The 144,179-nt window shown below is 43.6% G+C and overlaps 5 protein-coding genes across 6 annotated transcripts in view; 1 reads left to right on the top strand and 4 right to left on the bottom strand.

The window, feature by feature from the left end:
• cfap91 (cilia and flagella associated protein 91) overlaps positions 1-12,236 on the top strand; it is a gene marked incomplete at both ends in the record, with an annotated part of 14,285 nt that extends 2,049 nt beyond the window's left edge. The window contains 13 exons of the mRNA XM_083776778.1: positions 94-150; positions 393-580; positions 1,090-1,267; positions 2,545-2,702; positions 3,404-3,586; positions 4,179-4,312; positions 5,536-5,649; positions 6,508-6,579; positions 6,896-7,042; positions 8,033-8,254; positions 9,863-10,011; positions 10,834-10,925; positions 12,031-12,236. Of these exons, the coding sequence (XP_083632904.1) occupies positions 94-150; positions 393-580; positions 1,090-1,267; positions 2,545-2,702; positions 3,404-3,586; positions 4,179-4,312; positions 5,536-5,649; positions 6,508-6,579; positions 6,896-7,042; positions 8,033-8,254; positions 9,863-10,011; positions 10,834-10,925; positions 12,031-12,236 (1,900 nt within the window). The remainder of the gene's footprint in view (positions 1-93; positions 151-392; positions 581-1,089; positions 1,268-2,544; positions 2,703-3,403; positions 3,587-4,178; positions 4,313-5,535; positions 5,650-6,507; positions 6,580-6,895; positions 7,043-8,032; positions 8,255-9,862; positions 10,012-10,833; positions 10,926-12,030) is intronic.
• A 1,085-nt stretch (positions 12,237-13,321) lies between these two features.
• On the bottom strand, positions 13,322-57,199 carry gsk3ba (glycogen synthase kinase 3 beta-a). 2 transcript variants are annotated; one of them, XM_083777309.1, is made up of 11 exons: positions 56,182-57,199; positions 45,788-45,981; positions 37,249-37,332; positions 28,641-28,751; positions 27,607-27,737; positions 25,857-25,963; positions 25,397-25,494; positions 24,014-24,121; positions 20,669-20,855; positions 19,188-19,286; positions 13,322-17,912 (listed from the first exon to the last, which is right to left on the bottom strand). In XM_083777309.1, the coding sequence occupies exons 1-11, from the start codon at positions 56,270-56,272 to the stop codon at positions 17,842-17,844; spliced, it is 1,281 nt and encodes a 426-aa protein (XP_083633435.1). In that variant the 5' UTR covers positions 56,273-57,199; the 3' UTR covers positions 13,322-17,841. The 2 variants fall into 2 exon arrangements, with proteins under 2 accessions (XP_083633435.1, XP_083633436.1); XM_083777310.1 differs by having other exon boundaries at positions 24,026-24,121.
• Positions 57,200-59,682: 2,483 nt separating this feature from the next.
• Positions 59,683-72,274, bottom strand: gpr156 (G protein-coupled receptor 156). Its single transcript, XM_083776443.1, has 10 exons — positions 72,240-72,274; positions 70,227-71,281; positions 68,936-69,063; positions 68,323-68,458; positions 67,553-67,663; positions 65,472-65,597; positions 64,828-64,923; positions 63,768-64,004; positions 62,925-63,083; positions 59,683-62,430 (listed from the first exon to the last, which is right to left on the bottom strand). Exons 2-10 carry the CDS (start codon positions 71,277-71,279, stop codon positions 61,021-61,023), a joined length of 3,456 nt encoding a protein of 1,151 aa, XP_083632569.1. The 5' UTR covers positions 71,280-71,281; positions 72,240-72,274; the 3' UTR covers positions 59,683-61,020.
• Positions 72,275-85,233: 12,959 nt separating this feature from the next.
• On the bottom strand, positions 85,234-95,589 carry lrrc58b (leucine rich repeat containing 58b). Its single transcript, XM_083777311.1, has 4 exons — positions 94,855-95,589; positions 91,509-91,637; positions 88,764-89,041; positions 85,234-87,903 (listed from the first exon to the last, which is right to left on the bottom strand). Exons 1-4 carry the CDS (start codon positions 95,316-95,318, stop codon positions 87,710-87,712), a joined length of 1,065 nt encoding a protein of 354 aa, XP_083633437.1. The 5' UTR covers positions 95,319-95,589; the 3' UTR covers positions 85,234-87,709.
• Positions 95,590-96,940: 1,351 nt separating this feature from the next.
• On the bottom strand, positions 96,941-127,270 carry fstl1b (follistatin-like 1b). The gene is made up of 11 exons (XM_083777195.1): positions 127,147-127,270; positions 126,933-126,989; positions 109,011-109,112; positions 108,442-108,571; positions 107,110-107,142; positions 106,718-106,848; positions 103,656-103,774; positions 102,862-102,974; positions 101,684-101,794; positions 100,521-100,615; positions 96,941-98,634 (listed from the first exon to the last, which is right to left on the bottom strand). The coding sequence occupies exons 1-11, from the start codon at positions 127,147-127,149 to the stop codon at positions 98,593-98,595; spliced, it is 936 nt and encodes a 311-aa protein (XP_083633321.1). The 5' UTR covers positions 127,150-127,270; the 3' UTR covers positions 96,941-98,592.
• Positions 127,271-144,179: the final 16,909 nt, after the last annotated feature.

The following is a 144,179-nucleotide window of genomic DNA, read 5'->3' as shown; positions in this document are numbered from 1 at the left end:
TGACTCAGTTATTGAAGTTACTTGCCCTTTAGCCTTTGTTATTGTTATCTCCTTATATGCTCAGATTTTGTATGTCATCCCCCTTTGTTTCAGTCCTCTGAGTCCCTTTGCCCAGCAAGTCCCCCCTGATGTGATCTTTGCTTTGGAAAAGTGAGTTAAAAACTGGTAAGGTGGTTGCACACTGGACGCGTTTTTCGGAAAACAGACGGAAAGAAACGCTGCTAAAAATCCGAAAACGCGTCCAGTGGTGACATGTAATTAATCCCCAGAGCTTAAATTCGCAATGTCACCAACACAGAACATTACATCTGACTGTTATTTCTATAATACATTTACAACAGTAGAACTGTCAAAAACTGTAGAAATGAAAATGCCCCCCTTTCTCTTACCAGAGGAAACTTTTCTGTCCCCACTGGTGGGAAGGTGGAAGAGCAAAAGCCTGGCCCGTTCCAGCGCACCGTGGGAGTCCAAACAGACTACAGGGACAGTGAAGTACAGACGGACCCCTACAGCCCCGAGTATGTGGTCCGGCCTGGGACGACCCCGTCTGAGCTGCTGCTGCTGGCAACACTGAGTTGGGGTAAAAAACAAGGGCAACACTTATTATTGACCATAATCACATTCTGCTCTGATGTCACACTTATTATATAGTCTCCCCCTGGAGACTATAATAAAATATTTGACCTTCTGTAGCAAAAGGAAGCGTAGCGTGAAACTAGCGTTAGTAGATTAGGCTGCTCGTACCTTTGAGCTGCCTCTGTCTCCTACAGAAAACAGTGCTATTTTCAGCATGCACCCAAGTGTAAAATTACTTATACTGGATCTCTTGTCCACTAGCCCCCTTCCTAGCATTTGAGTCTAGTTTTTAGCTGTTGACGAAATTGTCAATACATTTAGTCTTAGTCACCATAGCTTAGCTTTCATTTAGTTTTCGTCAGTGGAAAAAGGTAGTCGACGGAACATTTTTCGTCTTAGTTTTAGTCGACAAAAACAACACTGCAGTACAACACGACCCTGCCCTGTCATGGTCCCTCTTCCACACTCTGACCCTGTCCTCTCTCTTCTCCATGGTGTGATCACGCCACCCAGGTCGTGGTCTGCCCGTAGGCCTGGCGGAGGTTGAACTGATAGAGCGGGCACGTGCCAAGCGTGCATGGGAGGCGACCCTGCCTCCTCTGAGTGACCTGAGCCAGCTGGACAAGCGGAGACGCATGATGGAGGAGATGGAGGTCGACGAGTGGGCCTTCAGAGAGAGCGAAATACACAAGTCAGTCACATCTGTGCTGCTGTGTTGTGTTGTAAAAAGAAAATGTGGTTTAGACAGGAAACACTCACGTCAAAGTAGATTCACCATTTCTGTTGCTGTCAGGAGGAAACCTCGTAACTCCATTTTGAGGTTTTTGAGGGTTTCTTTTGGCCATAAATCAGTGCTATTGAATGTGTGATGTTTCGGAAATATTGAACCAATGGAAAGTAGTAAAAAGTGCTTTGGACAAAACCTCCATTGGACCCTCAAAATGTCTGCTAAAGCAACTAACTCCACCACCTCTCCCCCTCTCATGGAAGTAATTGACAATATATAAGGTTACAACACCAACTTTGATGAGGCTGTATTGCTTCGTTTTAAATATATAAGCTTTTCTTAATTTCCTGAAAAATGTATATTTTTCATTTCCTGAAAAATGAACATTTTGGAGTTATGAGGTTTCCTCCTGACAGCAGAGATGTATTGCAACAAATGGAATACAGTTAAACCTGCCGTTAAAGGCTCCACGCTCTGGGAGATCTTTTCAGAATTTTGTCGAAGCAGCATGCTAAGCAAACATCCGAGAGCATTTTGGCCCAATGGCTAATTTGTCCCTGCCCCCATGGGTATACAAGAACAGCACATATCAAGACCGTTAATGAGATTAACTTGAATCGTGCAAACTTGAAGCATACAACTTGAATGCATTTTCACGTTAAAGCCATGAATCAGATTAGAGCTATATGTCAACATTGAATTCTAGTTTACTTTATCAATATTTAATTCTAGTTTACTTGGAGCCATGCACACGCAAATTCCAGTTAAACATTCAGTTTACACGTTAGAGCAATATGTCGACATTAATATTTAGCTTGAATCAGCAGACATATTTGAGCTGGTATAAATATAAATAAGTATATTTGAGCCTATGCCAGAGTTGAGATCAAAAGGTGGAGGCCGGGGTGGAGGAGGCAAGCTTTGACAACAGACCCTGTGATCGAAGAAGCAGCTGTAGTGAGAGAGAAAAAACGCCCCCCTTCCCCTGCTAAGAGCATGAGCTCTGATTGGAGTATGAATGAGTGACGTAATGATCAGCTGAGATGTGAACGAGTATAGAAACTGATTGACAGCTGATTACAGCTTTAGGCATGATGTGAGTCATTGTATTGTATAAACTAACACTGTGCTTCATTTATATACAATACTTTGGAAAAGGCACTAATGTCATCCACCTCCTGTACCTATCTCTCCCCCCCCCCCCCCCCCCCCCACACACACACACACACACACACACGCAGGCTCAAAGAGGCCCGTCTCACTGTGCTGGGGGACCTCCTGAGACGAAGACAAGAAGCCCAGCACGAGGACATGGCGGAGAGACTAAAGCTGAAACATTCCCAGCTTGAGAGAGACAAGGAGACGAGGCTGAACAAGATTCACACTGACTACATAAGAGGTATAAGACACCGGTTCCCAAACTTTTTCATGTCAAGTACCCCCCAAATTGACACTATAATTAGGCTGCAGACCCCCATTTGAAAAGATATGCAAGGGACCCCCCCCCCCGTAAGAGAAGAGTTGTACGGCTCTAGCAGTGATTCTCAACCAGTTTAATTTCAGGGACCACCCGGTTTTACATTCTTTTAGGCTACGGAACCCCCATTTAATGGCATTTCTATCTCTGGGACCCCAATTTATATTGTAAAATCAATGTTAATTTAACTCTGAGAGTGTACAAATTCCATTTTGTACACTCTCAGAGCTACAGACCCATAAGGGTCCATTTGTTTCCAAACTATCATTTAGCTGGGTACCCCCTGGAACTCCCTCAAGGACCCCTGGGGTTTTCAAACTATTTTCATGTCAAGGACCCCAGAAATTATATGTAATCGGCCACCGACCCCCATCCAAGATTTGAGTTAAAAACGTGCGCTCTGAAAGAATATATATTCAACGATTTGCCCCACATTTTCAAGATTTTTCAAAAGAATTGCAGATCTACAGGCTCGTAGTGCCGCGCTATGAGCTTGTAGATCTGCTATTTTTCAATAGCTATAGCATAATGCTTATAAAACACCAAAAGGGGATGAGTGTGAGATGAGTGATGTCTTTCCCATCTCACTCTTTCCCATACAACCTCTACTGTACGTACTGTAGCACTGAGGAAGCTGGAGGACAAGAGGAGGAATGTGGAAGGGACGCTGGAACGGCGCGACATTGTCAAAGACTACGCTGACTACTCGTCCGTGACGTACGCTCCTTTGACTCGCAATGGAGGTTTCCCAGACCAGAGCACCCAAAACACTGAGGTCAAAAGCCGCTTCCTCGACACTCATCAAGGTTTGACTATGAAATGCTTGTGGGCAGTGTTGATGTTGGCAGCAGATTTTGATTTTAGTTTTAGTCAAGTCTTCTGAATAGTTTATTTAGTTTTAGTCACATTTTAGTCACCTGGAATGCCTTAGTACTAGTGTTAGTCGACTAAATCTACAATTGTTTCTTGTCGACAAAAACATATTTTGGCGGGCCTTGATGCCGTCGTAATGGATCATTTTACACTTGTTGAAAATAGCCGATCTACATGCTCACAACGCCTCGCAGCTTGTAGATCTGCTATTTTCAGCATGCAACCAAGTGTAAAATGACTTATACTGGATCTCTTGTCCACTAGTCCCTTCCTAACATTTTAGTCTAGCTTCTGTTGACGAAATTGTCAATATATTTAGCTTAGTTTTAGTCATCATAGCTTAGTTTCCATTTAGTTTCCATTTAGTTTTCGTCCGTCAAAAAAGGTAGTCGACGAACATTTTTCGTCTTAGTTTTAGTCGACAAAAACACTGCTTGTGGGCAAATACTGTACAACAAGTCTTTTAACTGATTTGTATCAGAAACGTTATTGGTAGCCTTAATGTGCTGAGATTGAACCCTGTAGGATTGCTGGAGTTGGAGGCAGGACTCCCCACCTCTGTCCTGGAGCCATGCGTGAAGGCACCCACACCCAGGGTCAGCCAGGGCTTCACCAAGCGCTCCGACCGCAGAGACATGGATCTAATGAAGACCTACCAGGTATTTTACAGAGGCTCACATTGAAGCTATATTTCTTTATATATTCATTGTGAATAAAACGCTATTTGATTTATAGAGTTATACAATACACAACTAGTATCAGCTGTGGTTGGATGTGGTCTCAGGACAGAAATGTTGTGGCTGTTAGGAGGACATCTATTGGTTAACAAGAGGTATTGCATAAAACTATACACCAAATGCCCAAACAGGAACTCCAGTTAGACCAGCTCAATAGTAGGCATTTCAGCACTTTTGTGTAGTAGGGTTTGTAAATCTGTGTTGGACATGAATGCTGCTTATTAAGGCACACAACCATGATTTTCAACATTATCATGGAATATCTATGAAAATGGAAACCACCATTACTTTAGCCACCACCCTCAGTGACACATTCACATTGTTAGCCGTGTACATGAGAATATTGTGATATTGTCTTCAGAAAATACCTGCCCCTACAGTTACCAAGGCTACACAGTGACCAAACCATGTTAATCCAAAGCCAAAGCTTATTTTCCATCCACCAGCTGTCTAAAAACCCGGAAGAGACGCCGGCAGACAGTGGAAAACGGCCGCGCCCGTCTGCCCAAGTGTGGAAACACTGTCAACGAGGCTGGTGACATAGCCAGCTTTATAATCCCCAGCAGGGTCCACCTAGTAGCCAACCACTCACATTCAGACACTACTCAGTCACCACTCACACAAACTAGTAGACTAGTCGCGTCACGAAGATGCCAAATGCCGCGGCAGGAGCTGGTGGATGGAAATGAAGCTCCGCCCACGCTGCAGCTTGCAGTGTCGTCCAGAAAACCGGAAATGCTTTCCCCCCGCGTCAAGTTGCAGCGTGGGTGGAGCTTCATTTCCATCCGCCATCTGTCTAAAAAATGTCTTCCTGCCGCCCGTGGCAAGAAGCATCTTTGTGACTCGACTGGGAGGTCGGGGGTTCAATGCCCGGTGCCGGGTAATACCAAAGACTGTAAAAATGGGACCCAATGCCTCCCTGCATCAATGGGTTGGATTGGGGGTCAAATCAACTAATGATTCCCGAGCGCGGCGCACGCTGCGGCTCACCGCTCCAAGAGATGGGTCAAATGGGGAGAACAAATTTCACTGCGGTAACGCGTGTGACTAATCGACGTAATCGTATGACTTTGACTTTGAGCAAGTGTGCATGTGTGCAAGGCCAAAATACTGCTCCTTAGACGATCTCCCCTTTCCATCCACAGGCTCTGAAGGAAGATAAGGAGAGGGTGGTGCAAAAGAAGCCTCTCCGTTTCCTCGTCAAGAAAGACAAGCCAGTTCCCCGTCCGCTCACGCCGAGGGTGGACGAGCCCCCGGAGGTCAGCCCGCCTGTCTGATATTTCACCAGTGGTGGAAAAACGTACTCAATTGTTGTACTTAAGTAAAAGTACCATTACTACAATTTAGAGCTACTTCGTTACAAGTAAAAGTATGGAATTGAAAATGTATTTGAGTAAAGGTCCAAAAGTATCGGCATCAAAATGTACTTAAAGTATTAAAAGTAGAAGTACTCATTGTGCAGAATGTGCCATTTCAATTTCACAAGTTCAAAATGTGTACAAAATAGCCGAAAAATCTCCAAAGTAACTAGTAACTAAGGTTTTCAAATAATTGTAGTGGAGTAGTAGTATTGGAAATTGGAAATACTCAAGTAAAGTACAAATACCTCAAGTATATACCTCTTAAGTACAGTACTTAGTTACCTAAGTTACCACCAATGTATTTCACATGGTGGCTTGCTGTTACTGACTGCTGATGTCCCGTAGTAGCCTGTGGCCACAGATCTGTTCTGTTATTGTATGTATTAGAACAGTCTGCTGATGTCCTGTAGTAGCAGCCTGTGGCCACAGATCTGTTCTGTTCATGCATGTATTAGAACAGTCTGCTGATGTCCTGTAGTAGCAGCCTGTGGCCACAGATCTGTTCTGTTCATGCATGTATTAGAACAGTCTGCTAATGTCCTGTAGTAGGCGCCTGTGGCCACAGATCTGTTCTGTTCATGCATGTATTAGAACAGTCTGCTGATGTCCTGTAGTAGCAGCCTGTGGCCACAGATCTGTTCTGTTCATGCATGTATTAGAACAGTCTGCTGATGTCCTGTAGTAGGCGCCTGTGGCCACAGATCTGTTCTGTTCATGCATGTATTAGAACAGTCATGTTGATTTCTCCTCCACCAGGGGGACGAGGAGAGAGAGCTGGCGGTCATTCACTTGCAGAAACTACTGAGAGGAAGGAGCATTCAGAAGCAGGTGTGTGTGTGTGTGTGTGTGTGTGTGTGTGTGTGTGTGTGTGTGTGTGTGTGTGTGTGTGTGTGTGTGTGTGTGTGTGTGTGTGTGTGTGTGTGTGTGTGTGTGTGTGTGTGTGTGTGTGTGTGTGCACACGTACCATATTCACATGGTGGCTATTTAATTCATGAAATGCGTTTCCGGTGGCATTTCTTCCCAACCCGCAAATATGATGTTGAGAGCAAAATGGCCGCTGTGTGAATATTGTCAATAAGGTAAGGCATAAGTGGTTAAGTACTGGATTTTACTTTGTGTGTGTGTGTGTCTGTCTGTGTGCCAGATGTTTGAGGGCAAGGAGAAGCACCTGGAGCTGATCCGAGAGGTGAGGAGCACCCACGCCCTGCAGAGGGAGGAGCAGGAGCTCCTCAGGGCCGACGTGGAGCTCACACAGGCCCAGCACAACCAGAGGGACCAGCGCGCACACAAGGTATGGAGACACAATGATAATGATATGGAGACACAATGACCATGACCATGATATGGAGACACAATGATAATGATATGGAGACACAATGACCATGATATGGAGACACAATGACCATGATATGGAGACACAATGATAATGATATGGAGACACAATGACCATGACCATGATATGGAGACACAATGACCATGATATGGAGACACAATGATAATGATATGGAGACACAATGACCATGACCATGATATGGAGACACAATGACCATGATATGGAGACACAATGACCATGATATGGAGACACAATGACCATGATATGGAGACACAATGATAATGAACATGTTTATGGAGACACAATGACCATGATATGGAGACACAATGACCATGATATGGAGACACAATGATAATGATATGGAGACACAATGATCATGATATGGAGACACAATGATCATGATATGGAGACACAATGATAATGAACATGTTTATGGAGACACAATGACCATGATATGGAGACACAATGATAATGACCATGACATGGAGACACAATGATAATGAACATGTTTATGGAGACACAATGACCATGATATGGAGACACAATGATAATGACCATGACATGGAGACACAATGATAATGAACATGTTTATGGAGACACAATGATAATGACCATGATATGGAGACACAATGATAATGAACATGTTTATGTAGACACAATGACAATGAACATGTTTATGGAGACACAATGATAAATTAACATGTTTATGGAGACACAATGACAATGAACATGTTTATGGAGACACAATGGTAATGAACATGTTTATGGAGACACAATGACAATGAACATGTTTATGGAGACACAATGATAAATGAACATGTTTATGGAGACACAATGACAATGAACATGTTTATGGAGACACAATGGTAATGAACATGTTTATGGAGACACAATGGCACTGGCCATGACACTAAGCGGTGAGCCTCATCTCGTCGTCCTGCCCTGCAGCTTGCCGCGGAGGAGGCGTGCCAGGCCGGTGTGGTGGGGGCGGAGCTGGCGGACATGTTGGACAGCCTGTCCAAGGAGCTGGTCCGCCTGCAGGACGAGCGCCGGCTCCACGCCATGACGCTGCTGGCGGAGAGGGAGCGCCGCGCGCGCGAGGCCGAGGAGAGCGGGAGGAGGCAGGTGGAAGAGCGCCGACGCAGAGAGGAAGACGAGATCTTCAGACAGGTGTGTGTGTGTGCGTGCGTGCAATCATGAACATGCACAATTGCTACTTTATACAGTCACACACAGTGACTCAGGAGGTATAGAGTGGTTCCCGGTTCAATCCCCAACTCTTCCTTTTTTTAATTTTTTATTAATATTTTTATCCCACAATTTTGTAACCCATTTTTCACCCCTGTGCCAATTATCCCCAACTCTTCCTGACTTGGTGTCAAAGTGTCCTTGAGCAAGACTAGGGTCTACTGTATATCTTGCGCCACCCCTTAGTACCCCTAAACTTATTTTTTACCTGATATACCCGAATTGTCCCGAACATAAAACGACTCTGATTATAAGACGACCACCATTTTTCAAAGACTAATTTGTGGAAAAACATTGAATGTCTTGAATTGAATAGTCTAGTCCCCGATTATAATACGACCCCGATTTTAGGATTTATATTCAGGCCAATAGCGTGTCGCAGTTCCGCCCCCTACCAGGGCCCAGGAAATGATTCCTCGTTCATTTTCCTCGTAGACATTTCAAAAAGTATTTATTTAAAGACCTTTTAACCTCGTACAAAGCCAACTCGAGTTGTGACAAATCATGACAACAAACACAATTCTTCAGGCCGAACAAATAATTAGAAAGAAAAAGAAAACGCCAGGTTACAACACTTTTTGTTGTTGTTGTTCTTCTTTGTAATTATTAGTTTGGTCCAAAATATTGTGTTTGTTGTCATGATTTGTCAGGACTCGAGTTGGCTTTGTACGACGCTTATAAGGTCTTCTTTTTTAAATGTCTATGGGAAAAATGCATTGGGAATTATTTCCTGGGCCTGGCGTCGTCATGAAAGGGGGCGGGACTGCGACGCTCTGGGGTAGTTCAAATAGTCGATCTACAAAATAGTAGATACAAAATAGTAAAAATAAGTTTAGGGATAAGGCAAGGGGGCAAGACATTGACCAACCTGACCAACTGCCTCCTATGAGGGTGGTTCCTTGCATGGTTGCATTGGTCCACCGTTGGTTTGTGAATGGAAGCAGTTGCTTTTTTTAAACAATATTTACCACAGTTGTGGTATGACAACAGATCTTCGCATCACTTTTCCCCCTCCCCACAAACCAGTGTTGATTTCGTCGACTAAAACTAAGACGAAAAATGTTCGTCGACTACCTTTTTTCACTGACGAAAACGGATGGAAAATGGAAACTACATGAATACTAAGCTATGATGACTAAAACTAAAATATACTGACAATTTCTTGTTTTCAAACAAGACTAAAATGTTAGGAAAGGACTAGTATATCCAGTATAAGTCATTTTACATTTGGTTGCATGCTGAAAATAGCCGATCTACAAGCTCACAACGTGTCGCAGCGTGAGTGTAAAAACAGTCATTACGATGGCATCAAAGGCAGCGCGCCAAAATACATTTAGTCGACTAAATCAACTGTACATTTAGTCGACTAACATCTTAGATTTAGTCGACTAAAACTGAAACATTCCAGGTGACTAAAATTGACTGACTGAAACTAAATGAAAACTATTTAAGAGACTCTGAACCAAAACTAAAATCTAAATTTGCTGGCAAAAAAAAAAAACGACACTGACACAAACGCCTTCCCTGCAGGTGGTGAAGGTGCACCAGGATACCGTGGACATGTATCTGGAGGACGTCGTCTTGGACGCCATGGAGCGAACGGCCGACGAGCAGGCCAGAGAGGAGGTCCGCAGGATGGCCAGAGAGGTCAACGACGTCGCATATGCCATGGAGGAAAGGTATAGACAAGAACACGCTGCATGGTGCTTTTACCGTATTATACACCCTGTCCAGGTCTCATCCAGCAAATGTCTAAAATTAGTAGTGAAATGTTAGTGTTTTTTTTTATGTCCAATGTATTTGTATTTAGTTCATATAACATAACTATAATTTGAAAAGGCATTTGAAATTTAAAAATGTTACTTTTCAGCATTACAATTCAAAAATTGAAAAAAATATTCTGGATTTCAATTCAAATATAGCAAAGAAATAGCCGATCTACAAGCTCAAAACGTGTCGCATTTGAGCTTGTAGATCGGCTATCTTTGCTCTGACCCTCAGTGACCTGTATGCAATGTGGCCCCTCTGGAGTGAGTGTGGGAATATAGTGGCCCTCTCCATCGTCAAAGTTGCCCACCCCTGATCTATTACATGTGTCTCTCTGTGGATCTGTCTCCCTTATGTCATCATCATTTTTGCCAGGTTCTTTCTTGTTAACACTTACATAATAATAATAATAATAATACTGCTTTGCATTAAAAAGTAATAATTGAAAGAAAAAAAAAACACAACTGGATAATAAAGGTGGGCACAGAATCGACTCGTTGGAAGCAGGTGGATTTCTCATGAGACACAAACTCCTGCACTACATTTTGTATCCAATTATATACTGTATATGCGTATAGTTTATGCTCACAATTGTCTTGTGTGTGTGTGTGTGTGTGTGTGTGTGTGTGTGTGTGTGTGTGTGTGTGTGTGTGTGTGTGTGTGTGTGTGTGTGTGCGTGTGGTCGTGCGTGCGTGTACACGTGTTTGTGTGTTGCGTGTCTTACTCTTTACCAGCTGCAACAGCCTTCAGTCGGAAGAGATTGTGTCTGAGCTGGTGTATAGCTTCCTGATCCCAGAAATCCAGAAGATCACTGTCAGGCAAAGAGGTCTGCAGGGGAACATTTCTGCTTTCAAACTATTATCAAAACAGACAGAGCACAAACAATAAGTAATAAATACCATTACAGGACCACTTTTCACAACTTTTCAACCTATCTTCATATAATTAGTCCTCACTAATAATCATGATAAAATGGCACTGTGGGAAGGAGGATGACTGAGTTAAGCAGTCACACCTGGCCTGAGTCAAACTAGAACTGGACTCAGAGCTGGGTGTGGCTGCGCACCTGTTGTGCATGGACTTGATTAAGGCACAGCAGGATAAATCAGTCGTCCTCCTTCCCACAGGCACCAGTCCAATAAAAATCAAAAAAAAATTGTTAAAAAAAAATCATATTTAAAAAAAGAAATGACGATGATTTCTGAACCCACAGCCTGACTAGAAAAAAATTGTGACATGATATCATGATTATTAGTGAGGACCTATTATATGAAGATAGGTTGAAAAGTGGTGAACCCATGTTTCTATTATGTCAGTGGTTCTCAAACATTTTCATGTCAAGGACCCCCAAAAATATATGTATTTGGCCGCCGGCCACCATCTGAACATATGTTGTTCCAGGGACCCCCAGAAGCAAAGATTTGAGTTTAAAACATTCGCTCTGAAAGAATATATATTCAAAGATTTGCACCACATTTTCGTGATTTTTCAAAAATAGCAGATCTACAAGCTCGTAGATCTGCTATTTTTCAATAGCTAAAGTATAACACAATGGTTAAAACACCAAAAGGGGTTCCCGCCCAAAATGGGTTAAGCTGCGTGCGCATCTTTTCGTTTCTGGTCAAAACAAAGTTTTTCAACGGCCGGCAGGCCGGCGCTGTGATACTCGCGGTCAGGTTTTTTCTGCACCCAGCGAGAGATCAACAACCGGTCAAGACACCACACAACACCATCACTTCATCGTAACATCCGTTTACGGATATTTGGCTCTTCGAAAGGGGAAAAACCTTGGCAATGCGCAATAAATAAATGAATGAATCCCAGCAGGGATTGTGAAAAAAATCACATTGATAAGAAAAACCACAATGGTATATAAGTGAGTGAGCTGTGAGTTCTGCTTCTAACTGTTCTTTGTCACTCTCCTCCTGTAGTCCACCAGAGCCAGCGTCGACACTTACAGGCAGCGCGACACATCCTGCAGGTGGCAGGAGAGAGATCTGGGGATCTGCCGGGACAACTCGGAGCCCCAGAATGGAGCTGTCCTTCTGATAGGGCCTCCAGACAAGTCCTGGAGGAGATGATCGGCAATGTGCAGAGAAAGAGAGAAAGTGACAGAGAAGAGCATGAAGAATCATAGGTGAAGGCTAGATAGAATGTAAGAGCTTGTGGATCTGCTATCCCCCCCCCCCCCCCCCCCCCCCCCAGAATATGGGTGCTGGGGGTCAAGTCGTAAACTGGGGCCATGTATGGCTATCTATTTGAAAATGTTTCCGTTCCAAATTAAATGAAAAGTTTCACTGTCGTGGTGTTTAGGCGAGATATTTATGAATAACAATTGATCACATGTGCTGCAGTGCAGAATGTGAAAGGTGAAAGACAACTTTCATATCGGCAAATTACTCACCCAGTGCTGAAATGGAGGATGTATGGAAGAACACACAGTTTTGGCCCAAAGTCTTGTGTACAGTATATTCCTTATGTCCAGGCTGGTGTTGTGGTGTATATTTTACGCATTGGTACGTACGGTTTTGAGGCAGTTTGAGGGGGGCTCCCGACGGCCGGCCGTCGCTTCCTTCTCCCATCGCTGACGGGAGGCGTAAACGGCGGCCGGCTGTCGGGGGCCCCCTAGCGGGGGGCCCGTGGGTTGACAAAACCCACCAACCCTATGCAAATTACGCCTCTGAGTTGACTTAAAGGAGAAGTCCATGCTAGAAGGCTTTCTTACCTTTATTTGTAGTTGTTACGTCCCCACCAAAGAGGAACAGGTGTTATTTTGTGCAAAAGTGCATTATTGGCTATTTCCCCTAATATAAGCCCTCAATGGGGGTTGGGTTTTTGTGGTAATTCGCTTATTTCCATCGAAATAAGTAGTAAAGTGTGCCACTTGGGATACCATTTACATTATGAAGAGAGGATATAAATACAAATAAAATGATTTTTGAGCGATGGAAATAAGCAAATTAGCACCCCAATGCCCAATTCAATTAATTGAGGGATTATATTAGGGGTAATAGCCAATAAGGAGCTTTTGCACAAAATAACACCTGTTCCTCTTTGGTGTGGACGTAACAACTACAAAGAAAGGTAAGAAAGCCTTCTAGCATGGAATTCTCCTTTAATAACCGTTACCGTTAAGTTAACCATTATAGTCAAGAGTAGTAATAACAAAACAAATTGCCAAGATAAACATTGGTAAAAAATAATTAGGCAAAGACGAGGGGCTTGATCATTTCCAGGCTATCCTACTCTTTATTTAATGCAAATTACAGTACCAGGGAACTATTCCTCAGAGCACGCAGAAGGAATATTTACAGAGGCGCACATTTAGCATACCTTCACAGAACAAAAAAGAAAGACAAAGAAAAACATTTAAAAAAAAAAAATCAAATGAAAGAAAAAAAAATTCAGTCACAAACAGAGGCATTCAAGTAGTAGTATTGTTATACAGGATGTTTTTTGTAATATTTTCTTTTTTTCGTTCTTTTTTTAAACCCAGATAGCATATTCTTCTACCACAAATGCGCTGAATATTATGATGGCAGAGATTTTAAGTATTTCTACTATATAAAATCTCCTATACCATCATATATACGATATATATATATATACATATACACTATATATATATATATAATCTCACACATTCTGGCTTCTCTTTTTTTGGTAACCTTTGTGGTTTTTTTAGACAGGTCCGGGGGCAAGGTGAAGTGGTCACACTGTGTTCACAGTGTGTGCGTATGGGGGGGACGACGACTAGCAACGCGCTCATGACTCCATTACTTTATGTGCTACTGAACACCCCTCGTATGTAACGAGGAGCGGAGCGGTACGAGACAGAGTGAAAAGGAACTGAGAAATGACCAAGGAGAGAGAGAATGAGAGACGGGGGGATACATTATCGTCTCCGAGGATGGTTTTTCGTCAACATTTGTCGTCGAATTTGGCTTCGGTGAAACCAACAACAGAAAGCAACCCCTTGCATGTAGCCTAACTGTATATCATGGTTTAATTAATGAACCACAGTTGCCATGCCCACCACCACCACCCCACCCCACCGCCCCACTTTGTGCCCTCACTTCAATGCGGGGGAAACGTGCGGTTTGAGCGTGTGTGTGTGGTGGGCGTCCCACTCCAATACAACACAGGTTATCTCCAAAGGAAGTTATCCTTATAGTCGATAACATCTGTATGTTACACCGACATTAAGACTGTGATGAAATGGGAGGGGGTGAAAAAAATCCAAGGACTGTCACTGAGGGTTATAAAGCCTAGATGTAATACCTTGAGCAACGCCCCTCACCGAACGGTACCGTTTTTTCCCCCAGAGTAATCAAGTAAAGGAGTGGCGACACGCTTTGATCTCCCCGCAAAGCGGGGTGCCTATTGGTTGTAGTTCCAAACATTGGAACTATATCCCATTGAGATAGAATGAGCCACTCTCGTACTACTTGATTACTCTGCGTTTTGCAAAGCATTTCCACTGAGCGACGGAGGTCATATAACCCAAATATACATTAGGCTTCATTCGAGTGGAAGGGTGTGTGTGTGCGCGCGGCTGTGCACGCACGCACACAAACACGTGTGTTATTATGGGACAGCAGAACATTCAACAGCACCCAAAGGAAGAGTCACAATGCATGGTGGGAGAAGGATGGAAGGAGGGGGAGGGGGGGGGGGGTGGTGGGCATGATGGGGGGAACAAGGCGATAGTGTATGAAAGCAAAGGCACTCCAAAACTATAGTTACACTATACAATGACTAGTTCTTGTTACAATAATACAGCTGTCATCTACTGTACTGTACAGGTAAGATTGAACTATATGGCTGGATAAAGCTGACCATCATCATCTACAATATCCATAAACAATGTCAGTTTTTGCCCCGATTCTTTTTTTTTCTCTTCGTTTTTTTCTTCTTTTCCAATACCCCGCCCCACTAACCATCCCACCCTCTTTGTTTCTGCTCATAAACAGTACATGGGTCTGCATATATACATACCTTGAACACAACATGGAAAAAAAACATATATAAAAAAAAAAGAAAAAAAGAACATACAAGTCAGGATTTTGGTGAGGAGCATTTATACTGTATATACAAATTCTGCTGTTGTGTTCTGTCCTTTTTTCCCCTCCCCATTCAGTTTATTTTGTATTTCTTTTATCGTAGTATCGAGTATTTTTCCATAAGACTGTACCGAGCGGCTCTATGCATGTTCAGCAGGCGGAGAGGAAGAACGCTTGACAAAAAAGGAAAAAAGCAAAAAAGCCCGATTTTATACTTTCGTCATACGACGGTGGTGGTGTCACTCACCGAAAACGGCATCTCTTACAACAAGCTTACAGATCTGCTCGATTTCAGCGAGGAACGACGGAGTCATATGTCGTGCGTATAAATTAAGCATATTAACACTCCCAACTCAGTGGTCACAATAATATGAGACAGTCTGTGGTGGCATAAGCAAAATGCGGGTTGTTGTCCCCCATCCCAAATCCCACCGCGCCGTAAAGACTACTCAATTATTAAAAGACGGAAGTGTGAAAGATTGTCTTTGAAACTTTCACAGGGAGAAAGAGGCAGATGGGAGTGTGGGGGGGGAGTGCTGGGTTCTGGTGGTGAGTGGAAGACGTTATCTGCACTGTCACAAGACCAGTCACCCCCAGAGTGGCAGAGAGAGGGGAAATAGTGACGAAACTCCTACAGCCTTATTATGCCTAAAAAGGTATACTTCAAAAGCAAGACGGCGTCTCTTGCAGAAAATGACCCAAAATCTTTGGCAAGCGACGCCGTTGAGAAGTATGAAACCACTTGAACATTAGCCCAAAAAAAAGAAATAGCATATCTACAAGCTCAGAACGCAACGCTGCGCTGTGAGCTTGGGCGAAGAGATTGCAGACGGGGAAAAAAACAACACGTCCGCGAACAGTTTGCAACTCAGGTCCATTTCACTAAGACTAGAGGTTTTTTTTTTAAGTGGTTGACGATCATGGGCGAACACAGGAGACCGGGGGGTCGTTGAATAGCTGGAATCTAACACGCAACTCCAGCAAAGAAGAGAAAGAGAGAGCAAGGAAGAACAGAACAAAAAAAACACCACCTTGCCTTAATCTAATATGTCTTAAGGCAGCAGCAAATATTGCTACTGCTCTGCCAGATATGAGCTCACCATAAATGATTTCTGAACCATTGAAAGTTAATATACATATATCTATATATACTTTTTATACATAAGGAAAAGTAATATATAAACCGTGTATGTATGCATGTAATGTATGTATGTATGCAACTATGCATGTATGTTTTGTATTGTATGTAAATATATTTATATATTATACAAGCACACACATAAACAGATACATGTCACATCCATCACACATGTCAACCCAACCCTCCCCCCACCCCCCTCCCCCTCCCTCCAAAAAGGAAAAAAAAAAAACATACAATTGCCCAGGAATATAAAACAAAAATAAAAACATGGTTGATTAAAACAGCTGCTAACCATTTAAAAACAACCCCCGGACAAGGGAGAGGCAGAAAAAGAAAAAAAAAGAAAATTATAATAAGTTGTCCAACTTTCCCATCCCCCCCCCCATTCCCACAAGTGGACAGTTCCTGTCCACATATATCAGGATCATCATGCATCCATGTGTGAGAGACTGCATGTATATGTATATATAATATATATATATACGTATATATATATGATGAGAGTGTGTGCGTGTTTGTGTGTGTACGCGACGTGCGTGAGCCTCATGCCTAGTTTAGTGGAGAACTGGAGGTCAATGTCTGGAAGGGAGAAAATGTGAGGGGGTTTGTGTGTATGTGTGTGTGTTTGTAGGGGGGGAGGGAGGAGGAGGGGGGGGGGTGACCCTACCCCAGTCAAATCCTTAGTATTCATTTTAACACTGAAGACTGTATAAAAATGGTATGGTTTCCATGTCTAACCCTCTTCAGCGGCAAATCATTGAACACTAAAATATCCGACCGGTGTCGGTGGTCCTAACCATTACTCAGGCCATGCACTACAGGAGGAAACCAGGGGGGGGTCCAGCCAGGGGGGAAGACATGGGGTTGTGGAGGGAGGGGGTGTTGTCAGAGAGAAGGCCAGGTACTGTAGGTATGTATTTAAATATGGGGGAGGGAGGTAGGTAGGGGAGTAAATGGGCAGGGGGCAGCCAGCTTATAGGACTTCATGACCTTCTCTACGGATTGTTCTCGTACGTAACGAACGTTAGCAGGCTAGTATCGTGTATACAATGTGTACAGTGTACTTTTTCTTTTCTTTTTTAGAACGAGTATAGTCAACAGCAGCCTCCCCTCCTCCCCCTCTCTGGCCCCATCATCACGAAGAAGAAGAGCAAGAGAGAAAAACGTCTTCGGCGGCGGAGGAATCAAAAATAAAAACTAAACAAATAAAATAAAATAAAACATCTGGGTTGAGGGTGGTGGGAGGGAGTCAGTCAGGGTGGTGGGGGGGGATGGGCAGCTCGGCGATAAAGGTGTTTGTTTTGGTGGTCGTTGAGGTGTGTGTGTGTGTGGGGGCGTCTGACCGACCCCCCGCTGGCTAGGGGGTCGGTCGGCATCCCTCCCAACTGCTGTTGGAGGGACTACAGAAGAGACGAGAGGAGAGGAGGTTGGAGTTCATCCTGGGGTTGGGGGTGACGTGATGGAGGGGCCATGATGAGGTGGGGATGGGGGGCTGAGGCCCGGGGGGGGGGGGGGGTGGTTCGCAGGGTGGTGGGGGTTCAGGAGGTGGAGTTGGAGGCCGAGGCAGAGGGGGTGGTGGTGCTGGGGCCTCGCTCTGTGCTGCCGCCGTCTGGAAAAAGCACAACCAGGAGGAAAAAGAGAGAGGGACTGTCACTCATTCGTATACCAAGTGGGGACGGTGTCATGGAAACATTGAAATCAAAATAAATAAATCGTCGATCGAAATGGGCCAACAAATATAATCGAATCTGTGACCATCAGGGTTGCTCTTTTTTTGGTGCCGTTCAAGCTCTTGCCAATCAAGAGCTTCAATAGCACCTGCTTTTACAACAGCTTGAGATTTCCCCCAACCTGCTAAACCACAGAGACTAGAATTATCCAACTTTGTGATCTACTACTGTGATTTAAAAAAAGTTTAAATCAAACTTTTCTTTGTCGAATCGTGACCTTAAAATTAATTGGAAGTCAAATCGAATTATGGATTTTGAGAATGCCGAGAACGTAGTTTAGCAACGTTAGCACAGCACCTCAGTGGAGCTATAGTGATGGGTACAGGTACCGGGTAGGGCAATTCATCAAAAATCAAAACCGATATTTGGAACAAATAACCCACTTAATTTTGCTCATTGAGTGCAATTGATTAATCAAGGGTTTAATTTATTTGTATTTATATATATATCAACGAATCAACATGAAAAACTATTAATAATAACCACTTAATTATTATAATATTATAATAATTCTAATAATATTCTTAAATAATACACTTATAATGGTGGCATACAAAAATAGTGAAAATAGCCAATCTACAAGCTCATAAATCTGCTATTTACACAATAACAATAATAAAAATAAAAGGATAATCGTAATCGAGGCAAACGTTTGAATTACTCGTGACATTGATTTGAAGTCCTAATCGCCCGGTAGCGCTAGTACAGGGGGCCGAGTGTGGCACTGACTCAGTGGTGGAAAAATAACTCAATTGTTTTACTTAAGTAAAAGTACCAATACTGCAATTTGTAAAAGTACTCATATTGCAGAATGTCCCATTTCGCAAAATGTGTACAAAATCTATTGAAAATAGCCGATCTACAAGCTCATTGCGACGCATTGTGAGCTTGTAGATCGGCTATTTTCAAATGGCCGAAATGTATAGGGTTGAAGTGGTTAATGTATGTTTTCTAATCAAAGTTAAAATCGCCAAAGTAACTAATAATTGTAGTGGAGTAAAAGTAAAATAATTCGGCTCTGAGACGTAGTGGAGTAGTAAAAGTAAAAGTACTGGAAATTGGAAATACTCAAGTAAAGTACAAATACCTCAAAATTGTACTTAAGTACAGTACTTAAGTAGATGTACTCAGTTACTTTCCACCACTGCACTGACCTGTGGTGGCAGAGGCGTTGGTTGGGGTGGAGGCTGCAGCCTGGCTACGGGCATGGGCGGGGATGAGGATGGAGGCCAGGGAGGGGTTACTGGACAGCTCTGAGAGGAGAGAGGAGGGGTGGTGGGTGAGTTACAGCAGTGCTTCTCAAATACCAAACCACTTTAATGTAGTTCATTTAGTATTTCCCTCCCTCTCTGAAATCTGAAATTATCTTGTATACAGATTTATTTGTTTGTAGTCGATCTCTATATTCTGTAAAATTAAGAAAGAATAACATGACAGAGACGGTGACTGCTTAATTAAGTTAATTTAGGACCGTCTAGCAGTTAATTTCGTTTTATTAATCACATGTAGCCCATGATTTGTATTGGCATCATACTGCTATTATGCCCGTGGATATACAGAGTGAACTTAACAATGATAAATGGGGCGACCATACCCGTTACCTTTCCCGGGACCCCCATGACTCTGGGAGTGTAGTGTACAAATGACTCTCACGGCCAAGCTAAACCAGGCTTTTCTCGTGCGTTTACTCTAAACGCGCGGACCGTGCGTGCGTAAGCCAAATGCCCTGGCTACATCCATCTGTCAGACACGCGGCAGGTTTGTGCAGGACCTTCCGGGAGGATATATAGATAGGCGCGCATGGGGGCATACGCACGTAAAGAAATTAGAACCGATCCTATTTTTAGAGCACGCATAGGATGGCCCGCGTTATCCGTGCGTCTGGTGTAGCTGGTATCATTGACATATATTGGTCCTATCCAAACGCACTGTACGCGCGCAGTAAAAGCGCGCAGTAAACGCATGCGCACGCGCGCAAAATTGCCTGGTGTAGCTTGGCCGTCAGAGCTACCATACTGTACTGGTTAATACCAGAATACTGATATATTATTGATTTCAGCTGTTACAATTCCAAACGTGCCAAACATGAACTGCTTGTGTTTGTCCAATGTGTTTGGATTTAGTTCATAAAGTTAACATAACTATAACTAAATTAATTTGAAATTAAATAAAAAAGGTTCTTTTTCCAGATTCCAATTTAAAAGAATGGCCAATTCTTTTTCAGGATTTCAATTCAAATACCGTATAGCAAAAATAGCTGATCTACAAGCTCAAAACGCATGTAGATCCCCCCCCCCCCAATAGATAATACCTAGTCGTGGTAATTAAACAAATACCTCAATTTACTATCTTTTTTTTTACACGATTTATCTACCCACTGCAAATATGTGGTGAATCTAGTGAATCCACTTGTCGACCTTGTTGGTACTAGTTGACTAGTTGATAAAAAAAAAAAAGCTAGAATGTAGATTGTAGCCACCAATGTACAGTTTTTAAATGTACAAATATATATATATATTTTTAAGAAAAAAGTATATATATGTTTTACCTATTTAACTACCATAGGTAGTTAAATAACTAGTCGACTAGTAAACTAGAAGTGAAACCCCTATGACATGGTTAATGAAGTGGTTACCCTGGGTGGTGAAGTTAAAGAGGGAGGGCTTCTCTCTCCCGTTGGGCAGCTTGACGTTGGGGTCGCGCAGCTCGTCGAAGAAGGAGTGCGCGCACGCCTCCAGCGGGGTGAGGCGGGCCGTGGGCGTGTACTCCAGCAGGCGGGAACACAGCGCGATGGCTTCCGGTGGGGTGCGCGGCCGGAACACCTACAGTAGTACGACAACCAATCAGACAACAGTGTCCCGGAGTGAACAAAGTGGTCACACCCACGGCCTTATTGGTCAGCTGGACAAGTCAGTCATCATTCATAACCTTTTATTTCATGTTGGAATGATATAACAATTAACCCAAATCGACCTGATTCTACATATGTCTTCTAAATCATGATAGTTTTCAGAAAAACGTATGTTTCTATATCAGTTTGTTCTCAAACTATTTCATGTCATGTCAAGGAGCCCCAGAATGTTCCAAGGACCTCCCCAGAAGCACAGATTTGAGTTAAACACGTAGCAGATCTAAAAAATTGCAGATATACAAGCTCATAGCGAAGCGAATTAGGCACCTTGAAGGTAAGTTTTATCCTTGAAGCAGCAAAGTCAAAAGTCGTACGATTTAGTCACACACGTTTCACCGCAGTGACATTTGTTCCCCGCATTTGACCCATCTCTTGGAGCGGTGAGCCGCAGCGTGCGCCGCACTCGGGAATCATTAGTTGATTTGACCCCCAATCCAACCCTTTTGATGCCGAGTGCCAAGCAGGGAGGCATTTGGTCCCATTTTTTTCAGTCTTTTACAGTCATTACACACGTAACGATCTGGGCAGTGATACTAATGCATCTCGAGAGTTCAAGATTGTCTTATTGTCACATTGCACTTACAATACAGCTGCAGACATACTGCAGACAGTACAGGGCACAACACAGCTGCAGACATACTGCAGACAGTACAGGGCACAACACAGCTGCAGACATACATGCAGGCAGTACTGTACATGGCACCATCTCAACAGTGTGCACAAAGGTTAAAGTTACAATAAGCAAATAAATGGCAAGCTGGCAGAATGCACCCACAACGTGCAGTTACACAGAATGGCCACAGTGAGGAGCCTGAGAGGCTGCCACGAGGACTTGCAGCCTGCTGATTGGAGGATTACGCCGTCCAATGGTAAAAGCAGTGGGCGGGATCACTGAGGGTCAGGGAGAGGGAATGTTCCATTTAAAGCCTATGGCAGGGGGGAACCACTTTATAAAGCCTATGGCAGGGGGGGAACCACTTTATAAAGCCTATGGCAGGGGGGAACCACTTTATAAAGCCTATGGCAGGGGGGGAACCACTTTATAAAGCCTATGGCAGGGGGGGAACCACTTTATAAAGCCTATGGCAGGGGGGGAACCACTTTATAAAGCCTATGGCAGGGGGGGAACCACTTTATAAAGCCTATGGCAGGGGGGGAACCACTTTATAAAGCCTATGGCAGGGGGGGAACCACTTCATAAAACGCCTGTTTGATGTTGCATAAAACCCAGTATGTGAAAGTAGAGCATAAGATGGAAAAGTACAGACGGTGGTGGCTTGACCGTATCAGACCGGCGCTATAAAAGTGGTCAGGGTAGAATGGACCCTGTTTTGGGAGTGACCCGAGGAGGATGGAATCACTAAAAAGCCAGTTAAGTTCACTTCCAACATCTTACAACAAGGCCTGGGCACACATACTGTAGTTAGGATGTCCATCCTGTAATCGTTGGGTTACAGGTTTGACTCCCTGAAGCATCCTATATTCCTTCAGTGTGCCCTTGGGCAGGACACAAAGGGCTCCATTTTCATCACTGCTAAACCCCTTATCCCTAAACTTCTTTGCCTTTTTTGAAAAACATTTTTGAATAGTTCAACTAGCCAATCTACATTGACACGTTGTGAGCTTGTAGACTGGCCACTTTAACTATTCAAAAATGTTTTGCAAAATAGTAAAAAAAAAAAAAAAAAAAAAAGGCAAATAGGTTTAGGGATAAGGGGTTTAGCTGTGACAAAATTGAGCCCAAAGTCTCCATTTGTAAAGTCACTTTGGATACAAATTCCTCAACTGAAAAAGTAGCATAATTAATCATCGCTGTCGGGGCAGAAGCCTGACTATCCAAAGACCTTTACTTTTCAGGAAACTGACAATGTATCCAATGTAGTTATTATTTAGTAACACAGTCTTGTTAATACTTTTCATTGGTTAAATATTTATAAAACCCAAAAAGACATGTTTTGACAACTGTACGAAGAAAAAAAACACTCACACATCAGTGGTTTTCAAAACGGGGGTCCTACATTTTCCAGGGGGGTCCGCAAACAGTGGTTCAAATTCACTTGAAATGATTTAGAATACCAAAAAAAAAAATTGCAAGGTGATTGTTTCAATGTTGCCTACATGAATCCATATCCCATGCATATGTACAAAATACTTTTGCCATCATTTTAATGTTATTTCGTTTTTTAGCTTTGCTTTTTTTTATTGCTCTGTAAAGCACTTTGCGCTGCATTCATGTCATTATTAGACAATTAGACAATTTAATTGAAAACATCTGTTCAAATCAGGGTCCCTAGGACAGAATCCTTTTTGAATACCACTGTGCTCTGCTCTAACGGAGCTCTCGGCTTTCCCGTTTCGAACCCGGAGGTGGTTGGAGGAGCAGTGTTGTTTTCGTCGACTAAAACTAAGACGAGAACTGTTCGTCAACTACCTTTTTTCACTGACGAAAACTAAATGGAAACGGAATGAAAACTAAGCTATGGTGACTAAAACTGAGACTAAATATATTGACAATTTCGTCAATATATAAAAAGTAAAACTAGACTAAAATATTAGGAAGGGACTAGTGGATAAGAGATCCACTTGGTTGCATGCTGAAAATAGCAGATCTACAAGCTCACAACGCGCCGCAGCTTGTAGATCGGCTATTTTCAGCAAATGTAAAAACAGTCATTACGACGGTATCAAGGCCCGCCAAAACACATTTCAGTCGACTAAATCAACTGTAGATTTAGTCGACTAAAATCTTACGATATTTAGTCCAATAAAACTAGACTTAACACTGAAACATTCCAGGTGACTAAAATGTGGGTAAAACTAAATGAAAACTATTTCAAGAGACTATGACTAAAAACTAAAATTTGCTGCCAAAAACAACACTGCGTTGAAGAACAACCTCAGAGCTAGACACAGGTGGGACCGACAGCGCCGCTTGAGTGGAGCTGATGAGGATATAGATGGCCGTGGACAGGCGACACACACACACACACACACACACACACACACACAGATAATGGGGGGAAAGGGGTGTGGGTCTTAAAGAGTAGTAAAAAGGGCTCCTGACTGTACCTGTTGACTCACCTTAGTCCAAGGATGTGCCTTGATCTGGGGGAACTTGAACTCGGTGTAGTTGGGGTTCATCTCTCGGATCTGCTCTCGTGTGGGCGTACCAAGCACCTGGGGGGGAGGGGGGGGGGGGGGCACAGAGGCAAGACGGGTTATAAGGCGGAGAGAACTATAGACGAGACAGATGAGGGGTGTGAGGTTGGTATAGGACAGTGGCTCCCACAACTTTTTCATGTCATGTATTTTACCCATTTTGACCCGAGATCAGATTCTAAAAATGTCTTCTACATCCTGACAGTTTTCTGAAAAAACTATGTTTCTATGTCAGTCGCTTTTCTAAAATAGCAGACCTACAAGCTCGTAGCTATGAGCTTATAGATCTGCTATTTTTCAATAGCTAAAGCATAACATAATGCTAACACCAAAACCGGTTCCCGCCCAAAATGGGTTAAGCAATATTACACGAGAGGGTGTGGTTTAACGTGATTATTGCCATGACAGTGATGCGGTCAGGAACGAGACGTAGTCCAGTTCCGGAAGCATCACTGAAGTGTTGTGTGAAGTGTTGTGTCTGGGAAAACAGAGCAGCTGGATTCTTTGTTTTGATTAGGTGTGGAGTGGTGCTCGTTTGAACCATGGCTAGAAGGCTGTTTCAACCAATCAGTTTGCTTCCTCGAAACGACCTGTTTTATAATTTTATAAATTTTTAATGCATTTAACAAATGTATATGTATTTGGACCTTTGTCCCAACCTCTATAAATGTGAGCATCTCCATCACCCCTGTTATACCCTGAAGAAGGCAACTCGTTTGTCGAAACGTTGGTAAATAAAAAAAGTTTTTTTGGCATCGGGACTATGAGTTGTGCGACCTCTCCTTTCCATTTTAAAGGACCCCAATTTTAAATTGACACCAATTTAGCCCGCGGACCACTACAAGAGAAGGTTTTTACGGCTCTAGCAGTGATTCCTAACCCCTTTTAATTTCAAGGACCCCCAGTTCGACATGCTTAACTCAGAGTGTACCAATGGAACCAAGGGTCCATTTGTACACCTTTGGTTCCATTTGTACACTCTCAGAGTTACAGAACCCATAAGGGTCCATTTGGTTACAAACTATCATTTAGCTGGGGACACCCTGGAACTCCCTCAAAGACCCCTGGGTGAACCCCACTTTGGAATGGGAACCACTGGTATAGGAGAGTTAGCCGAGATTTTACATCCTGGATGAAGGCTGGAGGAAGGGATGACGGGCAGAGAGGGACTGAAGACAACATGATGGAAACTGCCGTGTGTGTTTCTGTAAAATTAAAACACTTTTGACAAGAGGAGACTACGCACTACTACGTCTACAGACCGTATGCCTCACGTAGGCTTTGGGGTTGTACCTTGATGATTTCAACCAGCTGATCCACTCCACTGTCGCCGGGGAAGATCGGTTGTCCTAGCAACAGCTCTGCCAGTACACAGCCTGCTGACCACACATCTACAGAAGGGTGGGGGGGGGGGGAAGGGGGCGGGTCAACAGACAAGAAGACGGAGTCACATTAAAAAGCAAAAGACAGAGGGAATTCATTGCTGCTGCTGCTGCTGCTAGCATGCTAGCACGCTGGCAACATTTATACAGGAGTTAAGGTGCGTTCAGACTTGAATTAAAAATATTCGCCTCGGTTCGTCCCGTTTGTGCTGCGCCAGGTCGCACCGGCCGTGCCCGTTCGCGCCGCTTAAATGTGCAACTTCTCGTCTTTGCATTGACTTTGTGTACAGTATGTATAATCGCGCTGCTCTTAACCATCCAAGTCTGAACGCACCTTTAGCATAGCGGTCACAGCAGGGCACTCCACCTACCTATGCTGGATGTGTAGTCGGTGGCGCCGAAGATGAGCTCGGGAGCCCGATAATAGCGAGAGCAGATATAGGAAACGTTGGGCTCCCCGCGGACCAGCTGCTTTGCACTGCACACAAAAAGGTGATGACACGCATCGTTATTATCAGCAACAACGCAGTGTTGATTTCGTCGACTAAAACTAAGACAAAAAATAATTGTGGACTAACGACTAAAACTAAATATACTGCCAATTTTGTCAACAAATAAAAACTAGACTAAAGTGTTAGGAAGGGACTAGTGGACAAGAGATCCAGTATAAGTCATTTTATACTTGTTTGCATGCTGAAAACGACACTGCAACAACGTTACCACAAATACCACAGCCTCTTCTGCGTTTCGAGCAGGAAGAGGGGTGTAGGTACACATACTGAACGCAATATGGTTTTTCCCCACTAATGGGGAATTAATAGCTGGGGAGGACTCGGCCTGTAGCCTGGGGTCCATATAGGCAGCTCCCGACAGGATCCACCGGGAGAATCTAGACGCAGCTGCGCGACATGAGACTAATTAATTAGAGCGACAGAGAGAGAGAGTAGTGTGTGTGCGTCAATTTAACAAAGGTGCAGACAATCAGAAATCAGCAGAGCGTGATCGACGTTTGTGCTACCGTATGCCGAATTGAAGTGGACGTTACTTTTTCTCCCTGGAAATAAAAACGTCTGGCTTTCCGAGGCTACTCGGCCTGTGATTGGCTGAGATGGGGGGGAAAGTGAGCGGAGGTTTTGCAATTTTGCAATGGTAATCCAGTCTGTCCACCATCACTTGCCAAGTCGGACGGCAAGCTCGTCGACGTGCACGGCCATCGGCTGCTCGTTCCGGGCACACGCTTGCCTAGTTCAGGTAACAAAAAACAAGCGTTCCGTCTTCCCCAGCTATATTAGGGGAAACAATATCTGTAGTACAGCCTCGAAAAAGTAATGGCTTCCATGCACTTCAAACTCTTCTCGCCATCCCCAGCAAAGTGCTCCGTCTTGATGACTTAATGGAAGATTTGACGGCAAATAATATGGGGTCTTGTGTTTGTAAGCGTCTCCTTTGCATATGGGAGCTAATTTTAATTCCAGTAATACACACTGTGTGCAGTCCTCTGTGTGAAACTCCCTCAGACAGGGCAACCTTACCAGGGAATTGCCCTGAAACCTTAGACGGTCCTGTCTGGGGTGCACTGTAAAATCCTCAGTGAACACTTAACTCAAGAGTGTGAAAATGTAACCAAATGGCCAGTTAGTTTGGCCATCTACAGGTCCATTTGGTTCCATTTGTACACTCTCAGTGTTAACCCATTCTGGGTGGGAACCCCTTTTGGTGTTTTAACCATTATTTTAAACTTTATCCATTGAAGAATAGCAGATCTACAAGCTCGTAGCGCGGCACTCGGTGCCGCGCTCCGAGCTTGTAGGTCTGCTATTTTTGAAAAATCGTGAAAATGTGTCGCAAATCTTTGAATATATATTCTTTCAGAGCAAAAGTTTTTAACCCACAACTTTGCTTCTGGGGAGTCCCTGAAACAACATATTTTCAGATGGGGGTTGGCGGCCAAATACATATAATTTTTGCGGTCAACTGACACAGAAACATAGGTTTTTCAGAAAACTGTCAGAATTTAGAAGACATTTTGTAGTTCCCAGGTCAAAATGTGGTTCCATTTGTACAGTCTCAGTGTTAAAGGAACACTGAGGATGTATGTACAGTACCGTGGGCGTGGCTCACCTGCCAAAATCACAGAGTTTGAGCACAGCAGTCTCTGGATCCAGCAGCAGGTTCTGAGGTTTGATGTCCCGATGGCAGATCCCAAACGAATGGATGTAGGCCAGACTCCTAAACAGCTGGTACATGTACAACTGCGCGCGCACACGCACACGCACACACACACACACACACACACACACACACACACACACACACACACACACACACACACACACACACACACACACACACACACACACGTCACAAAGTGTGCAAAGCTGGGTTTATCCTGCAATTTCTGGTATAGCGATGGTAATTAGGGGTAATTTTCATTCCGATTGGCACCATTTTGTTCCCATTTTTGGCAGTAGCACGGGTTGCATGCAAACACACAATCTGACAGTGAGCTAATTTATGATTTCTTCTAATAAAACTTTCAGTGCGCCGCCGCCAGCCAGAGAATGAGCCATTTATGTTTCCATTTATATAAATGCACTATTCTTCGCATGTTCTCCGCCCGTGTCCCCCTAGGGTAGGTACCCTCACACAAAAAACATGCAATAATCCTGGTCTCTAAAACTACCTCCCCCTGGCCAGCCGGGTCGCCTGATGGAGGGGAAAGGAACTGGTTGGAATAACGTGTTCCTTCCATGCGCTACGCCCAACCAGGGAAACTCCCCCCTGTCAGGTGAAATAATTAATAATAATCTTTATTGTCCCGAAGGACATTCATCTCAACACCAACAACAAAAACATCACATAGTACAGAAAAACATAACACCAAGACAATACAAAAAACATGAGTTCCCCACTGAAGCAACTTGGACATGCACATGAAGGAAGCATGAGTTCAAGTCCGTTGCTCTCCCCAGGTTGGCGGAGGGTGTGTAGAGCCCAGGATCACATTAGATGATTGACACAGGGGTGAAAAATGGGTTACATCGTGGGATAAAAATGATTAAAAAAAAAAGAAAATGCACTATTTAACAACTGATCACTGGTGTATGTACTTTTGTAGAAGTAGAAAGAACACACACGCACGCATGCGCCCTTACCTTGACATAGACCATAGGCAGGGTCTGTTTGGCTCGGCTGTAGTGTCTGGCCACTCTGTACACCGTCTCGGGAACGTAGTCCAGAACCAGGTTCAGATACACCTCATCTTTCTGTTGGAGAGAAGATGAACACACAGGGAGGTTAGAACTTAGCAATGCTCGTTACGATTCGAGCACACACTCATACAGCATATACAGCACTTAAGAGGAAGCAGTCAGGAGGAAGACGAAGAAAAAAGATGATATTAACCCATTTTGACCGAGACCGAGTTTTTTCGAAAAACCTATATGTTTCTATATGTCAGTGGTTCTCAAACTATTTCATGTCAATGACCCCTAGAATTATCTGCATTTGGCCACCGACCCCATCTCAAAATTTGTTGTTCCAGGGACACCCGTCAGAAGCATAGATTTGAGTTAAAAATGCTCTGAAAGAATATATACGGTATTCAAAGCTTTGCGCCACATTTTCATGATTTTTCAAAAATAGCAGACCTACAAGTTCATAGCGCGGCACTCGGTGCCGCGCTATGAGCTTGTACATCTGCTATTTTTCAACAGCTAACGCATAACATAATGCTTAAAACACCAAAAGGGGGTTCCCGCCCAGAATTGGGTTAAAAGGGGAAAAGGGCATTTTAAAAGAAATACAGTACTTAGTGTGTAACACAGCAAAAGTAATTCCCACCGCTATTAAACACACAACCAGTCCATTTTGTTTATACCTAGGATTCGGACTATAACTGTCCCGGTCCCTTGTGACTGGTGAGCCAAAGTAGCCAATTTGTGTGAACTAAAGTCAGTGTATCTACCGTCATAACTGAGATCTATTGTATATAGGAGGGAGTCTACCCTACCCCCTCCCTCCCCCTAAAGAGGGGGAGGAAATGCACTCATCGCTGCCGAAACTGCGGGTTGCAGACACTGATATCATCTCCTCTCGGACTCGTTTCCTGGATGGACAAACGCGGGGCCAGGGCTATGCACGTTTTGATCCAGACTGCGTACTGGTGACCCTTACAGGATGCAGAGGCCGCCCCCAACTACCCCCCCACCCCACCCCGCCCAGCCCACTATGTTATTCTAGTATTTCCTCTTCCTGGCGATGGCGAATGGTACGAGGCATGTATGTCATCAAGTGGTGGCTTTGGTAACCATTGTTCCTGGTCTAATGGGGCAGAGACTTGGAATGGGAGTAGGCATGTTATCTGGAGGGCAGTAGGTTCAGAATCAGAAGCAATTGTATTCAGTAGCAGGGGGGCCTTCATTTAGCCCCGACACTCTGCCCTGATTTGGTACCATAACACAGGGGTTCTCAACTTTTTGGCTGGGGAGGGACCCCCGGAAATGCTTTTTTCAACCCACAGCAGATGTTCCCAACCACTCCTCTGGTGGTACACAGAGGAGTCGCCCAAAAAAAAGACTAAAGTGGAATGAAATATTTATATTAATACAGGTAGCAATTTGTAGAAATAGGCTCTCCAGCCGTGCTGAAATGAGCATGACAGCTGCTGCTGCACAAAGAAGATGTGAGAATACCTACCCTAGGGGACACCGGGGGGGGGGGGGGGGGGGGGGGGGGGGGGGAGACCATGCAAACTCCACACAGAAAGACCCTTTCGCCAAACCCCGCCTCAGGTACACTCCTGTATTTTAACATCAGCTATTTTGGTACTTGGAGAGCCAGATATCTTCTGTGGTGGTACTTGACTTCAATATAAAAAAAGGTATACATACAGTCTTCCCAAGAGGGGATCAAATAGTCTTAAAACTAGCAGCAGCATTACAACGTGCTCTCCCGAGCTGTAAAAGAGCTAAACGCCGGTCTTGTCAATTACACTTGCCGCAGATATAGGCCCGAGAGCCATTTTGGGAAACGTGAACCACAGTTTAAAAACCGACCATTTATGTTCCTGACCCATAATTTCCGAAATGCTGCCTTAACCCATTTTGGGCGGGAACCTCTTTTGCCGTTAGCATTATGTTATGCTTTAGCTATTGAAAAATAGCAGATCTACAAGCTCATAGCGCGGCACCGAGTGCCGCGCTACGAGCTTGTTGGTCTGCTACTTTTTGAAAAATCGTGAAAATGTGGTGCAAATCTTTGAATATATATTCTTTCAGAGCGAACGTTTTTAACTCAAATCTTTGCTTCTGGGGAGGTCCCTGGAACAACATATTTTCAGATGTGGGTCCGCGGCGGCCAAATACATAATTCTAGGGGTCCTTGACATGAAATAGTTTGAGAACCACTGACATAGAAACTGTCAGGATTTAGAAGGCATTTGTAGAATCGTCCTCGGGTCTAAATGGGTTAAGGTAATAGCAAGACTGCAAAAATCACCATCTCCTCTAGTCCTCTCCCCCACTCACCCATCTACCTCCAAACCTCGGCACATTTATTTTGTGCCGCCCACTGTACTTTGGTGAATGAGGAGGGTCCAACAGTCCTTATCTCTCCCTCTATACTCTCCTGTTCACACTCACCTCCTCTCATCCCTCATGTGCTGGAGCTTTCTAATCCAGTCATGCAGTCCAATGCAGCAGCATGTGGAAGGTATAGCTATAAGTGCAGACTTTGGTAACTAGATATTCAAATTTATAACGGGCGGCCGCTGACCGCCAGCGGGGTAGGAGGGACTCTAATGAGCGCTCCGCTGTGTTCATCGTAGGAGAGGACGACCCGACCACGTACCGGAATTTCTGGACTATAAAGCGCACCTGAATATAAGCCGCACCAGCTAAATTTAGGGGAAAAAACAAACGTGTACATATACAAGCCGTACTGGACTATAAGCCACAGGGGGGACGTAGAGATAGATTTAGAAGCTTAGGAAAATAAGTAGCGGTTTATAGTCCGGAACTCGGACGGGGCTGAGTTCGGCTCAAGCGAACTTCGCAACGCTCGACGCGGAAACTCCGCTCGCTTTTTGCTCGCTCGGTGGCGTCTCTCGTGGCTCGACTTCGCCTCTCCGTCGTGGTCGAAAAGTCTCCCCCTTCTTGGGGCAGGGAACTGTCGTCGTCGTCCCCTCCCCCCGGACAGGTACACTCTTTTGCAGGCTCAACTATGCCCCGACTCCTGACTTCTGGAAATAGCCGATCTACGAACGACACCGGCGCGCATAACACTTACAGTACCAGCCATAATTGTATACAACATAGTTGTACTTGCGCACAGGCACGCACGAACGCACACACACGCACGCACGTACGCACAGACATGCACACACACACACACACACACACACACACACACACACACTACAGTCACATTGTGCAAAGCTGGGTTTATCCTGCAATTTCCGGTAGTAGAAGTATTGACAAGAAGACACCATTCCTTCAGCGGCTCACAGACTACATTCATTCCCACGTTCCATCTGTCATTTCCTACATCTTTGACTCTCTGCCACCTGATGCTGCCCCCACCACAGCCAGTGGCCACCCACGTGTCTCATTGATAACATTTTGAGACATGGACAGTCAGAGAGAGCCTCCTCCTCCTCCTGCTGCTAGCGCCGCCGTCGAGATGCTATATTTAGCCACGCAACAAGAGCGATGACTCACTTCCTGCCTCACTACAAAAAAAAAATCCCCCGGCTCGCTCCCAGCTGGTTCGGGACACAGGCAGGGAGGGAAGCTCATTGGCCGACTCCCTCGTTCCAATGCCGACAACCGATTGGCCTCGCGTGAAGACGGTTTGCACCTGAACAACAATCCATATTGTGAATACTACTACTCCTGCGTACCACATGCATAATTATGTAACCGATATCTGTCTCTGTGTGTGTGTGTGTGTGTGTGTGTGTGTGTGTGTGTGTGTGTGTGTGTGTGTGTGTGTGTGTGTGTGTGTGTGTGTGTGCGCGGTTAAGTAGCTGTCTCTCTGGGCAATCATACTCTCCACATTACATAAGTCGGCACTTTATATAATACATACTAGACTATTACAATATGGGATTTATTTTTTTACTGAGGAATCCATGTGTGCATGTGTTGAGTGAAAGCCAGGGAGCAGTGTTGTTTTTGGCAGCAAATTTCTATTTTTAGTTTAGTCATAGTCTTTGGAATGAAACCACATTTTAGTCACCTGGAATGTTTTAGTGTTAAGTCTAGTTATGTCATGAGATTTTAGTCGAATAAATCAACAGTTGATAAAATGTATTTTGGCGGGCCTTGATGATTTTACACTCGCTGAAAATAGCCGATCTACAAGCTCATCAAGCTTGTAGATCAGCTATTTTCAAACAAAGTCTCTTGTCCACTAGTCCATTCCTAACATTTTAGTCTAGTTTTTATTTGTTGACGAAATAGAAAATATATTTAGTCTTAGTTGTAGTCATCATAGCTTAGTTTTCATTTAGATTCCATTTAGTTTTCGTCAGTGAAAAAAGGTAGTCAACGAAATTTTTATTTTTAGTCCACCAAATCAACACTGCCAGGGAGAGGGACTAATCCTGAGCAACAGGCCTTTTGCAGCACAAACATTTGAAGTCAGTGCTACGAGCTTGTAGATCTCCTATTTTTGAAAAATAGTGAAAATGTAGTGCACATCTTTGAATATTATGTTCTTTCAGAGCGACCCTTAAAGTGTTGACATGTACGTGTCCTTTTTTTAACACGTTCATGGTTTAAATTGACTCTTAAAAAGCTTTGGCTGTGTAGGAGTCGCAGTCTAATGTTTAATGCACACTCTCGTTGTATGGTGGTTTCACACACCGTAAATAAAGCAGGCTATTTTCGGCATGCGACGACGTGTATAAATGAGGCTTGGTATAAATGCATGCGCGGAGCAGCCATTGTATATGCTGTGATGATGAGAGGTTGCGTAAGGCAGTGGCACCGCCACAGTGACAAGAGACTCGCACCCCTTCGCTCGCTTGTCCCTTTGGCACTGCCCGCTGGCAGCCCTGGCACGTCATGATGCCCAAGCATATTATTATTACCCAGACCCAGAGGAATGCCCTGTCCGAGCTCCGAGCTACAGCCTTTAAGCATTTAGACCTGAGGACGATTCTAAAAAAATGTCTTCTAAATCCTGACAGTTTTCTGAAAAACCCATGTTTCTATGTCAGTGGTGCTCAAACATTTTCACTTCAAGGACCCCCACAAATATATGTATTTGGCCGCCGACCCCCAACTGAAAATATGTTGCTCCAGGGACCCCCCAGAAGCAAAGATATGAGTTAAAAATGTTCGCTGTGAAAGAATATATTCAAACATTTGCGCCACATTTTCACGATTAAAAAAAAATAGCAGACCTACAAGTTCGCCATGAGCTTGTAGATCTGCTATTTTCCAACAGCTAAAGTAGCACATAATGCTTACAACACCAAAAGGGGTTCCCGCCCAAAATGGGTTAACCATTTTCAACCTGCTGTCCTATTTTGGGCAATAATATGGGACTCGGCCCAGGCCGTAGCGTAACGGTCTGGGCACCGGACTGGTGATCCAGTCGCGGTGTGCCGCGGGTTCGACTCCCGGACCCGACACGGCCTTTACCGCATGTCATCCCCCCATCTCTCTCCCGTTTCCTGTCAGCCTACTTTCTGTCCCTTAAAAAAAATCAATAAAAGGCGTAAGCCGCAAAAAAATATCTTTAAAAATAAAAATAAAAATAATATGGGACTCTTTTTGATACAGAGTGAGACAGTCATAGAGCTGAAATCGACAAATATGAAAGAAATGCTTAAACATGTAGCTAGGTGTAATGTTAAGAGTCCACAGAAGTGAACCTTTCAAGCCTGTTTTCTCAACTCGCTGCTTTCTGCAAGACATTACTCTAAGTCATATCTCCAAAACCGGTGGGCCAAGCTGAACAACCAATATGTCAATTCAAAGCTACGATTCCCTGCTTTCAAATGTTCAATGACTTTAGCCTCGGTCAGAAGCGGTAGTATATATTACATACTAGTAGAAGATGTTCCAAAAAATTCCGAACAGATCTGTGACGTCAGTGGGTTAAGACTTTTCTTTTATACTTGAATTTAAATAAATTGTGCGGACGAGTGTGTGTGAGCAACACGTGAGTGGCTGCAATTTCAGAGGGGATAATGATGATGATGGGAGGGGCGTGGGGTATAGCATCATTACATTACATGCATCCACTGGGTAAATAAAAAGATTTTCAACAGCACATGACGACACCCCTCCCTCTCTCTCCTTGTCAAAAGTGCCTTGCCGTTGTGCGCAGACCAGACCAGCTGTGGCCTCCTGTTTGATCAGCATTGTGCAAGGCGGTTGAAAAGTGAACGGAGGTAGCATGGTACAGTGGTCCTCTGGTGGTCGACCCGCTTTTGCGTAACGCTATAGCTCTCTAACCCATTTAGACCTGAGGACGATAAAATAAAATAAAGGCTTCCAAGTCCTGACAGTTTTCTGAAAAACCCTATGTTTCTAGGTCAGTCGTTCTCAAACATTTTCATGTCAAGAACCCCCAAGATTATATGTAATTTGCCGCCGATCACCCCCATCTGAAAATATGTTGTTCCAGCAGGAACCCCTCAGAAGCAAAGATTTGAGTTCAAAACGTTGGCTCTGAAAGCATATATATATTCAAAGATTTTGCACTACATTTTCACGAGTTTTCGAAAAATAGCAGACACATAAGCTCGTAGCGCTAAATAGCTATTTAGCTATTTTTCAATAGCTAAAGTTTAACATAATGCTTTAAACACCAAAACGGCCTAAATGGGCTACGCTAACATGCTAGCAGCCGGTGGTAGCCCTGCTATAGGCCGGCACTCCACGCACTCTTTAACCCCGGGTGCATTTCCTATACCATACGTCATACAAGTTCAATTTACTCCGCAGACTTTTTTTTAAACATAACCTGACCTCAAAACAACTTCTGTGAAACACAAAGTGCTATTTTCATCTCCCTGCCGTCCCATTCATCTCTCTCTTATGCTCCTTTTTTATTTTAATTTTTTTACTCGACTTCTCCCATCTTCCTTGTTCCCTTGTTCTTTTCGACGAGCTCCCCGAGGTTGTAAACCTAACATACCAATCACACCATGCCAGTCTCCACAATTAGACTACAGGGTAGGAAGACAGAAGAGCGGGAGGGGGAAGGGGAGGGGAGGGGGGGGGCGACAGATATGGATATATGCTTGGGCCATGAGGGAGAGAGGGGAGGGAGGGTGGGCAGCTTACTGGGGGTTGCTCTGTCTGTGTGTGTGTGTGTGTGTGTGTGTGTGTGTGTGTGTGTGTCAGCAGCACCAGGAACCCAATGTGATTCCAAGAGGTCGTCTGTGTTACAGGGGGGGGGGGGGGGGGGGGTGACCACTTACTAGGAACGACAAACCGCCACCTATAATTAGCTTATGCCCTTTGGTCAGCCAAAACCCATCTCCCCCCCCCCCCCTCTATCCTGTCCCATCTTCACCCATGGGACTCCTCCAACTTCCCCCCCCCCCCCCCACCTGACCCCATTCCCCACCTTCAACCTCATCCAGTGATCCAGGCCAGTTGGTTGTTGGGCCTTGCTTGGCACAGAGCGTTAGCTGTGCATCGTGGAAAGATTCCGTACTGCAGAATCATGGCCTTAACCGTGCACACGTGTGTGTGTGTGTGTGTGTGTGTGTGTGTGTGTGTGTGTGTGTGTCTATATTTGACACACGCAGAGACTGCGTGCCCAGTTTTGTCAGCCAGATGAATGACATAGTCCAGCCTTGTAGTCTCCAAGGGGCTTCTGCTGGCTGGCGAGCACAGATATCACATCACAGCCTCCCCGCCCCCCGCCGCGATTAATTAAAGAATGATGATTACTATATGCCAGCATATCGCCACCGTTCAACCCTTATTTTGAAGATCCAAAACACCGCGACTGGATGTTGCAGCTTGATGGTGTCCGTTGACTCTCGACCGGTGTCTAAGCCAACAACAGATAGCCATCCGAAGCTAACGCGAGTAGCCTTTCCACTAGATCGGATCAAACGCGTCGCTTATACAACTGAATAAACGGAGCCTACGTACTTTTGGCGGCGTCGCTTCCCGACAAATAACGCAGGCTACGTTTTTTTGGTGGGGTTAACTGCCAAATTTCCTAAATTTATCCCATGATTTTGCAACCCATTTTTTTCACCCAGTGTCAATTATCTAATGTAATCCTGGGCGCTACACTCCCTCTGCCAACCTGGGAGGGCAGCGGACTGACCTCATGCTTCCTTCAATGCATGAGGAGTCCAAGCTGCTTCTTTTCACCTGACAGGGGAGAGTTTCCCATGGCCGGACGTAGCACGTGGAAGGAACACGTTAATCCGACCAGTTCCTTTCTCCTCCATCAGGCACCCCGGCTGGCCAGGGGGAGGCAGTATAGAGACCAGGATTACTGCATTATATTACTAGGGTACCTACCCTAGAAGGCCCAACAGGGCCGGGTCACATGCACAGAAACACACATCGCCTTAGTACAGCTCGTAGGAACAGAGAGAGACAGACAAACAGGCACACGGCTTCACCGACAAGCCGGAAAGCACTGCCTGACAGACATGCACGCACGCGATGCGGTTCGGCAGACAGATAACAGACAGAGCAAATTCCAAGTACCAAAACAAAGGCAGACGAGCAGTGGAAACGGGGCAGGGGAATAACGTTAACCACCACAACTGACCTTATCTCCACTGGAGTAGAAGAAATATCGCAGGCGGACAATATTGCAATGATCCAACTTCCTCATGATCTGAAGCTCGCGGTTCTGAAAAGGAGACAAGACAAGACACAAGGGAAACAAGAGAAAAGTGGTGAGATGGCGGTTGAATGTTTTGGAGTTCAGACCCGACGATGAGCGACTTGGAACGAGAAGGTATGGGTTTGCAATCCAGCACTGTGGAAAAAGCATAGACAGGAGAGACAACATTGTGCATTTCAGGACAGTCTCCCTTAACACCTAAGCCCAGCTGCCTCCAGTGACAGCCCCCCCCCCCCCTACACATAAGGACACCATAAGTGCAGTTACATGTGTTTGTGTGTGCGCGATCGTGCGCGTGTGTGGACAAATGTTTACAGCAACATAAAAGCTTTGCACCATAAATACATATTCTGCATATAGGTCTGGTGTGAGTGAGCGAGCACTTGACCCTCAGTGGGGATGCACATTTGAGTGTTACATAAAGATTTAAAAAGCTTCATTTGAGCCCAATAAGCAGCTCTCTCTCTCTCCTTCCCTCCCTCCTGTCCTGCATCTTCCTTAAAGGAAGACGCCACAGTGCATGTTGACCAAAGTGCCTGTGTGTTACGGGCCAGCTGGAGGGTATGTTTTCTGCTGTGTGAAGAAGTGGGAGGCAAAATATATAGAGACAGGGAGGGAGGGAGAGACACACTTACAGACAGTGACTGGTTGACTGATGCACTGGTTGACAGATCGACCGGTAGTTAGTTTAATTTATTGTCCACGTGTGGAAATTTGTCTTCAGTCTCAACAGTAAAAAAAACAGTTACAACAACAACACTTTTCTCATGGCAAAAAAAGTGCAGGACAACAGTGGCAAATACATTGGAAAAACAACAAATCTAGCGAGACATGGTATCATGTAGTGCCTTAATGGTGTTTGGTATGAAGGATTCTTTTTTAAATGCTACGGTTAGCTTTTGGTACTTTTTTACGAAGTACCTCCTTGTAGATACAGCCTAATTGTTTCTGTCTCTTCCCAATGATTTTTGAGGCTAGGTTCACTATTTGCTGCAGCTTGCTTCTTCCTTTTACATTTAGATTGCCATACCACATTGCCATGTTGAAAGTCAAGTCCTCCCATCAGGTTCTTATAGACCGTTTCACTCTAAAGGAGTTGAGCTTGCTTAGTAGGTGGAGGCGTTGGTTACAAGTTTTAAAAAGTCTGGTCAGTATTTTCTCTGAAATTGAGTTAGGGACATATATTGACAGCTAAGTATATTTATGATTGTCAAACAAAGTTCATCCAGTTCATCCAGTTCACCAGACAGGCGGTTCATTCACAGTCCTGCTGTAGCTAAAAGTGGATTAGAATCCACATGAAATGTGCTGGTCTCCTCCGCGTCATCAGTGCCCATACCCGAGACACTTATTGACTTGACTGATTGAATACTTTAGTAGTCAGAAATGTAAACAGCCGGTGGTACCGTCAGACATTTTAGGCACATTTTAGGCTAGTTTCCATTGTGGTCCCATGTACTCAATCGTCAAATTAATTTAAATGACAAATGACCGAGTGACAGTCTGAGCTGTGTCCTGGTAGGTTAGTGCCTGAGCTAGCCAACTGGCTGGCCAAAGTAACATTTGTACAATGGCGTCTCTCTCGCCGTCGCCGATAATGAACACATTTTCTTTTTTTTTTCTATAATGTTTTTATCCCACAATTTTGCAACCCGTTTTTTTCACCCAGTGTCAATTACCGTATCTAATGTAATACTGGGCGCTACACTTCCTCTGCCAACCTGTGGGGGGGGGGGGGGGGGGGGGCAGCGGACTGACCTCATGCTTCCTTCTGTGCATGAGGAGTCCAAACTGCTTCTTTTCACCTGACAGGGAGTAGTTTCCCCGGCCGGAAGTAGCACATGGAAGGAACACGTTATTCTGACCAGTTCCTTTCCCCTCCATCAGGCACCCCGGCTGGCCAGGGGAGACCAGGATTACTGCATGTTTTCTGTGAGGGTACCTACCCTAGGGGACACGGGGAGAACATGCAAACTCCACACAGAAAGGCCCTTTCGCCAACCCCGCCTCGGGTATGGGCACTGATGACACGGAGGAGACCAGCACATTTCATGTGGATTCTAATCCACTTTTAGCTACAGCAGGACTGTGAATGAGCCGCCTGTCTGGTGAACTGGATGAACTTTGTTTGATAATCATAAATTGTCATTTTCCTTTTCTTTCGGAAAATGTTATGCTTTTAAACTGAAAGCACCCAGGTCATATGACAAAAATATAACATACAAATACAAGAAAAAAATCTACAAGCTCACAACGCGCCACATTGCAACGCACCGTGAGCTTGTAGATCGGCTATGTCTGTTTGTTCCCCCCCCCCCCCGACACATGAATTTATATGACCGGAAAGACTATTATGCAAAAAATAATTGCGATCATCAGGCGATTATGTAATAATTGTGACAGGCTGGCAGCAATCAAGGGGCGTCTCGAGACCATCTCACTGGGGCTAATTCACTTATAGTCAAATGGTTCCCACAGCCCCCCCCCCCCCCCCCCCCCCCCCCCCAGTCTCCTTCCCCTCCCCCACACCACGGGAACCATTAAGTTACATCATCCTCCACTGTGGTTTCCTGTAGACTAGTGTGCACGTGTGTGCGTGTCATATAAGACCCGAGTCGGGACTGTGCAGGCAACGCCCTCTTCTCTTTCCTCGCGGTGGGTTAGTAGGAGTGTGTGTGTGTGTGTGTGTGTGCCACTGCCTGCGCGCGTGTGTGTGTGTGTGTGTGAGATGGTACCATATCTATGGAGGAGGAGCAGACGGGGCTGTTCAATCAGCGCCCCGGCCCAGCTCCAGTTCTACCGCAGCTCTTCCCGAGTGCTGACCTGTCACCGACCACCAGTCCAGCGTGTCAGCAGTCGACAAGAGCAAGAGTGGGAGAGAAAGCACCGAGAGAGAGAGAGAGAGAGAGAGAGAGAGAGAGAGAGAGACGGCTAGCGAAAGTGGACAGACAGCTGAGCACACCTCTGGCACAGGGCCCCGCTTCGCTTCATGTGTCTCTCTCTCTCGTATCACCGACGGGTGGTCAATTTCTCGAGAGACTGGACCCCACATTGAGCACTGACTGCAGGCAGCGCATAAATAGCCTGGCATAGCCAGACTAATATCACTGCATAGATTAGTCTGGTATCTTCTGTGTGTGTGTGTCTGTGTGGAACAAAAGTCACACCTGTGTGAAGTGAGGAGTGCCGTTATCATCGTACATGTTCATCCATTCATCGTCAATGGGAATTTAATCCTTGTGTAGGACAGAAATAGCCGATTTGCTCGTCTACATACGACGTCAATTCTACGTTCTTTGCTCAATGGGAATTTAATGTTTCGTCGTCATGAACGGGGCTCGAACACTCGACGTGCTGTCAGGCCAAACGCCTATATGTGGCATGCGCCTGGGCCGCTAGGCCAGTGGGCACCCCGGGAATTTTATGTTTGTGTAATAGGCTGAATATCCCCCATATTTGCATACACTGGGCCCTTATTGCTCCCTTCTTCCCTACCCCGAACTTCGAAGGGAGTGAAATCCAGTCTTGTTCCATGCTAGCGCATAAAGAACAGGTCACATGGGTGCCTGGTCGTACATCAGCAGCAATTTGGGTTTCAGTGTCTTGCCCAAGGACACTTTGAGATGTAGACAGGAGGAGCCGGGATTCGAACCGCCGACCCATGGATCATTGGACGACCTGATCTACCTCTGTGGCCAGTCCATGATCATCAGTTGTCTGTGATGATCACTGAAACTGCTTTGGCAATGTAAAGTTTGTAATAGTATGTTTTCCCATGCCAATAAAGCTCCTTTGAATTGAACTGAACTGAATTGATAAAAATGACGTACGACTCCGAATTTGGGCACAGTTCCAGCCTGATCAGACCACAAATGACTTGATGATTTCCATTCTAAAGTTTATACAAAAAATGAGAAAGCAAAATACATGGAGGTACTGCCTTGGCCTATAGTGGCAGCATGCACAGGACATTTGGCACCGCTTATTATCGGTCTTAGTGGTTTGCGAGAGTCTAGCCACACAGAGACGCAAGGACCACAATGGAAACAAGTCCCCGGGACATTTCTGTGTTATCCTCTTACTGTACCTCGTGCAGTTTACAGGACGGACTGCCTTCATGTCTCTTGAGTCTTAGACATAGACGGCTACCACTTCAGGAGCTATTATCAACCCATTCATTGCCTACTTTGTCTAAACAAAAGTTTATATCTTTCCTAGAGCCAAATAGGTAAGGATATAAGATGTACTAGAATGTTCTAGGAATAGATCTAAAGATACAAATGCAAAAGTACCCTAAATGAAAGAGGCTCCATGGTACTTACTGCAAATATTATAGTATCAAATGGTGCCTTCTACAAAAGGTCTGCCAACAGATGACAAGACTAATTAAACGTACCATTTGGTAATTTGTTTTCCCTGAACAAGGATTCTGTGGTGAGAATCCCCTCCATTCACCCCCTCTAAAAAAAAAACCACAGGCATGCGCTCCGTTTGTGTGTGGCACTTTTTAAATGATTTGCATATTAAGGGCTTTACCATCTACAACCCACCCACAAGCAAGACACAAAAGACTGCATCGCTAACCACTTTAACCCTGGAATCCCTATTTTTGTAGATTGACCATTTAAAAAGAAAAAGAACAGCACATTTTCTTCAGCCGAGAAAACCGTCCGGTGACAGAATGAACACAGCAGATGTCACATTGTTCCACTCGAATAATAGATACTAGCATGAGCAAATAATAGTGGACTGGACACAAACTATGGATCGATGTCCTCTCTCTCTCCCTCTGTGAGTGTGTGTGTGCGTGCACGCGCGTGCGTGTGGATGACAACATCAATTGGTCTCTGGACTGATATGTGATCCATTAGATGAAAGTGGAGGAGGACCTCTCCCAGAATGGACGAGGACCAGCCGTGTTGTAAGAGCCCACAAACATCGACGACTCTCTCTCTCTCATGCGTATGCACGCACACACGCACGCACGCACGCACACACACACACACACACACACTCTCACGCTCTGATGTCAGCTGCACTAGAACGCAGAGCCTACTCACATGATTACCGTATATGACGTTGGTATGTGTGCGCGTGTGTGTGTGTGTGTGTGTGTGTGTGCACTCATATCATCACTGCCTGGAAGAGGTACTCATGCACTCATGTTCAAGTGGTGTGGTTCTGGTTCCGTTTAAAAAGCTGCAGCCCTCCAGGCCGTCTTCAGATACAAAAACAAGCGCCGAATGAATCACAGGAAGAAAAGAAAAAAACTAGAAACAAAAGGGGCGCGGTGGTGGGAGACTTATAGAGAAAATAGAACGCAGGTGTTTTGTCTGTGTGTGTGTGTGTGTGTGTGCGTGCGCACGTGTGCGTACGTGAACTGTGAACCATTCAACAGCACATGCCCCCCAACACAAGCATGTGAGGAGACTTAACGCTCAGTCGACTCACTTCGTCGTAACAACCGGAGAAAGCGCGAAAAGCAGGAGGTGGCAGCTATAAGGTGGGGGGAGGTGACGGAGAAAACCGCCAGTCTAACTGCAGGTTATGAGGAATGCTTTGTAGAGCTCAGCCTGTGACGATGATGATGTCATCTAAGGTTGGGCGATATGCCAATTTCTTTCAATCGCCAATCGTCTGTTTAAAAATCGGCGATTGACGATGTATTCGTGTTATTAAAGTAAAGTGAGAACAGCTCACTGCAGGTCGCAAAAAAGCCAGATCTACAAGCTCTCAAGGCGCCGCGTCCTGCCTGTTTTTGCAGCTCTGTTCGCTACGCGTTGAGAGCTTGTAGATCCGTCTGTTTTTGCAGCACAACTGCACAGCCAGGGTAACAAAATAAGAAGTTGGAACGGACAAGCAGCTGCAAGCTAAGCTAACATCACAACCACTGGCTGGTGACAGTGTTAAACATGTAGCCTGCCTGCCCTAGAACTTCGGCGATTGGATTCGTATATTCGTGATTGACGATGTATTCGTATCGTCACCCAACCCTAATGTCATCATCTTATTATTACCCACTGACAGCGTATACACAGGAACGAGCCCACGGTGCCGGCCCGGTTCCGGCGAAACACCCCGTGTCCGAAACGGTCGAGAAATGACAGAGTTACCGTGTGGGGGTCCCTCTACTGTACTGTACTGTCACTGTACTGCACTGTCACACCCAAAATCATCATATATACCCACAGGAATTAATGCACCCAGGGGGCCGGGTCGGTTCCGGCAAGCCGCCCCACGTCCGAAACGGTTGAGAGTTCACGTGTGGGGGTCCCCAGGGGGTCCCTCTACTGTACTGTACTCACTGTGCTGTACTGTTATATATACAGTTAATGTGTGTGTGTTAGGCTGCACAACAGCGAGACATGGTGGTGAAAAACCACGTATTCATGAAATACTTTTGAAAAGATTTGGAAATTATTTTTGTTATGAAAGGTTGTGATTATTTTGTTTAAACTTTTTTTAAATAGTAATTTTATTAATTTAGGAAAAACTAAAAATAGGGGATATTTACTTAAAGCTTGGTCCCCAACCCAAAGCACTAGGCCACAGTCAGCCTTCTGTCTCGCAATCAAACATTGTTGTGCCCTCGTCTGAACGTGCTACATTGGGTGGCAGATGCTCAAGTGAAAAATCGGGGTGTTCAATTCCAGACCCAGATTTGTGTTTCTGATGACTATACCATACTGGCTTGGTTGTCTCCTGTCAGGAAGGATCTCCGAGTTGCCTTGTCTTAAATCCAGTTCAAGGCTAAGCGCCACAGCATATTTAGGTATTAGGCGTTCACAGTCAGCTGTGGAAAAACTTGTGCTGAGCCTTAAAAGGTTAAAACAACTGAAAAGCAACTAACTTGAGCTCACCGGGTTTTAGCTAAACCGGTTAGCTATGCACAACAGTGACAAAAGGCACGGACGCAAGTGACATGCGTCAGCCACAATGACTATTCCCAGTCGAGATATTAAACAGCTGTCCTTCAAACTTCAGTAGCCGCAGGTCTTCGTCACCATTTTATCATTCCAGTAAGGCAAGTTATCCAGTGGGCTGTCCTGGATAACTTGACCTAATTCTGAGTCTCTTAAGTAAATGGAAAATTGGTATATGGTGCATTTATATAGTGCGTTTAGTGCCCATATGGGGATGATCTTTACGTCATTTCCAGGACTTCACCAGTTTAAATAATATAGCTTATTCTGGGCCAGATCTGACTACCGTAGTTATGATATGACTTAAGTTGATCTGGCCTCTAATCGGACTCTCTCCGATTCATCCAGGGACGTCCGTCTTAGTGGGTAAGATTTATGTTGGTTGAAATCAGGTGATATTCTGGGTCAGATCTGACTAGTCTTGGTTTGACTTGATTTGGTCCCAATCGAGACGTCTCTAATTTGTCCAGGTCCTGACCGTGCTTGCTTGGGGGACAGCAATGATTTCATGGTCAACCACTGCGTAACGTGTCCCTTGAGCAAGGCAACAAACTCATTATATAGCTATTGTAGATCACTCTGGATAAGAGCAACACTAGCCAAACTCTTGGATGAACGTAAAGTAAAAGGACGATAACACACAAAAGCTAATAAGAATCTAAGCAGCTGCCCTCCATGCCAGGTAAACAGACCTCCAGGCCTTTTTCAAATCAGTGAGCTGTATAAGCCTCTAGTGAAGAGAGAGAAGAGAGAGCAGAGCACTGTACCCCCAACCCAGTTCAGCTGTCATCACAGCAGAGGGATCCGAGACAATGTCTCTACAGCACGGCAACAACACGCCATCAATCACCTCCATTCACAAAACGCAAAGGGGAGAGCAGCAAGCAGCACTCTCAATGACGGTCTGCCGAGGAAATATTAAAAGTTTCCACGGGGGGACAACAGAGCTGAATTTTGACAAAATGACTGAGTGGTTATGTGATCGTGTTATGTATGCTTGTGTGTGTGTGTGTGTGTGGTAGAGAGATTTGGAGTGGACAGGACAACCCCCCCCCCCCCAAACCCCCTAGCTCCTACAACCTGCGTAATTCATTTGCAAGGGAACACACACAAACGAACACACACGTTTAGAGCAATGTGTCAATCACGCGGCACTTTGGTTTGTTTGGGTTTTCGCGGACTCCATTCTCCCTTTCTCTGAGAACACTGTTGACAAGGATCACCCCTTTCATGTCTCTAACACAGATAATCGCACTCATTCATCTTTTCTTAGGGTGCATTGTTCTAAACAGCGACGAAGAGAGAGAGAGAGAGAGAGGAGTTTATTTGTGTGCGTGTGTGCGTATGCATGCGTGCGCGTGAGCGACTGTGCGTACAAACTCATCGACACCACTTTTCTTTAGGCCTTCATTAAACTATTTAACGATTCTAAGTTCAAGCATGTGATATATGTATTGAACGATTCAACGCTGACAGGGTAAATAAATATGAATCCGGGCAGCATGCGTGCTTGTCCGTCCGGTCTGTCTGTCCCTCACCTTAAACCTTTTGTCCTGCAGCACTTTCTTGATGGCCACCATTTCTCCGGAGTCGCACAGTTTGGCCTGGTAGACCACGCCGAAGGAGCCGTTGCCGATCACCTTGGTGTCCGTGTAGCTCACCTCCTGTGGCCGGTCGGGGCCTTGGCCTGGGGTGGCCACCACCGTTGTGACCTTACTGCCATCCTTGTCCCCTGTGAAGACAAAAGAAAGGAGATTTGTGCAGTGTATATTATGTCTCGTCGTTGTTGTTAAATGTATTACATCCGCTACATTATATACAACTGCATGTACAAATGAAAAATAATAAAGCAACACGACCAACCAACCAATGTGAGATGAGTGAATTAAATGTAGAAAGAAAAGGGATAATAAAGAATGTAAACTTGAGGTGTTACTGAGATTGAGTGCATACTGTGTAGGTTAGTGGTTTTTCATGAAGCAAAACCTCAAACATACAGGAGGGGAACCATGGGGAGATCTAATGATTACCTGATCATACCTTCGCACAAGTCATTGTTATTCCATAAACTTGAATTCTGGCTTTCAAAAGATTTTTATTTAAACCGCATTCTTCGCTATAAATAAGTACTACAAATCACAGCACAGTTTTTTTTAGCTTGTAGTCAAAATGAGTTGGCCCATTATGACACTCCCCAAAATAAACTGGGGTTCAAGTGGTTATTTCATTGTTTTATTCAGCCATGAGGATAGCCGGTGCTTCAATCCAAAGTGACAATCCAGATAGGATAGTCTAGCCTACATGCCTACTTGCTGTTCTAGTTGGAAATGAGTCAGCAACCTTGAGAAGATAACCACCACCCACCATGTGCTACACATGGACAGCGTAACCACCCAAGATTACGATTGCTGAAATGTCATAATATGCCCTGCATGTCTGAGAGTATTTGCGAACTGGATGCAGATCTGGATATTTCATCTTCAGCCCCCCACTTTCTCTTCTTGTCTGTCAACTGGGAGCAAGGCCTACTCTCTTGGGCATCATGAGGCCTTCTCCTATTTAAACCATTTCGGGCGGGAACCCCTTTTGGTGTTTTAAGCATTGTGTTATACTTTAGCTATTGAAAAATAGCAGATCTACAAGCTTGTAGGTCTGCTATTTTTGAAAAATCGTGAAAATGTAGCCCAAATGTTTGAATACATTCTTTCAGAGCGATCGTTTTCTCAAATCTTTGCTTCTCATGATTTAGAAGACATTTCTTAAAATTTCGACGTCAGGCCTAAGAGGGATTTATTTCACCCTGTGCTATTCTCTCTACAGTATGATGTATGCAACTATGCATGTGTGCAGTATCAGGGGTAAAGTCCATGTTAGCTGGAAGTTAAAGAATAACTAGCTAATAGACTGTGTCGCGTGCCACAGACGTATGCTTGCTGGACAACCCCCCCCCCCCCCACACACACACACACACACACACACACACACACACACACACACACACACACACACACACACACACACACACACACACACACACACACACACACACACACACACACACACACACACACACACACACACACACACACACACACACACACACACACACACACACACACACACACACACACACACACACACACACACACACACACACACACACACACACACACACACCCAGCCCCCATAACCCCAGCCATACAGACAGAGCCTCATGAACAACACTGACCATGATATAATATCGTCTGCTCCACTCTGCCCTTAGGAGTGAACTCTGTCTCAATGCTTCAAAATCCTTAGCTCTCTCTCTCTCCCAGACTAATATGCCATAATTAGCATATCCTGCCGTTGCACAAGCCGTGTACTTGGATTACATATTAGCCACAATGACAAGCATATGACAATATGAAGGCTACATTTTACTCCTACATGTAGTGATGCACAATATAATCGGTAGCATTATCGAAATTGACCATATCGGCCATTCAAAACGCTATATCGGTATCTCAAAATAATAGATTATTTTCACAGATATTGATGACGCAATAATAATGTGACTGTCAATGGCTCTGTCGCTTTTGTTGTGTGTATTGAAGGCAGCCTAATCCGTATAATATCGGAATCATTTAGAATCGGTATCGGCAGATATGACCGTGCAAATAATCAGACATCGGATATCGGTCATAATTTCACAATCGTGCACCCCTAATGTACTCCAAATCAGATTCATGCTATCAGCAGTGAGCAGCACCACATCCTTGCTACACGCAGCTCCAGTTTAACAGCCCAAGTCAGCTGTTACTTAATTAGCGCGTCATTTGGCAGATTATCAGCTACGGTCTTATAAACAGCAGTGTCATCTGCAACGCTGCAGTGATAACCCGCTGTCATGCAGAGGACATTGACCAGACTACGATGCCTCCATCGATCTGCTGCACACGTAGTCTCTCTCTCAACTATAGCCAGACAACTCTTCCACAATCTTTGAATGTTGAAAGTTATTTTTCCCACCGTTTATAATTTCCGTTCAGGAAACTACATTTTAAAAATCTACAAAATCTAAATACATTTCTTTTAATTTCCATTTCTGCTAAGCCTGGCTGTGACTAATTAAATTTTACAGTTGGATTCACAAGATTGCAAAAGCAAAGCCGAAGTGGGGGGGGGGGGAGCGGGACATCCTCTTTATTTTCTACAGATTTTCAGCGCTTCCAAAGTGCGGCCTGATGTGGGTTAGGAACAACTGATATCAGACTGGATCACAAGGTACTAGTGAGATGTCACCTTTCTTTCCCCTCCTGAGTGATCATAATCCACTGACCAAGCAGTGTCCCATGTGTGTTAAAAGTACAAAATGATACTCATACACCAGTGAACTCCAAAATCTAAACATTTCTCCACACACACGCGCGCGCGTGTGTGTGTGTGTGTGAGAGAGTTTGGGCATCGTGTGTAGGTACGAGGATTACACACATTTGGCAAACCTCCTAACACTCTATGGCCATACATACTCTGTTAGGATATCATTGAGTGTGTGCACTGCACGCACACACACACACACACACACACAAGCTGTGTGTGACTTATGTGACCGACCCATAACCCAGCGGTGGCTGCAGGCGTCATTATGAGCCGTGGTAAATGGGAAGTGAGATGAAAGTGAGACAAGAGGAGAAGTCAGAGATACCGAAAAGGCATTCACGTTCTTCAATCAGGACTGAGTTATGAAAAAGGAGACAAAGAGGGGTTTCTGTGACAGAAATAGACTTAGGGAGAGAGAGGAAACGACAAGAAATAGAGGAAAAAGAGACTGCCCACATACTCCAGCAGGATCGTTTCTAAGACGCCTCTGCACTTCCTCAGTCTGTGAGAAACATCCATGTACACGCACATAGACACGCAAGCGCGCACACACACACACACACACACACACACACACACACACACACACACACACACACACACACACACACACACACACACACACACACACACACACACACACACACACACACACACACACACACACACACACACACACACACACACACACACACACACACACACACACACACACACACACACAATTAATGTGCATTGGATGCCCAAGACTAAGAGAATACAGCTTCTTTAAACTTCCAGCTATTTTGAACCAGTAGGACGCCCTGAGGGCGAGGTCGTGCTGAAACAACTGGGAATGCCCATATATGGACTTTTTTTTTTGTACGTTTTCTTGCCGGGTAGGGTGTAAAATGTGCGCCAATTAGTAAGGCCCAGGGGGGGCTCGGGCTGCCAGGCCAGTTAGGGCCCAGGTAGGGCCGGGCCTTGATTTTCAGGCCTGTTAAGAAGAACTCTACTTTTCGCCGGGTGACAGGCACAGCTGCGCTAATGACTTTGGGGCAGGCCCGTCTAGAGTTTGAATGGACAGGTACTGTATCAGTCAAAAGGGAGACATCGAAGAAGAAGGACGGGTGGGGAGGATCAACATTATGGAATGTCAGAACAGGTCAGCTCCATATATGGAGATCTAAAGGGTTTGAGGTCAGATGTAGAGTTGCTGGCCGGCTCCATATATGCAGATCTAGGTGATGATCGATCCATGTACAGCGAAGTATTTGATGAGGTCAGTGCCGTGATCTTCATATATGGAGCGTGTCAAGAGGCATGACGGACGGCCATATGGTGGTGTGACGGACAGACCGACTGGTTTCGCAGGTTTTCATAGTAATCCGATTCTGCAACCTGTGGTCACAATAAACTGCTGAGCACAGCACCACGCGTGTTCCACTTTCTAGTATTGGGAAATCGATACTTTGACAAATCTAATATCAAATAGCTGGCATTAGATACCATTTACACAGAAGATATGTATTACCGGTACTCCAACTACAGTACCTATAGAGGACAAAATTCTAAATTTCTTCATAGTTGTGCATCAGTCGATATTTATAATAATAAAATCGGTGAAAGCCCTGATAGTCCTCTTCCTTTAATAAAATAAATCCCCAAACCAGTGTCCTGACCTCAACATAACCTCATCCCGCATCCAGCAATGAGCATTGCCGTGGCAACTGTGCCATCAACTGGGTCGCCACACAACCTACCGCAATGTCGCAGAGGAATAAACGGATGTGACACATGGCTAATCGTCCGACTTAATTTACGCGTGCCGCATTATTCAGCTACTAACTCAAATGGGAGAGACAAGACAGCCGTGGGAGCTCGTCGCAAGAGGTGGCAGTATCCGAGTCAGGTCACGAGGCTATCTCAGGCCACTGGGCCTGTAGCTCACTCTGAATGTGATTCAATGTGTCAAATAGCGTCGATTATGTTTCCGCCATATCCCCGCCATAGGGCCCCGGCCTAAATGTTAACTCGGAAATGCCAGATAAAATGGAGAATGCTTCCATGCAGCCCATTCCTGTACAGTATCAGACTTAAAGAAACAGCGAATGACTTCAAGTAGAGTTAAAGAGTATAGAAAATACTGTACTTCTTAGTGAGGAAAAATAAAAAGTGTATTAGTGGTTGTAGGGACAGGCACCCACTTATTTGCCTGCTCTGTCAGCAAAGACTTTTTCATTGTGTGCCTAATGCCTATCAGCATCACACTGACTGACACACAGCAGTAATAAATACACAAGTGTAACTTTGTTACAATAATAATAAATAAAGTCAAAAAATAATAAAGTCAAGAGACCATGAATTGAATTGTAATGCCAGCTGAGTGTCAGGTTTTTACTTGTATCACTCGCCATCACTTGCCATCCCATGATGCAGTTTTCTAGAGGGTACAGTTTACAGTTACATAGGTATGTCTAGCACAATTCCCTTTAAGTTATTGTGCCAACACCATCAGCATGCACAGCAAACGTTTTTTTTACAGCAAGAAATTGGACGATTTTATTCCTGTTCCTGGCCAACTTATCTCACTATGGGAACATTGAACAGGGAGTATGGGTGATAGTGTACAAAAACAACAACAGTTAAATGTATATAGACAATATGCAGGTACTATGGTATGCATATAGCAGCTATTTGTTGTTTTAGTATGGCAATCTCTATGAAGGAGCACTGTTAAGGCTCATACATAGATTTTCGGTGGTTAGGTGACCACCACCAAACTACAACATGACGTCACAAGCCACCACTCCAGCCCTTCTCTCTGTTTTTACTCACCACCGCTCAACGTTATTTCAGCTCCGGTGGTCAGCTCACCACCGGAGCGATGGTCACCTCACCACCGAAAATCATTTAGGCCTTTAGGCCCACCCTGTTGCCAATTACAAATCCATTTGAAAATGTTCAAAACTTCCAATAAGCATATCATTACTTGAGTTAATAGTATGGTATTAACACCAAGATAAAACAATAGGTCTCATAAAGTGAATGTGCAGGGTGTCAATAAAATGAAGCACAATTAGACCAGACTAGTCTGTGTGAGGACTGTCTGGAGACATCTTATAGAGTTATTAATAGTAAATATGGTCAACAAAAATGAAATATGAAATGCATGCATTGTGTGAATGTGAGCGAACGTGTCGTGTACATTGCGCGCACACACATGCACAAGCATGCGCACGCACATGTGCGCGCACACACAAGTAAAGTGTTCCATTCCAGCACAGTTGACAGTTTGGCAAGATAATACATTACTGGAACATCCAGTCACAGTCAGGAATGTCATCGGTGAGAGAGAGAGGGGCAGATATTAGCCAACAGCATCCATGCAGACATGTAGGATGGTACAGCCGGCATGGTGCCACAACAGTCATAGTGCCACAGCTATCAGAATCAACAACTGATATCAGACTGGATCACAAGGTACTAGTGAGATGTCACCTTTCTTTCCCCTCCTGAGTTTCTATTTTTTTTTTTTTTTTATTCTGTTCGCTCATCCTCGACTCTCTTGTCTTGTATACAATATTCCGTTTCACTTGAAATCAAAGAGTTGGCATAATTGGTTCATTTTGTCCCCACTGTCACTGACAGAGAAAGAAGTGAAGAGAGCAGGACAGGGGAGACGGGGAGGGAGAAGGAAAGAGAGAGCGGGAGCTTTGAAATGCTAAACAAGCTACTCATTGTTCTTGGCCAGCTGCCTCACTCACAAAACAAAACCAGGGGTGTCCGTGTGTGTGTGTGTGTGTGGGGGGGGGGGGGGCACCACCATTCACTCTAGGTGGGACCATACATGTTGGCTACAGCTGCTTCAGATCACTGGCCAAGTTATTCATGCACGCTGGCGCACACGTGTGTGTTGGGGGTGGTGTGTGCTGTATGCAATGCATGTACTGTACATGGCAGCATGGCTTTCCGTTAAGGCAGCCTTGTTGATTCAAAGGTTTCGATCACCGCTTGTACTTGTTTGATGGGAACACTTTTATTAAAGTGCTCCCCAAGTATATTATGGGTATCATCATACTTTGGGGGTATAGATGATGAGGTTCATTTGTCATGACACAGGATGCCTTTATTGCCATTGCAAAGTACTCAGTAGATACACATTGTGCAAAAAAAGGACATTTCTCCCGACACAGGCAAATGACACTATATGTAATGTCCTGAGGTTAAAATAGGGTGCATTTTGCATCCCAAAACGAGTTTATAGTTTAGGGACGCAATAAAACAACGACCTCTGCATCCACGGGATGTACTGTACTGTTTTTTATTCTAGTTTATTTTGCTAGCTTTAGTTATAATAATAATTTCTTTTGTTTTCTACATGAATAGTTTACCACATTATAACCATATAAAATGAAGTTTTTGAATAAAATGCTGCAATTTGTAAAAAAAAAAGAATGGGACTCATCAAATGTCCCTGGGACTCATCTAAAAGACTATCCCTGTATACTATCCCATATAGTATACTGCATGTGTATAAGCTTATATATTGTTGTTAATTTGATATCCTTCTGAAGTTGTCCTACTTTCCCAGCGAAGACTTCATTTGTTTTTGTTTCCTACTTTTGCTACTTTTTATGCCTTCTTCTCCTCAATTTAGCCGTTACTCTAGTCGTTAGCCAATTAATTCCTCCCCACACACACACACACACACACATCAGTGTTGTCACTGCTGTTGTACCCTACTGGCTCACGTGCCAGTGAGGAGCCCCCACCGGGAGGACGTAGAGCCTCCGTCCTATCCACCCTGCCGAACACCAACACGCACCACTGACAGGTGCCGTCCCAGCTGCCTTTACCAGACAATACAAAAGCTCACTGCTCAGGTAAAGGAATCTGTGCGATGTGCAAATGCAGTTAATAACCACTGCTCCAGGGGATGTAACCGTGAACACCATCCTTTGAAAACTAATTATTCACCATCCAGAGAGATATGCTATTGATGGTATGGTGGCATTTGCCAACCAGTGTTGTTTTCGTCGACTAAAACTAAGACGAAAAATGTTCGTCGACTACCTTTTTTCCATGACAAAAACGAATGGAAACTAAATTAAAATTAAGCTACGATGACTAAAACTAAGACTAAATATACTGACAATTTCGTCGGCAAATAAAAACTAGACTAAAATGTTAGGAAGGGACTACTGGACAAGACATCCAGTATAAGTAATTTTACACTTTGGTTGCAAGTGTAAAAACACTCACTACGACGGCATCAAGGCCCGCCAAAATACATTTTAGTCGACTAAATCAACTGTAGATTTAGTCGACTAAAATCTTATGACATTTAGTCGACTAAAACTAGACTAACACTGAGACATTCCAGGTGACTAAAATATGACAAAAACTAAATGAAGTTTCAGTCCAAAGACTATGACTAAACTAAAATAGAATTTTGCTGCCAAAAACAACACTGTGGCCAACCCCATCTCAGAGAAATACAGCAAAATAGCACGGAATTGCAATTCCGTACATACACGCCTAGAAAACCCAAAAGTCTGTACATAATACACAACTACTGTTTTGACCATGACGGAGGCATGGCTTTCACTAGTACAGAAGTGATAAAAATAAATGGTAAATGGTGCATTTATATAGCGCCTTTATCCAAGGCGCTTTACAGAGATTGTGCATTACATTCACCCATTCATACACCGATGGCAGCGGAAACCATGCAAGGCACCAACTAGCACATTGGGAGCAATTAGGGGTTCAGTGTCTTGCTCAAGGACACTTCGACAGTAACTCTGGGGGAGCCCGGGTTTGAACTGGCAACCTTACGGTTACCATCCAGGCACTCTACCCCTGAGCCACCGCCGCCCCAGAAGTGCTATTTCACCGTGGCTGGGTGAGTTCTGGTAGCATTTGCATTTAGGCCATTTTCTTTAAATACTTTCCTGATTCCAGAGTTGAACCGCACTGACTAGAGTCACTAGACTGACATAAAAGCTCTAATTGATGTAAAAAATAATAAAAGCTCATTCTGCATAAAAAAAGAAACATCCAGCCTTCCTTGTTAATTGAGCAGCTAATGGCTGTGCTAGTTTTCTGGGTTCTAATTTTAGCATACTTTATTCATGTTGAACAATGTGGACTAGCATGACATTTCTTAAAGTGAGTGGCAAAACACAAATAAACCTAGATCACACTAAACTTGAGTGCCTGCATTTGAATTTGTATAGTTGTGGTTCAAGGTAATGGGTGCGCAGGGAGATGTCCTGTTCATGAGTACAGTATATAAGCTCCAGGCCTCGCCCCACTAACATACATCAGTATTTAGATTCAAGACACATTTTGCTCAATCTGCTGCAGAGCTCACATTATGCAAAACACATTATGACCACTAAAAATTACAGTTTAGGCTAGGTCCCTCCCTTATCCTCCTCACACACATGGTTGTGGTACCGTGGCACTCACACGCATAGCAATGTAAAATTATAGTAAGTATCACTTGAAGGGGCTCATCCTTCTCTCTTGCACACTATTATTATGATCTATTAAGTTCTAGTTTGAAACGATGGGCATTGTATGTACATGTGTTGTGCAATTAGGCCTATTTAAAAAGGACTAATGTTTGTATAAAAATGATAAAGTGTGTGGACCTAATATTGATAACTAAAATTTGTGTTTTTGGCCTAGAGACGCAGTCACTGGCTGCCAGTCGGCCGCATGGCAGGCATAGCACTTCTGCAGCTTATTCGCAGAATTCCCTGAGGATGCTTGCACAGTGCATGACATGCTACTCTACTGTGACACAGCCGTCTCACTTCTGACGGTCAGAGAACCGATTTTGGAGAGTGGAGGCAACAGTGAGTGAGTGCCCTGGCCCTGAGTCACGTTCTGGGCATGTATCTATATGGGCGCACCTTCACTTTGACAGTTGCGTAATAAACAGACCGATGCTGTCGCTTTAATAACTGCACTATGAGCTCGGCTGTACGTGTTCGCGTCATTGGGGGTGATTTTTTTTTTTTTTTTTTTTTTTTGAGGAGCGAGCGAGCCAGGCATATTTTTTTCTTAACCCCTTAAAAAATGCAACAGCTAATAATAATCGTACCGGATCTTGCGGTATAAAAGCAAGGCTAAGGATGTAGATTTTGGGCCGGTGCCACCAGCCCTACCCTACCCCTCTCTCTCTCTCTAGTCTCTTGGCCCGGCCCGGCGCGGCCTGCTAACCTAACCCGGCCTGGCGACTGTGACTGACCAGCCCCGGGCCGGGCCGGCCGGTCTGGTCCGAGACGCACGTCACGTCAATGGCAGCAGCAGCAGCGCTCCCCTCCTCGCCGACGACGCAGGGGTGTCAATCTCAGCTGGTGGTGACATAGATATGACTGACAACGCTTTTGCCATCTAGAGCTGCCTGTCTGTGTGTGCTGTGCTGCTCACTCGACAGGGTTTCGACGTAGTTAGTTAAGGTTTAGAAGAAGCCATGGCTATTTATTTTAGTGAGAATATAACGTTCTGGGGGGCTTTTTAACCACAGTTAGCCTAGTGTATGACCGGTAGAATTACAGTTTTTTTTTTTACTTACTGCTGACTTTCATGCTGCCGAAAGCCGAGGGCTGCGGCACTGGTTTGCAGCTCTCAGCGAACGAGGTGGTTCTGGGCCGACCCGACATCATTCAATCCCCCTCTGGTTCTCTTGACTAGCAGCAGAGACTAGGCCCTATATCTCACTAAAATGGCAGGGTTGGTCAATTTGGCGAATCTTCTCATCCAAAAGGCTGACAGTTCTTGAATGCAATATAATTAATAATTCAAGAAAACGACTCCTTTTTTATCCAACGATATCCTTCAGTACAGTAGTTAGTTTACTTTCGCCTTATAAATCGAGTCTTTTCCTTTCTTCCCCACAGTCAATCAAAGCAACATTTCTTCCCTTTATATTCCTCGTTTTTCCTTCAGCAGGCCTTTGGAGACACGTCTTCGACTAAAATAGTCATGAATCTGGCCTCTCCCTGAGCCCCCCCGAATAAAACCAGTCCCTGCGACTTCTTTCTTGAGACGGATAAAATGTACAGAAGAGAGTCAGACAGATCACCAACAACTGGACAACCGGTACACGGCGCTGCGTGCGGAATCACAGAGAAATGCTGGGTATTCTTCTCAACGATTGGGGACGAGCATGCATGCAATTCCTCTTCATATCCCGATGTGGAGGCTCAATGATCCCACTGCCATGGCGGCTCCCTCGCTATACCCTACTACTGACTGATTCAGGGGGGAAAAACTGCCAATTTCCCAATCTTTTCTTTACGCCGAGCGGGTTTGAAAAATCTCTGCGCGGACTCCAGGTCCTCCTCCCTCTCTGCCGACACAATCCGGAGCTTCTTCCAGGGGCCTCGGGGCCACAGAGAGCGTTTCGAGGAATGGTGATGATCTTCGGGACGGGTGCGCCGACGATAGATAGTGGAAATTCTTTTTTTTTTTTTATTCCTTCCCCAGGTCTCGGGCTCGCTTGTCTTTGTCACTACGGACGTTTTGTTACGCTCCTTGCGTAAGCACTCGCGGGTATCGTTCGCCGAGCCGACTGAACACGCGGCGGCGGGGTTACGCCAACAGACTACACGGCGGTGGAGAATAGGAAATCTGTGCACGCGCACTAAAAGGGTGAATCCGGGGTAGTCGGCGCCAGCCAATCCAAAAGGCGTCCTGCACGAGATGGGCGTAGATCCTGGCTGCTGTGGGCCAATGAGGACACGGGACTTGGTGAACACATGGCATAATTTTCCTGACCCCGCCCCTTGCACTTCAAAGACTTTTCTTTTCCTGTGCAGGCGACAGGGCAGTGGGCGGAGTTGGCCCGCAGATGGATGACACTGTCAGCCAATAGGAATCGGAATCAAGCCGCCTGTTCAGTGGACGCAGCTGTCACAGAGCACCGGTGTTCATGCAGCACTGTTGCTATGTTAGTTTTCACTTTCTCTGAGCTCTCCGTCGAGCCTCCGGGACGCCCTCCCCCGGCCGCGATTCGTCTTTACCGGCTACGACGGTGTTGCTCGCTGAAAAGAAAATAGCAGATCTACAAGCTCAGAGTCACTCACAAGTTCACAACTTGAAGTCTTCTTGTTCTTGAACTTCACAAGAGTTCGGTGCGCGCGCTATAGCGTCATACGCCGAAAGGAGCAGTCATCATAACGTGAATAACTGCGCGTATGGGTGTTTCAACTTTGTATTTAACACTAGCATGACTGACTGTCACTGAAGTAAAATCAGACAGAAGTAGCATGTGCTTAAATTCATATTTAGAAAATGTTTCAGATGTCAAAAAAATCTGAGATGACGGAATGGTGATGGATGGTGATGGTCATGGAAGGGGAACCTTCTGAAAGCTTCATGGGCAAAGATAATCAATTTCAAAATCTAAAAAAAACAGTCAAAATGACCTCAGACATGCTAGTGGATTTGTGTATGGACATTGCAGGTCCCTGTCCACTGAACAGCATCCTGCGGCTGCCTTATGTTTATGTTGACTTTGTCAACTAAGGATTTGACTTTATCTACATACACTACATTCCTTTGCAAAGTGTCATGATGTAATGTTTGAGGTACTTTTGTCCAACCATGCAATTGGTGCTTTTGTGTGTCATATGACTCATAATGTTGGATATCTCCAACAGTATCCAGAAGTTATACCAAATCAGACTGTAACTATTAAGTATTGTGCTATTTCATTTGCCATTTGTTTCTTACATGGATAGGATAGCCCAATAATGATCTCATTATGAAAAACTATTATTATCCTAATTGAACTAAATAAAAGCCCACTTTCCCTTTGCAATGATGCTGATGGTGGTTCTCCTTTGTGTGTATTTATACTGTCCCTTACAGTATGCTGATGCTCTCGTTTCTTCTCCCAGGCAACCCTCTGATGGTTCTGAATGCAGAATAAAGACGGCAGTCTTAAACACAGGCAGCAGAGCAGAAGTAACACAAGACATTGTTCTCCCTTCAGTGCAACAACTCCTCCGGCAAATAGACATTGTACCATTAGCAAAAGAAAAATGACACAAAAATAGAGAGGGATTGGCTGGGGCGAAGGGAGAAAGATGGACACCAGTGATGAGATAAAGTAGACCTTTAAAGCAGTTACCATTACTTATAAGAGTGTGCACCCTAGCTGTGCTTAGCAAGGTCACAGAGAGACATAAAGATTTCTATATAGTGTCTGAAAAAGTAGAGACACGTCAGAGCTCTCCAGGACAGACAACACCTCTGGCCTGTGCTTCAAGGGGCGCCCCGACCAACGGACTGATATGATCGAATACGAATTCGTGATATAACAGGTCGTATCTGCTTTTTATCGATATTCATTTGCTGTTCATATCATATCGCGTGGACCCATTCATTTTGGGATATGTATCCCGGGAGCCTAATCATTAAAGTATTTCTTAAGGTCCCATGACTTATGTTTACAGCCTGTTTATTGGACTTTAGATAACCTTTGAACTCAGTACAATGCATCACCAGTGAGAAAGTGTTTTTGCAAGTAATATGGGAAAACAAATTCAGGTCAATTAATGATCATTTACCTGAGAAATAATTGTCACTAATAGCTACTTTTTTAGCTGTCCATAATCATCCAATGAAATCTTGTCAAAGCGGCATGTGGATAAAAAGGCAAACATACATGAAAATGATGGTATGAGATGTACTACACTACAGGATAGGCAGCCTAGTGAAAGATTATGAAGTCCTGCATAGCAAACTGAAGAAGGTCACAGCCAAATCGACCATCTGAGTGGTTAAAATGGACAGTGGACAGTAGTATACATAGTACATGTATGGAAAATATGCCAATATGTTCTGGCATTGTGTAGAACACACACAAGCACGCAATCAATAACCTGTACATTAGCACAATAAAGAATGTTATTGATGTATTACAAAACCAAGAACAGGATCAAATGTACAGGAAAGAAAACAATGAATTGACATTACAAAGTGGGGAAATGCTCTGACATGGTAGAAGTACACATCTTAAACCAAGTAGTAGTTCTAATTTAACCCGATATATTGTCTGACTGCACCGCTTGCCCAAATTCGCAGACTTAAAAAACTCACACAACAATGCAAATGTGTTTTTCGACGTGAGCTTTAAATGTACAAGCTCGAATTGTGAGCTTGTAAATCTACAATTTGTCACAAATGACACCATCATTTGAGTACAGACGAAAAACAGTTAAGTCCACACTAATTATCCATAATGTATAAATTATGGAAGTCAGGACAACAAGGCCTTTTCGTGGAGGGGTCAGAATAAAATCTTGACTTTTTTTGTGTTTAGTACTCTGGAGCATAAATTAAGCATTAGTAAGTAGGCAGTTATAAAAACCAGCACTTCCTTCACTTACCATCATGTAAATACAAAATGTAATGTTGAACAGTAACAGCAGTTAAGTTATAATAAAAAGTCAATAAATTAGATCAAATTGTAAACCAGAGATGACACGATCAATTCACGTGCTGTCATGTTAAAGGATCAAAATGTTTGAGACTGTATCAATAAAATAGAAGGCCAATGACATAAAAAAAAGAAAACAAATAAATATTATAATAAATAGGCCTATGTCTACGGTAGATATTAAGGTGCATATTATTGCTGTGATGTGAAACCGTATTTGTACTTGTATTGTTCTTCATCGAATTAAAAATGTCCCTGCATACAAGTCCATACATTCATGGTTGCAGGAGAAAAAATAAACCTTCAAATGACACAATGCATCATGCACTAGGATTTTACAACTGGAACTATTCAAAGGTATTCCAAAATGTAATTGTTTGCGATATGTATAGTATGCAGGTTTCTTATGACAACACAGCAGAAATATACAATTTGTTATGTTAGCGCATTTGTTTCTTGAAGGAAAAAAAGAACCTGTGCACATGAGATGGATTGGTTTTCATAATCAGAATGTGACACATATTCTTACTGAAAGTGTAGTCAATTTAGTTCTTCGGTTATCCTCAATGGCAGCTTTGCATCACCAGCGTCCCATGCTGTGTAGGACACATACAGTATTCAGAAGTTTAAAAAAAATTGATATTGGGTCATTTAAAGTGCACGTAACTGAGGAAACGAAACAATAGCAACCATCAATGATATGACCCATGGCTTTATATAAGCACAGACATCATCCATTCATACAAGGTTAATTAAATAAGGTTAGGAAGGGAAGACCGTACGGTGGACTCCATGTTGCTCCCTGGAAGGAAAGAAACATGCGCAATTGAGACCAAGGAAAGCTGAACGCAAACGGAAGTGTTGGCTGCATATAGCCCATTGCGCATGTTTCTTTCCTTCCAGGGAGCAAAGATGGAGTCCACCGTACAGTCTTCGCTTCCTAACCTTATTTAATTAACCTTGCATTCATACAAAAGTGGGTTTGAGGTCCTCTTTGAAGACCACAGGGTGTGGCGAGCGATAGAGGTTGCTGTAGTTTCCGTACTCGCTGTCGTCGGAGGAGGAGGAGTCCGAGGAGCTGTCGGACGACAGCAGGGAGCCGTGCCATTCACAGTAGGGTCGGTGGTAGTAGCAGTAGTCTGTGGAGCTGCTGGAGTCTGAATCCCAGTACCCACACGAGTCTCTAGCATGTCTATGGACCTGCCCGCCCTCACCGCTCACTTCCGTATGCGAGGGAGACACGACAGGGCCGCCGCGTCCTGACCCGGCGCGAGGTACGCAAGAACACTTGCGAGGCCTTAAAACATACCTCCTCCGATCCCTTCTTTTCACCTGCTGCTGCTCCACCTCCTCCTCCTCCTCCTCCTCCTCCTCTATGTCACTGTTGTCCAGGTGGAGAGAGGTGGGGTCCGCAGTGACGCCCCCTTCAGTTTGTTGAGATGTTTTGGAGGAAGGGGGGTTGTCTGGATGCTGCTGGGGCACAGAGATGACTCTCCTCTTCCCCCAGACAGGAGGCTCCGGACCCATGTAGAAGCAGGCAGGGGGACCTCCCCGTGGGGAGTGGAATGGAGGCCGGCGTTTCCTCATGGCATAGGGGGAGATGCTGGGGTAGCGGAAAAGGACGGGAGGACGGGGCGAGCAAGGCGAGCGGAGGGAGAGGGGAGAAAGAAGGGAGGGATCAGTGAAGTTAGCTTGAGAAGGCCTTCTGGGTCCCCAGACCTGACCGGGCGGAGAGCGGAGGGCGGTTTCCCTCGCCGCGTCCACGCTCAACTCCTGGAGGACCTCCTGCAGTTGCTCGCTGCTCACGAAGCCCGCTTGCCTAACCCCTGGCCCCAAGCTCGATATTAGGTCACCACCGCCTGCAGTTTCGACACAGTTTGACGGAGATAGGGGCGCAGTTTCGCCAATAATTGTCTTAGAGCCTGCGGGGATGCCGGGAGACACCGGCTGCTGTGCGTCGTGCCCTTTTGCCCTGGACTCGTCCGCCGTTGTCCCGGCCACAGCCCGTGAGACACCCTTCTGAATTGCACCACCGGCGCCATTGGTCAGAAGAGGAGAGGAAGTAGGGACGGGGGAGGTGGAGATCGGAACAGGGGGGGAGGAGGTCTCGGGGAGAGGGGTGGAAGGGACGGTGTCTGCGGTACGAGGGGAGAGAGGGCGCGACGAGGAGGAAAGGTGAGGTTCGGAGGTGTCTCTCTCGGGCGGCGGGGTGGACTGCACCACCACCGTGGTCTGCGTGGAGCAGGAGTTGAGGTTGGTGGATCCAGACGAGTCCATCTCCTGGTCGACCCGGGGCTGGCTGGCCGACATGAGACGGAGCAGCTTACCCTTGGCATTATTCACTTGCTCCTGCAGACTGTCGATCACGGCGTTTTTCTTTCAAATGTAAAAAATATAACAAAATGTGCATGTATTAGTTATACGGTTAGCAATTTGTTGCTCACGTTAATACACTTTTTTTTTCTTTAGAATTAACACATTTCGACCTGAGGACGATTCTACAAATGCCTTCTAAATCCTAACAGTTTTCTGAAAACTGACATAGAAAATGTTTCTTGTTTTTTTCATGTCAAGGAACACCGGAATTATCTGTATTTGGCCACCGACTCCCATCTGAAAATATGTTGTTCCAGGGACCCCCCCCCCCTCCCCAGAAACAAAGATTAGAGTTTAACACGCAATCGCTGTGAAAGAATATATTCAAAGATTTGTGCCACATTTTCCCCATTTTTCAAAAATAGCAGAACTACAAGCTTGTAGTTCTGCTATTTTTCAATAGCTAAAGAATAACATAATGCTTAAAACACCAAGAGGGGTTCCTAGTGTACAGAATAGGTTAAACAGAAAACTTGAAGGATGAAAGAGTATACCTCACTGAGCAGCTTCTTCATGGAGTTGTTCTCCCCCAGCAGGAAGTAGATCTCATCCTGGCTATATACAGAGGGCTGGCTCTTACTGGGGCTGCTGAAATACTTGGCCATCTGACTGGGGTTGTTGTGCTCCTCTTCAAACTGCCGCCACTGCGTCAGCTGTATGCATGCATGCGTGTGTGCATACATGTATTTGTGGGGTGTGATATGTGAAATTTGGTGGAGGCAAAAAAAACAAATTAAAGTCAGTTACACTGTAGCCTCGGAAACCCAGACGTTTTATTTCCTGGAAAGTTACACTGTATCATACGCAAATATAAAGTACAAACTGTGTTTCCAAGAACTATTAACTTGGAACCATATCACCAGGTGTGCATTTCAGTGTATTGCTCATTGTTAAAATATTTGCTCCCTTTCCGCTGTGGAGGTGCATGCATTCCTTTATCGCAACATAAGCTCGCTAACAGCTACCTATACAGTCATCAAGCTGCTGGCACAGCCTTCATTGCGGTTGAGTCATAAACATCACATGCATGAGTCATTCCCCGAAGGAAACTCACCCACACGGAGGAGAACAAGCGTGCATGCAGTCACATACATTTCTCAGCTTGTCAAAACAGCAAGAATTTCGAGGGAATCATATGTCTGTCTAGGACCTAGGTACTGTTACTGTCTGATTGAATGACTGAATGTCTGTTTTAAGTTGTTTAATGAGCTGGTGTCTTTGATTGCAGACGTCACCACTGTATCTCCATCTCATACACAGATCATCAGGGTGAGACTTTCTCCTGGGAAATGGTCGGTGTCAAATAGCTGTGGAATCATCAATGTTATAATTCTCACCTGAGGAACAAACAGCACACAGTTGGTGGCCAGTGTGCAGATGAAGATGGCTCCGGCCACGGTACTGTAGACCAGGTTGGGCCAGGCCTGCAGGAAGATAGTCATAGGGACGGCCACGGCCGAGGACAAGGTGACCAGGGTGACCGCTGTGATGATAGTGGGAGACTGGTTGACCGGAGGGTGGCTGACGTTGCTGGTCAGTCCGGCCAGATAGGTCCCGTACAAAAGAAGACTGCCCTGGAGACAGGGTGCAGGGATGGAAGAAAGAAGACAGACACAAAAAGTCAGTACCATTTTGACCTGAAAATGAGTTTTCTGACAAAGCTATGTTTCTATGTCAGTCGTTCTTCGATTTCTCAAAAATAGCAGACCTACAAGCTTGTAGATCTGCTATTTTTCAATAGCTAAAGCATAACATAATGCTAACACCAAAATGGGTTAAAATACTCCCTAATGAATAAATAAAAATGCATCTGTTCATACAGTCCCCTGAATGTTCTGTCTGAACTTGTGTGAAACCTCAAAGTTTCACCTGATATTTAAAAGCTTTGCATGATTTATTTCTTTGGTATACAGCAGTTCGTGTACTGCCCAAAGTCAGTGCTATACAGGCAGAATACATACAATACAATATAACACAGTTGAGATGGTTGGTAGGTGGTCTCGCCACTCTTCCAAATTTAGACCACGTGTTCCATGTTAACAGTCTTTGTATTGAGTTTGTACTTGAAATGTACTGTAATTCTGCAAACTGTTAATAAATATTTCAACCAATCAATCCCTTGGATAGGAACACTACTGGTTGAAAAGAGGTTTGAAGCTGAAAGTGTAATGTCTCCACTATCCAAGTGGGCGATCCGTCTTGGCAAGCAGCTCAGAAGTACAAATGTCAGCGTGTGAATGAGAGCCAGGTTAGATTGCCAGGTATAGGCCATAAATCTTACAGATTGTACCTCTAAAGTAGTTTGATATATCTTGAGTTGGCAAAAAGAAAATATTGCTTTTCATGAAGCATGTTAAGCACTGGTAGTTAAAGTGTTGAATAAGAGTGATGACCTACCTTTTGTACTGCAATAAGGATAACCCACAGATCTGAGTATACAGAGGAACAGGAGTCCAGCTGAGATAAAGAGTAGGACATATCTCTCTCCACCACCTAAAGCAATAGAATCCACATACTGTCAGTAAGCAGCAAAGAAACCTTAATTATATCATCTTTGGACAGTTATAGTGTCTATAATCAAATCTATACTCTAATGCAGACAGCCAGTCCCTTGAGGAAAGAGTGATTCTGCATTGGCAAGATTGTTGCAAAATCAAGAATTTACAGCTATGTCGGCCTATTAGTGGGCCTAATACAATTTTGACCTAACACAGAGAAAGAAACTTTCACAAATTATCAGCAGTAATGCTATATGATAAATGCCTTTATCATCAGCAAAATGTTGATTCCACATTAATTGTCCTTCAATTCACAAGTTTGGCCTTTGCGAGAATAATTTCTCACAAAGGCTGCGAGAAGCAAGACATACATACATACATAAACTATTCATGCATAATCACAGAGAAACTGGAATATGGCTGCAGTTACAGTAAGTGTCCAAAGAAGTTGTCCCCCCCCCCGGCTCCCACACATGTAAGGTATTAAGGGTATTAAGAAAAGCGCTATTTAAATCCCAGATATTATTAAGAAGTGAAGTATACCTTGACAACAGCTCCAAACGATTGCGAACACCTGATGGGGTCAGTGAGGTTCCAGGCAGACAGGACCAGCATGTCCACCACAATCAACAGACCCACCATGCCCATCAGCTGGATGTCTCTGATTATCTGCAGCCCATATCACAGGTTAGACAACACAGTGAGCTAGCTTCATGCTGTACATTCATGTTGTACGGTCCTCAGAATGCTGTTGTACTCAATGTGAATACTACTACTACTACTACTACTACTACTACTACTAACTAATAATAATAACTAGAAAAGTAGTCGCTTACATAGGCCCCTCCCACTAATATTGTCAGCCAAATACAATGTCACGTTACCCAGGGGTTGATTTATTTTACATAAAACCATAGGACAAGGGAATTATCTGCAGATGTACCTTTAAATAAGGAGTAGGAAAGACATAGATTGATTATGTAACCAACAGCAGCCAATTAGCTACTACAAACATTCTGCAAAGTTCAGCCAATCACAGCATAATAACTATAAAAAGTGCCCTTCTGGGCACAGGTCTCCACCAGGAGGATAGGAGTGTGTGTGTGATGTTTGGCAAAATGTTTACGAGTAATATAAACATATTTGTTTGTTTGTTTGTTTGTTTGTTTGTATGTTTTTCAACAACTTTCTTCATTTTGTTGGTGGAAATGCAGAGCCAGATCACTCATAGCATCTCTGAGGATATAATTCTGGATGAGCAGGACATGTGCAGCAATTTGTACAAAACGGGCCACCCCTGAAAAATGTGGAAGGCAATCTTAGCCAATCAGTGTAGAATCTGAGAAATCCAAGAGACTCGTCTTGATCACATGACTACAGATATCATGTGTACCGATTTGCGTGAGATTTGGATGAAATCTGTGCATAAACAATGTGTTTTGCAGAAATCTGCCTCATGGTGGCGCTATAACCGGCAGATGTGGAGGGATGCAGGGAAAATGTTCTTCCATGGTCTCTAGGAAGTGCGCATACATAAGTTGTATACAGATCGATGCAGTTATAGCTAAAAACAGGAATTGGCCTGTTATAGCGCCACCATGAGGCTGATTTGGAAAAGATTTAGTGGCATGTTGTCCTCGGCCTAGTGGAAATGTGCGTGTATAATTTCACGTAAATTGCACACTGTGTTTGTGATTTGTGGCAATTTGTTCGAAACGGACCAATCATGTGAGCTTTGGAAGCCAATCTTAACCAATCAGGATGGGAGATGGGAAATGGTGCAGATCTGTGCTGATCACATGACTATGGAGATAGTGTATACCGAATTGTGTGATCTATGGATAAAATGTGTATGAGTAATCTACAGAAATGTGTTTTGCCTAAATCGGCCTCATGGTGGCGCTATAACAGGACGATGTGAAATATTTGGGGCAGAGGTTCGTCGTTGGCCTCCAGGGAGTGTGTGTGCAAAGTTTGGCATGGATCGGGCCAACGGTGCCGGAGATTAGCTGATAACGGACGGACAGAATGAAGGACACACACACCATGGACGGAGTGCAAAACATACTCTCTCCCCATGCCTTCGGCCTGGTGGAGACAATAAAAGCATTTCTTCTGGCTGGCTGTCTGTCCAACTATCTACCGACCTACTGTATATGTGTAATTCCCCCGTTGCTAATGGAGATAATTGGCCTCTGGTAATGAGGCAGGACTGCTGTGCTACACACATCCATATTTAATGCATGCCAGAATACTAAGGTCACGGATGTATACCGTACTATATTTATATACAGAGCTATTCTGTATACAGAGCTGTAGGTGTGTATCTGTGTGTGTGCGTGCGTGCGTGCGTGCATGTGTGTGTGTGTGTGTGTGTGTGTGCGTGCGTGCGTGCGTGCGTGCGTGCGTGCGTGCGTGCGTGCGTGCGTGCGTGCGTGCGTGCGTGGCGTGCGTGCGTGCGTGCGATATATGTGCGATATATATGCCGTCACCTTTATTCATTTTTGAATAGTTCAACTAGCCAAAAAGTTTAGCAAAACAGTAAAAAAAAGAGGCAAAGAAGTTTAGGGATAAAGGGGTTTAGCGCCGGTGACGAAAATGGAGCCCCAGATGTTCAAGCTTACCACTCTCTTGTCGGGCACACGCTGAGTGAACACTCTGTAGAGCCTCCACGTCTTCCCCAATATGGGGCCAAACACCAGCGTGCTGCCGAGACACAGGGTCCACATTCTTGCCTGCACACATGGGAAGAGATACATTACACAGTTAAGAGACACAGAACTGTCACGTCAAGCAGACGGAGAAACCGGTGTAGCAGGTTCAGTGCATTTAAGCCTATAGTTTTCACTTCATCACATGAATCGTAAATCATATAAAAAGAATCCGGCGAGCGGCACAGCCGTACGACAGTATAAAATGAAATGGGGGTAGGTAACGATGTGAGGTGCCATTGTTTTCGTCGACTAAAACTACAACGAAAAATGTTCGTCGACTACCTTTTTTCACTGACGAAAACGAAATGGAAACTAAATGAAAACTAAGCTGTGGTGACTAAATATACTGTCGATTTTGTCAACAAATAAAAACTAGACTAAAATGTTAGGAAGGGAGTAGTAGTTGTGAGCTTGTAGATCGACTATTTTCAGCAAGTGTAAAATCAGCCATTACGACGGCATCAAGGCCCGCCAAAACACATTTCGGTCGACTAAATCAAACGTAGATTTAGTCGACTAAAATATTATGACATTTAGTCAACTAAAACTAGACTAATCACTAATACATTCCAGGTGACTAAAATGTGACTAAAACTAAATGAAAACGTTTCAAGAGACTACGACTAAAACTAAAATAGAAATTTGCTGCCGAAAACAACACTGGTGCCATGTGTGGTTACCTGGAGCACAGCTGGCGATGCTCCGTCCTGTGGGTGCGTTCGTTCATCAATGGTGAACAAGAAGCCGCTGATGTAGGCGAGGACACTTCCACAGAGAGTGAGCACGTTCAGGTTGGGACTGGACATCTTCACTATCCTGATAAAGAACACAAACACATGATGCAATTCAACACGTGTTTACTTTAGGAGTTTCTTTTTATTATAATTTATTTTAAAGTAGCGAAAAAATGTAGATCTACAAAGCTCAACACACACATCACGATGCAACGTATTGTGAACTAATTGCTGTTTTAGATTTTGTTGATTGAAGTATTTGTCCGTTTAAAGAATTACAGTACATTTCAAGTACAACTCAATACAAAAACGGTTAACTGTGAGTGGACGACACCATAAAGCATTACACTTGTTTACAATAGGGCCCACCATTTTCAATTCATCAAAACATTTAGAGACGTACTACGAATATACACTTCTATATAGCCCAAAACAGGAAATCATCATAGGTAAAAAGGGGAAAAAATATATACAGTGAGGGGGAAAGGGGGTGGGTGGGGGGCCGGTATAGGACTTAAGTGGTTTATTTACGTGGGTGACAGACATGAGTATCTTGTACCTGTTGTTCTTGAAGCGCAAGGTGAATAGAAGGAAGCAGAATGACAGAAGAATGCCACTGGAGAGAAGAGTCCAAACCACTGCAACCAGCACTGGAGAGAGAGACCGCCTGGGCAGTTCTACCCCCATCTGTGAACACACACACGCACGCACGCACACAGGCAGGCACGCACGCAGACACACACATACACACACATACACATGTATAATAGGAATTTATTAAATGTGTACTGAATATCTATATAACCTTACGTCCTTTCTAAATAATATATTATTATTACGTGATTTTTTTTTGTATTTCAGCGACAATATAAGTAGGAAGAAGTTCATAGATCATTTAAACAATTCTTTATTGAGGCAAGCACGTCAATCTTCACCAACTTATATTGTTCATGGGTACAGTATCTGAAAAAAAACAAGAATAAAAACAAAAAGCTAAACAGCAAAAAATATATAATAATAACAGAGATATAAATGTAAAATAGTGGTTATTTCCATTCATGGCATGTCCATTCAGACACAGAAGAGGAATTATTCGGTCCACAGTGGCTTCTGTGACTTTGTTCGTTATGATCTTATGAACATTTATTGGCAAGTGTTACGAGGTCCCCGGAAAAGTCAGTGGCTGTAAAAATGGAAATAGAGCACTTATATGATTAATCTATACTTTTCTATCTATGGAATCAAACTATAACTGGGACGTCAGATTGAGACGGGGAAATAACCAGTGGAGCCGAGTTGATTCCTCTGTGATTCCGTCGGGGGTTAAAGTAGGGAAAGACTCTCTCCCCGAACGAGTATCCGGTGAACGAGTAGACGTGAGAGCGAGAGGCCACGTTATAAAAAGACACCTGGCCCCTTTCCACGTCCACGTACACCCCTACACATTGGGGCTTGTCCTCAAGTGGCAGGTGGACGGGAGGGCTAGCGAGAGCCCAGTACTGTTTGCCATGCCTGAGGCCAACGGTCCAGTAGCCTCCCTCAGGGTTTAGCATGTTGCCTCCTTTGCGGTTGACAGATTCAAGGCACACGCCGATGTCCCACTCTGTCTTCCCTTTCACCTGGACTTCATAGTAGAGCTTCCCAGAGGTGAAGCCCTGCTTTCCCAGGACACTCAGACCAGGGTAGAACCTCTTGGCGCTGTCGTTGACGCCGAGGGTGACATCGCCGTGATGGACCTGCTTCCCGTTGGTGGACAGTATCAGTTTCGGGTGAGCCGTGTCTGGATCCAGGGTCACGTCCACTTCCCACGGCTGGACTCTCTGGAACTCGGTCTCGCACAGCCTGTTCACCTGGGCCTTCAACATCTCCTCCAATTGAGAGGCCACCCTCCTCACCGCTCGCCTCGCTGTCCCCACATACACGACGCTCTCTACTGCCGTCTCGGGCCATTCCTTGGTGACTGGAGGCGTGGAGACGACGGGGAAGCGCTGAAGCAGGTGCAGGTGGTCTACGGTGTCGGTGAGCCGCTCCAGCTCGGTGCTCCATCTGCTCAGCTCGGTGGTCTCCTGCTCCAAATCTTTAATGATCCCCTCGGCCCTCCTCTCCGCTTCCCTCTGTTTGCCTTCGATGGCTCCCACGAGTTCAGCCTGACCTCTCTGGACGCAGAGCAACAGCGCCGCAAAGACCTGCAGGCTGTCCTCGGTCTCTCTCTCCGTGTTTCTCCTGCTCAGCTCCACGGTGCGTCTGATCTCGCTGACCTTGTGCAGTCTGCCCTGGATCTTCCGCTGTACCTCGGCGTCTGTCTCCCTCAGCTGAGCTCTCCTCTCCTGGCTCTCGGTCTCTATAGGCACGGTGGCGTGTGCTTTGTGGTCCTTCTCCATGCAGACCTGACACACGTACACCTGGTCAGTGTTGCAGAATAACTCCAGCAGCCTCTCGTGTTTCTTACACACTCTGTCTTGCATGTCCATCACGGGGTCGATCAGGCGATGCTTCTTGAAAGTGCCGAGGACCTGATGGGGCGCCAGGTGCGTCTCGCAGAAGGACGCCAGGCAGTCCAAGCAGGATTTCAGAGCCTTGACTCTCTTGCCTTTGCATACGTCACACGGAACCTCTCCTGTTAACGGCCGGGCGGAGGCTTGCTCATCGGCTCCCATCTCCACCGTTCTCCTGAACTGAGCAGCCAGCTCTGATATGAACGTGTTGACTTTGAGCTCGGGTCTCTGATAGAACTTCTGCTTGCACATGGGGCAGTGGCTCAGTGTGATGCTCCGCCAGTATCCTTGTATGCAGTCCCTGCAGAAGTTGTGCCCGCAAGGAGTGGAGACAGGTTGGGTGAACACGTCCAGACAGATGGGACAGAGGAGCTGCTCCTCGGACAGCAGACTGCCAACAGAAGCCATATCTGGGAACACATGCAGAAACAAAACAATCGATTATGTAATAATAATGTCCCATGCAGTCCCTAAACTGAATTTCTTTCCTTCCAGACCATCAAAGGACCACACTGCTGTTCTAGCATGTTTGTTTGTTTGATTTTTGTGGAAGCCATTGGATTATCTTTATTTCGATACTGCAGTATAGTGGTTGACAAAGTATGCATATTTCAGTGAATCTCTTAATTACACCAACAGTGTTCTTATGAAGTATAGTTTTGGTGAACTTAAAATAATTCTATGTCCACTTCAGAGACCGAATACTCCGAATAATGTTGAAAACTGTGACTAAGAGTGTCCCTGTTAAAAGCACAGTCACAGCTGCCTTGTGTTGTGAGCTGTGTCCACTTCCATTAGTAGCAACAAACTGGTATATCATTTCATTTCAGGATATTTCATTTTAGTCAGCAAGCCCACTAATCAGGTTTAATAGATGGACATTATTAACACACTGTTAATGTAACTCTGAGACTGTAAAGATGGAGAACGGAGTGGCTCATTTTAAAATTAACATCCTATATAAAACTGTCTGTCATTTCTTTGTGCAGTAACATTATGCAATACATGAAAATGTTATAAAGATAATCTATAAATACCAAGAACCTCCGTATGTGTGTGTCTACTGTGTGTACTGTATGTCTGGCTTTAATTATTTCATCTCGAGAAGCGTTAATCTGATCGACAGAGGACCCAAGGGAGTGCAGTGTCGAGTATGAAGTCGATCGGATGAGCGTTTCCGCAGTACCGGACCACTTCCAACGGGCATTATGTTCCGAATGGCGGTCACGCCCCACATGGGTACGGCACTAGTAATTCCAAACAACTGTAGCCAACTGCTCCTCTCGGAAACATCTATAGAAAGGTCTGGAAAGCTGAGTGAAAAGCATGAAAGACAAACTATTATGGGAAAAATCTAATGAAACTCACCTCCTGGCTGCCCAGTAGAGTGATATGCCGCGTGAAGACGTGTTGAGTTCTCTAATACTTTGGTTTCTATTTGTAAAGTGACATTAGACAGCAATACTGTATCCGTTCCTCATATTGCTGGGTAGTCCGCTTGACCTGCTTTTAAAGGGAACAGCTGGTTTGAACTAAACATAGAATCCCCCCACACCCCACCCCAAAAGAAAAAAAGCCTGCCTGTCTCCACAACTCATTCATTCATAAATAACTTACAAAGATAATATTTTGGGACTATTATTATTATTATTATTATTATTATTATTATTATTATTATTATTATTATTATTATTATTATTATTAACTAGAAAAAGTCTCTGCCAGGCCAGGTTGCCTACCCACGGCCCGCAAACTTTGGTCATAGCCAGCACTGCAGAGGAGAGACAGGTGACCAACAAACAAGTGACAACCATTGTCAATAAATAAACATTTTAAACTGTTGCAATCATTGCCATTGTTTCTGCCTCTTGGCCAGTTCCCACTTGCAAAATAGACTTCAGTCTCAATGTGTTTTTACTGGTTAAATAAAGGTTAAATAAAAATAAAATAGAATTGTGCTAAATTACTTAAAAATGTAATTTGTACAAATTTAATGTATGAAACCTGCAACACAAATGCAAGTCATATATAACCATGACTCAGCTAATGGTTTTCCATTATAACATGCTAACCTTCCAGGAATATAACTCCTGCAGTTTGTATTAGTTTGGATTCCCCATCGATCGATGATGTCACTGGTAGGCGGGTTTCTGACCTCATCTGAGACACAGACAGAGTAGACAAAAACGGTATGTGTGCGTGCGTGGGTGCGTGCGTGGGTGCGTGGGTGCGTGCGTGCGTGCGTGCGTGCATGCGTGCGTGCATGCGTGCGCGCGCGCGTGTGTGTGTGTGTGTGTGTGTGTGCGTGCGTACCATGCTGAGAGTACATAGTCTCTGCAGTATCTCCAGGCCGTGTTGCTTGTTAATACCAGGGTGGATGAGGCAGTGTTCCGAGTCACAGTGGGAGCTGCAGTTGAACTCAGACTCCATGGTTGGCCTCAGTCTGCCCTCTGTCACACACACATCCTGAGGAAACAAACAAATGACAATGAAACAGCCACCTCCAAGTATTGTATTATTGCCCCAAACATACACAGTAAAAGTCGTGTCGCTCGATCACTTGTCGCTTGATCTCTTTTTCAACCTCATGCCATCTGGATAAAGATACAGAACCTTGCCATGGAAAAAGGTCCGTTTTAGCAGGAGTTTTGTCCCCTTAGCCATCGCGGCATTAAACAAACTGCCAAGCCGATAGGATGGTTCTGTATACAACGTACATGTATGATAGGATGGTTCTGTACCAGGGGGTCAGTCAGACAGATATTTTGTGAAGCCACTGAGGAAATCGGGATTTGTGGCGTTGTCTTTGGACCCAGAAAAACCCATAGCCCCATAGAAGTCCATGTATTTGGGCCCAACTTCACCTAGACTGTATTACCTTAATAAACATGGTCATGAATACTTTCTTCATCCAGTCACTAGTTTAAAGTCTCATTTCTAATGTCATAATATTCTTTTTGGAAAATTATGGTCCCATTAATTAAGAAAATTACCATAAAGTCGCGTATGTTCTGAGGGGCGTGGCTACCGTTACAGTCTATGATCGGGATTCCCCTCCCACTCGAGTCAAAATAAAAACCAACGGAGAAGAAGGGGGGAAGTCCCGCCTCGTTGTCTGGGCCAGCCAATGGCCAGCTGGGCTAAAACGGATCTAGAAAGATGGCAATACAAGGACTGACAGGCTTCATTTTACGTTCATGTTAGACCCGGAGAACGCTTTGTCCATATTTTTTACAGTCTATGTTCTGTACACAGTGGGGACCTCATCTTTCTGTATTGTCTTGGTGTCTTATGTGCTATGTGTTGTTTTTGATGTGGGTGTTTGAACAGACTGTGAAGACAAATATCCTTCAGGACAATAAAGATTATTATTGTAGATCATTTAACTCTGACAGTGTACAAATAAAACCAAATGGACCCATAATAATTGCAGAAGACAGATTCACTCATCATCCTATAAATGAATTCCTTCCGTGACATAAAAGCCTCTGTATAATGCACCCAGAAGGGAGTTAAATTAACCGTGTAGGTATAATGCATAGTTTCAGCCATGTGTCAACCATGTCAATCAATGTCAATCATTTAAGTTTTAATAAAAAGCTTTTAAACCAAAGCTCCTCAATTAGGTTTTATTGTGGAAATTAACCTTCTGTGTGGTTGTTATTGTTGGGTTGTATATGCACTACATGTACATGGCATGCACTGAATTTACTATCCATAAGGAATAAGGAGCGCGAGGATTCTAATTTAAAGTAAGTGATGAATTTCATACTAGAGACTGTAGTATTCTGCCCTCACAAATCTCACAAATCTCTCCAAGAGACAGTTCGGACATCGCGTCCCACCATGGGGATTAGAATTAGATTGATAGTGAAACCACAGAAGTAACAATAAACAAATTGAAATGTATGTATCTGCAGAAAAACAACAGAATAAAATAAAACAAAACAAAAGTCAGGCTAAAGTGGAGGTAAAAAATAATCAACAAAAGGTCAACAAGCCACAAGAGCCACAAGCACAGGTCGTCCAATTAATGATTTGTGGGGCGGCGGTTCGAATCCCGGCTCCCCCTGTCTACATGTCGAAGTGTGCTGGGCAAGACACTGAAACCCACGTTGCCTCCAATGAGTCGGTCGGTGCCTTGCATGGTAGCTCGCACACCATTGGTGTGTGAATGTGGGATGTGAGGACGCTGGCGTTGACTGTTCACCTCCCAATGAATGAATGAATGGACCATTGCAAAGCACTTTGAGCACTTTATAGATAGTGTATACTATAGAGACTATAGAGATAGTGTATACCGATTTGCGTGAGGTATGGATAAAATCTGTGACCTGTGTAATATAAAGAAATGTGTTTAATATAGCTTATCTCACAGATAGCATCAATCGTGCCTCGACCCTATCCCAGCTGAGGACCCAGGACTTGATTGGCCTACGTATGTGACAGGAAGCCTGCATGCCTCTGCTTATCCTCAGTTTCCACTAAAATGACATCACAGATGTGAACCGCCCATCACATGATTATACTCTGGAGATAGAAAGCAACCACAAACTGTCTACAAATGTGATGTGTGTGTGTGTGTGTGTGTGTGTGTGTGTGTGTGTGTGTGTGTGTGTGTGTGTGTGTGTGTGTGTGTGTGTGAGAGTGAGTGCGCGCGTGTGCCGTGTGTGTGTGTGTATGACAGAGATAGAGAGAGAGAGAGAGAGAGAGAGAGAGAGAGAGGGAGAGAGAGGGGAGACCCGGGAGAGGGGGGGTTGGTTGACCCGATTGTTTGATGGATGGATGGATGGATGGATGCAAATAAATGTAGCTGGTCCGTCAGTCATCTTACGACTAAACTCACAAAAGACTACTTGTCACCTGAAGGGTTTTTATGAGACTGCAAAATGCTGCACTGACATGTTGCAGATGTATAATCATCCGTTACGATATCAGAGCTAGTATCACCATCACGATGGGCTCCCACAAGATGCATAATTGTATAGGCCTGTTGACAACGTGTAAGTCTATCTGCTTTTTTGATACTGTAGTGTCGGCCTACCATCCATCCAGACAGGTGGTGCGGTGTGTGTTTACATGAGTAGCGTGTTTATGGGCTACATACCCCGTCATTGTCTGTTAAGTGACTAAGACCCCCGCGGGCTATATGGGATAGGTGGGTGAGGGTGACAGTGTGGGAACGAAACTCTGAGAATCAGTCTGGTTTCGTACAAATGAAGTCTGGGGATACATTAATTCACTTTACAGTATGCAGCAACTATAACTCCAGTATGTCTCTGTGAAGACTTTTTGAGTCTAAGCCAGTGATACTCAAGTTTGGTCTTGTGCAGTATAGCCTATATGTGTGTGTGGGGGACTGAGGTTGTTGAAGATTGAGCCAAAAACAACAAATGACCCAGATGCAATAATTAATATTCTTAGTAATGTCAAAAGAACAATGAGGCCTCGGGCAGCCTATATCTGGGAACATGTCTGCAGTTCCTGCCTGCATGCCCCATCATCCACTTTTCCAAGTTTAGACCACAGTTCTACACCGTTTCCTGCAGGAAAACCCGGTGGAGAGAGGCATTTCCGACGGCTTTTCAAAATCCTCTCTCTCTCCACACGCCTTTGACAGGGGGAAGAAAAGACCGCCAAGCCACCCTGAGAGGTCGGTCAACATCCAGCCATGGGGGGTCACACACACGCACGCACACACACACACACACACACACACACACACACACACACACACACACACACACACACACACACACACACACACACGAGCAATGAGCAAGGCCGCCCATCCCAAAACATAGGACATGTTTTGACAGTTCACACTAGTCAGAAAAGGAGTGTCTCTGTCCTTTTGTAGTCCGCAAGTAGGCCTAATTCCTGAGACAGTCACAGCCAGGCTACCTGTGGCCTCAAAGAGAAGTCTTATCTTATTGTATAAGGAAGGGCACAATTCCACAATAGGTCAATCTGTGTATCTTCCTTTTTTATTGTTATCCCTAGAGTGCATCTCATTTTAACTTCATTAACTGTATAGAATATAATGAGCAACAATAGGCTTACTTCATGATGTCTGACCTCAGCTCAGTGCATAGGCCTATACACAGCAAGACGTAGGTTGTTGCATTGCCTTTTACAATACTTTTCTTTTATTTAAGAAACCGCGAGTTTAATCCATTCATTGTGCTGTCAGTCATCCATTTATATTCCTTGGTGCAGCATATTGCAATCTAATGCAGCCTCAACGCAAAAGGAGACCTCCCGTTCAGTAGGCAATATTAAAACATTCCACTTCTGCCAGTAATCTCTTGAGCAGTCTATTATTCTTTAAGCTGATCAAGAGTCCTTTGAATGCAATTGTTTTTGGGGCAGTTTCACAAATACTTTCACATTTTTTCAGACCACATGGCGCTCTCACAGTCTACCCGGTTTAGGAAGTTAATTAGCCTGGATTATAATTTCTCGTTTCTCACCTGCGCATGCCAATAATGCAGTTTCTTTTGTTTATTATTATAGTAAAGGTCTGCCTTGAGGCTTGATCCATCCATACGCCATCACCGTTTCTAAAAGAAATACCACAGCTCTAATGGTATAGGCGGGATGTTCTAATTAGTAATTATTAATATGGCCCGGCTTTGTTCGCAAACGAATAACTCCATCACAATTGTTTTTTTTGTTTTGTTCTTTTTCTCCAGACAATCCACGAGATGCGCAAATAGGCTGCTGCCTGGCCGTGTATCGCACTCACAGCAGACCAAACGGATGAAACTTTAGACGTTTATACGAATGAATAATATACTATACGTATACGGTACGCGCTGTTTTGTTATTTAACAAGTAAAAGAACGAACCTTTACCTACCTAGGCTACATATCCCTGCATGCGCCTGGAGGGGTCCGACTCGCCACTCTACTGGCTCCATGTTGAACTTGTACATATCCCACAAAACTTTTAACATGTGCCGCGATGACTATAACTTGGCTCATTATATAATATAGCTACACACAACAGTAGCGTACAGACAATTATTGTATCCAGAATGTGTGAGCACTGTCTGTTGTTCTGTCCACACAGGCTGTCGTCTGCGAAGATGACTGTCTGTCAGTCAGGAAAAGTCATCATCACTGCCTGAGTTTTCACGATCACGGAGTGTGTGCTGTGTGTGTGTGTGGACTGGAGAGGGACGTCTGTCTGTGTGAGTCACTGTGCCTGAAGGGAGGCGCGCGCGCGCGCGCGTGTGTGTGTGTGTGTGTGTGTGTGTGTGTGTGTGTGTGTGTGTGTGTGCGTGTGCGTGTGTGTGTGTGTGTGTGTGTGTGTGTGTGTGTGTGTGTGTGTGTGTGTGTGTGTGTGTGTGTGCGCGCACAATGAAGGTGTTCTATTATTGCGGTTATAATCCATGCGAGTGGACCATGTTGCAATATAGTAGCAGTAGCACTTATCATTCTTGAAGCTTTCCAGCACCAACTATTAGGTATAATCAAGGTATAAAAAGAGGATTAAAGTGAGAAAAAGGTAAAAGTTACTATGTGGACTTGTTGCCAAAACGTCTTTCTGGCAAAGGCACACAAAACACTTTCATCTCCAGCTGAACTGTGAAGAGTCTGAAGGCTGAAGAGATGACACAGAGTACAGGCTTCGTGGTTCATAAACATTTTAACTTTTAGTTATGCTTTTGGTGTGGCTTGTATGTCTTGTATTTGTTTTTTGTTTTTAAGACAGATTCTGTAAAGTGATGTGAAGTATAAAATATGGTTAAAGGGGTTATATGGGGACCCCCTGGAAACGCCTCAAGGTCTCCGGACGGTCGGACCCCACTTTGAGAACCACTGGGCTATAGGCTATAGCCTACTGTAACAGTATGGTATGGAGTCTGTCACAATGTCACATGCTTGGGTGCTCCCACCAGAATGGAGTCCCAGGGGCCAGGGTGGTGCAATGCAGGCACAGGGTGGCAGGCGAGGAGAGGAGAGGAGGGGCGTCACAGATAAACATTATTCAATAACAGCACTTGTTTTAACGGAAAGAGAAGCACTTTAGTCATTGTTATGTTCATGTGAAAATTCCATTACACAACCTCAAATAATTCATCAAAAATAGGCTTGTTGGTTTTGGAGACGGTATAAGGAAGAAGGTACAATCTATATACCACACTAGAACAGAAAATTATTCTGTCAAATCTGTGCTATAGTCCTACTGTACATTGTTTGTTTGATTGAATGCTTATAGTCATAAAAGGATAACAAACAAAAAACTCTGGGAACTTGTTTACATTGTGGTCCTGTATTCAATTCATTCAAAATTACACAATGCATGGGAAAATTACATTTACCTCCCCTTGAGGTCTCTGATTCTCACATTTTGGTGGCAGAGTATAGTATAGTAGCTAGAATCAGAATTTTCCCATGTTTGTTAAAAACTTTGGGTGGTACCAGATCATGGTTGTCCCAACTATAGTGTTGTGGTTGTGGGTGTCACTAACTTTAGAGCAGTTAGACAAGTATGAGGGTATTGACTTGACACTGTCCCTTTGACTAGCCTATCTTAAATAACCAATCCCATTGATATTTGCTTAACCCTGTCTAAAACAAACTAGCAAAGTGTGTTGGAATTAGGTGGGTCATGGGCATAAGGCAGAGAAGTATATGTCATATCAGTTTGTTTTGGGAGGTTGGAAGCTTATAGTTTTCAGTGACATTCAGATTAACCAAGAGGTGAAAATGACTTGAGTGCTCCTGCTAGTCTGGAGAGCACCTTTGTTTACAAAGGAGAAAATCCCGCCCCAAAAATCATGTTCTTTGATTGACTTTCTTGATCACTTTTGATGCATGTTTTTCATCATTAGTTTGTTGTCAAGAATACAGACCAAATAGGTAAGCTCTTCTTTGCTTGAGATATACTTAAGTCCTACATGCCTACTTGCTTGTACAAAATAGCAGGTGACATGTTGTGAGTATGTAGTATAGAACATGTATTTGTATTATTACAGCAGGGTTAATGTGCTTAAAGCAGTGGAATTATTTTGATATTTCCTCCATGAGCGACAGGAGGAAAAAGGTGTTATTAAGATATCACAGAGATCTACGGTGTGAGCCTACAATAAGGGTCATTCCTGAGGAGGGAGTGTTACTGACACTCATGTGGGGATAGGGAGAGCATTAGACGCAGACATGTCTGAAATGATCAAATAGGAATGATAGACACATGAAAGTGTAGCTGGTTGAGTGGTTGTTCAAGTGGGTAGTTATGTGAGCCCACATAGTCACTCAATATACACTGTATGCACAAGCATCCATACACGGCACACACATTTGACAAGTTTTGATTGTAGTTAATGTTAATGGTTGGAAACAAATTGGCAGCCTGAGGCAGATTCATCAGATGTATTCCAATGGTGCGCGTGCGTGCGTGCATGTGTGCGTGGGTGAGTGCGTGTGTGTGTGTGTGTGTGCTTGCATGTGCATGCATGTTTTGGAGTGTATTTGGGACTAGCAGGCACAACTCAATTTCTTTCAATGACTCAGACGTGATGCTATTGTCTCGTGTTGGTAGGATCCTTGATTCCTTGCCATAGACTGTTGTTATACAGTACGTGAAGGGGGGACACTGTTTAGCGACATCGCCCCGCCCTATGTATTGGTGGAAATGGCTTTATTGTGATGATCAAAGAATGACATTGAGGCTGAAAGTATGAAATCATGTACTATATACCATATATGGTCTTGAGTAAAATAAAACTTAAACACATCCAATGACTAAAATGACTGACACCTTAAAAAAAAACTGCGGCAATTTTGTGACAGTTCTCTGTGTCCATTGAGGATGAGAAATGTGGACGAACAAGTGAATCCCAACACGAAAAACAAAACAATAGGCTGTGAGCTGATTTTTTTTTTTTACTTGAAAGCCCAAGATCAAATGTCAACTACATTAGCTCCCCATTGCAGCGGCTTTGTCATCTCTGTTACACTCTAAGCGTGGCAATTACTATCATGTTTCCTCAAGATCAGGATCAAGTTAGACTCCGATCTCGTCCAATTGGAGGCTTGGCGGCACGGATACTCAGATTACTGGGGGGGCCTGAATATTTAATCTCGGGACACAGGGTGGTCATTTAAAAAAAAACTACAGTCCCAGAGGAGAAGGTGCACACGATGAAAGGGGAGGCGTGTCTCTCGACTGAGGTTATCAGGGATCGACGATCTTGATGGTCAAATTAGGTAACAAGTGTCTCTGAAACCTTCCTTTTCTCGTATAAACAGAAGTATATTCACGAGGAGTACATTTCCAGCACAACAAAATATCCACTTTGATGATTTAATTTGTAAAAAAGGATTCAAATGTGACATACTTTAATTTAATTTATGTTATTTTGCAGCGTTGCCAAAGTCTGACAAGTAGGTTAGCGGCAGTAGCAATAGCCTTTGTGCAGTATATCATACACAGAGAAATATCCTAGAACATGGACCAAATGGTCTTGTAAGGGACTGTGCATTGTACATAATGTATGTATGTACATAATAACACCTGAGGTAAAAGTCCACCAAATAACATTTGGTCCCGATATTAGTCACTCACAGACCATTTCCTATAGACTGAAAATCCAGAGGCACCATTTCCTGCCATGGTGGAATCATTTCCTGTGCAGCTGTGACTGGTATCCGGAGAACTCGCCAGTTTTCCGACTCGCCGCGTGCGGTTTAGTGCATCTTTGTTTTACTTGTGCACCTTCATTTAAATTGCATTGATTTGAGAGAGAGAGAGAGAGAGAGGGAGAGAGAGAGAGAGAGAGAGAGAGAGGATAGTTGTTTAGAGTTTACACTAGATGAAGTAGGAATGCTAAAAGTTTAAACACCAAAGTACCGAAACAATGTAATGAATTAGTAAACAATTCCTGAAACGGTAGGCCTACTATCACATACCTTTTTTTTATCATTATCTAGCTGACCCATTTAATTGCACAACATCATTTGATCACTTTGGAAATGAACTATAACATCTGTGGGTTTGACACACTACACTGATGAAGACAGCATGTTTAGCATAACGATGAAGATATTGATGAAGAATGTTCGCTTGCGGCGAGTTGGCAAAACTGGCGAGTTCTCCAGTATCCTGACTATAAGTGGCGAGTGGGAGTCCCGTTCTGTAATCCATGCGCTTTGGTGGGTGGAAGTTGTTCTTTGTGCAAAGCTACATCAACCCCCATGCAGTCCTGCAGGCCTCCTGCCCCACCCTGTCCTCATCAACCAGAACAGAACAGGACCCTCCCCTATGACATGCCCAGGTTTGCCCGCTAGCATACCCAATTCCAAAATCCCTCTCTCTGGAACAACGCAACTCTTCCATTTTGTGTAGCCATGGACCTGCATTAAGCTGTGCCTCATCATGAAACCCTGAGGGGTCCGTCCGTACAGTATACTATAATATAGTATATGTCGTGCGATGTCAAAGCATTAGTAGGACGAATGAGGACAGCGCAGGATAAAATGTAGGCCTAATACAACAAAGCACAAATACAGTAGTGACAAGTGACTCTTATAACTGACTATAGATAACATAGGACCACACCTCTTGAACATACACATCTACAGTAGCCTATATACTGAACATACATACTATGTACCACTCCATCATATTCTGTGCAGCTGCTTGCCTGCTCTGTTTATTCTCAGTATGGAGGGAGGGAGGGAGTGGTGTGGTATACTTTGACACCTTGACATGGATAAATTGCTTTAAATAGATTTCCAGCCAAATTAACTCTAATCACTTCTTTTTGAGGCTCTATTTTTTTTAATACTGCACCACGCTCTTTCATTATTGCTATTCCTGTGTATCCAAGTAACCAACAAGTCACGCACGCACGCACGCACAAACGCACGCACGCACGCACACGCACACGCACACGCACACACACACACACACACACACACACACACACACACACACACACACACACACACACAGAGACAGAGGACAGAGAAGCGATTTTAGGTTGATTGTTTTTATCAAGTTCTTTACCAGAGAAATATACTGTCTGTAACACAATAGTAGTTGATGTTTAGTGTTTGTTAACCCCGGCCGCCACTATTACATGAATTAGTCCCGGGGTGAGCTTAGCAGCCTTACTTTGAACACAAGGCTTGATTGTTGCGAGGACGTCTGGAGTGTGTGCGGGCTATTAGTTGAGCGAGTGAATGTGTAGCCTATTTGAAATTAATGGGGTCTGTGTGGGGGGTCTGGAATGCATGTTAACACATGAAGGCCATGATGTGAGCTGATATGGAGTGGTGTGGCGTTGGCTCAGGTTGATAAGAAGCTTACTCTATTATAAACCAAAATACACAATTCAGATTTCTCTGATATTTGATACACTGTCTGTGGTCCTGCTGTATATGTATTCTTCAAAACTGCAGTTTATTATCAGAGAACAACAATACAAATGCATTTACGGCTGTTATCAAAGCAAACCTGGGCTTCCATAACACCTCAACAGTGACAAAGGCTGATCACCTCCATGCCACGCCACATTGATGAAATAATTCAAAAGTAGCCCAGACCAAGCATTGACTGCATACATTAATATACTTTTCAGATGGTCGACATTTCTCGTTTAAAAAATCATTTTGTAAAATATTCTAATTTGTTGAGACAGGAGTTTTTTATTTTCATGAGCTGTATGCCATAATCAAGATTAAAACAAAAAAAAGGTTTTAAATACTTCACTTTATGCACAATGAATTGAGAATATATGAAAGTTTCACTTTTTGAATTATATTGGGGGAGAAAATGAACTTTTACACAATATTCTAATTCATTGAGATCTGGACCTGTATATACTATATTAAACCACACATGCACCGCACACACACACACACACACACACACACGCAGTACCTGGCTTGTAGACAGCTGTAGAGGGTTCCTAGTCCAAAGGCACATGGAGAATGTGTCTTACATTTCATCTGTATCCGTAGACGTCAGCAGATACGAGGTCCTTGAATTCCAACATTCAAATGATTATATATATATTTTCCGCAGTTCTGTTTTGTAACTGCTGAGAGGTGAACTACTATGCAAGTGTGAGTGTGACCTCCACCAACGCGTGGTGTTTGCTACTGATGAATGATGGGGCGCACCACTTTGTCTGACCGTCAGGCTTTACTCACTGCTGGCTCCATTTCATCATGGCCGCCTCATGCAGCTCAGGTTGCAGCCGGCAGCATCCTCTTGCTCTGTCGTACAGAGCATATGTGCACAACATCCCTGCATACAAAAACTGCGGGGTGTGTAACATAATTCCATGCGCACATGGTTGATGTAATATACAAGGGAGTAGGACTCTAGAGAATCAACTGTTGGCGGAAGTCTCCTGCGTGAGCATGTTGGTGTGTTCAAAGGAGAAAATTAAAAGAGGCACAGTGGCACACAGACAGGAACACTGCAGCTATATATGGCCAAACAGACCATTGAACAAACAACACCAAAACAACAAAACAAAACATTGGTCAGAAAGAGGGGGGTAAAAGAGAGAGAGAAACATGCCAAGACAGGGAGGGGAGCTTCGAGGGGGGTAGAGAGAAAATAAGCTGTTAGTGCCCTTTGGCAGGTGATGTAAAGGGGATTAGATTGAGAATGCACTCACCCTGGCATCTCTTAGTTCTGGGTTAAAGAAGAGGTCTCTCACTATTGAAGCCTGGGTACTGAAATCACCTTCATATGCAAATGAAACCTGGACATATTAAAAGTAAAAAAATAAAAAAATGGTTGGATTGGCTTGCGCACGCGCACACAACTTTGGACACATTTTTGGACTGGGGACCCCGACCAGCACTGAGAATTGTAGGAGTTGCTCGGTTCCACAGATATTCCCATTGCAAGGTGTGAGCTTGTAGATCTGCTATTTTTGCCATTTTTGCCAATGCTTGACCAGTTCGTTACTTTTGATGCAGTAATGGTGGTTTCTGAGGTACCACCAGCTAAATTGCAGTGGTGGAAATAGTACTCAATTGTTTTACTAAAAGTACCAATACTGCAATTTAGAACTACTTCGTTACAACTAAAAGTACGGAATTGAAAAGGTAGAGTAAAATTACAAAAGTATCGGCATCAAAATGTACTTAAAGTACTAAAAATAAAAGTACTCATATTGCAGAAGTCCACAAGTTCAAAATATGTACAAAAGTGTACATATGTACAATATGTACAAGCTATGCGTCGCGACGCTTGTAAATTGGAAATACTCAAGTACAAATACCTCAAAATTGTACTCAAGTACAGTACTTATACAATACAAATTACTTTCCACCACTGCAGAAAATATTACATGACAATGTTATTAAAATGATTAAATCAATCTTTTATTGTTATTATACTGTAGTGTACAGTCTAGATATATTAAAAGTTTTTTAAAAAGTACACAAAATGAATACTGTACATTCCAATATAATTGTCAGTATCTATTCAGCAAACCACTTTCACAAAACATGTAGCTGTGATGTTGGCATTAATAACAGTGATATAGTTTTGTTACAACACATGCTTTGTTTTCACCTTGTGGTTAAGATTGTTAAAGCAAAAATTATATATATATAAAAAAAGGCAAAATGCATAGAATTAACTGTCACATTTCAGGGTGCAAATATCACATTTTCGTGTATTTCTACATGTCAGAAATCACTTTCATCAGTAAGGCACTTTAGTAAGTACAAAAACAGCTCTACTATAAGCACTATTGTAACAAAGGAGTATATTCTAATATCTAAATTTAGGGCCCTCCATAAAGACCATCTGTGTTCTTCCTGTTCTATACCAACTTGACACACACTGCCTGTGGGGGGGGGGGGGGAGGGGGTCATTGTCCCCACGAACAGAGGAAGCAGGAAAAAGCTGGAAAATTGAGAATCTTCCAATGGAAGTAAACAGGAGCTGTATGCCAATTCCTGAAAACATTGAGCACGAAAGATCAGACTCAATGTTTATGCAGAGAATCAAATATAAAGCAGAGGCCTGCCACTCGTCTCAATCAAATAGCATTTTTATATTTATTGGCACTGGCAGATTTCGATTTACAAACGATCCATTCTCAATGCCATGCCAGGTAATGCTGGCTATGAAAAAGGCCATGATGCTCAAGAGTCGAGCGTGGCTTATTCCGAAAAACGTCTCCACTGAATGTTTTCGATGAGTCAATTCTGCAGGTCTCCGCTCTTCTTTTTATTATGACTGAGTCACTTTTGGGAGAGCTGACATACCACTTAAAAAAAACTCTGCTGATTGGGGCACGAGGTGAGAACATCATCACTATGTCTAGAGAAAACTCAACTCTGAACAAACACTCACAAGTGGCAAGCATTACGTTTTGTTCAGCTACACTGCGGTTCCCAAACCTTTTTGGTCATGCACCCCCTCTTCCCTCCCGACCTAGCTGACGCACCTCCCCCCCACATGAAAATATAAATGGCATAAGCTATATAGAGACACATTTCCTATTTATCCACATATATGCACATGAACCTGAATACGGCATATATATGCAGCATGGGCTATATTCATGTGCACCCCCTAGAAGGTGCTCACGCACCACAAGGGGGTGCACACACACCACAGTTTTTGGGAACCACTGAGCTGCAGCATGTATTGCGATTCCACTGGGAATGGGTGTATTTTATTGTACAATAGTCTACCCTGGTCCTCTCCATACACAGTTCTTGTGCACAGTACAAAATGGAGAATACATTTTGCACCATAGGCAAGTTTCACATCATGATTTGAAAGATTTGTCTATCCTGATAATCCGTGTGGTACATACCGGTAATCATTTTAGCCGAGATAAACACCAGTACATGGTTTATCATGGGGCAGCCCAGCTGCACCAAAGTCCTAGTTTGGCCATAGTTTGCTCCGATTAGAACACAACAGGACTACAGAACCGTCAGCGTGTAGAGGATGTCAGGAGTCTATAAAAGGTTGTTTAGTGATAACTCAAATCATCCCTGCTTTATTAACTTATGAAATTCACTCGAAAACATTGTGTCGCCATCCTCAGGAAATGCCAAGTATTTGATGAACCAGAGGAATTACCCACTGCATTTCAAGCTCTTGAGTTGCATTGTTGCACTTGCATTGTTTTGTATCTGCATTATTTGTATCCCGTCTTTCTTCTCCTGTCCCTGGAAAAAAGGAGAGAATTCCGACAGCAAGTTCAGCCTCACAGTTCAACCAAGAGTTTTGCTGCCCTCCAATGCTTGACCATGAGGTTTGCTTTGCTGCCCTTCAAATGCTTGACCAACGAGGCCAACACTTTGTGGGAATGAAGAGAGTCACGGAGCTTCTAGAGCTGCTGGGGATTTGGGAAACAAATTATTTCCCCCCCAGTCATGTCTCCTGAACAGAGATGTAGTGAACGACAGAGAAAAAAAAACCCACATTAAGGCATGTAATGTGGTTTTCAAACCACAGTATAGCACCTATTTCTTTTTGTCTTTTAGTGTGTGCACTGGGCTCATGTACAGTCTGAGTTACACTTAGTCGCGCACCAGTGTGGCAAAACGAAAATTGCCGATCTAGAAAGCTCACGATACGTGTCGGCGTGACACCTTGTGAGCCTTTTGTGAGGTTTGGTGTGCAACACCAGTACACAACTAAGTAAATACTGTGTGCGCACCCTGTATGTGCACCTGTATTTGTGTGTGTGTGCGTGTGTGTGTGTGTGCGCTCGCACACACAGTATGCCAACAGGCTGTTAATTGTCTCGAGTTAATGTCTTCAGAAATGTCTGAACGAAACAAGCGAACGAAAATAAGTGATGCCAAGGTGTGGCGACACCTCAACCTCTCCTACTATCCCAGAAGCACCCTCTGTAGGCGGTCGGCAGGCACGCTGATGTCGTCCTCCGAATCTGCGTCACTCGGTGGATTAGAGCTGCAGGGAGAGGTGCACTCTGGAGAACACAGGTAATGCATGAGGGGCAGCCGGTATTTCCCGCAGAAATCCACAAACTTGATGTGCCGCACACACGAGTCAAAGTAAACACCTGCCAGAGAGAGAGAGAAAGGGGAGGTATAAGTGCATGAATGTAAGCAACACCAATGCTGCATGATAGGAATGACTTTACGCAGTTCACAATATCAAGAACCGCCCAACCGGTTGACTTCAAACTCGGTGCACAATAGTAGCGCCGAGGACAACAGGGAGTGAAGTCAGTTGGATCGGCGGTTGTTCAGACCTTCCGAGACCACCGATACGCTCGTGTGTACATTCATTAAATCTCTGTGCGAGTGTCCTCAGAACATCTTGAGAACCGCCCAAACAATCGACTTCAAACTCGATGAGTGTATTGCCCTAGAGACCAGTGTTGTTTTTGGCAGCACAGTTTAGTTTTAGTCATAGTCTCTTCAATAGTTTATTTAGTTTCAGTCACATTTCAGTCACCTGGAATGTTTTAGTGTTGGTCTAGTTTTAGTCGACTAAATATCATAAGCTTTTAGTCGACTAAATCTACAGTTGATTTAGTCGACTGAAATGTATTTGGCGGGCCTTAATGCCATCGTAATGACACCTGCTGAAAATAGCAGATCTGACGCGTTGTGAGCTTGTAGATCTGCTATTTTCAGCATGCAACCAGGTGTAAAATGACTTATACTGGAGCTCTTGTCTACTAGTCCCTTCCTAACCTTTTAGACTAGTAGTTTTTATTTGTTGACGAAATTGTCAGTATATTTAGTCTTAGTTTTAGTCATCATAGCTTAGTTTTAATTCAGTGGAAAAGGGTAGCCGACAAACATTTTTCTAGTCGACGAAAACAACACTGCTAGAGACCCTATAGGAAACGCGTTCATAAATAACCAATAGTCGATTCCATCCATCTACTACCATCAACATTACACATCTTACCGGCACACTTGGGGTTGGGGCATTTGCTGGCGAGGTCAAGGTAGTGCAGAAGGTTGGAGGGCATTTCGTGGGGGAAGTATGGTATATTTCGGCTTTTAATGGTGCGGCCCGCCAGCTCCAGCAAAGACGGGGGGTCGTAGGTCATCTCCTTGACGAAGCGCACCACCAGCGGGTTGCCGCGGAGACTGAGCTCGTGCAAGTGGACGAGGCTGAGGATCTCCCTGGGCAGGTAGGTCAGCAGGTTGTTGTGGAGACTCAGGGAACGCATCGAATGAAGCCTGGAGGTCAGAGATGGGGAAATTGTTATACGTCATATGTACATGTGTACAAATTAGGCATTTAGCAGACGCTCTTAATCCAAAGCGACTTACATTAAGCAAGAACAAAAAGCATGGCAATACATCACATGCATAAAAAGTTAAAAAGTTATCATGAACATGCGTAAGCTAAGAACGTAACCATGGAATATCTATATAATGAAAATATACATAGTACATACCGGTCTAAACTATACTATGCTATGGTATGACTACCGGTACATAAAATGCAATTCTAGTGCTGTCTAGTGTCTACCAGAGTAATCTAGTAAGAGAGTGGTGACTCGCTTTGATCTCGCCACAAAGACCCCTTTTCCACCGGTTGGTTCCCAATGGGAACCGGTTCAGTTCTTTTTGGTTTTTAGTCCATGAGCCAGAGCTCCATAATTGGTGGGCAAACTATACCCTATATTAAATTGTTTATAGGATCAATACAAGTAAATTAATACATGATAACCCTTCCACAGTAGTAGCTTTTTCATATTTTTGAGTATTGCATATTTTTCCTACATAATGCCTCATTTGCCTATTTAAAAATGTAAAATTTGTAATACAATAAATCATTGTCTTCGTGTAAGTACTCAATTGGTGAAGTTTAATGGTGATAACAATCTAATATAGGTATGGTTTTGCCCACTCAATTCATAATTAATGTTTCAATTTTGGAGCTCTGGCTCATGGACTAAGAACCAAAAAGAACTGAACCGGTTCCCATTGGGAACCAACCGGTGGAAAAGGGGACAAAGTGGGTGCCTATGGGCATTGGGCGATAGTTCCAAACATTGCTCCTACAGTATGGCTGGAACTATTCCATCGAGATAGAATGAGCACTTCCACATTCCATTGTTACAATGAGAGTCAACGGGAGTGTCATTACTCTCTTACTAGAGTACTCTGGCGTCTACGTAACATTCTATAAGTCTGTATAAAATGCTATCTACTGTAAGTCTATATAAAGTGCTTATCAAAGTGTAAGTGTTGTGTAATGAGTCAGGTGAGGTAGACCAGTCACAAAGATGGCTTTGATCTCACATTTACGGGGGAGGTCCTTGAATCATTTAACCCAGGGGTTTTCAACAGGTGGTCCGTGGACCACTGGTGGTCCCTGGAAGTATTGCATGTGTTCCCTGACCATTCATTTAGAAATGTAGGATTTGTCGATTAAAAAAAAATGTCATTCCACTAGTTTAGAAACAGTGAAGTGAATGACCTGGTGACCTATGATGACCGTCCATGTAGTCATTTACCGACAAGTTGGAGGTCAAGAAATTCAACAGAAGAAGAGAGTAAGAATCTCAAAGAGGGGGAAGTGCAGCGGATTGTCTGGTTGAGTCATTATTATTAGGACATTATTAGTAGTCAATGGACCATTGGTTGAGAAACAGTGGGATGTATACCTACTACGGCTCTTGTGGCACATCATGAGGCCGACGTGTGCATAATTGGGGAGATGTGCTATTTGCCATGTTGTGAGAATTTCAACAAATTTACCCTTACAGTACAGTACAGTACAGTACAAAAAGGGGCGCCATGACACCCTAGCTGCTGTGACGGTGCTACGCAAGTCCAGGAGAGCCGCGGAATACTATTGTAATATTTGAAATTCATCAATATCACTTAACTAACCACTTAAACCCTCTATACTAATAAAACAGACCGGCACTTACTTGAGGCATTCTTTTTTAATTTACACCTAATTTCCTTCGCCAAAAACGACATGCCAAAAACTACAGATCTAGTCGCGATACATTGTGAGCTTGTGGATCTGCCATTTTTGGTGAATGTTCCCGCCAGAAAAGGGGTTCTGGGGTTCAAGTGCATGGTTAAACAAGTATAAAGTTTTTTTTTTACTGTAATATGACATAAATGTAGTATTCTATAAAGTAACAATGTCATCCAGGGGTGCCATGGATGAAATAGCGATGTGCCCTGAGCCAATCAAGTTTGAGAACTACTGCAGTGCAGTACATACAATGCCTACCGCTTTCAACGTACAAGATGAGAACAGCTAGGTGGCATTTTTTTTAAATTATTACATTTTTTTTGATAGATAGATATCGTGCAGTTGGCAGGATGATCCAACAAGCTTCTCCATCCTAGTTAGGTCAAGTGTAGCTGCAATATGTTAACCCACGGGGGACCCATTTTGGTGTTAGCATCATATTATGCTTCAGCTATTGAAAAATAGCAGATCTACAAGCTCGTAGCGCGCCACCGAGTGGCGCGCTACGAGCTTGTAGGTCTGCTATTTTTGAAAAAAATCGAAGAGCGACTGACATTTTTAGAATCTGATCTCAGGTCAGAATGGGTTAATCAGACCAGTGTGTGTGTCCAGTGGAAACCTCGTATCAATCTGATCTCAGGTCAGAATGGGTTAATCACGTGGATCAATGTGAAAGCTGATGGCCGTGTGTTGTGTTGTGGTTACCTGGTGAGCTGTGGGGGAACACTTTGGATGCGGTTGTCACACAGAACGAGGTAGCTGAGGTAGGGCAGGTTGGCCAACTCTGGCGGAATGGCCGTGATGAGGTTTCCACCCAGATACAGCAGCTCAAGACTACGAGGAAAAACAACAAAGGTGAGAGAGAGAGAGAGAGAATATTATTATATCAAGCTTCTATACATGTAATAATACTGTATATGTTTTGTATCAAGATGAGGTCGGGTAGGTCAAAACATGGTTCTGTTCAGTTTCAAGCACTGAGAAAACTGTTGCGCCTTTCTTCGTCCTTTTTTTCAAACTTGACTACGGTAGCGGTGGTCTCAAAAACATAAGGGAAACTTTGACAGAAAAAGACTATAGCACTGACGAAGGTCTCGGGACCGAAACGTTTGCTTTTTAATTGCACTTTGAGCACAGAGCACTTTATGAGCACTTTATGAGCATAAAAAATGTTTCTCGGTCTAAGGAGTTTTACTTTTTCTTTTTTTAATAGTCGGTGAGCGAGTCTTTTTCTGTCAAAGTTTCCCTTCTGTTCAGTTTCAACCATTATATATCATTTACACAGCTAAAGATAGACATATAAACTTTATGATTTCTCCCCTTCAATAATACCAAATGGTTTTGTATGGCTCCTACTGTATGGCCTACTGTACTTGTATAGCTACTTGTAGCTCAAGAGGAGAGGGGGGTACACCACCGACACGGTCAGCTGTTGCTCTTTCCACGAACGTACAATCCTTACCAGTTGTACCTTGTTGTGCAGGTGTCTAATCATCAGGCTTACCCATGACATAAAATACAAATAACAATTGGTATAATTGAACTAAGTGGATAAAATAATCAACTGACATAATGTTTCAGAACTTTTTTTTTTTTTAAGATGACAAATAAATAAATCTACAAAAAGAAATGGCTTGAGCTTCTGAGCAAACCGTTTTTAAAAAGGCAAGAGACACCAGAGAGAAACACTCTCACAGCACATACCACATGGGGGTGTTAGTGTCACAGCATAGCATCTAGCCGAGGGTAGCCTGTGTTACTGCTGCCAGAATTGGCCAAAAATGACATTCGAATATTTATTTTAAAACATGGATTCAAATGAATTTTGAATGTATTTGATTTGAATATGAATATGATATGAATATTGCAGCCTCATATGCTGTAAAACGTTCGATTGCTTTACGGTCCTGTATGGGCCGCGGTTGGTTCTGAGAAATGCGCTCTCTTGAGTCTTGCGAGATCAAATGAATGATTCATAATTATCTTAATAGCCTAATTATTGTATAATGTTTTAGTTTAGGAGGCACAGAGTCTCACACAGCAAGTTATTTTTTTTTATTTGAATCTGAACAAATGCACAGAGACAGTGTCAATAGTTTACCTATATTGAGGACAAGTAGCACACAATCGTCAAAGAGGTAGTAGCAGGGATGAAGCAGGGACAGCGGAGTCACAGTCAACGAGAGAGAGAGAGAGAGAGAGAGAGAGAGAGAGACAGAGAGAGAAGGGGTGGGTGAGCTGGATGGTCAGTGAAAGCAAGCTGTCAGCCTAGTGGAACTGCTGACCACAGCAACTGAGAGAGAGAGGATGCTATTATATTGTCCTTGGTGCCTGAGCAAGCCTGCTCTGTCCAGGGGGAAAGGAGCCATTTAGGACCCTCTCAATGCCTTCGCCAGCAGAAAGGCACAAATTATATGTGAGTGAGTGAGTGAGTGAGTGAGTGAGAGAGAGAGAGAGAGGGGTAGAAGATGCAGCTGATATATGGTGTTCAAGTTATGTAGTTGTTTGTGTACAAGCAAACTTGTTCCTGCAATGAGGAGTCCACAGTCCATCGCCCCTTAAAATGTATCTGCCTATCTTATAGTCATCATGGCTTTAGCAGTAGCAGGTCAAACCTCAAGACCCTCAGATCAAAATACCACACACTTTTCAGGGGTTAACTTGACAGACTTGACACTATAAGGGTTGCCCACCTGCTAAAGTAAACCAGGTAAATAAAATATTTGGGCAGGTGGAGTTTACTTCCAGGTTGCCCCGACCGGGCAAGTAATCGTTTGAGAGTTGGACACAACCATCTAGGTATAAACACAACACCAGAGTGGAAATGTAAAATAAGAGCACTGTTTGCCTATAATATGCTGTTTTAGCTGTTGCTACATTTAAAAAATATTAAATAACTGTGAACCCTAAGTCATATTCATACAGGAGGTATTTGTCATAAAAACGAATTGGTATGACATTTTTAAATCACACAGCCCCCGAAAGTAAAACATTATTGAACAGTAATTCATTTTACCCATGTTTCTTATCAGACTGTACACACACACACACACACAAACTTGCATTGTTTGGATGGATGTTTAGCTGAGCTGTTATTTGTGGTTGTGTTGAAGCGTTCACCATACCGAGTGCAAGATGAACTCATTTCCTGTGATGGGAATGTTTATAGCTAGCAGCAACTGTCCCAGATACAATCTAGGATAGCTATCTATCAGAGCAACAGATGACGACACACGTGTGGGGTAATTACTTGGATAAGGATTTGCACTCAAATGGTACACCGATAGTTTCTTTCTTCCAATGGATGTGGTGCACAAAGGTTCCCTCTTCATGTGTCGAAGTGCAAAGTAAAATGTATAATAAATAAATGGAAATGTCTTATTCATACCATGCCCTTCCATTTCTTTATAATCCTAAAATGTTATGTGTACTACACACACACACAAGAGAGAGCCCTGGAGATAAATAAACAGGTGCACAGTAAAAATTATCCGAGTGTACAAATGCAAACAAAGTAACCTGATAAGAGTGGATTTTACTGTGGTGTTTACTTTATTTGCAATGTCACTATACAGCCACCTGCTCTGCTGCTGCCTGTGGCTGTCTGGCTGATGCAACAGGCTACTTTGGTCTTAGTTGCACTTGCACCTTACCCTGATGTACTTGGTGCATCAATCATGTATAAGCTATCCCGACATGGATCAAGACTATCATAATGTATCATACTGTAATAATGTATTTTTATCGTTTTTTTACATTTTGCATATATCATAATAGTTAAGTAAAAGTCATACTCGATTAAAAAAAAAAAAAAAAAAACATCTGACCTGTCTGTGTGTGTGTGTGTGTGTGTGTGTGTGTGTGTGTGTGTTTCTTGTGAAGATCCCTCTCTGTTCTTATGATGAATTGAACATGGGCCCTATTGTAAACAAGTGTAACGCTTCATATGGTGTCGTCCACAGTTAACAGTTTTGTTTTGAGTTGTGCTTGAAATCATGTACTGTAATTCGCCAATCTGTTAATAAATTCATCAATCAATCAATCAATGTACCTGGTCAAGTTTTCTATCTCCGCGGGTATGCTCTTCAGTCTGTTCCCACCGAGCGACAGCGACTGCAGACGCCGCAGCTTGGTGCACTGCAGCGGGATCTCCTCGAAGCGGTTGCCGCTCAAGTTCAGCACCTCCAGCTGCATGGAGCCGAACTCCTTCGGCAGCGAGAACTCGTCCAGACGGTTGTTCTTGGCCAGCAGCGTCTTCAGCTTGCCCAGCCGCGTTATGTCCTCGCATATGACCGACAGCGCGCTGTTGTTGCTGATGTCCAGAAACTCCAGGTTGGAGAAGATGCACGCCGAGGCGGGCAGGGAGGTGAGCTGGTTGTAGTTCAAGTAGAGTTGCCTGGCGTCCCTTTTCCTCTCCTCGCTGACGCTGTCAACGCTGAAGTTGTTCAGACTCAGACGCGAGAAGTCCAGCACGCCGTTCCCTGGTCCTCCTGCTGCCCTCCCGTGAACCTCCATTTGCCTTGCAGTTTTATGGTTAAACTTCCAACAGGAATTCTTCGATTTGTTGTGGTGGGCTTAAACCGCCCCGAAAACCACCGAGTCTAAAAACCCACCCAGCTAGAAGAAGATCAACATTCCTCCTCGTAAAGACGAAAAGGCAGGGAGCCAAAATGCCCATTTGCTTACATTTAATTTCATCGCGCTTTACCAGTCCACTAGATCTAGGTCAGTTATTATTCACGCTTGGTCATATTGGTAACCATAGAGTGTAGGGGAGACTGGAGAGAGAGATCTATAGTTTGCCAGAAGCTGATTTCCATGAGAAACACTAAAGCCGTCCTATGGGGAAGTTATTTGTGTTCCACGTTTCGGGGTTGGCTGCTCGAGGCAGCGACTCCGCCCCACTACAACCCGCTCACTGGCTGGTCACCCACTCCGTCATGTCATGTGCAACAAACTACAATTAAGCGATTTATTGATTATTATTTTTCTTATACGTTCTCGTGACAGGCCCAAATTAATTACACGTTTGTTTTTATTTATGCTTTTATTCTTTATTTGTATTATTATTATTATTATTATTATTACATTTACAACATGTATGGGTGATTACTGATTATCAACTACTGTCACTGGCTTCACAAGTTCACATTGGTCTAGTTCCCATGTCCATTATGCAATAGCCTACCCCCCTACTATTAGATTATGCAACAGATGCATTTGACGTTTGACATAGATGCTTGTACAAATTAATGTGTAATACTGTCTACCCTCTACCGTTGTAACACTCCCACTGGACTCCCACTCAGACTCAACACGAGATTGTGCTGCTCCTTTGTGTGGCTGTCTGGCTGACTGACCCCTCAATGATCATTGTCGATTAATAGAATGCTAGGTCGTTTTGGGACCTATACCACATGCGGCCCCCACCATCACTTAATGTGGGCCGCAGGTTAATAACATAAACTGATATATTATTGATTTCAGCTGCTACAATTCCAAACATGCAAACATGACCCGCTTTTAAAACCTTTAAAAAGTCTATATTATATGTAGCTTAATGACTAGTATTAAATGTGTTTATTGTCTTTTTTTTTATGTCCAATGCATTTGTATTTTAAGTTCACGAAGTTAACATAACTAAATGCATTTAAAACTAAACAAAATGATTCCAATTAAAAAATAGCACAAAATTATTCAGGATTTCGCCTCTAGTCAACCAATACGTTGTTTGTCAATAGTCATGCTTTCCCCCCATGGCCATGTACATGATCTCTCATAAATTCTTACAGTTTATTGTTCTTCTTAAACTCTGTTGATGAGTAATCAACCTGTAAAGTTTGGTTTCCACAAGATTGCATGACATATATAAGATTATAGATAACACATTTATTTCCATGACAATAGGTTGTCTAAATTGCTTTGTGTATAACCTTGCCAAACGTTGATGTGGGGGGACATTGCTAACCAATAATGGCATTTTGAAAGTCACTCTCAAATCGGAAAGAAAATGTACATGGGGAATTAGAATTGACCAGTATTTTATATATTATGCTTCACAATGTGGTAGTATGGTAGTTAATAATTAGGTATCTACATGGGCTACAGCCAGGTCAGGAGAGAGATAATGGCAACAATTTGTAGTGGTTTATGGATTTTATTGGCATACATACAGCATTCCTTACAGTCTCTGCAGTCTAGTAAAATATAAAAGACCTAGTTTGAACTATGCAAACACTCACGCAAACACTTAACAAGGATAGAATCACAAAAGCATGAGTTTTTTACTGCTTAACTTTTGCAAAGCACACTCATTCTTGCTATATCACATGTGGTATATTACCGTATACTTGCAGGCAAAGGTAGACTTTTATAGTCGGCAGGTTCTAAGGCACTGATTTTTATGAACATTTAAAAAAAATGTAGACATGGGATTTTGAAAAAATGAACTACTTTCATTTTCGCACACACCACTCACACACACACACACACACACACACACACACACACACACACACACACACACACACACACACACACACACACACACACACACACACACACACACACACACACACACACGGTTAATTAATGCGCCTAAGCTACTTTAAGCTGATAATGAGGCTAGTCCTTCTGTTAAGAGTGATTTTGAAAGCACAGGTATAGTGTTGTTGCTGGGTCCATGGTAATGCTTTACCTGGATTTGTACATCATCATTCAAAACATTCTCTATCAATACTAGGCTTTGGTTTCAGTTTTCTCCCTCCCATATTTCAGCTCATGTCTTGCGTCTTGCCTTGGTGCAGTAACGCTACTCCACATTCAGAAGCTGGACTGCTCAGATGACTGTTGCTCAAAAAAGTTCCAAGACAGAGCCTATTTGTCAAAAAAAATTTTCAGTTAAAAGCACCAGAGGGAGCTGAGAGAGTAACCTTGGAGCAATGTGATTAACATCTCAAGCAAATTAACACATTTAACATAGAGGCAAACACATTGCAGCAAAAAATAAAAAATAAAATAATAATAATAATAATAATACAACATAAAATGAAGATTGCATCGGGGCATAAAAGCCTGGAAATAGACGAGACAGAGATAGAGAAGTGCATAATAGCAGTTAAAAAAAACAACCAAAGTTGAGTAGGCTATCTGTAACATTCCTCCAGCCTGCAAGCACCAGTTCAACAGACATGCCAATTCTAAAGCCTAATTTATTGTATTGTACAACAGTATCGCTCGCCAAAAACACAACATATTTCCAGTTATTTCAGTTACAGAAAATGTTATAGTCGGCGAGCGACCGTTTCATTCAACGATAATAAATTAGTCTCTCTCTCTCAGAGCACCTCCCAGAGCCCGTGTCAGGTTCCTCCTCTTCTCTTTGTTCTCTGACACCTCTCTGTCTATTTTAAGGACCGTTCTTTTACAGTGACTTTAATTGTTTCAATCTGTAACCACTCACCATCTTCTTTTCATATATATACTGTAAAAACATAGGTATCGTAGAAAAGATTTGCCCCATTCCTAGTGCAGGGGTCCAGTAATACAATCAAACAGTGTGACAGTACTGAACACAAGGGAGTCCTATAATAATACTATTTTGATAGCCCCTGATTCTAACAAATATCAACACAAAGACACAAACATAGTAAAAACAAGAAAAAATTACATTAACATAAAGAAAAACATGAATAAGTCAGTTCAGTAACAAGTAACACCACAGGGCCTCAAGGTGACTCAAGTATGGAGGAAGGGTGATGGCATATCCTCTCCTTCATCGTTTCTTCATTTAGGCCTCTTTTGTGCTGCTTTTCATCTTTTCAACTGTTTCCTGGTTTTTCAAAGTACAATAAAAAACAAATTCAGCAACTGATTAGCAAGTGGGGACATGGTAAATTATCATTACAGCAGCACACATTACTGTGTATGTATTTGTATACATAGTCCCAACTCCTTCTGGAGCGAGAACTCGTCCCTAAATATTTGCTACAATACATGCCCAAAATAGGTTACACCAGCAGGTTGAAAGTGGTTATGTTGAAGATACATTGTTTTTGTTTACAATGGCAGTGTGTGCTGCCTCACTCGAGTGCATAGTACATGACCTCGCTGACTCGTACATGGCCTTGCGCCAATTTACAGCGGTGCGTGTCATGTGAGCACTGCTGGGCGCAAACACACACACACACACACACACACACACACACACACACACACACACACACACACACACACACACACACACACACACACACACACACACACACACACAATCAGCCGTAACACTACACAAAAATACTTAGTCAGATGCTTTGCTAAGACAACAAAGCATAAGACCTTGAAAATCAGCAGTGAGTAGGCTTCTAGATCTATGCTGTCTGCGTGTGGAAACAAAAGCCAAACGCATATCTCAACCTCAATATTAAAGCACAATATTTGTATACTCCTCATTTCCCCATTTCCCCCGTTCTTTTTGACAGCCCATAGACCATTTCCGTTCCTGAGTTTGGTTTGAGTCATTTATATATATTATATAAAATATAGCAAGTTTGCTATATTTGAAATCATTTGAAGGATAGGGTTATTATATAACTATATCATATCATATCATATCACTACTATCATTGTTTGGGGAAAACACTGCAAATAATAATACAAATGAAGTCACATGATAGCCTCAGAGGTGACATTTAACAAAGCATCAAATTGGAAGAAATCCAGCAAGCGGGTAAGTATTTCATTACATTGTGAAGTTCTAGAATGTATATTGTTTATCTGGAGAGATGCTAGGCACAACCTCTGACTATGGAGCATGTTCATGATTCTTCAGTCTGTGACATTTGTAAAAATGACTCAGTTCAGGAATGCCATGTGGCAGATTCCGGTGTGACCAGCAGGCTCTCTGTCAGCACTGGACTCAGTCATTCATTTGCGCAAATAAAGGCACTTATCACTAGCATCGGAGCCCAGTGCCCACAGAGTGCGAGCGTCTTCATTCCTTATCCTCGTATACTATACTCATCGCTCAGCACCTGCCCAAGTTTGGGTTGGATTGTGCATGTCTTTGTACTTTTTTTCGTGTCTCTGTCAGCAGTGACCTTTGACTGCTCTAGAAACCCTGAGTGTTCACTGTTCATTTAACTTACAAATGTTACAAATTTGTTACATCTGTGTTGCGTCTGTAACACTCTCAGAGTTTCAAATGGATAAAGTCCATTGTGAGTTGTGACAACTCCACTCACGGCCAGTCCAAATACTCTTCTACATAGACTTATATTGGCGAAGTGTGACAAAGTCCTGGACCGGAAACTGACAGAATTCCCCGGACTCAGGCAACAGCACAGCTTTAATGATCTTAAATGCCTTTATCTTTATGTTTTTAATGGTGTTAGAGATAACTGAAATTCAGGATCAGGACCACACCTCCGATGCAGCTACCTCCACCTCCTATCAGCCACCTCCAATCAAGCCACCTCCACCCATATATTGCCGATACCTGCGAACGTTTTTAACTCAAATCTTTGCTCCTGGGGGAGGTCCCTGGAACTACATATTTTGAGATGGGGGTCGGCGGCCAAATACAGATAATTCTAGGGGTCCTTGACATGAAATAGTTTGAGAACGACTGACATAGAAACATGTCAGGATTTAGAAGATATTTGTAGAATCGCACGAACAGCGCTCGAGGACATTACGGTGCAGTAAAGCCAGACTGACCTGGTGCTTGTTGAGTTCGGCCACGCGGAGGCTCCACTCCTCCTCCGTCATCTCCGCCCCAGCGTCGGCAGACTCGTCCACCAGCGCTGTCTTGTCTGGACAGAAATCAAGGTTCAAGGTTGTTTATTAGTGTCCCCGAAGGGCAAAAGGTTTTACAGCAGGTCATAAGGCTTGAAACACATATAAATGCATCAGTCAGACCAAAGTTATTGCTGCTGGTCACAAGCATTAACACAGCATTAAAGGAGGCGGAGGTTGTTGATGTTATTTGTGTACGTCAGTAAAAGTATCAATACTGTCCGGAAGTCAAAATGTACTTGAGTAAGTACAAAAGTTTTGGCATCAAAAAGTACTTAAAGTACCAAAGGTAAAAGTACTCATTATGCAGAGTGTTTGATTTCAAGTTTTCAAATGTGTAAAAGTATTTTGAAAATAGCCGATCTACAAACTCACAATGCGTTGCATTGCGAATTTGCGACGCATTGTCTACTTGTAGATCATCTATTTTCAAATGGCTGAAATGTATATAGGGCTGAAGTGGATAATGCATGTTTTAAAAAATTATAATAATCAAATCTACAAAGTAACTAGTAACTAAAGTTTTCAAATAAATCTAGTGGAGAAAAAGTACAATATTTGACTAAGATTTAGTGGAGTAAAAGATACTCAGGTAAAGTACAAATACCTAAAAAAAGAAGTACAGTACACCACTGCATTAAATGGATGATAAACAATAATGACAGTCACACATTGTGCACACATTGTTATAGCCAGGGTTACATTTTCTTAGGCTCTATATAATTCTTTGTATGGAAAGTCTGCATTGTGAGCTTGTACATTTCTATTTTAAAATCAAAACCTTTTAGTTTTTGGACAAATGACAATTCCCCCAAAGTAGGGACATATATCAGGGTTAATGTGGTTAACATATGTATTTTAATTAAATTTCTAAACTGTGATATTCATCAAACACTATATCAGACAGATTTTCCAAGAGGAAATAAATAAATGTCATTTATTTAACTCAGACTGACCAGAAGCAGGGATAAAGCCCATCGAAATGAATGCTCAGTCCAGGCATATCAAAAAGCAGAGGGATGGATTTCCCACCATTGGCCCCAGACAAACTGAACCCTGTGTGTATGCATAGATTGTAGTCTTACCGCTGCAGGTCATAGCAGTGCAGACCCAGTTGCCGCACGCGCACACACAGCGGTTACATTCCACCTGGGTCTCAGCCCCATCCTCATATGTTTCATCCTCCAGGGCACACTCTGCAGAGAAAGGCACACACGCACACACAAACACCGCACAATGACACAAGATATCTTTGACACAAGATTCTCTTTTAAAACTAGCATACTAAAAGCCAGTGAAACGACATTTCGTTCTCTTGTGCATTTTATGTATCTGCTGAATGACGATAAAGTTATCTAACTAGATATCGGGAAATGTTTTTGTCGAGCAGGCCGGTCGAGCTACTAGTTTACAGAAACAATATAACCCAAAGTCTTATAGACTCATGTATTAGGGCTATATATCTTGCGCCAACCCCTTAACCCTTATCCCTAAACTTATTTGCCATGTTTTACTATTTAAAAAAAAACTTTTTAAAATAGTTCAAATAGCTGATCTACAAGCTCACAACGTGTAGATGCAGATCGGCTAGTTGAACTATTTTAAAATGATTTTCAAAATAGTAAAAAGGCAAATAAATGGGGGTGGCGCAAGATGGAGCCCTAGAGTATTCTCCAAAATAACTTTCCATAATTAATGTCAATGACAAATGCAATGTCCTTGTATGTGAATGTGAACCAGGTCCTTTAAGCTTCCAAGGGAAAAAAAATAGTTTCCATAATTTATGCACATACAGTGTTTCTTTTTGTTTCTGTGTGCATCTGTGTGAGAATGTTTCTGACTGTGCGCCAGAGAGTTTCTATGTTTATAAGTCCTTGGCTCTGCAGCCAGAGGCCCATGGATTCAGTGTTCTGCCATGAATGTTTTTTCCCCTGTCCTGAGAGCCAAAACCGCTTTTCCTGTGAACTTTCCCCCAGATATCTGAAAGTCCCTTGAACTGGACCGGCAGATTGAATCAGACAAGCAACAACAACAAAAAATGCAAAGCTTGCCTCATGTGATCGCTTGAAGCAATGGAGTTGGGCAGTAATACTGGATAAAGTTTTATGCATAACCTAAGAAAGGTTATTCTTCAAAGGCATTTTAACTTTTTTCCTTCTCCCATGCATGTTGTTTGAAATGGTTGCCCTAGTGCGCTGTTTCTATGAAAGCCTTTCTACAACTGAACAGTGTAGTGGTGCGAAGCAATCTGGAACTAACTCACTCTTCTCCGGGGGATTAAAGCCTGGCTTCAGGCAACTGAGGAACTCATCAAAGCTCAGCTTCCAGTCCGCATTGTCGTCAGAGAGCTCAATGAGGGCATCCACACACAGGCTCCTAGGAAGCAGATACACACACACACACACACGCATGAACGCACGCATGAAAGCACGCAGTCACATGCACGCGAGCAGATATACATTTGTCTGTCTGTCCTTGAAAGTCCAAGGACAGTCCCAGGACACCACGGCGATAGTTATACAGTAGCTAGGTACAGTACATGTGATGTGTGTATAACATGCCAGAAGGCAATGTTCCCACATTTGACCACTTTAAATCTGGCTGTCCCTATTTTCGGGCATGTCAATAGACGAACAAAAATGTTGAAAAATAATTAATCTGCAAGGTCACGACGCGTTGAGAAATGGCGCATTGCGAGCTCGTAGATCAGCTATTCTCACCGTTTATAGGGCTTTTATGTGGTTAAATGAAAGAGGTTACGGTAAGATGAAACTCACACCAAAACACAAGAGAAAAGCAGTCTCATATACTGTGCACTGATTCACCCAGCAACAAACTTGCACCGGCACCAAAACGAACACGTGATGAAGACAAAGTCCCCGTCATTGACACACTAAACCCTGACCCCCTCTGCCGTGATCAAGGGGCTCCGCGGCCCAATTATCTCGGCCGTTTCAATGTGTTTATTTCGCTGGCCCTCTTTTCTATTGGAACCACATCAAAAGATCCTAAACAGCGGCTGACGGTAGACAAGCACGCACGCACACGCACACTAACCTGAGCAGCTTGTTGCTCTCCTGGTCTGCATAGGACTGCATGTCCACAGCTGAGTCATTGTGCTGAATGAACTTGAGAAGCTCTGAGGAGTCCAGCTGGGAGTCACCATTGTCATAATTCTGCAGAAACATACGCATGGTATATACTTAATGTCTTCTCTATAACATTGACCCCTGCCCAAAAGGGCCAGTGTCGGTCCTGGTTGTAACGAAAAAGGATACAAATAGACAGAAATGTAGTAATTAATTTCAGTTAATATTTCAAATATTACATGAAGGCATAATTGCCTGAAAATATCAGGAAATGTCAAATGTCGACATTTAGACCAAAATATTGTGATGAGTCTCGCTGAACGACGAGACTAATCTTGCCCAATGACCATATTCTCCCTGATATCTTATCAGCACAGCTGAGAATTGCCATGTTGTATCTCCTCCTAGGTGACATAATAATGCATATAGGCCTACTGTTAATTAAAATTTGGGGCAGATAAGATTTGATTTGTGGCTGGCATTGGTTGCAAAACGGGCCTTTACCTGCAAACTTTGAAGACAATTATAGCCGATTGGAATGGAATATGTTTTAAGTTTTGGACAAAATCTGTAGGAATACCAGTGTTTGGCCACAGCATTTATTCTTTTGTTTCATGTGCATCTGTTTGAAAATGGTTGAGCAGTAGAATGAAACACCAATGAATGAATAACATTTATGCAATAAAAGCCATCGCCAATGCAATACACCAACATTAAGCACCAATGCAGTGGACACTGGATTGAGGCATTTGGATTCAGGGAGCTGTTGCTTGGTAACCTATAGGCTCTGTAATCCTCTCCCTGGTAAGGGCCTCTGGCCTGGTATGGCAGCAGCTTTCAGACAACAATGAACCCAATATAATAATAGTATAATGTTTGTCTTGAGACATGGATTCACAGGACACAATGGTGAAGGGAGAACATGCATGACTTCTCTACTAAACATGGGTGAATTTCACTCAGATTTATGTCATTTTCATAATGTTGCTGATGTCTGAGGTGTGGGTGGGTGGGAGGGAATTTCACCCGTGTTTAGTGATAGAGAAAAATCCCATACACCCACAATGGGCTTTATTTTCTCCACTGGAGAATTTTCTTTAGGAATATTTGTTAAAATAATAGTTTTTAAAAATCACACCCGTGTGAAGTGAGGGGCTCTAATATATTAAAGTCTAACTCATGTTGATTAGGTGATGTAATGGTGATGCAAAACAAACGGTGTCAAAACAAACATTAAATTGTCTTTATTGTTAACAGCATTTAATGTTTGTGTTAGGGACAAGATGACGTACATTTTCCCTTCATTGTCAATGGCGTTTTTAGAAGAAACATTGCACTAAACACAAACATTAAACCTGTATATAGGAGGGGCTAAAAATGTACACTGTGTTATTTAAAATGGGGAGGATGCTTCTATGTCATTATGTGGATCAAACACATGTCCGTTCCTGTCCCTTTAAGTCCCTTCCTGTCAGCGTGTGGGAGAGCGGAAGGTGTCCTACTCTGCAGGAGAGGTGACCTTCATTAGGCTGAATCATGGCCACCGGCTGACATGCTTGAAAAGGTCATGACACCAATGGCTTGGACACAACTTTGATTGCTTACCTTTGAGCGGTGGGGGACGGGGGTGGGGGGTCGGGGACGGGACGGGGGGCGTAAAGAGGTTTTGAAGTGGACACATTAGGAAGCTCTTTAACTGAACAATGGCGTCAAGCTAAGTGGTGCACTGTGGAGAGCACTGGACATGTGTTTACAGGAAGACCGAATTCAAGACGTGTGTGCCAAGATCATCAGATTTCAAGGCTCTTAATGAATGAACAACAATAAAAGTGATCATCACTCTGATTATTGCGACGGTAGGTCGCAGTTTACTATGAAAACCTGCACAACCCGTCCGTCATGCCTTGTGACACGCTCCATATATGGCCATGCCAATACAGAATTAATTCCATATGTTGATCTGACCTCATCTGACCTCATCAAACCCTAATGTACACTCAAGACACTGCCCCCGCTGCCACCCTTAGATCTCCATATATATGGAGCCGACCTGTTCTGACATGCCATTATGTTGATCTGACCTGTACGCATTTCGCTCCATATATGGCCCTGAGGGCGTCATTACTGGTTGTTAGAGTTAAAGGTATATTCAGTGATTTCACTCAAAAAACCTTAGGTTTCGTTTTTGGCTGTGGAACCCAGCCTTTCGTCCAATCAGGATAGAGAGTCAAAAACGAAACCTACGTTTTTTTGACCCCCAGGGGTTAACTGGGGACAGGGAGGAACTCCTTATATGGCCAGCACACTCTATAGTAGGGAGGATTATCACAACAAAACAAAAAAATAAGTGATATTTGAAGTAACTGAATATACCTTTAATGCTTGAATTCTAATGGCAGTTGTTCTCACAGTTATGTGGCAAGTTTGGTCTTACAAAAGAAACAACAACACCACAGAAACAAATACAGTGCAGCCGAACGAATACTGGATAACTCACCCCGGTGCTTGAACTTTCACCAGTGAGGGGGATAACTTGTAATATGCTATTGACTGTTTGTATTCTTTTTGGAAAAATCTAAAAAGATGGAAAGGCTATATTATTTCACTTATATTGACCCTATAAACAATTTAGAATAATTTAGTATATATGTAAGGTTTTGCCCACTCAAATGGTACCTCGTCAGATAATCCCCACATACTGTGGCCTACAACAACTTCCGTGAACCGACTTCACTGTAGAAGCCTTTTCATAAATCGTATTTGTACCTAGTCAGCTGTCGTGAAAGTTTATAGTTAAAGAAATTCAAAGTCCAGCCGTCCAGTCTCTCCCAGTCCCGACTCCCAACCCCTCACTGGGGGGAAAAGTCCGGAAGGAAAACGGAAAAAGGGATTAACCCATTTTGGACGGGAACCCCTTTTAACTATTGAAAAATAGCAGATCTACAAGCTCATAGCACGCCACCGAGTGGCGCGCTACGAGCTTGTAGGTCTGCTATTTTTGAAAAATCGTCACCCAGTAACCTGGCCCACCTTGAAGTACTTGAGCAGGATGTCAGAGAAGTTGGAGCCCTTGACGAACCAACCGTCCGGGACCACCTCGGTCTGCAGCCACTGGATCACGCGGCTCCTCAGCTCGTTGCGGTCGGCCACGTAGCACACCACTGGAAGATGGAAAAATTATAAGATTATAAAATTAATAATTAAAAATAAATATATGAATGAATGAATGAATGATAATAATGTGGTAACAATTTCGAATCATCAGATAGCCAAGGAAGCATAAAACGCCATCTGATCCGATGTCTTTTTCAGGGTTCACGCATTGTTAAACCTGATGAATCAATTGACTTACAGTGCTTCCCCCCCCCCACCCACACGCACGCACGTACGCACGCACACACAGACACACTGTACACACTCACCTGGGCTGGCAGCTGCCTGCTCTGTTTTCTTCTCTGCTTGTGATGAAAAGAGAGAGAGAGAGAGAGAGAGAGAGGGGGGGGTCAACAAACTTTTTTTTTGTGGAGAAAATCACTAGAATTGAACCTTCTCAACTGGCAACTGGCTGTCACTGAGCGCTTGGCCAAAGGTCTGAACCTGAGGATAACACAGACATGATGTAACTTTTCTGTCCCCAGATACCTTCGCGTGCGCCGGTCTGATCATTGTTCAGGGCTGCAGAGGCCGGTTAAAAGCAGTGAAAGTTCACTTGAGATAAAGCAGCGCACTAATAATAGATGCACTCATGGCTACGTGGAGGTGAAAATGTAAACGTAGGTATAGGCTGCAGACACCAACTGGCTGATTAAGATCAAAGAGGCTGCTATTGTTCAGTCCGGAATACTTACGACGTCTTACGTCAGGGGGTGGGAAACTTTGACGATGGAGAGAGCCACTATATTTTCACACTCACTCCAGAGGGCCACATTGTATATAACTGTAATTTAGCTATATTTAAATTGAAATCCTGAATATGTTTTTTTTTCTATTTGTGAATTGGAATCCTGAAAGGTAACATTTTTTGAATTTCAAATGCATTTAGTTATAGTTACCGGTATGTTAATGTTCTGAACTAAATACAAACAAACTCATTGGACAAAAATCACACCCGTGTGAACTGAGTGGTGCAACTCCCGTCTCCCCCCCCCCCCTCCCTCTCTCTCTCTTTCATTAGCAGGCAAGTGCAGCACTATCTCTCTCTCTCTCTGTTTCTGGCACAACAGCACCACTTTTGCCCCTACTGGTACTCATAGTCACACACATAGGTTAACACGGACATTGCTGTTCCTTGGAGTGGTTGCACCACTCAAAAAAGACAATAACATTTTAATACTAGTAATTATCTGAAATCAATAATATATCAGTGATTCCGATATTAACCCGTGGGCCACATTAAGTGATGGTGGGGGGGCCGCATGTGGCCCCCGGGCCGCCAGTTGCCCATGTATGTCTGACGTCAACCAAGTGTTGGGTGGGGCTGGGGGGGATTTGTTGGTCATATCGGCTTGACCGTGACCTGTCATATCATATCAGTTCAGAGAATATAGGCCAGGTCAAGAGATCAGACGTAGATAACGTCTAAGACCTGTGAGAGAGCCGTATGATAGTATCGCCGGCGAACGCAGCACGTCTACAAGTTCACGACGCATCACACCGCGGCACGTTGCGAGTGTGACATTGTCATTCAGCGCACGACACAAATCTGGAGACAGTGTGACTGACTGACTGCAGTGCTGTTTTGAGGTGGCTCGTACCCTGGCAGTGTCCATCGTGGGCCACCTGTATCTTGAGGCCGGTCAGACAGGCGTCTCTGTGGAGCTCGCAGTGGTTCCTGTAGGTTTTACCGTTGCTGCCGCAGACGGATCTCTTGTGGGGCTTACAGCTCTGCATGGGGAGAAACGGAGAGAGATGGAGGAGCAAGAGAGGAATGAATAAACAAAGAGAGCAGAGAGGACAGACAGAGGAAAAGAAAGACGAATTGTAATCACTTAAGCTTAAACTTTTGTTGCAGGCCAAATATGAAAAATAGATAGTCTACAAGCTGGTCTACACGTGCTAAACGTTTGCTTATTTTCACGCATAATAGAGACACTATAGGGTTCATGATGTGATTTAGTAAATGTCTGGAAAAACAACTTGACTGACTTGAGTGATTTTATTACATTTCATTTCATTATGGAAACAACACCAGTAAACAATGGATGTTCACAAAATGTGTACTCGAACTGAACTTACCTCTATGCAGAGACAACTAGGCTAGTTACTCGAACTGAACTTACCTCTATGCAGAGACAACTAGGCTAGCTACTCGAACTGAACTTACCTCTATGCAGAGACAACTAGGCTCTCCTTTCTCGCTGACAGCACATTCTCTACCTGCGCCACAGAACACATTGGCGCATACTTTGCTCTTACTCTGAACCTCCTAGGAGAGAGAGAGAGAGAGAGAGAGAGAGAGAGAGAGAGAGAGAGAAAGGAAGGAAGGAATATATGAAATGCATATACAGGCTTCGTACACAGAGGGGTGCTGTTACACTGCAATGAAATGGTCATTATGAGAGCATTACATTTGACAAAAGTTACATTCCAGTCACTGGTGGTTCTGTGATAAGACTACACACACACACACACACACACACACACACACACACACACAAACACGCACGCACGCACGCGCACCCACACACGCACGCACGCACGCACACACGCAGAAGCAAGGACGCAGTCAAATCCTCACTGTTAATGTATCCATTTGTAACTCCATCTCCGAGTGTAAAAATGTATCACTCGCGCACCCACACACGCACGCACGGAATCTTTCATTTCTTTCTCTCGTATAATTCACTAAATTCAGTATCTTTCAGACCTCTCTATAACCCCAGTAGGATAAGCCCCAGTGGAATACAATTGCTCTCACAGTCGGTCTTGCAATAAAAATGTCCAAGTAAATGCTGTCTGCAGTGCCATCCTTTGTTGCCTTCCTCTCATGCTCTCGCTGTTTGAAATCTCTTTGTCCGTCCACCTGAATCAAAGGTGTTCGGATGAAGCAATTATGTCCTTGGTTACCATGTCAACCACGTACGGACACACTACATCTCCAGAAGTGATAACTAGATACTTCACGGGAGTTTGATTTAAAAGCGGACAATAGAAAAAAATGGCTATTCATGCAACATAAACCAAGTCTCTCTCTCTCTATCTCCTGGTGCTCAAAGGACAGAGAAAGATCGTGCCTACTATTTTAATATGAATGCCTGTGCAGGACATTCAGGATATGACCTCATGTGAACAAAGTAAACACAACAAACATTTCTCCAGCTAAAACATTCCTCCACTCTTTTTCCAAGTACGGACACACTACATCTCAAGAAGTGATGACTAGATACTTCACGGGAGTTTGATTTGAAAGCGGACAATAAAAAATGGCTATTCATGTAACATAAATGGAGTTGGAACGACAGATGTTCAGGAGGCGGAGAAACACACATTGACCCTGCCCTCCATGCCACTCTACCCATCCCTGCCCAGTACCACCCAGAATCCTCCATGTTTCGCCCGCCTCGCTGCGGCGCACACTAGCTGCCTTCCTACAGGCTTCTCGCATCCCACCCCCTTCACCTCCATAGTAGCAACTTCCCCCGCTCCCCTCAAAGGAGCTCATCGGCATGCACTAGGAATACTGCACTCACTTCGCCAAAGTGGAACAGACGATTAAAACAAAACTCTCTCCTCTCCTTCTCAGGTTCCTGCTGGGGTGTGTTCGTCCATGCGCACGTTGCGACGAACGCTATACGACGAACGCCATACGACCTCCTCCCCAAAGACTCCAGGGTCGGCGACCCCCCCCCCCCCCCCCCCCTGGAACCTACACACCCGAACTCCTTCATTCATCCCTCCATTTCCTTACTGCCAATAAATCCTTAAACCTCCCCAATGGTGTGTTTTCTCCAACTAGTGAAACCAAGCCTCTCTCTCTCTATCTCAGAGTGTGTACACATTCTCCTGGTGCTCGAAGGACGGAGAAAGAGCGTGCCTACTACTTTAATATATGAATGCCTGTACAGGACATGACCTCATGTGAACAAAGTAAACACAACAAACATTTCTCCAGCTAAAACATTCCTCCACTCACACTCACTTCCAAGTACGGACACACTACATCTCAAGAAGTGATAACTAGATACTTCACGAGTTTGATTTAAAAGCTGAAAATGGCTATTCATGCAACATAAACCATGTCTCTCTCTCTCTCTCTCTCTCTCTCTCAGAGTGTGTACACATTCTCCTGGTGCTCGAAGGACAGAGAATGCCTACTGAATGCCAGGATATGACCTCATGTGAACAAACACGACAAACATTTCTCCAGCTAAATCATTCCTCCACTCTTTTTCTCCACTTCCGTCCCGTCTCTGTTCACTCGCCTATAGGTTTAACGCCATCAAATGACCAAAAGAACGACTATGTAGAATCATACATCAAATTTAAATTGTTTATACGCATAGACCAGTGTTGTTTACGTCGACTAAAACTAAGTCGACAGCCTTTTTCCACTGACGAAAACTAAATGGAAACTAAATGAAAACTAAGCTATGATGACTAAAACTAAGACTAAATATACTGACAATTTCGTCAACAAATAAAAACTAGACTAAAATGTTAGGAAGGGACTAGTGGACAAGAGATCCAAGTCCAAGTCATTTTACAATTAGTTTCATGCTGAAAATAGCGCGACGCGTTTCAGCAAGTGTAAAAACAGTCATTATGATGGCATCAAGGCCCACCAAAACACATTTTAGTCGACTAAATCAACTGTAGATTTAGTCGACTAAAATCTGATGATATTTAGTCGACTAAAACTAGACTAACACTAAAACATCCCGGGTGACTAAAATGTGACTAAAACTAAATGAAAACTATTCAAGAGACGACTAAAACTAAAATCAAAATCTGCTGCCAAGAACAACACTGACACAGCCCCGATCTCCAGGTTGTGTCTCATCCGTCCGCCACACATTTTGAGGTTGTGTAGATCGGGGGCTATTTTTTAAAGCAGATAAACTCACAGTCTACAGTATATATACTATACCACCTCTCTCTGTTTCTCTGTTCGCTTTGTTTTCCTTTTTCTGTCGCTTGTCTTTGTCTGCCGCAGAACAAGGCCGGTGAAACTTGCCAAATTGAGTTCACATGAGCTATACGGGCCAGCCAATCACCAGGCGCCAAGCGGAGCTCTTTAGAGAGCTGCTTTATGATCCTCATTATACCTCCTCCTTTCCCTTGTGTGCGTGTGCGTGCGTGTGTGTGTGTGTGTGTGTGTGTGTGTGTGTGTGTGTGTGTGTGTGTGTGTGTGTGTGTGTGTGTGCGTGCGTGTGTGTGTGCCGGGGTGTTTCCACATCTGGAGTCAGAGCTGGCTGTGTTTTCCTTTGGGCCCATTCCCATGGTCTGTGGAAATGTGCACTCCTCCCACTGTGGAGGACTGACTCCCCCTCCTCCTCCCTTCCTACACAACGGTAACACCCAGAGTGTTCATTTTAACTCTGTAGGTGTAGAAATGTCTTCTTTGACACTATCCGAGTGAAATCAACACTCTATTCTGCTGCGTAATAATAAGCCCCTCTTTCCTGAAGAAAGTTGGCGCACTGTAAGCCGAGCGTGTGTGTGTGTGTGTGTGTGTGTGTGTGAGCGATTGGAATGTAGGTTACAATGTAGTCTGACTCTCTTGTGACTGAAGTGATGCGCGATATAATCGGTAGCATATCAGAATCGGCCATATCGGCCATAGAAATGCCATATCGGTATCGGATCAATCCATTAAATAATCCAGATTATTTAATTGATTTTCACCAGCAAAGAAAATATCAATAAAAAAGTAATCAATTAAAGAGTTCAATATAAATCAATAGTGTCTAGCACCTCTAGTATGGGACAAAAGCCAAATCAAATAGGATGGATAGGATCTTTTTTTTTCCTTCTACATTTAGGCTATTTATTGATTGATTGAATACTTAATTGACAGACTTTGGGCCAAGTCCCCCTAGGGCCTATAGGCTTGTTTTCATTGTGGTCCTCTGTATAACATCGGAATCAGTCAGAATCGGTATCGGCATAATATACCCTGCAAATAATGGGAGATGGGATATCGGTCATAATAACATAATCACACACCTTCTCTTATCATACCAAGGTCAAAGGTCACGTGGGGGGCATGGTAACATTAACTCTCACCTGACACAGAGAGGGAGAGAGAGAGAGAGAGAGAGAGAGAGAGAGAGAGAGAGACAGAGAGAGACAGAGAGATATAAAGAGAGAAAGAGAGATAGAGAGAGAGAAAGAGAGATAGAGAGAGAGAAAGAGAGATAGAGAGAGACAGAGAGAGAGAGATAGGAGAGTGGAGGATGATTCTGTGGGGAATAAAGAGGCAGACATGTATGTCTGTGCAAGATTGCAAGGAACTTTCACACACTCGTACACACACACGTGCGCGCGCCACACTCACATACACCTACACGCACGCACGTCGCACGCACATGTGTGCGCATGCACATACACCTATACTGTACATACGTGCACGCAAGCACGCAGGCACGTTTGCACGCACGCACACACACACGCACACGCACACACACACACACACACACACACACACACACACACACACACACACACTACAGCTGAAGTCATAGGACCGCTTCAAAGCAATCCCTGGGGGCTTGAGTAGGTTGAGTCTATTCTGGATGTTAGCCGACAGATCTGTTCACAGACATTTCTGAGTGAAATGGACACTCTGGATTGGTGGCGTGTGTTGGAAGCCTGTTGCAGACTATGTGGTAAAATCCCGTAAGCATCTGAATAATGGATGGACTTTCACTACTACTATAGAATACACTATCTCTTTCCTTCTCTCTTTGTATCGTCTGCACAAATTGAACCACAGCACCTGACATTTAGCTCATGGATTCAACCCGAGTCGTTATGGCGTGTTGCTATGGTGACGGGAAATACAGGCTTGTATTATGGTTTAACCCATTTAGGCCTGACGTAAAAAGAAAAGAAAAAAAGTCTTCTTCAGTGGCTCTCAATATTTCAAGGATTTCAAGGACCACAATAATGATATGTATTTGGCCACCGACGCCAATTTGAAAATATGTTGTTTAAAAACGTTCACTCTGAAAGAATATATATTCAAAGATTTCAATCATTTTCATGATTTTTCAAAAATAGCAGACCAACAAGCTCGTAGCGCGGCACTCTGTGCCGCTATTAACATAATGCTTGAAACACCAAAAGGGGTTCCTGCCCAGAATGGATTAATCACAGAATTATCTGATGACCGGATTTCTCACTGACACACGGCGCACACTCAAACTAAAGGCCAGTGAGCATCTTACTAAACTAATATGCTTTTTTTTGTAATCTCTGATTTGAATCATAAGAGAAAGCTGTCAGTGATATACATGGTTGACCTATCACAGCCTATATAGGAGTGCTTATTGAATGCGGAAAGAGTCTGAATTTGAATTAACGATTTTACTTATGAGCGATCATTGATTGGCTCGTAAGCTTTCAAGGGGGATTTGAATATTGTCCACTCATCAGCATGCCTGTCCCCATTTCCCTTCCCCTCAAGAGTTTTTTTCGCGGGGAGTTCCCTCGCTGGAACGAGGGGCAGCCAGGACATGGGGATAGTGTTCTGTTTTTGGTGACGCATAAAGTCCTTCGAGGCTGTAGTCGTGTAATAGCAGTTAAGGGCGATACAAATAAATGTGATTTGGACATGCACGCCGCCGTGCACGCCCACACACATAAACACCCCCTTCACCCCATCTATCTCCATTCCCTCTTTCTATACCAAGGCCGGGGTAGCTGAGAGTCAAGTTCTCTCTTTCGTTCCATTATCTCAATTGAACAGGTGATGAGGAGGAAGAGTCTCTTGAAATGGTTTGCGATAAGATTGCTAAGATGTCAAAGTTGAGAAAGTTTTCACCGGAGCTATATACATCGAGTCTGCCTCCCCACAGTTTAATCGCTTCTTCTACACTGTAATTCTCTCCGCGTTGTCATTTCATTTCCCTCCCCGTGTGCCATGCGTGCCCTTTTACGGGCCTCCGGAGATTCCCTGGGCGAAGGAGAGAACCAGCCTCTCAAGACACAGCTGCATGCAGAGCAGTTAACGAGAGCGGGGCAGATAGCAAGAGAGAGGAGGAGGAGGAGGAGGAGGCGGCAGGGGGATGAAAAATGTGAGGTAAAATCTATGCAAGGTCAAAATAATATAGAAGCAGGAGTGGAAATAGGGGAATGCAGAGAGAGAGGCGGTGTGGGGGGTCCACTCCAAAGTCAACCCCCCCCTTCCCTGCCGCAGGTCTACTGGCCCCACATTGAAGTGGATTGGAGTTAAAGGCCAGTGTATTCTATCTTCTGTTTGCCAAGAATGTGCCGCCTCTTTCCTTTTGCTTCCGCCGATACGGGTTCCCGCCAGTGTGTAACAGCACCGCCGCAGCTCTATCCATCAAGCCGCCGAGCAAAGGAGAAAAAAAAGGCATTAAAAATGTCTTTCTTATTTCTCTGTCTCCTTGCTGTTTTTGCCCTCTTGTCGTGACTATAGTACACACAAGGACACACGTGCAGAAATGCACAAGGACACGCACGCACGTGCACACGCACACACAAGCGCACACATGCACGTGCTAACGACCTTATCGATGCCCATTAATATACAGCGGTGGAAAAAATGTGCATGTCTTGGGGAGAAAAGAGTGTAATATTGAGGTCAAGGATTATGGCTGCTTGCATGTGTGTGTTCTTGTATATATGGTTGTCGGTTCCCTGTTTCAGAGGGCAGTCGGTCGATGCTTGTCTGCTGAGGGGGTCACTTTACACAGCCGTCATTAGTCCCTTCCCACAATGCATCATGGCGGTCATTAGCATGCAACATGGATTTAGACTGGTACAAACAAAGTAAACATGCCACTTTGATGCCTGAACTGATCATGTTTTATAGTTGTTACTTATTCAACAACACACCAATGTATTAACCCATTCTGGCCTGAGATCAGATTCTAAAAATGTCAGTCGTTCTTCGATTTTTCAGAAATAGCAGACCTACAAGCTCGTAGCGCGCCACTTGGTGGCGCGCTATGAGCTTGTAGATCTGCTATTTTTCAATAGCTAAAATGGGTTCCCGTTCAGAATGGGTTAAGAAGCAGTGTTGCGCTGGCTACTAGTTACCTCATTTAAAAGGTAACTCAGTTAGGGATTACTTACACCGAAGAGTAATGTGTTACTGTGAAAAGTAGCTTTTTAGTTACTTAATAAAAAAGGAAAAGGAAAAACTCCCACTCCCAGGCCAATAATGTGGGTTCCACTGCTCCAGTATGTGCAGATAGCTGCTCTTACTGATTATTGGTGGTGGTGGCAATACTAATTTGAGTCTGGATTTCGACCAGACAATTAATTAATAGGTTTGATTATTATGCACGCACGCACAGCCTCTCCCTGTGTCTGTCCGTCTCTCTCTCACACACACGCACACACACGCACGCGACACGCACGGACACAAACAAAGACGTGCACGTATGCACGCACGCAAACGTTTTCCGTCCCATTTCGCCGTGCCAGGGGAGGAGGTGGACTGCCATTGGATGAGTCTGGGTATGCAGTCTTACAGGTTATAGTCACACAACGTACATTGAAACGTTATTTTCTTTGTGCTCGACAAAGTATACTGAGAATATATCCATTTGGAGAAACACAATGTGGGCTCCGCCGCCGCCATGACAGTCTTGTTTAGCAAACACAAACACAGCCACAGCGCGTGCAGCGGCTCCTCGCCGCACGCCACCACACACACTGGGTCTCTGCCTCCTCCTCCCTCTCTCCCAGAAGTCTGTCTCTCTCTAGCAGAGACCACATGAAAGAGAACGGAGTAACGGAGTAACGCACCATGTAGTAACGGTAACTGAGTTACTGACTTAAACACGTAATGCGTTACAGTACGAGTTACTTGTAACGCATTACGTACCAACACTGTTAAGAGTTTTTTACTCTCACAGTCAGATACATTTGACAGTTTCCGCTATCCTTCAATTCGCTCAAGTTTTTTTTGTTCTACTCCAGCAGAAGCTCAAGTGACAGCTCAAGTGACAGCTTGTTATTGAAGGGAAGAATATTGCAGATGCAAATGTGTTCTTCAACAATAATACCTGGTCACAGAATATGCTCAATGTTTTCAGGGATTTGAAGGGTGAATGTAAAGCTGTTGCCAAAATGTCTGAGATAAGCTCATCTGTAGGATACGATAGCTACTCATTTTGAAAATGTTATTAAATACGAGCTGCTTTTAATGCTACAACCTGTGAGTTTACCTCTCTCCCAACGGAGAGGTCGTTGCAACAGGGTTAACTTAAAAGATTGATGCCAATCTTTTTTGTGCCATCTGCTTCAGGTAACTTTATTGACATTGTCAACCAGTAGGTGTGCCTATATATGTGACACCAGTTATCAAAATGTCTCAATGGAAAAGTAGGAAGACCACATCCAAACAACCAATACATTATGTTCTAGTTATATTGTAATAACATCACCACACAGAAGGTAAGCTTGTATTTGCATCACTATGCATTCACTTGTGGAGACAGACAGTGTCATGGAGATGGTACAGCTAACCGACAACAGCGCCAACTGACTTCATGCTCGCATGCAACCCGCTGATTTACGAGCATGCTTCCAATTATGTTCCGACGAGGGAGGGAGAAGCGGAGAGGGCGAAGCACACGAAATATGTGGAAATGACACAAGAGCGAGTGAGAGACAGATTTGGCCTGAAAGCCTATGGCCAGGGGAACATTCCTTAGCCGGCTTTCCCCAGCTGGGGTTTGTCTTGAGCCAAAAATCTCATCAGTATGTGGGTCAAAAGAAAAGAAGCCCCTCCCCTCCTCGCCTTTGTCTCCCCCTACTTCCCGCCCTGACCCTTTACTGTCTGGCCTGCCCAGGTCTAGGGCCTGGCCACATGCACCCAGCACTTCCCCGAGACATGGACTCTGGCCAGGAGAGAGAGAGAAAGGGAGAGGACGAGGAGGGAGGGGGGTTTAGAACATAACGTAATGTGTTCTCTGCTCCTTTGCACATGCTCAGAACAGTGTTGATTCCGTCCGACTAAAACTAAGACGAAAGAATGTTCGTCAACTACCTTTTTTCACTGACGAAAATTAAATGGAAACTAAATGACAACTAAGCTATGACGACGACTAAAACTAAGACTAAATACTGTATATTGTCAATTTCGTCAACAAATAAAAAATAGACAAAGATGTTAGGAAGGGACTAGTGGACAAGAGATCCAGTCATTGTCTCCACCAGGCCGAAGGCATGGGGGGAGAGTATGTTTTGCACTCCGTCCGTCCGTGTGTCCGTCCGTCCGTCCGTCCGTGTGTCCGTCCGTCCGTGAGCAGCTAATCTCGGCCACTGTTAACCCGGTCGATGCCAAATTTTGCACACACACTCCCTGGATGCCAACGATGAACCTCTGCCCCAAACTTTCCAGAACGGCCTGTTATAGTGCCACCAGGAGGCCGCTTTGTGCAAAACAAGTTTTTGCACAGAACACCTACAGATTTTGTCCAAACATTACGCAAATTGGTACACAGTCTCGCTAGAGCCATTCAACGAAACGGGTCTTTCAGATTTCTCACACTCCATCCTGATTGGTTAACATTGGCTTCCAAAGTTCACAGGAGTGCTCAGTTTCAAACAAAATGCTGCAAATCATGAACACATCGCGTGATTTCCCTGAAATTGTGCACCCACATTCCCACTAGGCCGAGGACGAAATGCCACATGAACAATTTCAACTCAGCCTCAAGGTGGCGCTATAACTGGCCGAAAAGTGTTTTTACCTCTAACTGCACGGATCTGTGGATAACTTTGTATGCCAACTCCCTAGAGGCCAAGGAAAAACCTTTGTCTGGAATTTTTCACATCTGCTCTTTATAGCGCCACCAGGAGGCCGACATATGTAAAACACATTTTCTATTATTACTCCTTCAGATTTTATCCAAATTTCACGCAAATCGGTACACATGATCTCCATAGTCATGTGATCAAGACAGGTTTGTTTGATTTCTCATATTCCATCCTGATTGGCCACGATTGGCTCCTACAGTTTTCAGGAGTAGCCCGCTTTGTACAAATCGCCACAACTCCTCAACGCAGCGTCCCATTGCGATGAGACTGTGCACGCATATTCCCACTAGGCTGAGGAAGAATCCTGGTGGAGACCTGTGCCCAGAAGGGCACTTTTTCTAGTTTTATACTTGGTTGCATGCTGAAAATAGCAGATCTACAAGCTCACAACGCGTCGCAGCGTGTATAATCATTTCGACGGCATCAAAGCCCGTCAAAATACATCTTAGTCGACTAAATCAACTGTAGATTTAGTCGACTAAAATCGTATGATATTTAGTCAACTAAAACTAGACTGACACCAAAACATTCCAGGTGACTAAAATGTGACTAAAACTAAGTGAAAGCTATTCAAGAGACTGTGACTAAAACTAAAATAGAAATGTCCTGCCAAAAACAACACTGGCTCAGAATGAAAATCTACTGATGACCACCCCCCCCCCCCCCCTCTCTCTCTCTCTGCTGCACCAGGGGTCAGCTCGAACCAGGCCAGTGAGAGGAGAAGTGGGTCATGCAGTTAGAAAGTGTAATGAGCTCTACTCCTAATTTATGTTGAGTAACCACGCGCACGAACGAGCCAGTTTCTTGTTAAGTTGCACACACAAGCGTACAGCTCAATTGACAAGGGCTCAGGAGTAAACTAACATACCGTAGACAAATGGCTTGTAGCTCCCCGATATATATATATATATATATATATATATATATTATTATTTTTTCTGTAGCCTACTTTACCAAAAAGCCTTTAAATAATGCCTTAATAATGCACACAGTGTCACACTCTATAACATCTTTCCCTCCCTCTCAGAATCCTCATACATATCCAACAACATCCAGCCTCACTTATTCAGTACACTTCAGTGCCCCGGGACTTGGATTTAAAACCTCAGCTGAGCAAGCTGAGAGGATCATTTCTGAAAAATGACTGACTCTACGGACACGCTGGGTCTAAACATTCTATAATTTACATGGCAATGAGATGACGTGGCCTTGGTATAAAGAGGGCAGTAAGTGCCCATGGGTTAAAGGAGAATTCCATGCTAGAAGGCTTTCTTACCTTTATTTGTAGTTGTTACGTCCCCACCAAAGAGGTCCAGGTGTTATTTTGTGCAAAAGTGGCATTAATGGCTATTTCCCCTAATATAAGCACTCAATGGGGGTTGGGTTTTTGTGCTAATTCGCTTATTTCCATCGGAATAAGTAGTAAAGTGTGTCACTTGGGATACTATTTACATTATGAAGAGAGGATATATATATATACAAAAAATATGATTTTTGAGCACAACAACCCAATGCCCCATTCAATTCAATGCAATTCAATTAAATTCATTGAGGGCTTATGGTAGGGGAAATAGCCAATAATGCGCTTTTGCACAAAATAACACCTGGACCTCTTTGGTGGGGACATAACAACTACAAAAAAAGGTAAGAAAGCCTTCTAGTCTGAAATTCTCCTTTAAGCGTGCAGCTCTCCGTGAAAACTCTGCAGAGGGTCAAGCTAGAGCTCCTGGTGGTGTCAGGTCCGCAACAGAACATGGTCTGTATAGAAACAAAGGGCTGTGAGTAAAGGCTGGTCGGCACGAAAACAGAATGTCTCCACACACCACAGGCAGGCAGGATGATGTCACTTCATTCCAAAGCCACTATGGCACTTTTCCACTGCATGGTAATGGCTGGACTCGACTCTGCCCGCATGTTTTGGCTTTGTATCACCTCCATCGAGGTTCATTGTATCACCTCCATCGAGGTTCATTGTATCACCTCCATCGAGGTTCATTGTATCACCTCCATCGAGGTTCATTGTATCACCTCCATAGAGGTTCATTGTATCACCGCCATCGAGGTTCATTGTATCACCTCCATCGAGGTTCATTGTATCACCTCCATCGAGGTTCATTGTATCACCTCCATCGAGGTTCATTGTATCACCTCCATCGAGGTTCATTGTATCACCTCCATCGAGGTTCATTGTATCACCTCCATCGAGGTTCATTGTATCACCTCCATCGAGGTTCATTGTATCACCGCCATCGAGGTTCATTGTATCACCTCCATCGAGGTTCATTGTATCACCTCCATCGAGGTTCATTGTATCACCGCCATCGAGGTTCAAAACGAGCTGAGGCGATACCAAAAGGTTATGCGAAAACACCACAGACTATTGATTGCCTTTTGGTCAGTGAGAATCATCACTAGCCGTGAATGATTCCCTTACACTGGAAGTTCCTGATTACTTGAAAAATATGAAAATAATTGAGTTACTGCATGGCCTATTATATACAATAAAATGTCAGAAACGGCATAGGTCAAACAGAAATTGTTTCCAGACAGCATTAGCATTATTATTAGCTTTAATGTTAGCATTTGTTTAGCACTCTCGCAGAGGGTTTGACATTGCTATGCTATGCCAACCAGTTACAGTACACTGCGTGCGCCATATCTACAGTGGATATTACGAAGCAACGCGATTAGAATCGAGTGGAGTTGAGCTGGTACCATACAGTAGTGGGAAAGCGTCATAATTCCACACCCATAAGCCCCGTGTTCAACGGCTGAAATTCAGCAGTCAGAACGGTGATTAAAGTGTGATAAAGTCGGAGAGGGAAAGGGGTAGAGAGAGGGACTAAAGTGAAGCAGGAAATAAGTCACGGTCTAGGCAGGGCCACATCTGCTAGCAGTTAAAACGTCACCATAGAAAATAAAGTCCTACAGACAGAGCACCCCCCCCCCCCCCCAGCTCAACCCCTTCCCCTTGTGGTGGTTGTTGTCACAGAGAGCTGGACAACAGCAGCCCTGCCCCTGGCCTGCATGCAGGGCCACTAGGGGACTCAGATCAATCCGGGGAAGAATCTGTCCTGATCTGTTCATCTCTTCAAACCGTCTTGTGCTTCTTTCTTTACCTCCCTCTCAGTATAGCCACGGTCGTCCATAACCATGTATTGATTTTGTCATCTCTTTCCGGCTGAGCACCGGTTCCGCGCGTTCACCTCTTGAACTCGCATCATTTTCCTCTAATCTCTCTCTCTCTCTCTCCGCCTGTCCACTTTTTCACTCCCTCCCTTTCTCTGTTTCTGGGCATAATTCCAGTGTCTGGGAGGGAGGGAGGGCACTGGCCCTGACCAGGGGAGCGGGTAGAATCCCCTGCCCTAGTCGTTGCTCCCCTCCATGGGGCCCAGTATTGGGGCTAATGGTTGGAACATGTTTGGAGAAGCAAAACAGCCTGTTTACAGGCTTCCACCCAGGAATGTGTGCTTTGTGTACAGGCAGCCATCTTGGAGTCTGAGACTGTGTGAGCTTTGTTAGTGACCACAACATTTTATCGACTCAACTGTGGTGGGGCTACAATGATAGGACCATGGGAACTTCATTTAGAATGATGTTATATGCTATACAGTTAGGATGTTTCCTAACTTTGATGTGTAATTTAGCTACAGTAACAGTAATAGAAGCATCCTAAATGTATATCATATCTTAGTAATAGTTTAGGATGGTACAGAACCCATCTTAAACCATCAAAACCCCTAATAGTTGTTGATGTTCATTAGGGATTAACAACAGGGATAACAGAAATTTGATAGCTGAGAGCATTAAAAATAGCAGACGTACGAGCTCAAAGCGCGTCACTTCGTAACTAAGCTCTGTCTGTTGTTTCACAAAACAGCTTTGTGTGTTTTTTTTTGCTAAGGGAGAAAGTAGGGGCCAGGGTTTCCCTGCAGGCTATTTGTTCTATGGCGCCTCAGTACAGTACATACTGTACGATCAATGACCACATTAAAAGCCTGTCTGGTAACATCTGCAATAAAAAAAACATAAAATGGTATTATTTTTAAACACTGACATTAGCTATACGTAGGGGAAGATAATCACACCCGTGTGAACGGAGGGGTGCTCTTCTTATCATCGTGCATCATCGGGCCAGAAATAGCCGATTTGCTCGTCCACGTGTGACGTAGATTCTCCATTCATTGTCAATGTGAATTTAATGTTTGTGTAAGAATAAAAAAGTGATATTGAGTACCTTAAATATATATTTGCTTCACATAAGGACCTTCATAGCTGGGATATATAATCCTTTACCCATTCTGTACGTGAACCCCTTTTGGTGTTTTAACTAAGCATTATGGTATACTTTAGCTATTGAAAAATAGCAGATCTACAAGCTCATAGCGCAACACAGAGTGGCGCGCTACGAGCTTTCAGAATACTTATTTTTTCTTTATTTCGACTTCAGGCCTAAATGGGTTAATCCATCCAATGTACATTCCAGGAGGGTCTGTCTGTCTGTCTTTCTGTCCTTCACGTTATCTCAAGAAGCACCTTTCATGTAATTGACTTCACGGCACGCAAGGCAGGTATGTATGTGGCCACGTATCCAAGGGAGTCTCGAGTGTGAAGTCGATCAGACGAGCTGTTCCCCAGAACAGACTCGCCCCAACGGGCAACGCGTTCAACAAATTGTCTTATGAAACTCCCGAAAGGTTTTAGCGCAGAGAACTTCTCTCCACATTCATTAACTCTGACTCACAATCCCCTTGCTTCGCATGCGGGATTAACACTAACAGTTTGTCAATGTGTCATTTGTTTGTGTGTATGAGTGTGTGTGTGTGTGTGTGTGTGTGTGTGTGTGTGTGTGAGAGAGAGAGAGAGAGAGAGAGAGGGAGAGCGAGTGCGTGTCTGTTTGTGTGTGTGTGTGTTGGGGCCGAGGGGGGGGGGGAATTAATGACAAGACACCGGTACAGATGGTAGGCCAAATGAGGTTTCCTTTAAAGCCAGGCCAACAGTGTAGAGATCACACAGCAGTGCCATAAAACGCTGTACTCCCTTCTTCTTCTTCTCTCACCCTCTCTTCTTGACACTACCACTCACTAAATACTTTACGTCTTTACCTCAAGCCAGTCCATAAGCCAGTCTCTCTCTCTGTGATTGCATCTCTGGCTTAATATCATTCCTGTTTTACATATCTCTCTCTCCCCCCCCCCCCCCCCCACCACCATCCCAGTGCAGGATCCATGACTGCATGTAGAGCCACAGTAATTAGAGCAGGCTGGTACAGACCATAGACCATAGACAAAATAAAATAGGTACAGACAGAGGACACAGTGTCGTCGTCGTCCCCCCACAGATTATTTTTATCCCACCTTTGGACGGGAGAGAAGAAGAGGAGAGGCATCAACAGCAACAGTGCCGCTAAATCAGTGTCTGACTCTGTTAGTGGTCAACCCCACCGACCGTTACAGAGCCTCGGAGCCTCTGCAGCCTGGGAATGTTAACCTGCTGCTTGCAAACTGTGCTCCTTAATCCTCTCATATTCTTAGGGGCAGTCCATTGGACAATGCAGGAGAGTGTAGCGCTTTAATATGACTGATTGCCTGGGCTGCCGGTATGGTGCCTGCTTTCCTCCTGATGCATGGGCCTGTGTGCTTTTCAAAAGCAGACCCAGGCAGCCATGTGGGATAACAAAATTATTCTCTGTGTCATTAACCCCCCTTCCCCCCCCCTTCCCAGTGTAGTAACACAACAACACCAGATGCCCTTAAGAAAGGAAAAGTAAACACTGGTTTATCTGTGTTTACATGTATGTTTGCATCCCCCTGTGAAAGCCAATGTGTGTGTGTGTGTGTGTGTGTGCGTGTGTGTGTGTGGGGGGGGAGGGTTGGAAGGGTGGAGGTCAACCACCTCTGCATGTCAAGCTGGGAGTGAGAGAGCGCCAACATCTTTATTTATCAGATGCATATTATCTGCCCTTGTACATAATGGAGTTCTTCCTGAGTCACTAAACTGTAGCCTATGGCCACACTATCTCTGAGCCGCGGTATCTGCAAACACTGCAATTTCTCGCCTCAGGAAGCACAGGCCGGGGCACTCTCCTTCATAATCAACCACGGGTGTCCGCGTGCTTTAACAACCTATGCCTTCATGCTGAAAATAAACGAAAAGCACTGACATCATGCCATACTAAAACGCTCATACACTTATGCACGCGCACGGCACAAATGCATCTCTTCGGTGTTGGGCAGGAAACCTTGTTTTGGGGTTTTTTTGTTCAGAAATGAATGCCCTATTTTATACTTACACTTACACGTAATACTTACTTGTGTCCTAATACACCACCTCCAGTACACACAACTGCCACAGACACCATTATACATCTAATCAGATGTTGACCTCTTTCAGGCAGCACACACATGTATGGCATGCCTGCTCAGGCCCTCCTTCCCAGGCCCAGTCAAGAGCCCATACATTATCTGGGTAATTACCCTCTGAGAACAAATGCCTACCTAATGCCTCCCCCATTGACTTCATGAGTACATTCAACAGACTGCACTGTTCTGTCTCTTCACCCTCCCACCATACCTAACTGATGACAGAGGTCAGGGATCCAATAAAGGCACACACACACACACACACACACACACACACACACACACACACACACACACACACACACACACACACACACACACACACACACACACACACACACACACACACACACACACACACAATGGGGCATTTTCCAGCAGGCAGAGAAAGGGACAGCTATAGGACAGCTGGGGGGGCCTAGAGACATTTGGTTGTGAGCAATGTTGCATGTGACACTCATACACAAGTCACTAATAATGACTGGGTTGGAAATGTAGTGAAAATATAGTGACTGACCAAATAACATTGACATTTTTCCTTCTTTTTTTTTGCTGAAGCTTAATAGACAAACATACATATCCCTAAATAACAAGTCACAAGACAAGCCCCGAAATGTAGAGCTAAAGTTAATTCCCCTTGTTTGTCATCTTCTCCATACAGCCCCTTTAAACTGAGCAGGTCAACAGAACCAGGTGTTCCAACAGCTGCCTCCGGCGACATAAGACATGTGACGCGCCACCTGGTGCGTGCATGTGTTCCGCAAGAGGGCACATCATATGTTTTAAGGTTTGACACACTGTCTGTGGGTCGATCCGTCTCTCGACTGACTGACATGACTTCACACGTATATAAGCTGCCACAGACTGCACGTCGTCATCGTCATGGCTCAAGTTAATGTGAAGTATATGATGTGAGGTCGTCATCGTCACCCCCTGTGGTGTCGGGGAAAGGTCACCTAACGTCACATTAAACTCTTGTGTTTACACAGCAGTGGTCGGAGCACTTAACGCAGCAGTGACCACATCAATCCCAAGCACGCACGCACACACACACAGTCACGCACACACACACATGGCTATACGTATGTGTACAAACACCTACACAGCCAGCAACACAGAGACCACCCATAAACTTGTGTCACAAGGAGTCCTTTTTTTTGCTATCACTCACAGCTGTCTATTACACTTTCTGTTTAATCAACAAACAGAAAGTACAGGCTACTCTTGTCTGGAACATATTTGGGTATCTGGGTGGGTGTGATCAATTAGGATGCATATAGACTGTTTTAACACAATGACAAACATCTCTGTGGAGAACGACTAAATAAACATTTAAACTGCCTCAAAGAATATAATGGGAGGAGGATAGGGTTGTATAGTTCTGGTTCATGGATCTTGCCCTTTCGTGGGTCACTTTGGAGTTTGGACAAGGGCATCTGTATGCAAAAATGCCTATATATTGTATATTGGTAGGCGTTAGAACTTTCTGAAATGAGAATTGTCCCCCTGTTAAAATGTAACGGTCCCAAACGGTTTAGGGCTAATTGCACTGTAGACTGCCTGTCTCCAGGATGAAGTCTCATAATGTGCAGTGATAATGCCGTACCGCTTTGAAGCTAAACGCACGCCCTAAGCTCAACACAACCCTGATGAAACCCCAGATGAAATGATGATTTCTCCACAGTATAATTATTAGGCTACTGGATATAGATAGATATAGGTCTATATACTTGATCCAGATGTGCTTTGGGAAGGTCTTTAAAAGAGTTCAGTTCCCCTCAGTTCTTCCCTACGATACGCACACTACTAGTTCATGTTCGCGACCCGATCGTTCGGGATTTAAAAAAAATACTATACAACAAGTATAGGCTATAAACTACGAAAGAACATTTTAAAGAAAGAACGGGAGATGGAGACCAACTTACCTCGGCATTGCAGAGCGCTACGGCCAGCAGTATGAGCACTGGGACACTTCGGAACATCTGGAGACAGTGTAGGTATAGCGGGGCCGGCGAGGAAAGAAAAGACAATTGGGTTTTCTAAGTTTAAACATGTCGATTCTTCCTTTTCCGAACCACAACACAACAAGGACTGTATACGCAACGTTATCTCATCTGTATCGTAAAATGTATACGTTACCATTTTGTAAATCTGAGGAGGAGAGAAGAGGGCGCCGGGATATGTTTTGTGTCGATACGAAAAGGGCGAACGGAGAAGTGGAGGTCCGTCCGTGATTCCAGGAAATTTGAGGAGCGCCGAGGAATTCGTGGTCGTCACTTTCTTTCTCAGCCCCCTCCGCTGTGACGTGGCCAATGAGAATGTCTGGAAGTGCAGAGACGTTTACCGACAGAAAGGCACAAAGGGAAAACCTTACCTAGGGGGTCGCTGGCTCTCTGAAAGAAGTCATCCATCATATTCATTCTACTGTGTCTGTGAATATTTAAAGAAAATTTTCCCTTTTTATAGATTTGAAACTACTTCATGTTTTAGACCTGTCAATGCCCGCTCATTAATTGCCCTGCAATGTCTGTGCAGACTGCTGACTGGACAGGCAATACTGTTTCTTTATGGAAAATTAGCCTACACCCAAATCCGCAATGCAACTTTACTTGACAGCGGTTAAGTTATAATTATTAGGCCTACCTACTTATTCTAAGCCTACGAAATAATATATTGTAGGTGACTCTCCCACTCCAAGGGTCATCATTCACAAACAAACATACATCAGGGCCTGAATTCCGAAAGGGTCAAACTTCAAAGACAAACTACTAAACTAGTGATGATGATGTCTTGGATATTTTTGTATATTAGGCCCTGAGTACCACAGACGAAAAACAGTCTAAGTCCAAATTTCATTCTGACCCCTCCACGAAAAGGCCTCGTTGTCCTGAACCCGTATCTATCATTTATACATTATGGATCAATAGTGTGGACTTATACTGTTTTTCGTCTGTGGCATTGTGTTGTAGCCTATTGTCTTTAATTGTCTTGATGAATCGAATACACATTACACAGGACCACAATGGAAACAACACAAGGCCTTTTGTGTTACCTTTTAGCATAGTTGCATAATGAATCATACAACTGTAAAGGGTACTATTTTCAAACTGTATATCAATCACACACACGCACACGCATGCACGCACGCACACACACACACACACACACACACACACACACACACACACACACACACACACACACACACACACACACACACACACACACACACACACACACACACACACACACACACACACACTGTTAGATCTCATCCACTGCTGGAAGATTTATGCTCATAAGGTCCTAAGCTTTACAGGAAGCATGAAATATAAGATAAGCAAGCCCCAATGCTGTGTGCTCCTCCAGCTTAGAGTAATTAACTACTGATTGGAGAGGGGACTGCAGCTTTGCTGAGACGGTGAACATCACGTACACGCTGGATTCTGAATAGAAATGAGAGGATGGATGCATTTTTAGTTCACCACTGTAGGTCATCAATTATACACGAGTTGACATCCTTGAGGAAAATACCTGTTAAGAATATTCCAGACCCCAGGGCTCTGAGGTGTGTGTGTGTGTGTGTGTGTGTGTGTGTGTGTGTGTGTGTGTGTGTGTGTGTGTGTGTGTGTGTATCTATACGTGTATGTGCTTTGCACACACACTCACATGCATAATGTACAAGTACGTGTCTTACATTGACATACAGTATGAAGAAACCGCAGATGTAGGCTACAATGATGACAAGCTCCATCACATGTACAATATTCTTTGTGTTTTCTCTTTTTGGTTTGCACAACCTTTATTTGTATGTTGTTTAAAGCCCAAACCACTGGTGTGCATGGTTTGGGCAATACAGTAGTTATGTCTTTTTAGTATCGGGGCTGGACACAGACATTTTGTACCTATAATTATACTTCACATTCTCTTACTAATATGGTCTTTGTTTGCTTGACTGCTTTCACTGGCATACCGGAAGCTACGTGAATGGAGGGAGGAAAAACAGGATATAGTGGCACAAATCCTAGGTTTGCCACATAATGGGGGATAGAAATGCCTAACGCTCTGACTGTACCTTCACAGTATAATACTGAGTGCTGAATTAACTCAGAGTGTACAAATCTAACAAAATGGATGCACATAAGGGTCCATTTGGTTACATTTGTGGACCCAGAGGTATAATTGGATACAATAACACTGAGGATTTGACTGCGATGCCTGCCTGCAGCAGTGCACTGCACATGGGTATTTCCCACGTCCAATGTGACAACTGTAGAAAGTCCTTAGGGTCACTGTTACCACTCACAATTTTACTGCATACTCAGCTATTTTTGTCTCTCATTACACACAAAAAAATAAAAAAAAAACATTCTATAATGGAAGAACTAATGTGTTAATTTAAATACGTAATAATACTAATAATAATAATTATAAAACCGAGTGTTTTTTTTGTATTTCGCCACATCAACTTCTGCAAGCATACAAATAATAATGTAAAATCCCATATAGCATTAAATTTGTATCAGTCACAGCCAGGTGTTACATCCGTCAAAGTAAAAGTGGTCAGGAGGTGCACACACATCCCAAGCTAATTCAACGCCTTGGTAAATAAAGTTTTTGTGAGCTTTCAAAATTATGTGCAGACTTATTCTTTCTTTTACATCTATCAAAGTACACTTAGTTTTTGCGGCTTTCGCCTTTATTTTATATTCTTTATAGAGAGACAGACAGTAGGCTGACAGGAAATGGGGGAGAGAGATGGGGGGGGGGGGGGTGACATGCAGTAAAGGCCGTCGGGATCGGGAGTCGAGCCCGCGGCACACTGCCAGACTGGATTACCAGCCAAGGTGCCTGGACCGCTGAGCCACGGCCAAGGCCCAAAGTACACATTTGCATGTCTGGGTAATGTTTTATTATCCATGTTCCTGGACTGGTGCTGTTGATTGTAACAATCTATGAAGGAGAGCCAAGTATTGCAGTGTTCAGGATAGGATGGAGATCACATGGTATTAGTTGTGCCTGCTGTCTTGCTATAGTTCTACCAGAGGCTCTCCAATATTCACACACATCCATCAGTGCCTGAAAGGGTCAAAGACTAGATCACACGTCTCGCTCGCACGCACGGACGCACGCGTGCACACACGCGTGCACACACACACACACGCACGCACGCACGCACACACACACACACACACACACACACACACACACACACACACACACACACACACACACACACACACACACACACACACACACACACACACACACACACAATCTGTTTATTAGCTTTTTCCTTGTTGTGCCTGTTTCCTTTCATTAAGGTTGTGTTTCATCTCCTCTCTCTATTCAGGCCAATTGCCTGAAGTCTGATTCTGAGGAAAACAAACCAATGCAACCGGTGTGTGTGTGTGTGTGTGTGTGTGTGTGTGTGTGTGTGTGTGTGTGTGTGTGTGTACTGTGTGTGCGTGTTTGTTCTCTCTCAACAGATGTGTGCGTAATAACAGCATATAGGTACCTTTGAGACGGTCTTGTATACACTATACAGCCAGTCACTCAGTCATCATCATCATTCAGCGTAAGGACCTTGGTTCACACTCACACACACCCTTGCTTTTGGTTCCAGCCTTGTAATTTCGTAGCTTCAGTTTTCACAGAGGTGTGTGTGTGTGTGTGTGGGGGGGGGGGGGGGGGGGGGGGGGCATGGGGGGGAGTTGTGGGGGATGAGTGGATAAAGAATGTTCATCCATCAACATTTGCATATCTACTCTAATTGCAACAACAAGTCAGTGCCAGTGCCTGGGAGCTCTAGTGCGATCAAGACAGATTTTGGATGGGTTTTCTTCCCTTGATGGATTATGCCATGAAATTATGAGTAGCCATGTATCAGTGAACTATGGGAAGCCGTTTAGGCCATAAATGCATAGTCAACTCGCACATACATGTATACTTCTCTTGCACATACATATATATTGGTACTTCACTTGCACATACATGCATATCTCACATACACATACCGGTACATGCATACTTCACTTGCACATACATATATATTGGTACTTCACTTGCACATACATGCATATCTCACATACACATACCGGTACATGCATACTTCACTTACACATACATACATTTAGGTACTTCACTTGCACATACATACATACTTAATTCGCACATACATACATACTTCACTTGCAAATACATACATACTTAATTCACACATACATAAATACTTCACTTGTACATACATACATACTGCATTCGCACATATACTTCACCTGCACATACATGCATACTTCACTTGTACATACATACACACTTCATTCACACATATATAAATACTTCATTCGCACATATATAAATACAAAGCGAGCATTGCATTGCATTTGGTCTCTACCAAACGACTCGCCCCTTTACCAACTCGCCCCTTTACAGTTAATTTAGTATTTACTGTATTTCCCTATAGCTCCCTCTCTGAAATCTGAAATTATCTTGTATACAGATTTATTTGATTGTATAGTAGTCAATATAATATACAAAATTAAGAAAGATTAACTGACACAGTTATTATAAGTGACTGCTTAATAGGTAGGACCTTCTAGCAGTTAATTTCGTTAAAGAAACACATTTCTTCCATGTAAAGCCCATGTTTTGTAATGGCATCATCATGCTATTATGCCCGTGGATGATATACAGAGTGAACTTAACAATGATACATTAATATGATAATACCTTTTATAGGCTATAATCACCAACATGAATTATGTTTGTTATTTACAGCTAGGTAGAGTAGTGAGGCGAGATGGAAAAGGGGCGACCAAACCTGTTACCCACCAGACACGTGACATCATGTGACATAATACCCCATATATGGATATATTGAGTCACCCAAGCCTCCATATATGGTCACGTATAGTGACATCACATCTTCATATATGGTCACGTATGTCAGTCTGACTGGGCCCTCTCAAACCCTGTACACTTAAGACACTGCATGCCCCCGCTGCCACACTAGAGTTCTCATCGGGCCCGAAAATTAAGGCCCGGCCTTACCTGGGCCCTCATCAAACCCTGTACCCCCACGTACCAAACTCTTCTCCCTTCTGGCTCCAAAACTATGGAATGCAGTAATGCACTTCCCATCACAGTCAGAACTGCAGCCTCACTCCCAATCTTCCGCCGTAGTCTGAAAACCCACCTCTTCAGACTCCACCATGGCCCGCACTTTATGTAGACTTAGATATATTTTAAACAGACTTATAGATTGTTACGTAGACAGCATTAGAATTGCATTTTATGTAGTCATAGCACTTTATAGTATATATACGTATATAATATATATAGTATGTATAGTTTACATAGATACTCATACTCCACTGTTACGTTCTTAGTTTATACATGATTCATGATAACTACTTTTTATATAATGTGATGTATGCCATGTTTTTGTTATTGCTTAATGTAAATCGCTCTGGATTAAGAGCGTCTGCTAAATGCCTGAATTGTAAATTGTACACTCAAGACACTGCCCCAACTGCCACCCTTAGATCTCCATATATGGAGCTGATCTGTTCTGACATTCCATTATGTTGATCAGACCTCATCAAACCCTGTACACACTCAAGGCTCCATATATGGCCAGTACAGAATTCTTTCCATATAGCCTATGTTGATCTGACCCAAAATGCCAGCGCTCGCCCAGCAGTCTGCTGTCACCCAGACGGATGCATAGTATACACGCGCCCCCAGGTGTCTTACTCTGGTGTAAGTTAGATAGCATTTTATGTAGACACTATATAGTATATATGCATAGTTTCATTATGGATATATAGATCTATATACATATTCCACCATTACGTTCTTATACGTATGATTCCTGATAACTACTTATGTATTGCCATGCTTTATGTTCTTGCTTAATGTTAAATCGCTCTGGATTAAGAGTGTCTGATAAATGCCTATATTTTTAATTGTGTGCTATTGCCATTGACAATGCATTGGGCGTTTAAGTTAAATAACTCAGAAACTACAACATATTTCAAAGCAAAAGGTTCCAGCATGTGTGTCCACACAGTAAGCTGAATTATAAAAAGTGTGAATGGAGTTTCTAGGAGAAAGTGATGTTTTTGACAAAATTGTTTGTTCAATTTGAATTCAGCAAACAGACATTTTCAGAGTTTCCTTTTTTTTGTTTTGTGAAAACGCTGCAAAACGCATGAGAAAAATCACAAAATTGGTAGTAGGCACCTTTAGTATAATTATGTTGGTTCAATTTGAAACCAGCAAACATAAATATATGCCTATATATCACTCTAACATTTTAAAACAATTATAAACAATATAAAACGTTCAAAGTTGAATCATATAGGCCTAGTCTTCAATCAAGCCAGATAACGTCAGTCAATAAAAAATAATTTAAATAGATTGTGCGCGTGTGCGTGATGCGTGCGTGCGTGCGTCTTTGCAGTGGGGGTTCTGAGTGAGGGGGGGGGGGGGATTGTCATCGGGTCGTGCGCGCCACCTCTTGGTCACACCCACACCACACACGCGCACAGACACTGACACACACGCCTAGAGTCCATCAGCGCTGGAAGGGGGGTGCGGAGGGTGCTCCAGCACCCCCTGCTGGTGGAGAGGAGAATCGTTTGACATGTCTATCAGAGCGTGCTGAATGCAGAATGCACAGCGAGTGAGTTGACAGATAGACACAACAACATGACGAGACAGCAACGTATTGTAGTTTTACTTTCACCTGCACCAGGTTTAAAGAAATCTAACCCAAACAACAACACAATAAGAGTCACATACTGTTATGATTACCTCGGTTAACTAGGTCCTAAATAAGTAATTAGGCCAATTATACCCGAATAAGACCCGAAATCTTTCGCTCGGCCGCGATTTCCCTCCCACCCTTCAGCCCCCCCTGGTATAAATACCTTCCAGCGCCCCTGCTAGAGTCCCATACAGAAACTGCCCCCGAACCCGACACCTTTTTATTTATTTATTAGGATATTTCTAGCATGCGTGATTGCGCTGCACTCTCGGCAGACAGTGCAACGCGTTGTGAGCTTGTAGAAATTGAGCCGGTGGGGTTGAAAATGAGGCCTACGTACAGGCCCACCACAATTAAACTCACTGGATTATAATTTCTTCAGACAAGAGGATCCCAGGCCTAGAATTATTCACGTATACTGTTCTTTATCGCAAACCGATAGAGTCTTGAGGGCCCATGCCCCCCCCCCTCCCCCCTCTCTCTCTCAAAAGACGACTTCCCCGCATGGATCAATGCAGGCTGCATTGACATATCCGATTTTTTTTATCAGTCAGAGCTGCATTATGCACGCACGCACACACGTATGTATGCAAGTGAAGTATGTATACATGTGCGAATGAAGTATTTATATATGTGAGAATGAAGTATGTATGTATGCAAGTGAAGTATGCATGTATGTGCAGGTGAAGTATTTATATATGTGCGAATGCAGTATGCATGTACAAGTGAAGTATGTATGTATGTGTAACCTGGGCACTAAGGCCCGGAAACAGAACCAGACTACGCCACAATGGGAATTTCACCCAGAGAATATATGTACAATAGCCCACTGGGCAATGATAAGAAGGGGAGCAGAGACGTGAAATTCCAGTGGAAATATTGTTTTATTACGTTTACTACAAAATTTAAAACATGACTTTAATCAAAAGGGTCAATATCTAAAATTATCTAAAACTGGCAATAGCCTACAAAGCTTAAAACTATATACTAGTAGCCAGGGGGTACCAAGGTGTCCTTACTGACAGAAGGCAGGGAGTGAGGGGAAGGAGGGGAAAGGTCACCGCCACCAAAATAGCGCACACTTCACATCAAAACACTGCAAGAAAAAGAGAATATAACTAGATAAAGTGCCAATCGGCACAGGTCTCCACCAGGATTCTTCCTCAGCCTAGTGGGAATTTCATCGCAATCGGACGCTGCGTTGAGGAGTTGTGGCCATTTGCTACTCCTGAAAACTGTAGGAGCCAATCGTGGCCAATCAGGATGGAATATGAGAAATCAAACAAACCTGTCTTGATGCTAGACAGGCAGGTCAACAGCGGGTCTAAGGTCGCATTCATACCAGAGAGCTTTGCTGCGATTAAAACGAATTCTGCTGCGCATTGTCAGAAAGTGCGCTTCGTTTGGCAGGTGTGAAGGCTCATTCGAATCCTAATGCGCAGCAAATAACCGCATTTTACTCCGCCCAAAAACGTGGGTTTCGCTTCGCTTCGAATCGCACTTGACTACGATTCGGTGCAGGTGTGAATGCAATCCGCAGTAAATAAAGGAAATGAAGCAAACATAATGTGGCGGGTGAGGAGCTGAACACAGTTGGAGACGGTTAAGGCATATTTTACGCAGCGCAAAGATGTCCCGTTACTGTGGATAGACGTGGTCGAATAAGGAGACTGAAGCCCTGATCGAAATGAGGACGTGTAGGCTACATTAATCAATTGCTTAAGAAAACACATAAAAACACTGCAGTGTATTATAGCCTACATAATATTCTGTCTGTCTGTCTGTGCGTGCCGTAAACATGGAGTGCTGTCACTGTGTGGGACTGGGGAGTTATATCAGTGCGTTCATGCAGCGCTGTGCTGCATGCCCAAAAGAACAGTGTGTGGCGGCTGCGTGCGTAGAGAGAGAGAGAGGGGGGGGTCCCAGACGGCACGACACATGCACGTTATGAGTGTAATTTTATCACCATAGATTTCACTGTGTAGGCTATAGTTTATGAATGGAACACATTGATAAAGGTCCCCCCTGCTGCGTTTCCAATTGCTGCGAATGACAGTGTGAAGGCAAACCCCAGTCAATTAAATATGCAAGAATTCCATTTCCCCGCCCATACGGATCTGAGTCTACCGAAGTATTAGGTGAGAATGTGACCTAAAGCACAGGGATCATCTGGAGCCACAGAAAGATATAGTTGGGTATCATCAGCATAGAAATGAAATTTGACTCCGTGATTGGTAATGAGTTCGCCCAATGGCGATACAAACAATACAAACAAAAAGATACCATTAATACCTGGACATGATTAACTGATTTCAAACTATAGTCTAGTATAGCAGAACTGCCTTACCTCGGTTAAACGGTTCAAACACATATTGGACAGACGTGCCCACAGCACAGGACAATGCCTCCGCTTGCGAGGCAAACGAGGGCAGATGAGATGACAGGGGGGACAGCTCTAAGCCTTGGTTGAACAGTACCAACTAACTGTACCAACCCACAGCAGCCTATCCCAGGGTGGGATTCCCACTGTCAGATGCCTGTAGAATAAGACACTTAGATTTTGCTCATAACTTTACAATTACACAAACACAGGGAGACCTTACATATCATCAATGACATTCTCTTGCACATGCGACCCCAACACACCACCAGGCAAACAACAAAGCCAGCCAGCTACTCTGATCGCTGGGTGTGGCTCCCTCTTATTCAGTGAGTAGCCAGGTCTATCAGCTGTCCTGAATATGGGTAATTAGGGTGTCACATGATTGGAAAAGCTCAACCCACTACATATGTGTGAATGAAGTATGTATGTATTTGCAAGTGAAGTATGTATGTGCGAATTAAGTATGTATGTATGTGCAAATGAAGTATGTATGTATGTGCAAGTGAAGTAGCCTACCTAAATGTATGTATGTGCAAGAGAGGTATACATGTATGTGCGAGTTGACTATGCATTTATGCCTAAACGGCTTCCCATAGTCACAGTGAACTGCATCTCTCCTGCACTCACTTTCTCCAGTGAATATTTGGCCAAGGGCATGACTGCCGTGCATCATGCCCATTACCGACAGTCCTTATTACTTACTTAGAGACACGTAAGCATGCGCACGTGCGCGCACACACACACACACACACACACACACACACACACACACACACACACACACACACACACATTGAGAGAAGGAAAACAATAAGTCACACACTCTGGCTCCATAATATGCAGGTATTTATTTATTTGATTGTCATTTCAGTCTTCTGGTCTTCCTCCTCAGAATCAACAAATGGCAGAGTAACACAGAGCAACACTGGGTTCTTATGTAGCCTACGCCACACGTGTGATTTATTTCTGTCGCGTGTTGCCACTCTCTTGTACTTGTATTATTTCCCACCACGGAGTAGACCTATGTCGGAGTAGCCTTGCATCTCGGAGGACAGGCAAGGCGTCGGCAGTGTCAGTAGGCCAATCAGAGGCAGGCGGGGCGTTACCATGTCTATGCTTGGACGTAGAAAGAAATCACGCAGGCCGCGTACAGTGCCACACCAACAATGGCACACCTACAATGACACACCTGATGGAGATCAGATAATCCTATCATGTCTGTTTTAGGGTGGAGATAGCAATCAAAGGGAATTTTCAAGCCAATAAAAGACAACCAGCAAATACAACCAATCAGATAAGCAATTGCAAATGACAAACACTATACATTTAAAATCATATACTTTACAGTTGAAAATTATATTTGGATGAATGAATACAGTATGAATCAGTTCCGAATGAACATCATAAATATAACAATCCATTCATCCAAAAAAATGATCTTCAACATACGTTTCATTTCAGAATATAGCAGATCTACAAGCTCACAATGTGTCGCGTTCGGATGAATACAACATCAGTTCCTGCATGAACATCATAAATATAACAATCCATTCATCCAAAAAATGATCTTCAACATACCTTTCATCTCATATGCCATCTCATCTCATCTCAAATGACATGGGTATCAGTGAACAGCAGTGGTTGTTATCTGCATCTCTTGACACTCACTCTCTCCGGTGAATATCTGGCCAAGGGCAGCCTGCCGTGGAACTGACAGTCCTTGTTCTCTGACCTGCCATTTGTGGAAAGGCCCACTGGTACCCAAAAGAGGCACGCACGCACGCACACGCGCACTGCCCGCACGCATGCACCGCACGCACGCACACGTTGACTTGTGTGTGCACAGGGACCATGTACACGCAGTCACATACTGTGCATCCAAATTATGCATGCATAGAAACACACTAGTGCAGAGCTGGAGGGCAATGACCATGAACAAGGGTGTGTATTGCTTGGAGGTAGCCTGTACTGTATACATTAGTGGAAACAATAACATTTACAAAGCAGTCACACGGGCGCACGCACACACGCACGCACACGCACGCACGCACGCACGCACGCACGCACGCACGCACACACGCACACACACACACACACACACACACACACACACACACACACACACACACATACACACACACACACACACACACACACACACACACACACACACACACACACACACACACACACACACACACACACACACACACACACACATTCCGTCACTGCTTTTGCCATTCCAAGGTAAAGGCCTTTAAAAAAATAAAATTGATCAAACGTAGCAAAAATTGGCACGGACATGGTCATGGTCATGGTTGACATTGACAGAAAGGAGAAAAATAAGTCACACACTCTGTCTGGCTCCATATGCAGGGATTTCATTATTTGATTGTCATTTCAGTCTTTATCAACAAATGGCAGAGTAACGCAGAACAACACTTGGCTCGATCGGCTCTTATGTAGGCCACAAAGTGCCACAACAAAAACAATCGCACACCTACAATTACACACCTGATGAGGATCGGATAATCCTATCATGTCTGTTTTAGGGTGGAGATAGCAAGTGTCAGCAAATACAACAATCAGATAAGCAATAATTGACAAATACAAGACATAAAAAGCACAACAATCATACTTGGAAATCATTCAGATGTATACAACATCAGTTTTGAATGAACATCATAAATAACAATCCATTAATCCAAAAAAGGTACCTTCAAGCCATAGTCAATATTCAGTCCAAGAGGAGACAAGGTGTTGAGAAGCCCATAGAGTTCAGTGCAAGCTCGGCAAATACTACTGTTGGAACAGTAATTTTGACATAATATATGTCAAATAAATATATATAGGCCTATAGACCAGCTCAGTGGCCTTGTGGTTAGAGTGTCCGCCCTGAGACTGGGAGGTCTAGGTCTAGGTTAATTAATTTAACCTAAAACGACTGGAATCACTTAAGATTATAGGTTATAGGAAACGTGTCTTGAAAACCTGATCTGGATCCCTGAACCGACATGTAAGGAAAAAGAGTTACATGTTTGTATCTACTGTATGCTTATGTGCATAGCTGTATTTGTGTGCATACACTGCCAGAATCACCTAAACATATTATACGTGTGAGCGTGTGTTACTCTTTCCATTTGCTTGCAAACATGGAAGAGAACCTCTAATTTCGTATGGGTATGGCAAACGGTGTATGTGCTGGACAAACTACTATGGCACATGTGCTAAAGTCTAAACCTCTTGCGCTTGCAATGCATGGCGAATGTGTGTGTATTTTGTTGTCAGGACATTTTCTTTTAAACCAAAAACTAGATCTCTGCACAGGCCAACTAATGATTTTGTTTTCCAAAGCACACCAAAGCCAAAAGTACCAATCAATATAAAATGACATACAGTACATAAACCGCTTAAAAAACACAATCTACATTCACTTCCTTTTAACTGTAAGCATGAGGTTAATTGCATGCATGCAGTCAACATGCATCTCCTGTTGACTGGTGTTCTGTTTTCTGTTTCTTGGAGTATTTGTTTCCACACATAGGCCTACAGATGAATATCCTTCGGGTCAATACAGATTATTATTATTAGGTACCAGCAGTAAACATTATCAGCCAACTCAGTTTATAATATAGAAATTACTCTATACATTATGTTTGAAATTGTTTCCATTTGTTTGTTTGTATTGGATTGTCATTCTAATGCTGTACAGTGTACACAATTCAGTGACTCAACAGATTTCTCTCTGTGTGACCCATGTTTGGTTCCTGCCTCAAATGGAGGAATGTCCTGTGGTTGAGTGCAATAAAGAGAAGAGTCATAATCTTTACTCAATTATGTGTGTGTGTGTGCTAGGCTTGGGCGATATTGATTTTTGGATATCGGTATTGATACCGTGAATAATATCGCGATTATCGGTATTATCGATTATCAGCCTTTTTAATTTGGCTGGAACCCGAAATGCTGCCAAACAGCAGTATTTCCAGATGTTTTTTTTATGAACCAACTTGCTAGGACTCTCACCGGCGCCATGTTTTGTTTACTTTCCTGGGCGGAGGCGGTCCGACAACGCTGCTGTCGCCTCGTTGCCGTAATTCAGCGTCAGTGCCAGTCAATGCATGGACACTAAGTTATGAGGCAAATTATAGTCGTTTAAAATGAAATACTTGTAAATTCATCACACAGACACACACATACAGTTATGTAGATGTTTATTTAAAAGAAAATCCATATTTACATGACGGTAAAATTATGATATTGGGTATTATTTTCGATATTATTCGATATTCGATTTCGATATTATTTATATAGTCCACGATATTACCGATATTGATTTTAAATATCGCGATAAACGATAATATCGATATATTGCCCAAGCCTAGTGTGTGCGTGCGTGCGTGCGCGTGTCTAGTTTGAGAACTAGGTTGAAGTTGAACAGCGATCAAAGAAACCACAAAACTGAGGTCTTTATGAAAGAAGCCTGAAAAAAGCATCTATCCATTCCTTGAATACAACACACTATTTGAGTCTTAAGCTCAATTAAAACAATGCTTGTTGAAAATTAAAAACATCATCTGAAAAATGTTACATTTTTACAACAGAAGTGAGCTTGCAAATCACCTTAATTCTTAGTTCAATAGCTCATCACAACCACATTTCCTGGTAGTCACGTTTCCTACCAGTTAGAAAACACTGTGTGGAGCTTCACTATTTCTATTTTTGCAGTCATGTATTACATACATGCCAACGCAGCTTTACTCTCTGTGCATGTGCTGTCCATGGTCATCTTAATGCTCAACGAGGTTGCAGATACAGCAAGGTTTTGTATGTGTGTGTGTGTGTGTGTGTGTGTGTGTGTGTGTGTGTGTGTGTGTGTGTGTGTGTGTGTGTGTGTGTGTGTGTGTGTGCTTCTTTTGATGCAAATAATTGTATGCATTATTTTTCTTCATACAGATTATTCTTTTCATACCACCATAATGTTCTTCCACATTGGTGTGGTGACACATGTGTCTCCATAGGAGACTTTGTTCACTTCAAGTGCAACGTTTCCTATCCTCTACAAATCCAATGGTCCAATTTCTTGCTCACCATATTTCAACTAAAAGGAGTTGAGAACATTACCTCACACAGGATTAGCATTAATGATGAATCTTCAGAGCTGAACATCACTAATCACTAATCACCTCCAAGATGATGCAGGGGTCTACATCTGTAAAGTAAAAAATCTATGGACAATGGAGTGGAATTTAACCATCTCTGATAGTGATTTCACCAGAGGCAAAGGCGAGTGGTAATGACTTTTATATTTACGTCCAAAATGTTAAACTTAAAACATTTTGTTTCAGTTTTTGAGTGGGACAAAGCAAACTTCAATGGTTTTATAGTCAATAATGAAACTGACATCAGTCCTCACAAAATGCCACGGCAACATTTGATACTGTTTTCTTTTAATTCCGCACAGAAAACCATCTGTCGTGGTTTTATCCCTCCATAATTGCGGCTGCAGTTGCTGTGGTTTTAAGTGGCATCATTTGTTCAGTCTGTCTGTATAAGTGAGTATCAAATGATGCTGCCCTGTCCCTGGCACTGTAGCTTCATAGTCAGCTCCAGCTATTTAAATGTTAAACAATTACTGGGATTTAGTGAACAAAAGGAGAACCCTATAATGAAATGATATTGTAAAAAAACCCAAAAGAACGTGAGCACAGCTGATTCCATATTGTTCAATGAATGTGAACAAATATGATTATTATTATTATATATTTAGATTTTCTGGGAAATGGGGACTTTTTCTTCTAGAGAAAAGATAGGACAACCCAAAACAAAAGCTGATTTAAATGCAAAACCTCTAATAATATTAGTCCACATCTTTTGACACAGGTTAGAAGCTGTATGTTCTCTGCAGAGAATGCAAGCAGGTTCAACCACATCTGATCATTCTCTTGGCATTTCTCTGGAAAAAGTCGACACATTGACTATAGCTCCTATCTGAAGGACCACAGTGACATTTTCTAGCCTGGTTAATAAACCAGACCGAATCAGCCGTTGGCAAAAATAAATTGCCTGCCGGCGGATTTCGGTCTGGAGAGTCTCAATTGTACGCCCATTTCCTACACCAGAGAATGTGGGCGGCCAATCGGGACACGGTATGCAATATGGGCGGGCTTTGGTACAGTGACTTTCAATGCTTGAGACCTTTGACTGACAGTAGCTCTGACCAATTGCGTCAAAGAGAAAATGTTTCCCTGGAAATGAAATCCAAGCTGAGCCTCCCCAGACTAATATCCCGCGGTCCGTGCGATATTAGTCTGGTTTATTAACCAGGCTAGACATTTTCACCACCACGGACTACCTCTCTGTGGAAACTGAGAAAGAGTCTGATATATTCGACATGTCTCTGTGTGCTCCTGCTTGAAGTGCCTGCTGCATTGGACTGTGTGTGGATCTTTAATCATGAGAATATGTGTTAGTGTTAGTTTTGTTCATTCTGTCCTGTCCCTACCTTTCTGACATTGACAAATAAATCCCATAAATCTTGATTCTACAGGATATCACTCTTCAATCTCTGGACAGCACAGGCAGGAATGGAAGGATACATGACCAGGGCAGGGGATTCAGTATGTCGAGAGACTCAATTCAATCTATGGACACTGAAGCAACAAGAAGACTGCAGTTCAAAAGAGTCAATGTTGAATAATGCTTCAACAGACAAACAGTGTGTGTGTGTGTGATACAGTAAGCCTAAAGCCTCATTTATATTTTAAGAACGGTCACATCACATGTATTAAAGCCATTGATCAAAATGTCAGCTGTGAGACACGATTGGAAGTTAGGAATCTTTGGTAGGATGAGAAAACGTTCATATCGAATCAAATATCATTCCAGTGTAAATGTGCTCACTCGTTCCTGTCACTGTAGTTAGTAGGATCATCATAGCCATCTCCTGCTTGCTGAATTCAATTTGTGTGATTTAGGTAAAGAAAGGAGAGCCCATATTACTGAATGCAGACCACAATCTGTGAATGTTTACTTTATTCTAATCTGTCGCTTGGCAACACATTCCTAATCTGCTCTATTAATAATGGAAAATAACTATTTGGGGAAGCTGACACATTTTCTTTATACAGAACAGCCACCAGAACCAAAAGATGATACATATTTTAACATTGTTAGGTATGGTTTTGTTTTATGGTGGCTATTGGTTTTCGATTATGTTGTCATGTTTATAAATGTTATATAAACTGGACTCTCTCTCTCTACCTGCCGGCTGCCAACATTGGACTGTGAAAACAGAAGACTTTCTGGTGGGGAGTCAGAAAAGTCACATATTTGGTTATTGCGACATAGGTCGCAGATTACTATGAAAACCTGCTAAAACTGTCAGTCAGTCCGTCCGTCACGCCACCATATATGTCCGTCAGTCCATCACGCCTCGTGACATGCTCCATATATGGCCGTCTCCATATATGAAGATCACAACACTGACCTCATCAAACCCTGGATAGCCATACATGGAGAAGACTGGATCATCACCTACAACTGTATATGGAGCCGGCCATAAACTCTACATCTGACCTCAAACCTCAAACGCTTAGATCTCAATATATGGAGCTGACCTGTTCTGACATTCCACATGTGGATCCTTCCCCACCCATCCTTCTTCTTTGATGTCTCCCTTTTGACTGACACCCCAAAATTATTAGTTCAGTCACGTCCGGCAGCCGGTGAAAACTAGAGTTTTCAACAGGCCCGAAAATTAATTCCCAGCCATACCTGGGCCCGAACTGGGCTGGCCCGAGGCCCCGCCTGGCCTTACTAGTGATTAGCACACATTTTACGCCCTACCCGGCCCGAAAACGTCCATACATTCAAAACCTGTAGTTTCAGCGCGAGGTCGCTTCTCGCCCTCAGTGCGTCTTACTGGTTACAATATACCATAAAGGGAAGAGGAACAAAACTCAGTTCAGTTCTGTTGCATTGTGTGCATGCGAGTGTGCGTGTGCGTGTGTGTGTGTG

This window comes from Protomyctophum parallelum, assembly GCF_964188405.1.
Source record: "Protomyctophum parallelum genome assembly, chromosome: 11".
Classification (NCBI taxonomy): domain Eukaryota; kingdom Metazoa; phylum Chordata; class Actinopteri; order Myctophiformes; family Myctophidae; genus Protomyctophum; species Protomyctophum parallelum.
Note: the sequence above shows the minus strand (reverse complement) of the source record. Positions and strands in the feature narration are given on the sequence as shown.

Excerpts from the sequence above, each read along its gene's own strand:
- fstl1b (XM_083777195.1), bottom strand. Across the intron at positions 109,113-126,932 it reads TAGCGCTCTGCAATGCCGAG|GAGGTTCAGAGTAAGAGCAA; the intron begins GTAAGTTGGTCT and ends TCTCTCTCCTAG. Across the intron at positions 107,143-108,441 it reads CCACGATGGACACTGCCAGG|AGAAGAAAACAGAGCAGGCA; the intron begins GTACGAGCCACC and ends CATCACAAGCAG.
- gpr156 (XM_083776443.1), bottom strand. The coding sequence starts at position 71,279 with ATGGCTTCTGTTGGCAGTCTGCTGTCCGAGGAGCAGCTCCTCTGTCCC. Across the intron at positions 69,064-70,226 it reads AGGAGATGTTGAAGGCCCAG|ATGGGGGTAGAACTGCCCAG; the intron begins GTGAACAGGCTG and ends GTGTGTTCACAG. Across the intron at positions 64,924-65,471 it reads CGTTTGGAGCTGTTGTCAAG|GTGGTGGAGAGAGATATGTC; the intron begins GTATACTTCACT and ends CTATTGCTTTAG.
- gsk3ba (XM_083777309.1), bottom strand. The coding sequence starts at position 56,272 with ATGATGTCGGGTCGGCCCAGAACCACCTCGTTCGCTGAGAGCTGCAAA. Across the intron at positions 24,122-25,396 it reads AGCTGGTTGAAATCATCAAG|GTGCTTGGTACGCCCACACG; the intron begins GTACAACCCCAA and ends CCTCCCCCCCAG. Across the intron at positions 20,856-24,013 it reads GGACTAAGGTGAGTCAACAG|GTGTTCCGGCCGCGCACCCC; the intron begins GTACAGTCAGGA and ends GTACTACTGTAG.
- lrrc58b (XM_083777311.1), bottom strand. The coding sequence starts at position 95,318 with ATGGAGGTTCACGGGAGGGCAGCAGGAGGACCAGGGAACGGCGTGCTG. Across the intron at positions 91,638-94,854 it reads GAGATAGAAAACTTGACCAG|TCTTGAGCTGCTGTATCTGG; the intron begins GTACATTGATTG and ends TTTTCCTCGTAG. Across the intron at positions 87,904-88,763 it reads CCCCAACCCCAAGTGTGCCG|GTGTTTACTTTGACTCGTGT; the intron begins GTAAGATGTGTA and ends TCTCTCTGGCAG.